This window comes from Mastacembelus armatus, chromosome 5, assembly GCF_900324485.2.
Source record: "Mastacembelus armatus chromosome 5, fMasArm1.2, whole genome shotgun sequence".
Taxonomy (NCBI): Eukaryota; Metazoa; Chordata; class Actinopteri; order Synbranchiformes; family Mastacembelidae; genus Mastacembelus; species Mastacembelus armatus.
In genome coordinates, this window is record NC_046637.1 from 4,196,649 (window position 1) to 4,318,693 (window position 122,045).

General features: G+C 41.2%; 14 protein-coding genes and 1 long non-coding RNA gene across 33 annotated transcripts in view; 11 read left to right on the plus strand and 4 right to left on the minus strand.

Moving 5' to 3' along the window:
- ccdc66 (coiled-coil domain containing 66) overlaps positions 1 to 9,193 on the minus strand; it is a 10,675-nt gene extending 1,482 nt beyond the window's left edge. The window contains exons 1-20 of one of the 5 annotated variants that reach the window (XM_026307011.1): positions 9,045 to 9,193; positions 8,044 to 8,102; positions 7,812 to 7,834; positions 7,397 to 7,639; positions 7,040 to 7,301; positions 6,706 to 6,835; positions 6,295 to 6,380; positions 5,564 to 5,616; positions 5,008 to 5,100; positions 4,648 to 4,782; positions 4,208 to 4,464; positions 3,638 to 3,722; positions 3,384 to 3,542; positions 2,917 to 2,995; positions 2,458 to 2,538; positions 2,054 to 2,303; positions 1,139 to 1,346; positions 935 to 987; positions 584 to 756; positions 1 to 39 (exon numbers count right to left, since the gene is read on the minus strand). The exon at positions 1 to 39 is cut by the window's left edge and continues 86 nt beyond it. In XM_026307011.1, coding sequence (XP_026162796.1) covers positions 1 to 39; positions 584 to 756; positions 935 to 987; positions 1,139 to 1,346; positions 2,054 to 2,303; positions 2,458 to 2,538; positions 2,917 to 2,995; positions 3,384 to 3,542; positions 3,638 to 3,722; positions 4,208 to 4,464; positions 4,648 to 4,782; positions 5,008 to 5,100; positions 5,564 to 5,616; positions 6,295 to 6,380; positions 6,706 to 6,835; positions 7,040 to 7,301; positions 7,397 to 7,639; positions 7,812 to 7,834; positions 8,044 to 8,102; positions 9,045 to 9,055 — 2,479 coding nt within the window. In that variant the 5' untranslated portion in view covers positions 9,056 to 9,193. Of the gene's footprint in view, positions 40 to 583; positions 757 to 934; positions 988 to 1,138; positions 1,347 to 2,053; positions 2,304 to 2,457; positions 2,539 to 2,916; positions 2,996 to 3,383; positions 3,543 to 3,637; positions 3,723 to 4,207; positions 4,465 to 4,647; positions 4,783 to 5,007; positions 5,101 to 5,563; positions 5,617 to 6,294; positions 6,381 to 6,705; positions 6,836 to 7,039; positions 7,302 to 7,396; positions 7,643 to 7,811; positions 7,835 to 8,043; positions 8,103 to 9,044 lie in introns of all 5 variants that reach the window. The other 4 variants (XM_026307012.1, XM_026307010.1, XM_026307009.1 and 1 more) reach the window with 4 other exon arrangements.
- LOC117152656 (uncharacterized) lies at positions 2,303 to 5,631 on the plus strand. The gene is made up of 3 exons (XR_004463081.1): positions 2,303 to 2,531; positions 4,983 to 5,084; positions 5,504 to 5,631. It is a non-coding gene; the product is annotated as an uncharacterized LOC117152656 (long non-coding RNA).
- Positions 9,194 to 10,238: 1,045 nt separating the features above from the next.
- Positions 10,239 to 32,856, plus strand: ip6k1 (inositol hexakisphosphate kinase 1). Of its 5 annotated transcripts, none has more exons than XM_026307025.1 (10): positions 10,239 to 10,406; positions 11,044 to 11,159; positions 18,844 to 19,100; positions 19,836 to 19,978; positions 20,239 to 20,365; positions 27,910 to 28,150; positions 28,744 to 28,925; positions 30,196 to 30,371; positions 30,845 to 31,078; positions 31,614 to 32,856. In XM_026307025.1, exons 4-10 carry the CDS (start codon positions 19,865 to 19,867, stop codon positions 32,133 to 32,135), a joined length of 1,596 nt encoding a protein of 531 aa, XP_026162810.1. In that variant the 5' UTR covers positions 10,239 to 10,406; positions 11,044 to 11,159; positions 18,844 to 19,100; positions 19,836 to 19,864; the 3' UTR covers positions 32,136 to 32,856. The 5 variants fall into 5 exon arrangements, with proteins under 5 accessions (XP_026162810.1, XP_026162808.1, XP_026162809.1 ...); XM_026307024.1 differs by lacking the exon at positions 10,239 to 10,406 and adding an exon at positions 10,413 to 10,806 and having other exon boundaries at positions 11,029 to 11,159; XM_026307026.1 differs by lacking the exon at positions 10,239 to 10,406 and adding an exon at positions 10,413 to 10,806.
- Positions 32,857 to 36,909: 4,053 nt separating this feature from the next.
- On the minus strand, positions 36,910 to 44,165 carry asb14a (ankyrin repeat and SOCS box containing 14a). 4 transcript variants are annotated; one of them, XM_026307017.2, is made up of 14 exons: positions 43,912 to 44,165; positions 43,681 to 43,728; positions 42,698 to 42,865; positions 42,470 to 42,522; positions 42,035 to 42,169; positions 41,767 to 41,925; positions 41,195 to 41,440; positions 39,648 to 39,819; positions 38,950 to 39,055; positions 38,328 to 38,507; positions 37,987 to 38,115; positions 37,761 to 37,889; positions 37,381 to 37,534; positions 36,910 to 37,313 (listed from the first exon to the last, which is right to left on the minus strand). In XM_026307017.2, the coding sequence occupies exons 1-14, from the start codon at positions 43,956 to 43,958 to the stop codon at positions 37,138 to 37,140; spliced, it is 1,902 nt and encodes a 633-aa protein (XP_026162802.1). In that variant the 5' UTR covers positions 43,959 to 44,165; the 3' UTR covers positions 36,910 to 37,137. The 4 variants fall into 4 exon arrangements, with proteins under 4 accessions (XP_026162802.1, XP_026162801.1, XP_026162803.1 ...); XM_026307016.2 differs by having other exon boundaries at positions 36,910 to 37,534; XM_026307018.2 differs by having other exon boundaries at positions 36,910 to 37,534; positions 43,681 to 43,792.
- An 826-nt stretch (positions 44,166 to 44,991) lies between these two features.
- Positions 44,992 to 46,868, minus strand: rps23 (ribosomal protein S23). The gene is made up of 4 exons (XM_026307039.1): positions 46,778 to 46,868; positions 45,827 to 45,986; positions 45,367 to 45,487; positions 44,992 to 45,182 (listed from the first exon to the last, which is right to left on the minus strand). The coding sequence occupies exons 1-4, from the start codon at positions 46,779 to 46,781 to the stop codon at positions 45,036 to 45,038; spliced, it is 432 nt and encodes a 143-aa protein (XP_026162824.1). The 5' UTR covers positions 46,782 to 46,868; the 3' UTR covers positions 44,992 to 45,035.
- A 4,642-nt stretch (positions 46,869 to 51,510) lies between these two features.
- LOC113130422 (V-type proton ATPase subunit S1-like protein) lies at positions 51,511 to 54,240 on the plus strand. Its single transcript, XM_026307040.1, has 4 exons — positions 51,511 to 51,661; positions 52,406 to 52,985; positions 53,110 to 53,347; positions 53,875 to 54,240. The coding sequence occupies exons 2-4, from the start codon at positions 52,864 to 52,866 to the stop codon at positions 54,130 to 54,132; spliced, it is 618 nt and encodes a 205-aa protein (XP_026162825.1). The 5' UTR covers positions 51,511 to 51,661; positions 52,406 to 52,863; the 3' UTR covers positions 54,133 to 54,240.
- Positions 54,241 to 55,283: 1,043 nt separating this feature from the next.
- On the plus strand, positions 55,284 to 59,587 carry pde12 (phosphodiesterase 12). Its single transcript, XM_026307022.1, has 8 exons — positions 55,284 to 56,019; positions 56,619 to 57,046; positions 57,149 to 57,254; positions 57,666 to 57,810; positions 58,216 to 58,294; positions 58,406 to 58,528; positions 58,645 to 58,850; positions 59,099 to 59,587. Exons 1-8 carry the CDS (start codon positions 55,451 to 55,453, stop codon positions 59,216 to 59,218), a joined length of 1,776 nt encoding a protein of 591 aa, XP_026162807.1. The 5' UTR covers positions 55,284 to 55,450; the 3' UTR covers positions 59,219 to 59,587.
- Positions 59,588 to 60,967: 1,380 nt separating this feature from the next.
- gmppb (GDP-mannose pyrophosphorylase B) lies at positions 60,968 to 68,404 on the plus strand. 2 transcript variants are annotated; one of them, XM_026307033.1, is made up of 10 exons: positions 60,968 to 61,068; positions 61,747 to 61,882; positions 61,983 to 62,063; positions 62,695 to 62,743; positions 63,684 to 63,826; positions 64,172 to 64,330; positions 64,449 to 64,527; positions 65,913 to 66,040; positions 66,127 to 66,309; positions 66,507 to 68,404. In XM_026307033.1, the coding sequence occupies exons 2-10, from the start codon at positions 61,754 to 61,756 to the stop codon at positions 66,636 to 66,638; spliced, it is 1,083 nt and encodes a 360-aa protein (XP_026162818.1). In that variant the 5' UTR covers positions 60,968 to 61,068; positions 61,747 to 61,753; the 3' UTR covers positions 66,639 to 68,404. The 2 variants fall into 2 exon arrangements, with proteins under 2 accessions (XP_026162818.1, XP_026162819.1); XM_026307034.1 differs by having other exon boundaries at positions 60,992 to 61,068; positions 61,695 to 61,882.
- A 522-nt stretch (positions 68,405 to 68,926) lies between these two features.
- On the minus strand, positions 68,927 to 70,894 carry LOC113130413 (E3 ubiquitin-protein ligase TRIM39-like). The gene has a single exon (XM_026307028.2). It carries the CDS (start codon positions 70,766 to 70,768, stop codon positions 69,353 to 69,355), a length of 1,416 nt encoding a protein of 471 aa, XP_026162813.1. The 5' UTR covers positions 70,769 to 70,894; the 3' UTR covers positions 68,927 to 69,352.
- A 979-nt stretch (positions 70,895 to 71,873) lies between these two features.
- On the plus strand, positions 71,874 to 83,282 carry lmcd1 (LIM and cysteine-rich domains 1). Of its 2 annotated transcripts, XM_026307032.2 has the most exons (8): positions 71,874 to 72,281; positions 72,444 to 72,629; positions 77,753 to 77,844; positions 78,115 to 78,370; positions 79,761 to 79,910; positions 80,076 to 80,327; positions 80,536 to 80,754; positions 81,122 to 83,282. In XM_026307032.2, the coding sequence occupies exons 2-8, from the start codon at positions 72,603 to 72,605 to the stop codon at positions 81,230 to 81,232; spliced, it is 1,107 nt and encodes a 368-aa protein (XP_026162817.1). In that variant the 5' UTR covers positions 71,874 to 72,281; positions 72,444 to 72,602; the 3' UTR covers positions 81,233 to 83,282. The 2 variants fall into 2 exon arrangements, with proteins under 2 accessions (XP_026162817.1, XP_026162816.1); XM_026307031.2 differs by lacking the exon at positions 72,444 to 72,629.
- Positions 83,283 to 84,496: 1,214 nt separating this feature from the next.
- On the plus strand, positions 84,497 to 88,161 carry LOC113130759 (abhydrolase domain containing 6, acylglycerol lipase). 2 transcript variants are annotated; one of them, XM_026307599.2, is made up of 9 exons: positions 84,497 to 84,614; positions 85,355 to 85,485; positions 86,048 to 86,207; positions 86,449 to 86,562; positions 86,719 to 86,851; positions 86,931 to 87,088; positions 87,221 to 87,275; positions 87,530 to 87,630; positions 87,908 to 88,161. In XM_026307599.2, the coding sequence occupies exons 2-9, from the start codon at positions 85,367 to 85,369 to the stop codon at positions 88,067 to 88,069; spliced, it is 1,002 nt and encodes a 333-aa protein (XP_026163384.1). In that variant the 5' UTR covers positions 84,497 to 84,614; positions 85,355 to 85,366; the 3' UTR covers positions 88,070 to 88,161. The 2 variants fall into 2 exon arrangements, with proteins under 2 accessions (XP_026163384.1, XP_026163385.1); XM_026307600.2 differs by having other exon boundaries at positions 84,508 to 84,634.
- Positions 88,162 to 89,187: 1,026 nt separating this feature from the next.
- On the plus strand, positions 89,188 to 91,177 carry rpp14 (ribonuclease P/MRP 14 subunit). 3 transcript variants are annotated; one of them, XM_026307602.1, is made up of 6 exons: positions 89,188 to 89,329; positions 89,847 to 89,970; positions 90,236 to 90,320; positions 90,570 to 90,646; positions 90,767 to 90,845; positions 91,040 to 91,177. In XM_026307602.1, the coding sequence occupies exons 2-6, from the start codon at positions 89,879 to 89,881 to the stop codon at positions 91,094 to 91,096; spliced, it is 390 nt and encodes a 129-aa protein (XP_026163387.1). In that variant the 5' UTR covers positions 89,188 to 89,329; positions 89,847 to 89,878; the 3' UTR covers positions 91,097 to 91,177. The 3 variants fall into 3 exon arrangements, with proteins under 3 accessions (XP_026163387.1, XP_026163389.1, XP_026163388.1); XM_026307604.1 differs by having other exon boundaries at positions 89,878 to 89,970; XM_026307603.1 differs by having other exon boundaries at positions 89,192 to 89,329; positions 89,836 to 89,970.
- LOC113130760 (hydroxyacyl-thioester dehydratase type 2, mitochondrial-like) lies at positions 91,086 to 91,804 on the plus strand. Its single transcript, XM_026307601.1, has one exon. It carries the CDS (start codon positions 91,123 to 91,125, stop codon positions 91,612 to 91,614), a length of 492 nt encoding a protein of 163 aa, XP_026163386.1. The 5' UTR covers positions 91,086 to 91,122; the 3' UTR covers positions 91,615 to 91,804.
- A 528-nt stretch (positions 91,805 to 92,332) lies between these two features.
- On the plus strand, positions 92,333 to 112,404 carry pxk (PX domain containing serine/threonine kinase). Of its 3 annotated transcripts, XM_026305931.1 has the most exons (19): positions 92,333 to 92,598; positions 95,052 to 95,102; positions 95,489 to 95,536; positions 97,440 to 97,626; positions 98,080 to 98,157; positions 98,520 to 98,593; positions 99,322 to 99,396; positions 99,856 to 99,960; positions 100,440 to 100,541; positions 100,646 to 100,807; positions 101,041 to 101,158; positions 101,305 to 101,383; positions 101,740 to 101,788; positions 101,889 to 101,966; positions 102,704 to 102,790; positions 102,930 to 102,993; positions 103,204 to 103,263; positions 104,025 to 104,053; positions 108,012 to 108,138. In XM_026305931.1, the coding sequence occupies exons 1-18, from the start codon at positions 92,497 to 92,499 to the stop codon at positions 104,039 to 104,041; spliced, it is 1,536 nt and encodes a 511-aa protein (XP_026161716.1). In that variant the 5' UTR covers positions 92,333 to 92,496; the 3' UTR covers positions 104,042 to 104,053; positions 108,012 to 108,138. The 3 variants fall into 3 exon arrangements, with proteins under 3 accessions (XP_026161716.1, XP_026161714.1, XP_026161715.1); XM_026305929.1 differs by lacking the exon at positions 104,025 to 104,053 and having other exon boundaries at positions 108,012 to 112,404; XM_026305930.1 differs by lacking the exon at positions 108,012 to 108,138 and having other exon boundaries at positions 104,025 to 107,054.
- A 1,145-nt stretch (positions 112,405 to 113,549) lies between these two features.
- Positions 113,550 to 120,164, plus strand: pdhb (pyruvate dehydrogenase E1 subunit beta). The gene is made up of 11 exons (XM_026306117.1): positions 113,550 to 113,638; positions 113,724 to 113,783; positions 115,619 to 115,726; positions 116,088 to 116,150; positions 116,317 to 116,352; positions 117,177 to 117,367; positions 117,628 to 117,722; positions 117,827 to 117,937; positions 118,158 to 118,249; positions 118,332 to 118,473; positions 119,079 to 120,164. The coding sequence occupies exons 1-11, from the start codon at positions 113,600 to 113,602 to the stop codon at positions 119,222 to 119,224; spliced, it is 1,083 nt and encodes a 360-aa protein (XP_026161902.1). The 5' UTR covers positions 113,550 to 113,599; the 3' UTR covers positions 119,225 to 120,164.
- The last annotated feature ends 1,881 nt before the right edge of the window (positions 120,165 to 122,045 follow it).

Genomic DNA, 122,045 nt, shown 5'->3' on the forward strand with positions numbered 1-122,045 from the left:
CTCGATGTGAGGGAGGAGGAGGTGCTGAGCTCTGAGGAGCTATGACCAGGAGAGAGTATGTTTGTTTATTTATGTAGAGCAGATGTGACAAACAGTTTCACTGTTGACAGGTTAAGTCTACAGAGATAAATGGCAGCAAATAACAGTTTTCATGATCAAGTAAGCTGCTTTTTATTTTTACAATTAAACACTTCAATGTCTGTAAATAGTGAAATATTCTATTATAATTCTAATTTAGAATTATGGCCACAACCCAAAGACATTTAGTCTGAACACTTATTAAAATGGTATTTGTGTATGAAGAATTACCAATAAACCTGTTCATGTAGTTTCATCTTTAAATATTTGGTTATATGAATCTCAAGGTTTTAAATGTTTGATGCTTTTATATTGATCTAAATTTATATTTGCCCCTTTTCTCCCATAACTCACTCCTTTATTTCTTTCTCACATTAGCAAGAATGGACAAAATACTACAGTAAAACTAACAACAGTTAGATTAATAGATACAACTGTTACAACTAATTATTACATTTTAAATTTCACCCCGGTATTTATGAAAAGGTGTGTGTGTGTTAGTTACCTGGGTGTTGGTGTGAGTGTGGTGGGGGGGTGCCAGTAGGCTCCAGTGGGTCCAGTTTGAAGACTTCGTCAGTTCGGACATAAGGAATGAACTCCAGGACCGGGAGAGGAGGGGTGGAGGCCTGCTGCCCCTGAACCCTGTGTCTGACAGCAGGGATGGGAGGAGAGTGCTCCCTGGAGGAGACAAGGAGTCAGCTCAGTAAACCAAGATTTCAACCTCTGTTCTTTATGTACTGTAATGTGGTCTAATATTTTAGACATTCCACTACTCCTAAACTACTAAAATTCATTTTGTGACTGTTGTTTTCTGTGCAGTGTTTAAAATAAGAAAGCTGCAATAACACATGCTCACCTTTTAGTACTGATGGCTGCAGAGATGCTCTGTCCTCTGGAAACACTCTCCACCTGCAACAGCAACAGCTCTTAACACACATGCAGGGACAGATGTGAATCAGCAGCGAAGCAGTGTTAGGTGTTAGTAGAGGTTGGAGTTCAGTAGGGCAGGGGGACGTGGGTGGTTAAAACACCATGTGGACCGTGTCAGGAGGCCTCCTACCTTCCTGCTGGGGCTAGTTCTGGTCTGAGTGAGGTTGGAGCAAAGACGAGGCTCCTGGTTCTGTGTAGGAGGAGGGTCAGTCCTGGGCAGACAGGTCCTCTCCTGCAGGGCGAGGAGCTCGGCCTGCCTCCTCAGTCGGCTCTCCTGCCTGCTCCTCTGCAGAGCAGCGGGGTAACGCTCAGAGGCCGGGACGAACCGACAGCTGGGCCTGGAGGAGCAACAGCAGGTCGGGTTTCTGGATTTTGACTTGAATCACTAGGGCTGTCAGTCAGAGATTCCCTGTGGAGTTCCTGCTCTGTAGCAGTGATTTGAGCTGTTTTTCTAAAAGTGAGCCCCCATTTTGTTTTTGTATGTGTACACTGGTGATGAGAGACCCAGTCCTACTGAAGGTGTCACAGAATTCCTGGTGTGACAGATTAGCTAGAGCGCACCAACAAAAGCAGGTAAGAAGGAGAGTCCAAGCTCATGAAGGATAGTGGGAAGATTCCATATACAAAAACTGGACGGATGACAGGTGTCTGAAGACAAACCTGAAAAACTGCAAACCTTCATCATAAAAACACTTATTGTAGTGAAAGTGTCATCAGCAAAACATACTTAAAGAGTAAAAAGCACAATATTTCACTGTGAATTGTAGTGAGGTGGAAAGACTCAAGTAGCCTCAAAGTTGTACTGCATGTTGATGCATACTGTAAATGACATGTGCCCATAGTACAAGGGACTTAAATGACCTGGCCAGGTGTAATTTATAGTAATTCCACTAAAAGACACAGGATTAGAGGAGAAAATGATTTCTTCTTTTTTTTCCTGCCCTCTACATACAAAGAACAAAACTTGTGTGACTAGTTACTGACAGAGAGAAGCTGCAGTTGTCACTGCAGTGACCATCCAAATGGGAGATGTGTGCATCCCTACCTGTGTGTGTTCCACTCAGGCCTCCTCTTGTCTCTCCTGCTCCTCTCTGTCCGGGCAAACGCCTCATATGGGTCTGCTCCTGCTGCTCCTCCTCTTCGGCCGGGCAGACAGATGTTCTCCTTGCCGGTCCTCCCTGCTCGGTTCTTGCTGTTTGGAGGAGCGGCAGACAGAGACTGAGGTGGCTGGTACTGTGCAGAGACGTCAGGGGTCTGAACTCTTTCTGCTTCGAGCGGGACACATGGAGCTGCTTCTACACAGACAGTGGACAGAAGGTTTTCAGTGCCAGCTCTGTCGACAGCAAGTGTACACTGATCTACAGTGGTACTGATTCCTACAGCAGCACTGGTAGTGATACTGTATGTAGTATGTATATATGTAGTATGTCGTAGTAATAGATAAAATACCTGTCTGTACAGCAGAGTCTTTGTATGGGGAGACTGAGCTGCGGACCTCCTCCTCCAAACATTCATCTTGTCTGGTAACTGCTACACACACACACACACACACACACACACACACAGTATGGACCCAAACCAAAATCAGAGTAGACCACAGTTAAGTTGCATCTTACATGCTCAGCAGCTAATCAGATTATTGGTTATTACACTTGATGACCATTTTTCATAGCCTCATCATACTGACTGAATTATTAAGAGAACTGCTAAGGTGATGTCCATACCAAACTGCATTTATAAAGAGGTTATTATCACCCTTATTACCCTTGCAGTCTTCAATATCCAGACCAAGTACATAATTTATTCCATGCAGTTTTCACATAATTATGATTCGGTAATCCCGGGTGGTTCATAAAACATCAGTTATTGTCAGAGTGTCCTCTGAGGTGAATTCAAAGCTTGACTCACCACTGGGCTCCACTGTCTCCTGGAGCCTTTGTTCATCGTGGCTTTGCTTTGGCTGCTCTGCCTGATGGTTCAGCTGCTCCTGGAGGACAGAAAACACACGGTTACTTGAATCAAAAGATTCCAAGTGTTTGTTTTTTGCCTCGTTATCCTGACTCCTTTTGTTCATTGGCTTTTCCTCACCATTTGAACAGCAAAATCCTGCTATGCTGTATTGTCTTTTCCAACACAGAGTTTGTTGGAAGGACTCAACAAAGGTTGGGATATCTGGAGGAACTGTTTGCATCCATTTTCAAAGCTTCATTCACTTAATTAATCAGAAGAGCATATCTATTTACAGTTTTACTTGTTTTCCTACTTTCAGTTTACCAATTTGAACCATGTAAGATTAATCACAGGACTAAAACTGTTTCACTGTCAATAAAACCAGTAAGGTACATTTAGTGATTGTGGAGTCCTGCACAGTTTACCTTCTGTCGCTCCCTCAGTGAGTCCAGCTCATATTGTCTTTGTAGCATCTCCCTCTCCATCGCCACCCTCCTCTCTTCCTCCACCTCCTCCTCTCTCCTCCTCACCTCTTCTTGCTCCCTCAGCCGCCGACGCTCCTCTACCTGGGCCTCAATCGCTCGCTGGTGGAGGATATGGGAGGAGGTGTTTGAAAATGCTTACAAAAGCTACGTGATAAAAGTGTACTCCTCCTTCCTTCCCAGTGTCCTGTACCTACCTGCTGCTCCAGCTGTTTGAGCCTCTTCTTCTCCCTTTCCTCTATCTGGACAGGGTCCAGCAAGGCAGTCATGGTCCTCAGATAGCTGGATCAAACAGCAGACAATACATTTACTGTGTTAAAGTTTAGTTTTTATGTATAGACTTGGATTTGCATCAATTTCACTAAACAATCAGACCCCAACTCAAGATGAACAAGCTCCAGGGCAAGTCCAATCCAAAATATTCCAAAATAAGTCATTTTGCATCTTTAACAAATGTCACTGCCAGTTTAACCTAAATTCTTTGTAATAGTATGTCATAATTAGAAACAATGAATTTCAACTTTTCTAATACGCTTGTATCTAAGTTAGAGGTAAACCGATCAGGTGTGTATTGGTATATTATTCCTGTGATACTGTTTTCAAGAACTCACTGATTTGAACATATAGTCCATTTCTGCTGATGGTGCTGTAAGCAGTGACTTCAGCTCAAAAATCATCTGCTCATCAACAGAAATCTGTGTTTTCCAGACACTTTTCCAGAGCTGCTGATACGTCCATCTATTCTCTGGTACCTGCTGCCTTCTCACCTGTCATTCTCCCTCCTACTGTACCTGGCTCTGGTCTGGTTTCCACTGGTTGTGTCCACACTGGCCCCAGCAACACTCTCTGCTCCACAGCTACTTGTGGCCTCCCAGACCAGAGACAGGCTGGATGAGGGCTCCCTCTCTCCTCGCTCAGAGTCGGTGGAAGGAGCTGCAGGTGGAGCTAACAGCGCTGCAGTCTGGAAAGGAAGTCTCCTCTGCAGCGAGTCAAAGTGTGTGGCCCACAGCTCATGGTCCTCCGTCTGCAGAGACATCGACAAGTTAAAGAACATAAGACCAGACCTTCACAGATCCAGCATGGACATCAAACACAGTGGTAATTAACATCAACTCTGTTTCTACTGTGGCTCTATTGCATCTCTCTGGTCTCTGCTATGTGTCTGCTCTACTCCTTTGGTCCCTGCCTCTACCTGTCTCTGCTGTACCTGGCTCTGTAGCAGCTTCTCTTGCTTCCTGCGTTCAGCTGTCTCCTCTCTCTGTCGGTCCAGCTCCTCCAGCCAGCGTCTCCTCTGCTCCTCTCTCCTCTCAACACTTAGCACCTCCTCCATCGGCGTGACCTCCTGCAGAGACGACACAATTCACACAGTAACCTTAGGATTTTTCAATATGATTCACATGCGTGAAGCAGGGGGCAATTTTTGGTTCAACAGGAAAAAGTGTCACAGCATCAGGAACAAGAAGAAGTGAAAAGTTCCTTTAGCAACATCACTTTTTTACCTGTGGTCACTGTGTCCTTGTGTTGTTATGTGTGTTATTTCAGCTTGAGCATCTTTGTGTTCACCTACCCCAAGTCTGAGGCTGGATCTGATTGCTGCAGGCTGCTCTCTGTGGCTGACAGAGCTCAGACCTGATAACACACACTGTGAGTCCTCATCCACCTGAAACACACACACACAAAATGACTGTGACATATTTTATAAAAAGAAATGTTCCCAAGCTGTGAATCAGATCTGCTCAAATGTCACTTTGGTGTTTTTGGGCTACAGGTTTCTTAAACAACACACTGTACATTATTCTGCAGTATGTGTCACTGATTTGGTTTTTAATCTTCAGGTAACTGACAACCTGATATTTCACTGAATATGATGAACATGTTTGGTTCTTGGCTGTGGTTGCCCTATCCACTGGTCTGTGGCATCACATTTCAGTTTGCTGTCAGACGTATTCTGATCTTAGATGTAAACAAACTTGTCATTTTGCATAATGTGTAGATTGTACAGCCTCTTGAGATAAGTTTGTGATTCTGGGTTATATGAATGAAGTCTGATTTGTCTCTCGCAGTGAAAGAAACGACCAGCTGTGAAAGTGAAGCTAGAGCTCAGAATGGAATATGTGCCAAACCTGGAGTCTGGCAGGGGCCAAGCGCTGCTGTTGTTTCAGTGCCACTTGCTCATCTGCAGACAGACATACACACACAAAAGCAATGTATTATTTCATTTGTCAGAGTGATTTTAATAAATCTGCACCAAACCATTACTGCAGGCTTCAATTGTATCTTGTAATTTCTGACCAATAATGTGGAACATAAAATGTCAGAAATGACAGCAGAGAAGAATTAGGCTTGTGTTTAGGTTGAGTATGGATTATCTATGGATTATCTATGACTAGTGACAGACGAGATGAAATTAGAGGAAGTAATCATACTATAACTGGAAACGTAACTCTGACATATTACAGCTGCCTACTTCCACATTCAGCAGACATGATCATCCTCCACATTTGTGTCTATGATAAATGGAAACGCTGTAGGCAATCTCCTTTTAGCTTTAACTCCTTTCTTCGCCAGTCAGTCTCCAACTGTCTGTTGTTTGGTGCAGTGGACGCAGTTTACAGTGACTTTATCAAAGCTTGTTGGCAGCTGCTGGAAACACTGAGCTATATAGTAAATGTGCCAAAATATGAAAACTAAGAGTTAAAAAGGATTAAACAACATATACCAAGAGAACTAGGGAGAGGTAGCTTTGTCATAACTAACATAGTTAACTAACATAAATAAATACTCAAGTTTTAAAATGGCTGTGTGTGTGTGTGTGTGTGTGTGTGTGTATATGTGTGTGCGTGCCTATGCATACCTAGTTCCCTCTTCCACTGAGCCTTCTTGGCTGCTCTGCTGTCTGACTGTCGCTCCTCCATCCAGCTGAACAAACCTCCAGATGACCTGGACAACAGCAGCAACACTACTGAATTATAATGAACCTGACCTGTTCTAATCCTGCTGACATCTCTTGAGCCACAGAGGCAAACTGCAAAACGAAATATAACCAGGAACTATAACAATGTTTCTTGTAATTTTTAGTTGCTTTAAGAGAAAACCCCATCCTTCTCCTCTAGAGCATGGAGTCAGAGTGCAGCAGAAAAAACTGGAGTATCAAACCTGTTCAGTTTTTATTTAGAGTTAGTTCTAAATTCTAGATCCCTGTGTGATTTTAAGTCTGTTTTGTGAAACAGACATATTTCAGAGATGCCTGTTGTGAGCTCCTCACCTGTTGTCTTTATCTTGTAAACTTCCAGCTGTATAAGTTACTCCTCCTCCTTTCTTCATTTCTTCCCCTCCTGCTCTGTCCTCCTGAAACTTTTCTCCTTCTCCTTTCATCGAGGAGCCAGATTTTAGGTCTGTTTGATTTGACAGAGAAAAAGAAGAAAAAGTTGGATATTATAATGGAAAGAAGGAAATGTCAAGTGTCCAATAAGAATGAGCATATTCATTCTCACTCATTCTTCATTGATGTGAGAATTTAGTGGATCTGAATTAGACTGTCAAGGACTGTGTGCTGCAGTTCGTGTCATGATTCCAGTATCACAGTTGATCCTTCCTACCATCACCACCACTAGCATGTGTCCTGTGATCCTCTGCTGGGTGCTGGTCATTGCTGGAGGTCTGGACAGCGATGAGGATCTGCTGGAGCTGCTCACTGGTCAGACATACCATGCTGTCCTTTGATTCTGTGTCTCCACTGGCCAGCCTGTCTTTTAGTTCAGCTTTACCGCTGCCTCGACTTCCACGATTCTGAGCCTGTTCCATTTTCCCATTGTGTCTCTGGGACCCACCAGTGTTGTATTTCTGTCTCTCTGACTTCACCTTCAGCACACACACAAAGAGGCAGAGCAGATTAATGTGCACTCAGAGGGTGAAGGGTCAACAGCAGACCAAACATGAAGCAGCATGACACTAACCTTGGCCCCAGTTTTGACACTGGCCCCTTTGTTCTGGTCATGTGTCTTGGAAGACGTCAGAGCGGTGCTCCTCCACCCAGTGGTGGTGGTATTGGACATAAAGGAGGTGACTGCTGTGACCCCCTGCTGTGACTCCCTGTGCCTCCCTGTGTGCTGTCGGACTGGAAGCTCCTCCTGCACGTCCTCCACACAGAAGGGCTGCCGGGAGCTAAGGACATTAGATGCTCTGGGCCTGAAGGACAGCTGCTGGGGTGACGGTAAGTTACATTAGATCCAACAAAACTGTCTAGTTTTCCCTATTAACATTATTGATATAAACCTGTCTGTATATTGCAATATGTGTCCAAAGGTTTGTGGACTCCCATGTGCTTTAAAATGTTGGAAAAAATAGCCAGCCAGTAAAAATGATTCCTACCTTCGCTGAATTCCTCGCACCACCTGCAGTAGGAAAAAATGTGGACGGTGGTGAATATTACAGAATCAACCTCAATGATTCATTTTGCATCCTCTGACTCACAGATTAATCAACTCATCATTTTAGCAAAAATCTCTTAATAAATACATCATTTCTTTCATTGAAAGTCAAGACATAATTAGAAAAGCAAATAGATGGAAAGCTAAAGATTATAAAAGCTGACAGGTCTCACCATGGCTAAGTAAAGTCAACCTGGGTTTCCCATTTTCAAGTTCAAACAGCAGCCCATCTCTGCTCACAAAACAGAAAATATCAAGACAAAAACACACTTTGGTATTAAATTGGTAAGCAGACTAGAAATGCTATTGTATTCTGCATAATTTGTTCCTTCATCGTTTTCAATTGTCTAATTGTGTTTTATTGCTGCCTTGTTGCATCGTTTTCCTCCTGTGGGACAATGATGAACTAAACTGAATAAACAGGTCTATGACTTAGTGCTGCACAACTGAAAGGAGACTGAGTTTCCTCAGAGTGAGGGTCACACCTTTCATTATTTCCACACTTTGAACATGTATATATTTGCAGTGTTTTGGTCTGCTGAACCTGTGCATGGTGTATGCCTGAAACATCATACATGAATAGAATTTGAAGGATTTTTGTTGCAGAGGCTTTTCCATTTTTTGATAATTCTTTCCACATTCCGTTCCTCGTGGTTGAGGCCCTCTGCACTAAATTCCCCTGTGCCATTACAAAACATTTTTACATTTATTACTCTGCTTTCAGCCTGGTCCTGTTTCATATGAACCCAGCAGACAGTCGGAGCACCAGCCAGAATAGTGTGGATGTTATGCCAAATATTTGAGTAAATACACATTATTGGAAATGTCGTCAATAAGAACTCCAGTTCACACCTGTAACTCATTAGTAATACGTCTTATGCCACTAAAGTGTCTGTTTGTATTTTGTACCCAGAACACTCAGAACGTTTTAATTAACTGGCTAAGTCTAAACTTGGTATGTAGTTAGCTGTAGCTATGTTCTTTGCATTGTCCGCACTTGGCATGTAACGTTAGTACTAATTATGATGCACTTTTTACAAAAGGCGTTTATATGTTCACAGTTTGTGTTTTATAACACAACAATCCTCCGTATAAATAATTTCCGCTGCGACACATTCGGACTACATGTTAGCATAGCTAACGTTAGCTACTATTAATGTGAAAACAGACTCACCCGAGATTCATACCAGCAAATATTTACCGGGACTGGCAGCCCGTTTAACGACAACCTCACAGAACTACAACAAACGGTAAAACGATTTATAATTAAATGTTAACGTTACTGTCCAACAGGGGACCGACGCCACTGACGCCCAACACGCTAGGTACTGGATGTTAAATTGTGTACGTTGGTTGCTGACAACGACCAAGAACGACTTCACTGATTGGCTAATTCATTCTTCACTGTAAAATTAACGGCCAATCAAACGTCTTCATTTGAATGTTTACGTTTGACAATGTTGTATTTAAGGTGACTGGGATTTTTTTGAATCAACGGGGATAACGACCTTGAATAGGAGTCTACTTACAGTACTTCCTGCTGCTACTACTATAACTACTTAGTTACTTTCTAAACGATACACGGGTAATATATTTGCTAAAATGGCCAACCACTCAAATTAAAGTAGCATATTTCAACTAACATTTAAAGCCACACACAGTCTGCCCCTGCCGTGTAGTACCTTTTCAAATATGCCATGAAAGCAACAGCTGGCGTTAGAAAATCTACTGAAAATTCACAAAAAAATAATTCATGAGTAATAATGTCAAGGTAATATATTGTCTACATAATGCAAAAAACACACCAGTAGAGAAGAGAAAATTCTTAAGAAATAAAATATAATTATTTTTTTAAATATCAAGGTTGTAGGACTGTAGTTCTGAATTATATGAAGGAAACTATAAAAAATATGAATGTATGATTTGCAAGCTTCTGCTATAAAGCTCTGTATAAAAAGAATACATTTCTTCAGTTCGTTAAAAAACACGGACATCTATAATTTCCTCATACATTACAATAAGAAATAAGAAATAAGAAAGAAACAATACTGTGTAATATTAAAAAAATAACTTTGACCTTATTAGATATAGGCTAAAGTTGTATATAAGTAAAGTTGATGTTTTGTCCAATTATATAGAGAATTTTCTATGTTAAAGTTAATATAAGCGCTGCAGGACAATCTGAATTTCCCACATGGGGGATGAATAAAGTATCTATCTATCTATCTATCTATCTATCTATCTATCTATCTATCTATCTATCTATCTATCTATCTATCTATCTATCTAAACAGCCCCAGCAGGTTGGGGCAGACTGTGACCGCCCCTCTGACCGGCAGATGGCGCCAAAGCGCCGCAGTGACGTAAATGAAGCGTAGAAGCCAAACAGGCAGTGTTAGCTTCGCTGTAGTGACGTTAGCCTCCTGGATGTTTTTTCCGCCCTTAAATGAGTCTGGTTACTGGGGACTGACCTACAGGAACTGCCCCGGTCTCTGAACCACATCCACGAAGCCAGCTCAGTCTCGGTCCGGTGAAGGTACGGTGTTTGCTGTGACAGCCCAGTGCCTCTGACCGGGGACACTGCGCACCGTCAAACCGTGATGTTAGCTCGCCTGCTAGCGTTACCACACAAGGCTAACGTTACCTAACCGGCAGGCAGAGCCGACCTAACGGCCGAGGTTTCATTCAGTGTCCGGGACGCATAGCAGCTGTTGAGGAAGAGTTGAAGTGCGGTGAGGAGAAACGGTGTGGAGTTTACTCTCATTGTGGTGTGAAATTAGCCGACTTAGCTAACGTCTTGTCAAGCTAAGGTCAAGCAGCTGGCCGGTCTGACAGCTAGCGTTAACGCTAACGAAGATGGACCCGGGACTAGGCAAACGCGCCACACTAGCTAACGTTATGATGAACTAGGATGGTAATGTTTTCAAGAATAAGAGGTGGGTTTCTAAAAGTTTATCTAGCTCCATCAGCTAAGTCGGTGCAAATACGGTCCAGGTCTTGATTCAAACGGGCCGCGTAATGAAATGTAGTGACTTATTGTTAGTACCGCAGGTCTGGAGGCTTTTAATTCAGGAGCTTCAGCTGCCCTGCGTGTGATGCGGACCACGCTGTTTGTTTATTTGTTTATTTGTTTATTTGTTGTGATGCTACTGACGCAGCACTGCTTCATCCAGCTGGCGATGGGAGTGAGTGCCGGGTCGTTTTGCTGAGGATGTTGTCTCCACAGGAGTCCGTTTGGTTCAGGTGATATTGCCGATGACTATCTAAGACATCTGAGGGGAGAGAAGAGGTTAGTCACTGGTTTCTCTCACCATCAGTGCATAGCAAGTCTCTGTAGTCAAATGTTTAGGTTTGCAGTCACAAGTATTTTATATAGAAACATAGTTTGCCTAATGACACCAATCACAATAGTACTTATTTATGGCATGGGCCAAAATGAAAAGGTTTATCAGTTACACTATATATGATCATATATTGCCTAACTGAATAACTTTCTGTCATTTTTTTGTTACCAAACACTATTATATGTTTGTATAATTGTCAGTATACAAAATGAATAAGGAGATATGTAATTTCAAGCTATCTGAACTGGAAAATGTAGCTTGGGAGTTAATTAAGAAGTCTTTGTTGTTGTGCAGCATTTTTCCTTCCACATGTAATAAGAACCTTTTGAGAAGTTTGGAGATATCTTTACAGCAACAGTAAATGTTGTTAAAACAACCTCCTGGGTTTTTTAAATATACAAGAATAACAGCACATCTAAAGTATAGAATGGTATGAGGGTTAGATGTATCCCTGTAGAAGATGTTGAGAGTTACTTGCAGTCAGTTATCCCATATCAGCTTCAGCATCGGTGTGCAAACCTGGTGTTGTCTGACATCTTCTGAGAAATGAATGAGATTTTACAGTTTTGTGATCCAGTGTGGCCCCAGTGTTACTGAGGAGAAACATTTTTACTCTGAGAAAGCAATGATCAGCATGTTTATTTATGGGGTTGAAAAGGAAATCATTAGTTACAGTATAATACTGAGAGAGTTGTTAGAAACATGTTCACAACAATCTCACGGCTTTAACCAAAACCTCAGACTTGATTTGATTATGTGAGCTGCACTGACCTTAAGGTCTTATCAGCTGACTGACATGTTGTGGGTTTCTGTTGCCATGGTAACTCCTGAGTTGTCCTTTTTTTTTTTTTTTTTAGTGACCACAGATGGTAGACATGCGGTCTTCCGTGGTTGTTTTGACTGATCTGCACTCTTGTCTCACTCGGCCGCTTGTTGATAGGATAGATTGTTTTTGTGTGTGTGCGTCGCTCAGCAGCTGCTGAGTTCTGTCAGGGGCAATGGGCAGCAGCTGTGTGTGTTTTTGTGTTTTTCCCAGTCATAGTCTGTGGTTTTGGAGACTGACAGATGTGTTTGGAGTTTGCTTCCCACAGAGTTACATGATACATCTTTCCACTTCTTTCTCCTTTTTTTGCCTGCCTCCTCCTCATGCCTATTGACTTTAAATGCTTGTCCTGTCCTTCAAGAACCTTTTATCCATTAATCTTTCTTTTTAATATGCTGTCTTTTTTCCCCCTTTATTTCCCTCTGTCTTCTGTCATTACCTTCTTCTTCCCTTCACCACCCCCTCTCTCCTGTCTTTTCCTTTCTATCACCTGGGTCCCACTTGAAACTTATGTTGTCTTTAGTTGTGCAGTTCCCAGGATAATATTGTGTGTATCTGCAGATGCTACCGCCAGCCCATATTTAGCATCATTTATCCTTATTATGTTCTGCTTTACTAAGTCAGCACACAAAAGCTGCTGAGTTAAGGTGTTATGATCGGGGCGATGATGGTGATGATGCCATCTTCACTTTCCCTTGTTTGCACGTTCAGCTTTGAGATTTACCAAGAAAAGTGCCAGGCTCAGATTTTACCACCAACAAACTTAAAACAGGAACAAACTGTGGTAAATGGCACAAGGTAACAGTGTTTAAGTTTGTCTTTTACTCAAAAATGTTATTAGACGTTATGTTTCATCCAATCTACTGTTCAAAACCCCAAAATATTAAATGTACTGAAATGTCAGACTGGAAAATGCAGCAAATTGGCAAATGTTTAGTGGTTGTGCTTTAAAAACGAGAATTAAATGTTGCAAACCTATTTTATTCAGACTGATTAATTGACTAATTGGTGTTTTTCTCTTCATGTCAAATACAGTACTACCTCCTTGTAATAAACGTGAAACCGTGTTGTTTTCCCTTGTTTGTCCATTTCCTCATAGTCCATGTGTTTTGAATAGTTTCTTACTTTTTAAGATTTTTTTTTTAAATTAGTTTGCAATATTTATTGATTTAACTAAATAAGATGCAGGTTAGTCTGATGAAAACTTTGGAGCAGAATTCTTTTCTTTTTATAAAGCTCTTCTGTTTTGCCATTTTATCTTTATTTGTTAGACCAGAGTGGCAGAAATGGGAGGAAGAGTTGAGACTTGCAACAAATCTTTGTCTGGCCTCAGACCAGAGATGCCGTAGTTATGTGGTTTGTGTCTCGGCACAGTTTAAGCTTCTTGTCTCCTGCTCTCTCCTCTGGTGTTTTTCACTCTTGGACACTGACCCAACCGTCTCATATCGTCCAAGAACTGGTCCCAGAAAATTCTTTCCTTACTTTGATTCTGTTTGACAACATTAAGTGCCTGCAGCTCTTTGAATAACTGCTTCACTGTGTTTCACTGACAAAAATAGAGAGGAAATGATCTCGAGCAGCTGTATGTAGTGTGATACAACTGTAAAAGCTGAGGATATAAGAAGATCTGAGAGTAGAAACTGCATGTTTATTATATACATATATATATATATAAGTATTTATCAAGTAGGTACAGATGCCAATGCTTGGCGGTATAAGATAAGATCATTTTTATTCAATGCATGAAAAAAGAAAGGACATTTTTCAACTTTAATTTGGAAAAACTGATCAAAGGAATAAATAAGACACTTGTCTTCATGCCTCCATGAAGGAAGGCTCTTTGGCTGGAAACAGTAGACAAATAATGTTGTTACCTCAACAAAAAAGTCAGGATTATTACTTATTTGTTTATTTGGTTTAAGTTTTTGGGCTCTTGAACATTTTCAACTCTAGACAAACCAGAGAAAAGTCGATTTCAGATGCCACCTGTCCTGTCCTTTAACTTTCTCTACCATGCTGAAAATATCCCCTACAAACAAGAAAAGTGCAGCAGATCCCCAGTAAAGCCTTAATATCCAACACACAAGCAGTACAGTGCCAAACTACGCACTGCTACTCTTAGATATTACTGGAAGTCCTTAAGTGGCTGTGTCTCTGGCTTTAAAGGCAGCAGGATTCTTTCACATACACATAGAGTCAGTCAGAAATAGCACCCTAATCACTCTGAGCATCGTAGAGCTGGAACGAGCCCACAGCTTTGTCCCAGTCATGGTCAGTGATGTAAGTTATGGTCGCACAGATCCTCTAAGCTGATTGGCTGACTGCTCAGGTCATTCAGCACTATTGGCAGGACACAAGGGTGTGATTAGAGGTTGTGTTGTTTGTTTGTTTTCACTGTGGGCTCACTCCTGCACTCACAGCTGATGGAGGAAACTCCGCTTTGACCTCTAAATGATGGAGGCTGCTGAAGTCAGACTGTTTCTAATCAACGTTATGGCATCGACAAGATGCACAAGTTCACAACACATGGGAAATTTAGAGTCACCTCAGTGTGGGTGGATGTATCAGGAGAAAACTCACACAGACACAAGAGAACATGCAAACACATAAAGGCCCTGGTTGACTGCAAGCTCAAACCCAGAACCTTCTTGCAGTGCACAGCTAACCACTTCTCCACTGTGTCGCCCTCAGTACTAAGCTTTTGTAAGGAATATTGTTTCTTTTACAGTGTAATTGTTTTAGTATTATCCAAGCCCAGGAAGAGGGAGGGTTGGAGGAGGTGAGGGGATCTGGGTAGAGGGATGATGGAAACAGGAGGAGGAGGACGATGTCCTTGACTTTGCCCTCCACCGGTGTGTTCCCAGCCCCCAGCCTCACACAGCACTCAGGGTGCTGGAAACACACCTGTTCATTGTGCCAGCAATAAACTGCTGACTGAAAGAACAGCCCACGGAGGGGTGACCAAAAAGCCCAGTCCTCCCCCTCTGTCTGAACCATCTTACCCAACAATAACACTCAGGTATTATTATTCAGTGTTAGTGAATTTGTTCTATCCTTTGGAATGGTTGGGCAGTGTGAGAATAACTCATTTGGTAGTTTGTTGGTTACACCTGGTTAGAAGTAATACAGTCTAATGCAGTAAATCCTCTTCCATGGTGGTTCTTTAAAACAGTTTGAACACAAACACCTTCATGAAGCAGGACTGATCTCGCTGTTACTTTAGACTGTAGTAGTTTCAACTAGGTGTACCTAATAAACTGCCAACTGAGTGTAAACAGTAGGATGTTAATATATTTCTTAGATGTATTGTGCAGTTGTCTTTCATACAAAGAGCAAAACACTAAGGTTTAAAACATGTTTTAACAACAGTACTTGGTTGCTGACAAGATGGCAGACTGCCATTGTTGGCAGGAATTTGACAATATTAACTGAAAAAATTGTTCACCTTTGAAAGTTTATGGTCAAGTTTCAGATGGGGTTAGGGTTTAGGGTGATGTTAATTTAATATTAAAGGTATGTTTTATTTTGGGTTTTTTTTTTTTTTTTTCAAATAAAAGCAAAGTTTGTTGTCTGTTCAGAATAGAAAAATTATGTCGTGACAATTCCAATCAACAATTTTACCTTTGTAAACAAATTCAGGTCATGTTTGCCGTAAAATATGAACCATTTGGAATCAAAAGATAATCAATGTTCTCTTGGCACATTGTGAATATGTGAGGATTCAGCAGGACCAAAGACTTCACCGAGACTGTGTGTGCGTGTATGTGTGTTGTGATTGCAGAGGAATGTTTGAAGCTCATGGATCATCGGGGGATTTAAGTGATCTCAAAACAGAACAGATGTGACCTGGTGTTTCCTGTTTGCTACTAACTTTAGAATTCATTGCTCATGGGAGACACGGTTTACGCTGTGTGTGTGTCTGAGCACAAGTGTGTGCTCCCGCCTGCATCTGGGGCTCATGCTTGCTCAGGCTTGGATTGTAACTTCAGATTAGATTATTGGATGTTAAATTTCCATCGTGGCTGAATGTGCACCGTGCTGTGAGGTGTTGTGAGCCGAGCATGTGATGTGAGCCCAGTGCGAGTGTGTTTTTGCGGAACAGGAACATGTAGTTAAAAGCATTTCTTACCTTGATGACATGTTGGTGGTTTGAGGATTTCAGGGTTTTCTATATGTGTCTGACTCCTGCAGCTCTTCATTTAAGCAGCTCAGTTCTAACCTCTCTGTCCTTTCATATCCCCCAAAACATTTTCTACTCATACAGGAAAAATGTCCCAAACAATCCAAATCAAAAAGAATTGAGATTCTGTTGAACAAGCATTCAGTTTCTTCTTCGATTAAAATCTTCCTACACTGGTGTAGTTTCCAATCACTTGAAATTGAAACTGGACTCTAAAATAGAGGTTTAACTTGTGACAATGTTTTTGAGCAGCATGTTTGTCATGGTGGTTAAAACAAAGTCTATTTTTTGAACAGTCACAAAGTAGTTTGTGGGGCAAACATCTCTCATGTGGGCTGTAGCTAGTCAGTATACAGTATCTACATGTTGTAATTACCTATCTGTGTAATAGTTTTTATTGACATGAGTATGTTGTTTTTAAGTGTAGATTGTTTAAAACGTTTAGTATCGACATTTAAAACGAGATGAGATATCTGATCATTCACAGTGAGATGGGGATGTGTTCAAACATTTGGCTAAGTAGTTAGGTAATCACACGTTTCACCCAGACTTTTAAGTTTACATTGCTGACACTGTCCAGATGATGCATTCAGAAACACACACATAGAGTCAGGCTTTCTTCTGTTCTCCAACCATCATGTCTTCTTTTGTGTCCTTCTCGTTTTCCGTGCTTTCTTGTTTCATCAGGTATTTCCAGCACCATTAACATAAACCTGCAGCTGTTTGTGTTTCTTGTTCTGGTTCCAGTGTGTTGAACCAGGCTGCAGATTTTGCTCTCATTTAATTACAAGAGCCTCAGTGAGGTCCACACTGATGGTGGGTGGAAGATTTAGCTCAGTGTCAGTGTCAGTTAGTCAGAAAGGTCAAGGTTTCTGTTAGGACAGGTTCTTCCTTGAACTGGCACCAGTTGTAAGGATGGTTTTGTTTCCTGCAGCATTAAGATTTCTTTGGAGCTAACAGACCACCAGGAAATGTGTACGTTTCTGTCCGAATACTGTCCAGTATCTGCTGTGGGTTTTAGCTCACTAAAACACCAGGACGGTGATCAGTGTAATGTGAATTCACAAGCTGTAAGAGTTTTAGGAGCGTTGTAAACAGCATTTTCATGCAGATCTTTCCTATTTTACATTACAACAGTGCTGCTTTAACATGACGGCAATAAAATACAATTAATTATAAAAAGGACACAATGAGAAACTCACTATTACGTTTGTCTACGTTTGATGTGGTAATTGAAAAAAAAATCAGGTGTTGCTCTTTATTGTAATTGTCTCTGTTGTCGTTGCTCCAAATGCAAATCACTTATAATTGTTTGTATTTTGGATGTTACTCAGCAACAGAAAAGCTTTGATTTCATTTGATTTTCATTTTTTAAAATAATTCAGAACCTTTGAGTTTCAGGTCGTCAGCAGAGAGCTGGGAGAACCTCTGGCTTTAATTCAACAAAATAGTAATTCAAAAATAATGACCCCAATATGAAATAGGTAACTGTTCTTCAGCACTTTTGATTATAGTCCTAACCCTGGTGTCATTTAAAGGTGTAAAAGTGTAAAAGTATACTGAACCAGGTTACAAAGGCACAACCATGGTACAAATGTTAGTTTCTTTTTGCCTCATCTGTTGTTTTTTGCATAATAAAGAGAATAAGTCCTGCAGTCATATGCTTTTGTTCATAATGGCACTAAAACAGGTTTTCTACATTGTTATAAAACAACAAATAAAATCAAGAGAGTTACAACCCAGCACAGACCAAAGCACCATGAAAGTAGAGCCACCAAGGCATTTATTTGTTATTGTTGTGGTAATGTTCCTTAATTGTAGCGGCTCCCCAAAGTTTGGGCGACAGATCCTCTGCATCATTACAAACCAGCAGGGGGACTTTTCACTGACACCTTGGCCTGCTCACTGAGCCACCTAGAGCTGTGTCTGTGTGTGTGAGAAATAGTCTTGTGAAACTTTATGAAACAGTTGATGTCAGCTGTCTGTGGAAACGTCCCCATAAAACAAAATGTTTATGAGGCTGCTGGGTTTAGGATTAGTTTCATTAAAATGGTTGTAAATGAGAATGTTGTTCAGTGCTGAAGGGTAACATAACATAATGTGTTCCAGCCAAGAGCAAACTGCAGCAGCACATCGACGGTTTCCAGCATGAACTTTATTCAAACCTCCAGCTAAGGTTTTGGCAACACTTCTGAAAACCATTGCAACCTGTATGTAGCTTTCTCTCACTCTTGGCTGAGTTAATACAGGCCATGTACAGTAGAACACACCTTCCTAAAGTTTGAGCGTGTAAGAAGTTTGTTTTAACATGATGTCTTCTCAGCCACTGTTGTTCCCAGGCCGCATGTCACGCCCAACACAATTTAGGGTCAACTGTTCAGGTTAAAGTCACACTAATCAGTAGTTTTACTTTCACAGTGGATCAGATCTGCAGTGTGCAGTTAGTTTCATGTTGGGACAAATCCAGTGACCTAAATTCTTGAACTCCTGTCAGCTCTACCGAGCAGTTTATACAGTTTTAGCCTCTTTCAGTGCTTAGTTTTGGTTTTACAGAGAATGTACTATAAATGGCCCAATAACTACCATAGCAAGCAATTATATTTTGTTTCATTTCTTCCCTTTACAGGAAGTGATCACTCTTCCTAATTGACACCCTGCTTCTCCTGCCTCCTGACCAACTCTGTCCCCCTCCCCGCCCCCCTTCCCGTCGTGATTCGGTCTTTGTGCTGCCGGCGGTGGATTGGAGCACTCTGATTGAAGCCTTTGCGAGGTGGTTTTTCGGTCTGGCGCCGCCTCCCCCAGGGGCCGGCGTGCGCTCCCAGCAGCCCGTGGTGCCCTGTGCCCCCCCCTCCCCGTCACTCCACACCAGAGCCCATGCCCAGGGTAAGACCAGAACCAGGACCCTCATCTACAGTACTGTGTAGAAGTTTAATGCACTAAAAGTAAACTAAGGACACTGTCATAGAAGAGCACTGTTGTCTTTGCTACACCTGTAATCAGTTTTTTAAATTACTTGTCAGGTACCTGCCACAGTTCTGTAGATTCAATCTGTCTATGTCTTCTGTCTCTTCATGTGAACCCAGACTGACTCCATGATGCTGAGCAGAACTCCTTGTGCTTACTGTTTCTGAACATAGTTCTTTCTGACAAGGTTGTGCTGCAGGATGAATTTTGTGACCAATCGGATTCCTCCTTGCTATGTTCAGGGAGTTTTCACCTGCTGTTTGCTTTCCTCTCTTTGAAACCAGCTTCTCCAGAGTGAAGATTTGCTCTTCATCTTTAGGTCCTGGACGGTTAATCCGAAAAAACGAGACATTTGATAACTACACCTATGATATTTTATTAAGTTAGGGCATTTTATAGAAAAAGATGCCAGATTAATCTATAATAAAACAGCTGTTCGTTGCGGCCCTAGTTTAGATCCAGTTTAACATTTGAAAACTTGTTGAAAATAAAGGTTTTGAGGAAAATGTGTTCATATTTTGGTACTGATAAAGTGTTTTAAGTGACATATCTGCAGGGTGGTTCAGCTGCTGGCTGAGCAGGTTTACTGGAAGAACTCATCTCCATAGGACCTCTCTGGGTCATGACGTTGTTAAGGGTTCCTCTCCTTTGCAGGAGGAGGCGTGGTGCGTCCGCCTGGAGCCATGTGCCTCCCTCACACCAACATGGACAGCAAACTTCAGGGGGCGGGGCAGGGGGGAGGGGCTTCACTTCGACAACGAGGAGGAGGTGTTCCACTGGAGCCCTTCATACACCAGGTAATAAAAGTAGAGCTTCATAACACACTTTTCTGCATTTGTAAGCAGATATGATTACACATTGCACATGTATTAAAATAGGTTTTCATTATAATATTATTGGTGGTATAAACCATTTATGAGATGTTTTTTTGTTTTTATTTCATTTATTTATTTTTTGATTTTGCATGATTTCCCTCTTAACTGTTTCAGTGTGTATGTGTGTATGTATTCTCCTGAATTTTCCTTCGGGGATTATATTAATATGTGTATGTTTACAGGTGGGGGGTCACACCAGCATGATGCGTTACGATGACCACACGGTGTGTAAGCCTCTGATCACCAGAGAGCAGCGATTCTACGAGTCTCTGCCTCCAGAAATGAAGGAGTTCACTCCGGAGTATAAAGGTCTGTCTCACGTCACCCATGACTCGATGTTTAGTTCTGGTGTAGCCGTGGATACTAGCTGGGTTTGTTAGTGAACTCCCTTTTTTTTTCTTTTAATTCCCACAACCCAAGTCCTGACAGGCATGTTTTTAGACTTGTTTTTCTCTTTCTGTGGGTTGGTCAAGTTTGAATTTGTACTTTTACCACTTGATATTTCAGCTGTCTATTCATTACTTTCACCTATTTTGACCCTTACACACTCACTTGCCAACTTTTTATCCACTCACAATGACACCTGTTGAAGACACTCGAAGTAATATTTAATAATAATGTGAGAACATTATTGAGAGTGTACAAGGGCTTGGTTATAACTAGTTATATAATGGGGTTTCATTTCATCGTTTAGCTATCCTGTCCATAAATGGGCTGTTTTGGTGCACATTTATTGCTTTCTTGATGACCTTTCAGCCACAGCAGGCAGCAGCTTTAAGAGAAGAAAGCTGTAAAACCCACAGGGCATTACTCAGCACCAAACTGCAGCTACTATCTGGAGAAGAATGTGGAGCATTTAGCCTCTAAAAACAGATATCTCCTACAGGAGTCGATAGAGACCAAAACAGAGCTGAAATAGTGAATATTGAACTTACATTCATTGGTTGGACACAAACAAATTAATAATAATTGTGCTTCAGATCTCCTGGACGTGTAAATGATCTGTTTGCTAATAAGGTGATTACAGGATACGTCCCTGTTGTGTTCCCAAGTGGTTAAAAAGCAGTTGTTAGTGTAACTGACTCTGAAGAGTCTGTGATCTCTGTTTAAATAAATAGTTAAACTTCCTTGTAGCCACTCAGAGCAGACATTCTCACACCACATGCTTTTACTGAGAGTTGACAGCTGTGTTGTTGTGGCCAACTCATCAAGGCCCCAACAAGAAGAGTACAGATGGGTTTAGCCACACAATACTTATCATACAATACGAAAGCAGCCCACTGTCCTAATACATCAATACGCACCCTGTCATGTGGCTCTGTCAATTAAGTTACTGACGGAAGATACAGACCAGCCTTGCAAACCCATTTAAAACTATCCTGTTTGGGGGATGTTGGAGCTTTATTTGATTTATTTTTTTATTTTATTTATTTATTTTTTGAGCCACTGATTAGGATAGTGACTCATGCACACAGTCAGGACTGAATCATTAATACAGAAGAGGTATATCAAATATGAAATAAGTCAGCTGTGTGAGAGACCTTCTCTCAGATGCACCTGTCTTCCATGTACAGTGGGTACGGAAAGTATTCAGACCCCTTTAAATTTTTCACTCTTTGTGTCATTGCAGCCATTTGCCAAAATCAAAAAAGTTCATTTTATTTCTCATTAATGTACACTCAGCACCCCATCTTGACAGAAAAAACCAGAAATGTAGAAATTTTTGCAAATTTATTAAAAAAGAAAAACTGAAATATCACATGGTCATAAGTATTCAGACCCTTTGCAGTGACACTCATATTTAACTCACATGCTGTCCATTTCTTCTGATCCTCCTTGAGATGGTTCTGCTCCTTCATTGGAGTCCAGCTGTGTTTAATTAAACTGATTGGACTTGATTAGGAAAGGCACACACCTGTCTATATAAGACCTTACAGCTCACAGTGCATGTCAGAGCAAATGAGAATCATGAGGTCGAAGGAACTGCCCAAGGTGCTCAGAGACAGAATTGTGGCAAGGCACAGATCTGGCCAAGGTTACAAAAGAATTTCTGCAGCACTCAAGGTTCCTAAGAGCACAGTGGCCTCCATAATCCTCAAATGGGAAAAGTTTGGGACGACCAGAACTCTTCCTAGACCTGGCCGTCCAGCCAAACTGAGCAATCGTGGGAGAAGAGCCTTGATGAGAGAGGTAAAGAAGAACCCAAAGATCACTGTGGCTGAGCTCCAGAGATGCAGTAGGGAGATGGGAGAAAGCTCCACAAAGTCAACTATCACTGCAGCCCTCTACCAGTCGGGGCTTTATGGCAGAGTGGCCCGACGGAAGCCTCTCCTCAGTGCAAGACACATGAAAGCCCGCATAGAGTTTGCCAAAAAACACATGAAGGACTCCCAGACTATGAGAAATAAGATTCTCTGGTCTGATGAGACCAAGATTGAACTTTTTGGCGTTAATTGTAAGCGGTATGTGTGGAGAAAACCAGGCACTGCTCATCACCTGTCCAATACAATCCCTACAGTGAAACATGGTGGTGGGAGCATCATGTTGTGGGGGTGTTTTTCAGCAGCAGGGACAGGACGACTGGTTGCAATTGAAGGAAAGATGAATGCGGCCAAGTACAGAGATATCCTGGACGAAAACCTCTTCCAGAGTGCTCAGGACCTCAGACTGGGCCGAAGGTTCACCTTTCAACAGGACAATGACCCTAAGCACACAGCTAAAATAACAAAGGAGTGGCTTCGGAACAACTCTGTGACCGTTCTTGACTGGCCCAGCCAGAGCCCTGACCTAAACCCAATTGAGCATCTCTGGAGAGACCTGAAAATGGCTGTCCACCAACGTTCACCATCCAACCTGACAGAACTGGGGAGGATCTGCAAGGAAGAATGGCAGATAAAGTGATGTCCCATCTTACAGATGATTTGAGCATGATCGACCAACAAATTCAAGGTCTGGAGCTATCAGTTCACCCTGTACCAGCGACTGATGTGGCCCCTTAAGTTGTGTGACATCACCCTAACTACAGCTGTGAAAATGGACGCAAAGGCAAACACATTCATCAAGAAATGGCTCAGCCTGCCCCGTAGCCTTTCGAATGTGGCATTGTTTGTTTGGGAGAACCACCATGCAACTTCCACTGAAATCCGTCACCCTGGGCTACAAGCAGGAGAAGGTAAGACTTCTATTTGTGCTAAGAGATTCACCCGACCTGCTTGTGAGAAACACCAAAGCCCAGGTCCACACAGGACGCAAGTGAAATGTGGCACAGGCAGTGGACCAGGCCACAAACCAACTAAAGCACCAAGAGATTGTTGGGTGGCCACAGTCAGGAAGGACAGGCCTTGGATGGGGAATTGCACCCAGGATGTGGTCCAAAGCATCAAGGAAGGAGAGGAAAGACCTGGTGATCACTGAAGTGATGAACATTGAGGATGAGCGGTATAAGGTCAGAGCCGTGAGACAGTTCCAACAAGGCAGATGGACAACCTGGGAGGCGGTCACTGAGAGGAACATCACGTGGGCTGACGTGGAATATGCCTCAGGAAGGACTTAGCCTCCTTCTAAGGGCCACATATGACATCCTTCCCAGTCCTCAGAACATCCACCTGTTGTACGGCTCAGAGGAGAGCTGCCAGCTCTGCTCCTCCCCAAACCCACATCCTCTCCAGCTGCAAGGCAGCTCTGACGCAGGGCTGCTATAGATGGTGCCATGACCAAGTCCTGCGCAAGCTTGCTGAAGTCCTAGAGACATGCAGGGTAGAGGCAAACAGCGAGAAGATGCCAACGACCCACCAGCGGATCCATTTTACTTGCAGCGGCTCCGGAAAATGGAGAAGCAGAGCTGGCGCCAAGAGGGAAGTGGAGGATGGCAGCGGATCTTGAACAGCAGTTGAAGTTCCCCGCTGACATCACCCAAACCTCCGCACAGCCTGACATCATCCTTATGTCCACCCCTGCTAAGACAGTCTTCATGGTTGAACTGACTGTACCATGGGAGGAGGGATTGGAGGCTGCATTTGAGAGGAAGAAGGAGAAGTATGCTGAGCTGGCAGCTGTATGCTCCCACGCTGGGTGGAGGGCCCTCACCTTTCCAATGGAAATTGGCTGCAGAGGTTACACTGGAGCATCTGTACAGCGGCTCCTGAAGTCCATGGGTATCACTGGCCAGAAGTGTAAGAGAACACTGAGAGAATTGGCAGAGGAGGCAGAAAAGGGAAGCTTTTGGCTATGGATTAGAAGAAAGGACAAGGGTTGGGACAAACAGGGATCCTAGGGGCAGCTGCAGGAGTGTCAGGGACATCTCCCTGCCGCTGCTCCACCACCTCGAGATGTTCCGGGATTAAAGGAGCGAAACATCAATGAAGGGTGGTTCCCGGCTGACGATCCTGCAGCTGGCCCATTGGCACTGGTGGAGGTGCTTTAGGCAGACATACCTAGCAGGTACCTGTGCTGACAACAGTGACATTTGGATTAAACATGTTCTGCTTTAATGGTTGATCATTTATCCAATTTTTGTGACACCACCAAACTTCAGAGGACCTCACTTTAAGGAGAAGTCAGCCCCACTCTGGCCTCCTCGTAACTCAAACACTGCTCTAAAATAATCTTTGCTCCTCAGTGAGAGGCAGGCAGGCAGACAGAAGAGAAGGAAGGAAGTGCAGATGTTTAATGGAAGTGAAGTGGTTTAGCAGCTCTGCTCTTCATCACGACACACATTTTGTAGCTGTTTCCACTTCTGTTGCTGTAGTAAACACACCCAAACACACTTTGACAGTCAGCAGCCACACACTCTTATATGTATGTCAAATTTAGCAGATGATGAAAGAGGGCAGGCAATGACGAAGATGAAGAGAGATTTTGAATTTGGATGGAACAGGCGTAACTAATAACATTGTTTTGTTCCTCTGAGCCAGTAAACAAACCACCAGGGCAGTGGCACTGAAGCACTTACAAATGGAATGCACTTGCTATTACACTGCATTAGTTTCATGTGTTTGATGTTAAAATGTCTGAGAAATGAGAAAGGTCTGGCAGAAAAGCACCATAAGACATGATCTGTGTACCAGTACATGATTCCAAGCAGACTGAAAAACTGCAGGTACTGGAAAACTGCTAAAGATTGTAATGTAGATATTGAAATGCTGCTCACAGCTGCAAGGACATCATTTAAGAGTGTGATGAGAAACGTTAAATCCCCTGCAGACCCACAGCGCACCCACACTGGTGTTTTCTCTTGCTTGATTAGACCTTTTGTGAGAACTGTGTGGGTGTGATCAGTGTGCCAGATTTACTGTGCTTTCACTGCCCTGCCTCACAGGTTTCTTGCACCTGTTCAGGGTGCCATTGTACTCCTGTGTCGTTGTTTGTGCACAGGTTTGGTGAGGTTATGTAATCCCTGTTCCTCCTGGCAGATCCTCTCAAGCTCCATCACACTGGATGGAAGCGTCTGTGAACTGCAACCGTCAGGTCTCTCCAGAGATGTGGTTTAAATCTGGTATTTGGCTGAACCGCTCAGGCGCAGACAGAGACCTGTCCTGAGGCCACTCCAGTGTTGTTTTGGTTGTTTGTTTCAGGCCGTTGTCATGCTGAGAGATGAACTGTTGCCCCGCTCTCAGGTCTGTGCACTCTGGGGCAGGATTTCTTCCAGGACCTCGCTAAATTTGGCTGCATTCATCCTTCCCTTACTTTTGACCAGTTTCCCCTGTCCCTGTAGCTGCATGGGATGATACTGCCCCCACCATGCTTCACTGTGGGGATGCTGATATGATGATGTGCCTGGTGGAGTTATGCCCAGAGTTTTTTTGTTTTTTTTTCTCTCATCAGAACAGAGAATCATTTTGCTCCTGCTCTCAGAGCAGCTTAATTGCTGATTGGCAAACATGGAGTAGCTGTTATCTTTTTCTCAGAGTGGTTCCTGTCTGCCCACTCTTCCATAAAGAGCTGATTGATGTAGAGCTACTGAGATGGTTTTTCTTCCACTTGCATTCAGTTCCTCACAGTTGAATGAATGAGTCCCGCATTCAGTTCCTCCTGTCAAATTCTAGAAGAATCATTAAAGCAAAAAAAGAGACATCTGACCCCAGCAAAGGGTTCAAATAAATGAGAGATCCAGTTGTTGATTATTATTATACATTTCTCTAAAAACATGAAAACATGTTTGTGTTCATGGGGCATTGGGGGTAGATTGATGGGCAGAAATGGACATTTTTCCATCTAAACATTAAGCCTAGAGCACAATAAAGTGTGCGCAAAGTGAGAAGGTTGAAATATTTCCTGATGACCCTGTGTTCCCTGTACACTTGTATATCTGTATTCCCACCAGTGCATCCTGCTGGTGTTGTGGGTCCCGCTGCCATGACAACAGTGGTCTATAAGGAGTCTATATTTAGTCCTGGATCTCTGCCCACTGCCATTGTCCTGCTGATTAAATATCAGCACACTGACAGACAGCTGCCCAGTAACGACTTTCTGAAGCTCTCAAGGTTGTTTAATCCAGAATCTGTTTGATATCAAAGGATCAAATTTTGCTCAGGAGGTGTTGAACAAGTCCAATTTCTGTGGACAGAGCACTCACATGTGCTTTTCATGGAAAATTTTGGACTTTATACGTGGAGTTGATTTTCCACCAGTGACTTAATCGACAGCAAAATCAAATTTGGGCAAACAGGGAGTTTGTTTAGCGTCAGAGATGCTCTGCTCTAGTTTTAAATCTAAAATGCACTGCGTCATACAATCATCATATCTGGTTATTTAATCACTTCACTGTTTCTCAATTGAATTCCAGAGCGTTTATATCTTCATATACAGATGGGTGAAAAGTGGAGTTAGCATATAGCTTCAGTTTCTCTTGCCACAGATTTCCCAAGTCTCTGAACTTACCATGAACTTGATTTATTGTTAATACACAAATATTGATTGTTGCGATCTTAAAGTAACATTAGCTAGTAACCTAGCTAACCTATAGCTTATGGTAGTTGATATTAGCTAATGTTGCACTGATACGTATTGCCGTAAGTCAGTTTGCTATTGTGTAATTGTCACCACAGTGGAGGCAGTTCAGAAAAACACAGCATCAAACCCTCAGTGTGGCATTTTAATCAATAGTGTTTTCCATGTTTGGGTGCTTAAATGCTAAATGCAGTGAATTTGGAGAGGAATCTGACCTGACAGGTTCTGCTGAAATATTTAGCTAAGAGAAAGTCTGATATCTACTCTAGGACCAAAAAAACATTATATCTTAGAGTGAATTCTGGATGTAACAGGTAGATAGTGAAGGTTTCAGATGATTGCATTGATGTGATCTGAGGTTTTTGACCTGGTTTAACAAAAACCTGCAGCTGAATTCTAAATGAGCCGCAGTTTGTGTCTTGTTTTAATAGGAAGTCCCATTAGGAGATTGTTTATTTCTGTGGATCAATTTTTTTTGACCTGATCAAAGACAGATCATTCAAAAATAGCAGCACAATGTCCCACCAACTGAAGTGCAGCAATAATGTTTTGCTGCACTTCACATTGGAAAAAAAAAACACTTCTCTCCTGTTATGATGATGATGATGATGATGATGATGATGATGGTGGTGGTGCACTTTGTGGACAGGGCTGAATGGGCGTTCACTCCAGTTGCAGACACGAACCTGAGACCTGTAGCAATAAAAGACAAACCTTGGTACATCTTGAACACTGTGTAAATAATGTGGTCATTGAACATTGAGTTGAATTGACAGAACAGGGATGTCACTTTTTTTAACTCTGCTTTTTCTAAGCTTTTGGTAGTAAAAACATTATGTACAGTATGATTTTATGTCTCTGCATGTTCCTAAACACCCGCTTTGGATTTTGCTCCCTCCTGTCAGGTGTGGTGCTGGTTTGTTTCGAGGGCGACTCTGATGGCTATATCAACCTGGTGGCCTACCCCTACGTGGAGAGCAACATGGAGGGAGGCACCACGGAGCACGAGGAGCGTGAACCCCCCGAGAGGGAGCAGCCACGGAGGAAACACTCCCGTCGCAGCCTCCATCGCTCCTCTTCCTCCTCGGACTACAAGGAGGAGCGGCCTGAGAGGAGGGACGCGCATGACACCGACACCTCTGACAAGTAAGATTGTATTAAAGTCAATGAAATGATTGATTTGCTTTATTTGGGGTTTTGGACAAGACATTTGAAGACGTTAGCTTGGACTCATTTTTTTAGTATTTCCAGACATTATGGAGGCATTTAGTATTTAAAAGCGTTAACAGCAGATTGATGGTGATGTCACTCATCTGGACCACCACCATGGTTCAGATCAAAATATCTCAGCAATTGTTGAATGAGGTTTCTGCCATGCATTTAATGTCTCCCGAGGAGTTGTTGATGACGCTTGGACTTTTTCTCTTGTGCCACCATGAGGCTCATATTTGCTGCTGTTTTAAGTCACACTAACTGTTGCCGTGACATGAGGAGCTACAAAAACAGCTGCGAGGCTTCCATCTGAGGCAGCTCAGTCAGACACCTTAAAAAATGTGTACTTATCCAAAAACGTTATGGTTTCACAACATAAAAGTACAGACCCAAGAGGAAAAAGGAGTGAGACCAGGGGAAAGCAGAAAATATTTCTACACTCTGCAGCAAATAAACACAGACTTTGACCCACCTTTAAACCTGTTGTAGATTCAACAGTTTGCTATCCTCTCTCATCCTCCCTCCAGTGTTGCAGAGCTGAAGAGTCCGAGACTCGACACAAAGATCCACTCTGACGTTCCCTTCCAGATGTTGGACTGGAACAGTGGTTTGACATCCGAGAAGATCAGCCACAACCCCTGGAGCCTCCGCTGTCACAAACAGCAGCTTAGTCGCATGAGGTCTGAATCCAAGGATCGCAAACTCTTCAGTATCCTTCCTCAGCCAGTCACAGCAACCGATACGCAACAGCTCTGTTTCATTTCAGCAACTAAACTAACTATAACTCTTAAATCAGGGTCCATTTACTTTACAGAGGTTTTAAAACTATGTCAATCCAAGAAAGAACCAACCTGACTGGAAAATAGTGATAATTAAGGCAACAATATGCAGGGGCGACTTAAACACCACACCTGAATAAAGTTAGGGCTGGAAGTCATGTAAATACTATATGTTTGTACACAGAGTAACTACTGTCCACATTACTCAGCAGTTGAGTATTTGGATAGTCGAGTAGTATAGAACCGTACTGTCCAGTTAGAGCCACTGAAAATATGAGCCTGAGGAAGAGCTTGGAAAATAAAAAGCAGGGGTCTGAGGTATCTGAGGGATTCAGGTTAAAGGTCATATTTTGATCTTCAGCTTCAAAGAGCACAGACTGCAGCTGCCTGGAAAACACAGCTGAGAAGAATGAGTAAGTGACACATTCTGTCCCCAACATGGTTCGTCTGACTAGTCAGAGCACAATCAACAGGGCTGCTGTCAGCTCAGATTCTCAGGGAGCCTTCCCTCCATATTCCAGCTGTGCAGGTCCGTGGTAATTATATGACATTACATTACACATTATTGAACTGATCAGCATCCAGTGATCATTGTTCAGGCTGACAATTCAGCACTAAAGTGAAAGAGGAATCTGACAGTGACATGGAAATATTTTCAGTAGATGCATACCAGACTTGTGGAGAAATGCTTTTTTTATGCTTTCCTTGTTTCCTATGCTCAGTGTCTGATACTTTTGTTTACTTCAATCGCAGAGAGGTTTATTTGAAACAGGCTCTTATGACAAACATGTACTTTAAACTTTTGTTGTCTCAGTGTTAATTGGTAAAGTGCTTTGAGATGATTTTATTGTGATTTTGGTTGATACACAAATTGAATTGTCTTATATTTGAACATATTTTACATTTTCTCTTTTTTGACTGAAGCTAAAACTAGAAGTCCATGTTACCTGAAGATGTTTAACATTGAAATTATTGCAGCACCTCAAAGGGCACAGTCCCTGGAGTCCATTGAGTGTTGATGTTTCTTCACCATAACTGAACATTCATGGCAAAGAATAATCAATAGCACAGAATAAATTATTGGATGTTCAGACAAACCTCAGTAGTCACATTAACAAGGTGAAGAAAAACCTCTAGGCTGTCAGGACTGGTTCACTTGTCAAACAGAAATTTGCTCCTTAACGTCAGTGTTTTAACCAGAGTTTCTGTTGCTGGAGAATGTGGTTCACCACTTCTCTTACCCCTGCATCCTGGACCTGAAGATGGGCACCAGGCAGCACGGAGACGACGCCTCTGAAGAGAAGGCAGCCAGGCAGATGAAGAAATGTGAGCAGAGCACTTCAGCGACGCTGGGAGTCAGAGTGTGTGGCATGCAGGTAGAACAAAATACATCCAAGCTTCAGTCCATGACTGTCCCAAACAAGAGTTAATCACCTGAGAATATAGGGAAATAAAAAAAAAAAAGCTCATAACACTTTACTTTAACCCCCTGATAAACAAGCACTTTTTAGTGGCTTTAATAAGTGGTTTATAACACACTCTAATGCATCCTATCCTCTTATGGGTATCTACCAGTGGAGTAATTGATGACAGCATTAATAAACATTTCTATTTGCTGACAATACAACTGTTTAGTACGTGTATGTTATGTGTTGATACTTCAGCATCACAGTTATACACCTTATAACAAGACCACTAATACTACTAAAACTGTCACGCTCCTACTGCTAATAACAAGCCATACATTGTCAGTAACGATATTTAGGCTCCAAAAGAGAAAATTGAGTAAGAGAAAACTTCTACAACTTGATTTTGTGTGTTTTCATGCGTTTGCCTTTTGTCTCTGCAGGTGTACCAGCCGAACACTGGTCACTACCTATGCAGGAACAAGTATTATGGGCGCGGGCTGTCGCCCGAAGGCTTCCGCCAGGCACTCTACCAGTACATGCACAACGGAAAGGGCCTGAGGCAGGACCTCTTTGAGCCAGTCCTGAATAAGCTTCGCAGCCTGAAGGCAGTGCTAGGGAGGCAGGCATCCTATCGCTTCTACTCGTCTTCACTGCTCATCATCTATGAGGGAAAGGTGAGCTGGGACATGAAGGCTCATTTATTCTTCAGTGAATACCTGTCAGTTGATGTAACTTAGTCGTGTTTCATTATTTGGAGCTTAGTATTATCACTATAGAAGTGAGAGGGACAGCCCAAATAAAGTTTACATGTTTACTTTATTCAAAAGAAGCTGCAGCTGAAGTTGGGTTACCAACTTCACCAAGTGTGCAAACACACAGGCCCCAGAGCCTCAAGGCCCCTGAAGGCTAAAACAAGCTCTGCAGCCACCACAACCAGCAAAAGAGAAGTGATCCGTCACTGGCTCCTCACTCACAGATGTCTGGTTTGAAGACGTCACCAATTATCTAACTGATCCTGAATAGACAGAAAACAGTGTGCACACAACTCTGTTTCTGATTTAAGTAGTGAGAATATGTCAGCGTTGTGTTTACAACTTGTTTCTGCTGCGTTTCCATGTAAGATGAAAAATGTATCTTTCTGTGGAAGTTTATAGTGAATTCTGCTGATGGTAGATCTTATTAATATTTTGTGTTTAAATGTGTCTGTAGGAACTTGAGGGCCCTTCAGTCCTCAGCTCAGGGTCACATACAGCTCGGCAACAGAAGACTTCTGTGGCCCCTGCAGAGCCCTACTGTGGGGCCGGGCCCCACGATCCCCAGGAACCTGATGCTTCCTGTGAAACAGACATGTGCCAGAACCCAGACGTGGGGCCGCTGTCCTCTCAGGGACCTGGACTGATTTCTTTGTCCTCCCGATCCCCTCATCCTCCCCCACAAACTCCACCCAGCAAATCAGACTGCCACTCATTCCTCCACCCGGCCCCCTCGGCTCACCCACATCCAAACGCCTCCTCCCCTTTCCCCAGTTTAACTTCCCTCCCCCCTGCTAATGCACCCCCACCCCAGCAGCCCCCCCTGGTGGATGTTCGTATGATCGACTTTGCCCACTCCACCTTTAAGGGTTTCCGTGGTGACACAGCAGTGCACGACGGGCCTGACCAGGGCTACATGTTCGGACTGGAGAGCCTGGTCCAGATCCTGGAGAGTCTGCGGGACGACAACCTGCCGTAGCACCAAATACACCCATACACACACACACACACACACACACACACACACAGGCTGTTCAGTTCATACAATCAGGACCAATTCGGCTGTAAATATGGATCCCAGTCACCATGGCAACATGAGCATGCTACAATCAGGTAGTTACTATAGTAACAGCTGAGAGGTGGGACAGTAGAGCTGAAGCTCTGAACATCACACACAGTTTGTACTTCTATATTTGTGAGGACCCTCGTCGACATAATGCAGCCGCTAAACCGTCACACATCACCCCTCATCCTAAACCACACAAACCAGTTTGACCTAGAGATGAGTTGTTGCTAAATATGTCAGCTCAGTAACTGCCTGGTGTAACAGTTGAATTGCAGCCAAAAAAGTCCCCAATACTGAGGTCCAAAAGTCAAATTTGTCCTCACAAAGACAGATGAACAAACACGTACGCACACACCCTGTGAACTGTTCTCTGTTGATTTGTTCGACAGTACTGTGGGACAGAGCACACTCCTCAACGACCAATCAGCTGAATCCCAGGGACTGAAATTATCCAGCTGATCCTCCTGCTCACTCCTTGACACCCACCGCCTCCACTTGCCTTCACTCTCTCTGCAGAAACCAAACCCGGACTAGTGAACAGGTGACACTTTAGCTTGAAAATGCAACACACACGGGCAGCAACATTTTTCCTCCGCAGCGCATAGGGCAGCATTGCCCACAGGGAGGACTGTGATTAAGTGCAAAATAAATTTGCATCATAGAAATAGGCTTTAATGAGAGAATATAGATCATTTTTAAAGTGCTGTGTGTCCGTTCGTGGGGCTTAACTGAGAAACGTTATTAGTCGGTGTTTGGTAAAATCAAGTCATTGTGTAATATCAGAAGTGTTAGTTCCCCAAATCTCATCAGGTGATATTCTACTTTTTAGCCTGTCATCAAATCCCATGAAGAGAGCAAACTCAACAATGATTTGATTCACTAACCAGTACTGTCTCTTATTCATCTGTGCCACAGAGCTGCATTAAAAACCATTAATGTTAACTGTTTAATGCATCGATGAGTCATACTGTTGCATTCAGTGACATGTTCCTTTATTACCATGAACAAACGCTGTCATTTTACCTCAGTCCCACATACACCGTCCTACTGCTGCAAATTAATATGCAAACTTCCAAAATGGATCCACCCACCTGTGAAAATAGTCCCAAACCAATGCAGCGTTTGTTTAAAAACTACAGTTCCCAGGTGTTTTAGGAAATAACTGAGCTTTTTTTAATCAAACTATTTTGAGGGGTATTTTATCTGATAGCTGACAGTAGGGAGATGATGAGACATGAGGTGTCTGTCTGGTCCCTGGTCTGCAGTTCTCCAGGGGCATTGTAGATGTTTAAATTTTCAGAGGTTTAGGTGCTTTGAAGACTGGTTTTTGACTGTTCATGGGATTTGTTGGCAAAAATACAGACTTGTACCAGGTGTATATCACTGAACACAGAATAACAGGAATATTTAATACAAATAGCATTTGTGATGTATGATTAAAATTACAATCAATCATATAGTAAAAATAATTTTCCATCATTTTTGTAATATTTTGCTTTTAAAATAATTTGGGCAGCTGAAATGTGTTGAAGCTCATCAGGAGTTTAACACACAACAATGTAATTATTGCCAGGTCCTGACACAAAACAAACATCAACCTGTGAGTATTGGCAAACTCAGCCACCATGTCTTGTCTGGAGACGTCAATGTTTATATCCTCTGATTGGTCCAATTAGACGGTGCCAGCCAATCACACCGTGACGCTGCACCGCCCCCTGCTGCAGAGTAACAGAAACTCAACCCCACAAATGGAATAAGAGAGCAAATATGAATATTTTATTTTTGGTTTATGGAGGTGATAATTTATTTTTTTATTACAACTGTACCTGTATGTGCGTGTACTGTCTTTTATGTCCCTCCTCCCCTAAATGTATAAAATGTAAAGACATTTACTGCATCAGATATGCAGTATGTAACATGTCAGAAGAATAAGCAGTATTATCTGATCCAACTCAAGTCTGTAGTGAAAAAAACAGACAAACCCAGACCGTGTTTTGTGAAGAAACCATCGAAGTATCTCTGGACTCGTCTCAGCTCAGAGCCTAGCACCTCTGCCTGCTGTGGAGCTGTTGTTCTGCTGGGAAACTCCTCTGAATGTGTGTGTGTGTGTGTGTGTTTTAGAGCAGCCACCACCTTTAGTCTTTTGTTTGTTCCACTTCATGTTTAAGGACTGCATGCACATTAACGTCCTCTTGTTTTCAGCGTCAAACATTCTTGTTACAGTTGTCACAGAGTCTAAAGCAGTGACGTACAGATCCTCGTATTTATGGATATTGGCCTCAGTGATCGATCAGTTATTCTGCAGCATTTTCTGCATCTGACGTCATCGTGACTGTTTGTTAGAACAGACAAAGGAAGTGAGATTAAATCTTTCCAGAAGCTTTTGGGCTTGTGTTGTAATTACTGATCTGACTGACACGTTCAGCTGTCCTGCAGCAAAAAGATGCTCCTCAGTCACTCAAACTAATATGAAAACAGAGTGTTAGCTGCAACTGATGAGACACACTCACATGCTTCAGAACCACAGAGTTCAGGTTCACTAATGGAACTTTCTGACCAAATAGTTTTAAAGCTCTAGGAGCCAAATCAGGATCTCACATTCCTCTTTGTGGTTTATAATGTCACCACTTTGTTTCGTGTTTTGTTATAAGCTACAATTTGCACACATTCTTCTGACGTCGGTTACATAAATGTCATAATATTGTATCCATTTTCCAACATCTATTAGATTAATGAATTTACAATTTGATAATTAAGTACATTTAAAAAAAAAACTTTCTCCAGCAAACACATTTTGAAGGAAATATAATCCTTTTTATCAGTTTTCTGTTTAGAATGAGGAAATGTCTGTTAGTATCAGTAAAGTGTTCACCTTGTTTCATGTTTTCATCAAAATATCCAATCTTATCAAACCAGTCTGCTCATATCTGTTCATTAGAGCCTTGTTAAACTTTTTGTAATGTTAAACACTCTCAGTGTAGAGAAAGATTCAGCTAAATAAAAACCACAACCTTTTCCCAACCCTTGAATCATCTGATTATGACGTTGCAGTTATGTAGATTACACACGAGTGAGGCCTCTAGTTTTCTTTGACAGTTAACTCTGTAAACTCTGTTGACTCGTTGGGGATTCCATATTGTGCACGTCCATAGATATAAAATCCACATTTAAATTTCATCTTACTATTATACTTATGATTTATTTATTTAAATTGGACTTTATAAATTCAATTTTCAACACTGAATTGTGACTGAAATAATAGTTAACATATTGTAATTTTGACGATTGTCACAGAATAGAGCCAAAAAAAATTTACTTTACGTTTCATAATATAATTTTAAAAAGTAATTTGAACTAAATGTGTTTTGTGGTATTTTAGAAGCGTTTTCAGCCATGTCAGCTGCTCCACAAACATCAGTCAGCTGATCCAGCCTAAAATATCTCAGCATCCCAAGGAATTAAGGAATACCTTCATATTTTTAAGGTATTCCCACCATTTTGTTTTCTTCTATAAAGACTGTGTGAGACACTGAAACTGTAAACATGACTAATAACTGAAGACACTTGGTGGGACTCTGGCTAACAGGGTACAGTCTTAGTGTTATATCTGTGCAGCCTGAAGGCACGTCACCAGCAGTCGGTCACTGTGAGAACAGGCACTTCAACTGAAAGTTATGTAATGTTGCTTAATGAAAACACCACCAACAGCTGCACCAGGCCTGGAGCTTTTCTCTGTGCTGTGGGGACAGAGGTGTTGGGGCCTCCACAGATTCCAGAAAGGATCAAGTGTCATGAAGACAGAAGTGGGAGACAGCTCTGATTTTCCCATGCGGGCTCATCAGGAGGGGTTCAGTTCAGCAGGTGGGGGGACCTAACCTGGGTCATCTGGTTAAAAAACACAGTCTCTGTAACCACTGGGACTTTGTGCAGTGTTGTCGTCCACATCTGTTACTGTGTCAGGACTCGCAGCAGAGATCAGTGTGTTTAATTTATAAATATTCCTCCTGAATCATGTAATCTTGTATTCAATCTTCAGAGTGTATTTTTCTTCACACGCAGCTGTTTGATCTTCATACTTATAGTCTAATAGTACAATAAATAAAAAATAGAAAAATACTGTAAATTTCTGTGTTTTTGATGCAATAACTACTTTCTTACTAACTCTGCTCATAGTCTCTGAGTGATGTATTAGATTCTGATTAGGAAGGAAAACATTCAGACTCTGTTTCCAGTTTCTGCAGTATCTGTGCTGTGTTACCCTTGACTTGTCACCTTTATGAAGGAGTTATAGTAGAACTGGGTTGTGTCAGACATCATTACATTTAAGTTCCAGAACCTAAAAAAGTACTGGGTTTGCGTCTGATGGTTCTTTAGAACTTCACTAGAAGTTCGTAAAACTTACTGACACCTCAGACTTAGAATTGGGTTATTAGTTTTTAGTTGAATCCTCTAATGAGCATCCCCTTTGCCCCAAATATAATGGGAATAACAATAATGTGTCAAAGGCCAAAACCTCCAATGACGGTGTACAACAAGCTGTCTCACCTGATCATGGTACAGTCCACTATCATGTCACCAGTCAGGACTTCATGCTGCAGTATTTCTTTGTTTACAGATTATTTCATGTGTTAAAAGATGTGATCGTGCTTAGACCAATCAAACAGATAACACACTGGAAAAGTATCAGTTTTGTGTTTTCAAAATGAAAAATTTAATACATTTACCAACTAAAATCTAACAAAATGATCTTTGAAACCAATTTCAGACTATATGTAGTTGGCGTCCTTTGACTTGTTTTGCGGGGGAAATTCTACTTTGCTTTTATGGTTCATCAAAATATAGAAAATCACAAAAATAACTTTTTTCTTGTCTTCATATTTAACTACTTTCTTTGGATTGTGTCTTCACTCCTGCGTCAGCCCGGCGTGCATCTCTGATGGCCGTACACGTCATACTCCCGGTACAGGATGTAGTCTTTCAGTTGCCCTGGCAATGGCAGGAAGCTCATGAAGATGGGCGATCGCAGACGAAGGCGGCCGAGGCAGCGACGGATGCGCAGGCGGCAGAGATGCTGCAGGCAGCGAGTGTTTTCTGCAGAGGAGGAGAAGGAGGGTTAATGGATGCAGGTGCTGAGCTGCTGCGGATGAAGTTCGTTCACCTTGCAGCCTGCAGATGTCGGGCCACTGCCGCTGCTCCATCAGTGCCACCTTCAGCTTGGAGCACAGGGTCACATGATCCACGTAGTCCAACAGGATGTGAACGACGTGACCGGAAAGATGCCTCAGCCAGGAGACCGTGATCACCTCGCAGAACTGCACTGACAGACAGGCAGACAGAGCTTAAACACTAACTAACCCCGCCTGGTTGAAGGGCTCACCTTGCTGCAGTGACGTACAGGTGTCCTCACTAAACACACCTGTCTATGTGGCATTTTCACTGCATTTCAGCTTGTCTAGTTGCTCTTTAAGCCTTTAAAGTTTTACAGTTTACTTTCACTCAGTACGATGAGCAGAGACCCACGTCAGCCCTGAGCCTTACCATAGTGTCTTTGATCACACTGTCGCTCCATCCCTCGTAGTTTTCGGGGATGTGGGACCTGTTGCCATAGGGACAGTCGAAGCAGCGCTCTACATCGTAACCATAGTTACACAGCATCCTGAGTACCACCTGACACACAGCAGGCCAGATTAAAAATAAGTGAGATTATCTTGAATTTGAAGGAATGTTTTTAGAAAAGGTTTCAGTGATAAGATCAACAGGTTACCTCGTCTTTGAGCGCGTACTGCAGGGCCGAGGGGAAGTGTGTTGTGTTTATTCTGGAGTAGTAGTTGACGTTGGCTCCAAACCTCAGCAACAGGTTGATCAACTCATAGTTGCCCAGACGCAGTGCAACCTTAAAGACACAGTCACTGGATCAGCACAGACACATTACAATCACAGTGGTACCAAACCTGGTAACCTCAGAGTAAAAAGAATACTTCAGAAAACTGCACTTCCTCTGAAAAGCACAGACTGTGTCCTGACATGAAATTAAGATCAGTAACAACAAACAAAGCGGATCATTATGTCCCCACAGTGCTGAAGTATTCGTGCACACACAGATACCTGCAGACATTTGACTGGGTCTTGGTTGGCCATGGCTCCAGCCTCCAGCAGCAGCTTGGCTGACTCCACGTCGTTATTGGAGACAGCAAAGAAAAGCGCCGACTTCCTCTCGTCATCGTAGCTGCGGCGAACCCAGGGATGGAGCATGTAGTTGGGGTCATAGCCTGCATCCAGCAAGGCCTGATGGGAGGAAAGACAGGAGGGACATTTAGTTTAGTGGCATTTTATCGCTGGGAGCATGTCATACGACCAAGCTGGACCAGGTCTGTTCATGTCTGGGTCTGTTGGCGGATGAAATCATGATCAGTGTAAGCTACAGTCTGCATTACCCAGGCCTCTCCATCCAGGATGTCACCACACTGCCCCCCCCCCCCCTTTTTGGCCTTGTCGGCACAAGTGTCACTGTATAATGACTGCAAGCTGCAGGCTGCCATCTGTGTTTTGGTTCGGTAATACTGTCTATCACCTGGTACTTTCAGCTCGTCTTCAGGTTTGTCCCTGTCAGTTTTAGTTATACCCCAATACCCAAGATCCAAAATGTTTTACAATCTGTACAGCATCCAATTCTCTCGATCCTTAGACTCTGGCTGTCAGAATCAAATTAATATCAGTGCACACGCACCTTGATGCAGTGTGTGTGTCCCCCTGCAGCAGCAGAGTGTAATGGACTCATGCCGCTGTCGGTCACGTCTTCCATAGACGTTATTGGGATCAGCATCTTCAGAGCTCTGCCAAACACACACAAAGATACACCTGGGATGTTTATCAGTCTTTACAGCTCATTTCCATTTCCATTGACTATCACACACAGAGTATTATGTTGCTTTGGTGCTGTACTTCTACAAAGATGGAGGATTCCAGAAACACTGGATCCTACATTTACCATAATGCACCTTTCACTCACCTGCCAGGTAAGGTCGGTACAGTAAACTCTGATATTTCCCATCACTACTGCTTCTAATTATGTTGTTTTATGGCCATTGTTCATTTGATTTATTAAATTTGTCTTGTCTATCTAAACTAGTTTTATTTAATTGACTTGAATTTAAATTATTATTCCTCTTTTAACTTTATTGGTTTTAGAATGCTTTTATTTGTCTTAGTCTCAAAATGTTCTGCTCTTTGCATTTGTCCATTATCTGTGAAGCACTTTGAATCGGTCTATCCTCTAGGTCCTCCTGTGCACAGTCCAAATCACCAAGGACGTCCAGAAAAGTACATCATACTATGAGTCTATCAAATATGATGCAAGCTTTAATTTCAAACATGTTGATGTTTTGCTTCTAAGAAAATAATATTTATGACATATAGGAATATTACTCCAGGTGTCCCCTGTGTGCAACACGGTGGATCGGCATGTGTCCAGTGTGTTTGGCAACGTTGGCGTCAGCGCCGTACTCCAGCAGCAGACTGATGATAGCTGGGTCTCCAGATGAAGACGCCTCATACAAGATAGATGCCTCATCATGAGCCTGGGACAGGACGTCCGCCCCTGCAGGACACACAGCATGTCAACAAGTTACCGCCCTGTGTGATATACAGCAGAACAAGTCCTGATTACATGTGGAAAACTGGACACTCCTTATTTCCAGTTTGAGTTAATGCTCTAGGGGACACAACAGTGCTGTCTATCAGTCTATCGTGATATCACTGATTCATAGAAAACGATCTGTCAACATTATAAACTGTCAGTATAACTGATGCAAGTGAGCTGGTATTTAGTTTTCTCCTCTTAAAGGTACAGTTTCCTAAATAAACTCACTGTAGAGTAACAGTTCTGCACTAAAATGACCAAGTCTGGAAGACACACATTGGATTTGATTGACTCAACCTGAGAGATGAGAGACGAGGGAGGTTGATAAAAACTATTCATGCTAACTCCAGCAGCTGATGTTTGCAGTGCTCCATGTTATTCATCTTTGCAAAGATTGAACAGCAAAAATCCAGGATAACTGCAACTGAACGCTGTAATTTACAGTCAGAATTCTCTTTGCTCAAATGAAACTTGAAGGACATGGTTTGATAAAGATGCAAATGAAATATTTTTCAGTCACAAAGATGAAGTGATATTAAAATACTACAGTGACAATAATATATACATATAGTGCATATAGTCTGTAGTGTATATTATATTAGTCATATTTAATTTCTGTCCCAATCCCAGTATTAGTCCTGACTCTTCTCCATGTTTTACCTGGAACCAATCCCTTTCCCTGCAACCTGCTCCGCCCAGCTCCGCCCAGCTCCGCCCACACTCACCTGCTTCCTCTCTGTGTCATCACTCACTATATGAGCCAGAGCTCCTTCTCTACCAAGTCCTCCCTGAAAAAACTATCTCTATTGATTTTCCTCTGGCAGTCTCCCTCTGTTTGTACTGGTGGATTTCACCTGTGTTTGGAAGTTTGCTCCTCTTGGTTTCAGGTCAGTTGTTTCACCTGTCAGGTTTATGTGCTCTCTGCCTGAACAGTTTGCCTGTACCTGTCTGCATGACTATAAACTGTTCTGCTCTGTGACCATGAGCTAGCACCTACTCCTCTTCCTCTGCAGTGTCTTTGATTATCCTGAGATTATCCTCTTTACCTGTGTGCACTGTGTCAACCTCTTTTGGGGGCTTGGAGAGTAAACCTGCGTTTCTGTTTGTCTGCCTCTTAACTAAGATTATACTTACCTATACTGGCTAGTTTATCTTGCCACCTTAACTGAGCCACTAGTGTGTTGTTTATCACTATTAACGCACCACAACTACCTTGCCTTAGGTTCTGCATTTGGGGACTAAACATGACAATTTCTGGTTTGAGGTTTTACAGACAAGTACGTTAGTATGGTCTCAGTATGAGAGAAGTACTCTACAGATGTTTCTGTTTCACCTTGCTTCAGTAGGGTCTTCACCACCTCCAGGTGTCCTGCCTGAGCAGCGAGTGCCAATGGTGTGAGGCCATAGTGGCTGCGAGGGTCCGGTGTGGCTCCGGCCTCCAGCAGCAGAGACACCAGTGTAGCATTGCCCAGTCGTGAGGCCTCATGCAGGGGCCGGCGGCCGTGACAGCCTTCCTGGTTCACCCTGGAGCTCCGCAGCAGCAGCAGCTTCACCAGGTCAGTGTGGTTTGAACGGATCGCTGCAGAGAGACAGAATAATGCAGTAAATGAGCCTCAAAATGTAGATGTGCATATATGAACAGAATTTGTGATATCAAAAATATTTTGGAAGTCTAAGCAATTTAGTGTGTCATGAAGTCTTGTAACTTCCGGCACAATATTTGGTGTCATAGTAAAGAAGACGTTTTGTTTTGAGCATTTACACCTTAAAAATAACAGAAATGTAATTTTTCAATGGAAGATGAGCAGTGATGATGCAGGCCTGCAGGGGGGCTGTACTGTAAACTGAACCATGAAACAACAAACCTTTTCTTTGGTCACAACAGTAAAATGTTGGTCAGCGTACCTACAAACAGCGGTGAGTCCAGCTCGTGGTCCTGGCTGTCTGGATGGGCCCCATGTTTGAGGAGGAAGGAGGTGTTTTCTATCAGACCCTGTTCTACTGCCAGGAAGAGAGGAGTCTGACCACGAGGAGTACGACACTCCAGAGAGTCCAGGCCTGAAGCTATAGAACAGCATAGTCTGCTCTGCATCATTCATCACATGTCTGATTGTTTTAATGGGGCTGCATGTTGCTGTAAACTGTGTAGAATCTGTACAAAGCTGACACAAACCTTTGTATGTGAGTTCCAGGATGCTGTGGTTGCTCTGAGCTGCTGCTTCATGGAGAGGAATCCACCCCCTGTTGTCCATCTGTAAAAACCTGTCTCTTTGTTTGATGCACAGATTCTTCAACAGCTTCTCATTTCCTATAGGGATGTGTAGAAAGATAGCTAAAGCTCCTCTGTCCATACATATGTGTGGATATACATTACGTGTGTGTAGACTTGGCTAGCTTATCTGTGTCTATTATCTTGTAAATAAGATAAAGGGGAAACTCAGGTGTGTCTATTGAAGAACAAACTAGGGAAATAACCCACTGAGTCAACTTAACCACCACTAAATGTGTCATTAAGATGCTTAAGGAAAGCAGATAATGTACTTGCTTCACAGTGTAACATCGATTCTTTAACAGTACGTCCCAACAGAAGCACTGACTGCCCCTTCACCTTGTCTTATAGCTGTGAAGATCACGCTGCTGTCTGCACAGTCAGGCCCAGAGCTGTGAGGAAAGACCAACACTGTTACATCTTAAATACAACAAAACGAAAGTGAAAAGTCTTTTGATCTGATCAAATAAAGCCAGAAAAACTCAGGGCACTTCAACAGAACCCTGTTGTTAGCAGTATTTGGAGCCTTCATCTCCAACTAGACAAACTGCTGACTGTCAGACTGACCTCCTGCTGTCTTGTGTTGTGTCTTTGTGAGTTTCTTTCTGTTTGTTGCTCTCCAGCAGGCTCTGTTCAATCATGTACTGTGTAACTGCATCATCATCATCATCATCATCATCATCATCCATCCCAAATCTCTGAAACTCCATGATGTCCACATGAAAGGTTGTGAACCTGTTCAGAAGAGAGAGAAAACACTGAAGACATATTTCACTACACTTGTGTGTAATTGACAAGTCAAAGTGGACACAGTTCTGCAGCTTATCATGTAAAACACATGGTCACAAGTATGTTTGCATGTGATTCTGTTGCTCTAACAGCCTCCACTCTTCTTGTTTCAGGTTTTCCACATTACGTTGGAACGTGGCTGCAGGGATTTGCTCACATTCAATCACACAAGTGTAACTGAGGTCCAGCTCTGGCTCACAGTCGGCGTCAGTCTGAGTCCAGTTCATCCTAAAAGCCGCCAACGCCCTTTGGGGTTAGGGCTCTGTCCAGGCCATTCCAGTTCTTCTACACATAGTAGCAAAACTATTTCTTCATAGACTTCGCTTGTCATGGTGAAGCAGGTAAGGGTTTTATTACAAGTGGCTGACAGAAGGCAAGAATACACTATTATCTAATATTAATAATAAGCACCTTGTTTTCTTAGTAGCATCCTTCAGCCCTTTATTTAAGCTTTGTTTTAATATGCAAAGTTATACAGCAAATGCATTTGTAAGCCACTTTGACCATTTTTCATCAAAAACATTTGTTTTTATATTGAATGTTTTTTTTTTCCAATTACATATTGAAGACTTTGTTTCTTGCTCAACTTGTAGGAGCAGAAAAATATACATACATATATATCCAGTGCTCAAAGCTGACTTTCCTCAATATGAAACCATAATATTTTGTAATAATTAAACTGCAGTTTCAATGTTAAACTCTTAAAAATATATATTTGTTCTAAACTGGTTAGCAACAGATGAGCTCACTTGGGCTTTTACCTTGTGGTTTTGCGTTGTTTTGGTTCCCACTGCTCGGCCGTGAAGTCTCTGTAAATTAATAGAGGAACTGTTGTTGTTACTGAAGATGACAGGAGGAGTAGACGTCTGTGACCTGTGACAGAAACCAGAGCTGTATGTCGACGTGGGTTCTAGCAATGAACCCAGAGTTTAAACAGCACAGGCTGCCTGGCTGCAAATACAAACATGTCAATTCCACACTAACATGCCTACCTTAGAGAAGTGTCATAATAACTCCATAGGAAAAAGTTTGGGTTCATGTGAGATATCTATGTTTCAGCTGTTAGGCTACATGGCTCTGGCTATGGGGGAGCAGGGATCTGACACCTATTACTATATTTACCTCCTCCTGAGTTTATGCAGTGACATGACCAACCATCCGTGTGACACTGCAGAATGGTCCATGGCCAGATTAAGTTGCTGGGGGACAACAACTCAGGTCTGGTCTTCTGTTGACCCCACACCTCTACCTGATTTATTGTCTCCTGTGTAGTGTGTAAGTTTCCTGCTGTTTTAAAATTTTTCATTAAATACAACACATATTTGTCATCACACAGCAATTTCATTGCTTGTTAAGACACCAACAACCACCACAAGGAGTAATCGCCCCAGTTTCTGATATTTTCATAATTAATTTGGATATGCACCAAATGAGCAAATTTTGGCAGTAGGCTACTACAAACACTCTTAAATGAGGGGCCTGTGCAGTTGTGGGACAGTTGCCCACTTTGTTTGCCAACATCAAGAGAGGCAGGTTTAACTTAACTAAAGGGAGAGGAAAACACACTACACTCTATTTGTTTTTTACATTAAGAGTTTAATACAGTAAATGGATCATGTGTTTCTATGAATAAAACCAATTCTATTCCACACCAGGACACCTGACCTCTGTATCAGGTAACGGACAAGCAGTTTTATTTTCTATATTCAGTTCAAATCAGGCTGCTTCCACATGTCAAAGTGTCCTGGGCACAACACTGAACCCTAGGTACTGGGCCAGCACCTTGCATGGTATCTGGCTCCCTACGGTGTTGGAGTGGGTGTAGTCCACTTAGTTCATTAAAAATTAACAGCTGATCTTGCAGGACTTTAAAGCATCCATATTTCACAAGTACATGGAGTATTGAACTCTTACACCTGAGACCCAAGAAACTTTCAGCAGTCTAACCCAAATTTAAAACAAAGTATTATAGCCCAACATGGAAATCAATTTTCAACATTCATGGTTTTAAATACGATGGGAAATCAGAAAATTTTGCAATAATCAACAATGAAAACACAAAACAACCAGACTGTATTTGAAAACATGTTGCTTTTATTTTATGCCTGTTTATTGTTTATGACCTGGGTCTCTCCTTTTTGCCTTTGTAGAGTGCCAGCAGTGAGACATTGGCCACTTTCACCACCTTGAAACGAACTCCAGGAATGTCACCGACGGCATGACCTTTACGTCCAAAACCTGCAACCAGAACCTCATCGTTCTCCTGCAGGAAGCACAGGAGAATAGAAGGTAAGTGACAAAACAATGTCACCAACAACCAAAACTATCTCCTACGTATTTCACAGCTAAATGTCATACTGAGGACGTCACATAAATTTGATGTCATCAACTTCACTGTACTGCGCGTTTAAGTGTTATTCAAAAATGTATGCAGCTGTCACGTTTACCTCGATGAAGTTGAGGCAACCGTCATTGGGGACGAAGGCGGTGATCTTCTTGCCGTTCTTGATGAGCTGAACTCTCACACATTTCCTGATGGCAGAGTTAGGCTGCTTAGCCTCCACTCCTCTGCAGAGGGAAAACACAACATTCAAACTAAACCATAAAATAACTGAAACTAGGTTTAAGATTCACATGGATCTGTCCTGCAGATAACCCCCCTCTGCACTGCAAATTGTAATTTATATTTTACACCTGTCGCTGCTCATTATGGACTTTCCCTTAATTATCTGGTTTTATCCAGGGTGTAATACCAGCAGCAAATCAGCTTAATGAAAATCAATATGACTGATAGTTACTGAAAACATGAAATCTTTATTATGACTGCATCCAACAGAAGAATCTGAGGTCTCTCTGCCAGAAACTAACTTTCAGCGACTACAGTTTGATGGATCTAACGGTACTCACACTTTCTCGAGGACGATTCCCTTGGCGTGAGAGGCTCCTCCAAAGGGGTTAGCCTTCAGGGCAGTGCCCAGATGGGCCTTCTTGTACTGTTTATCGTGCCATTTCTGCTCACGGCGATGGTTACGGAGCTTCCTGGCTGTACGCAGACCACGACACTTTCCTGGAAGACAAAGACCAGCAGCAAATAAAGTTGGAGCCAATGCAGGGATGCTCTCACCTTTAATTCAAGTTAGACTGAAAATAAAGTGTTCCTGACACATTTTACTGATGAGTTATGCAAAATAATTAAAACATCATTAATCAGCTTCTCCACTGTATCTGCATGCACTTCAGGTTACTGTCAGCTTTCTACAATAATGTTTCTTTAACATAGACTGTGTGAAACTAGTACTCAGACTAGAGTAGGTACTCTCTCCAGCTTTAGATCGTAAAATATCATTACCGTTTAGTCGCTGTAACCAAGTGTTTTGCCACCTAACTTGACTGTTAATACGCCAAACAAATGTGACACTGAATGTGTTTTAACGCATCTTCCCAAAACTCACATTACGACAAACGTACTGAGCCGAGTTGCTTAGCATTAGCCGAGTGGCGCTAACACAAGGCTAACGAACATGACGAAGACAAACACTACACACAAACCAGGCGATTCGTTTCGGATCAGTTTAATTCAATCCTAGAATTTAAACTGTAACAATATAAATGGACCAGGAACCTGAGCTATGCTAGGCTAACTATGCTATCACACCGCTTGTTTCAGACATATTATGGCCGCTCCACGTTGCGATGAAAATGAGCCCTAAAACTGACACTTTTAATTGACTGTGGAGTTTTTTTTCCTCATAGACGCATCAAAAACTCATTTGTAAGATATTTATATAACACATCGATATGAAATTTTAGGGTAGTGAACAGAATTATTGAGTATTTAATGAGAAGTTTGAGCCGTACCCATGTTTGCAGAAGCGAGTCTGGGATGGAAAGGAAGGAACCAGCATGCACCGCGGCAAAGTCTCCTCTGAGGACCCCCAGCGGGTGTGGCTACACAACCTGCCTGACTAAAATGGATAATGATTGAAATGATTAAGTTACATCACATTAGTCTGGATTACATTTAGTAAGGCACACTGACATCGAGTGAATTCTATATGCATAAATGTTTTTTATTACATAAATGATAATAATATGTCGGTATATACATAACTTTTGAAAATGTATTGTGACATTGTACTAACAGGTAACCTTTAAATATATATATGATTTTTTTTAGAGCGATAATAACTTACACCATGTTACAGGAAACTAAACAATGAATATGTTATTGTGCACTGCCATACTTCGTCAGCAGTGACATTCAACAATAAATTATATAATTAGTGAGATAAATACATAAGTGTTGCAGTTCTGTCTTGTTTTTCTCTGAGAAAAATGGTGCTTGTCCCTAATATAATGGTCATTAATAAAGGTTAAACCGTTTTAGTCTTATGTACAATCTCAGAATTTCACATCAAACCTAAGTTGTCTTCAGAGCAGTAGTAAGAAAGAACAAGAAGCAGGCTTTTATACCTTCTGTCTCCGTCCTATTGGACAGGAGATGACAGTCAAATCTTATTATTCCTAATGGGTGATTTAAAAAAAAATTGTATCTCTCTCCCTCCAGTTTCTGGAGGACCCAACTTCTTGAATTTCTTCAACAACTTATTTCCTCCTCGTTGTTTGTTGGTTATGCTCTCAGTCCTCTTGTCTTACTCTGATCTATGGCTATATCACCAAACATCTTCCCTTATTCACTGTTAAGGGGTACAGACCACAAAAAGCTCCTACTCTATAAGGTCTATTCTTCTCCAGGTTCAGAAGGTCATACTGTGCTAAACTTTTCCATCAAGTACATTACAACTCAGTAGTACATTGGCTCTGACAGTCACATATAGTTTTCTGATAAGTGCATGAAAAACATACATTTAATGGTTATGCATAAGGTTACACATGGTAGTTCCATGACTACATATAAATTAGTACAGTGATGAGTGTCTAGCTTTTATAGGGTGACTATAAATTTCCCTGCAGTCCAGTATCTTGCAAAATGTCCTGTCATGTCTGGATAATGCTACAAGAACAAATATGTAGGCTAATGGACAACTTTGTGTCTGAATGAGAAAAAATCATCAGTGAGATAAAGTCATGTGTCCTGTGCTTTGTCAGGGGAAGCATCATTCTGCCATTTAATCTGCTGAAACTACATTTGCTTTGACTGGCCTGACCTAAAAATTAGAAAATATGGGAACAATAACAGTCTTTAACCAGTGGGTGGGTCTCTATGTCCTGTCTTGATTGGCTATTCAGAAATCTGTTGGGGGTTTAAAGCAGTGGGCTGATTAAAGTAGATTATGAGGGGGGGGTGGTTGCGTGTGCCACAGCAATGGCTTCAACGTGGAAAAGTTGCAGCATCCTCCTCTTCCTCCATCTGCAGACATCCCCCTGGCTCCACAAACAACCAGCCCACAGGTAAGTGGAGGGAGAGAGATGTAGAGTAGATGTAGAGTAGTCAGTCTTACCTTGATTCATTTTTCTACCAAAGAATTATAAAAATGTATTTGTTCCTGTTCCTTCATTTTGTGCATTTTCTGTTTTCACTGTGAAATATTACAATCTTGAGTTTTGAAAAAGCAAAACATTTGAAGGTATATTTATGATGTTTTACAAAAAAATATATTGAGTGTAGTGGCAAAAAGCACTTGGAGGCAAATCTCAGGTTAAAGGATGGCAAATTTAATAGGCAAAGCAACAGAGTCATAACAGAGCAGATGGTCTGCAGAACGGGTCAATACCGATTGACCACAAGCACAGAAAATGATCAGCTGTTATACCAGTTGAACAGCATTAATTTACACATCAGTCACTCACATGTACATCATGCCGGCAGGATGGCATACGTAATACAATCAGCATCTCTATGACTTTCAGTCTGCTTCCTAATGAATACAAAGCCGTGTCAAAAGTCTTCACAATCCCACTTTCAACTGTCAGTGTCGGTTGCAGGACAGAAAGTCAAAACACAACACACAAAGTTTTTCTTTATTGTAAAGAGCTGGTTTTAGTTGCCTAACCATAAGTCTTCCATAAGTTATTACCCTTATTAGTCCCACCAAGGTGGAAATTGCATTACCACCCAGTGCACACACACAGCAGTGAACACACACCATGAACACACACCCGAACCGTGTATTTGGAATACCATGATCTTCCTATAACTTCTATCATATTAAGTTTTGCACAATTGTTCTTGTCCGACAATAGTGTCGCCACAAAAACAACTCCATTAGGATCATAATGTTGCTTTGTGTCAGTGTATGATCAGGCAGCTCTTTGAGTTGTCCCATTATTTTATTGTGCAGCTGCTGCTGCTAAAGGAGGGAGAAGCTGCAAAATCTCCTCCTGGCTGAGAGCCACCCCATCCATCATGACCTGCCTGTGTGTGTGTGTGCTCATGATTATATAATCACTGCAACCCCCAATCCACTGTCCTGAGCTAAACCTGTTTTTGGCTGGAGGGAGTCGATGAATCAGGCAGGATTTGACAACTTTGTGTCTGTCGTTGAACAAGGAACATTCATATATTTGGTATGTGCTACACATCCAGAGAGCTTTTTTTAGACAGAGGTTCAGTGTTAATCATGTGGATTAGATTATCTATGGCGGCACAAGTTTGGCTGAGTGTTTTACACTGAATCAGAGTGAATCACTGTCCTTCCCTGCTCAGTGGAGGTGCAGCATTTTGTTTTGACTGTGAACAAAGATACATCGATATAATTAAGCTTTTCCCTGTGAAACAACACAAAACAACTTAAACTTGAGTGTGGAAGAAGGACGTAGTTATTTTATTATACTACACTATAAAAGCGTTACCTTAAAAACAGAAGTCCACCCATGCAGTAAATGTTAGTGGTAATATAGTCAGGTTTATTTTTCCCTCCACTATAAAATGCATAAAATATTTCACACTAAGTTTGAGCTAATAATTAGTCAGAATTAGAAACTAAGTATGAGCTGTATTTTTGTGAAGATGAAATAGTTGAAAATCCAGTAAATGACGAAATTCTCAGTAGCAGTGTAGTATTACATCTTACACTTTTATTTACAATGTTAATTTTCTTTTGATTGTATCAGGGAAATACTGACTCTGTTTGCAATATTCTTTTTATAGCTAAAGTATTTTTAACAACAACAAATTAAGATTGGAATAAACAAATAAATCATAAAGTCACAAAAAGAACGAATCTAAAAACAACCCAGGTTTAGTCCCTGATTATTTATTGATCCTCCCATCTCTTCTGTTTACAGTGCTGCTGTCTCTACAGACCAGAGTAAGTATCTATCTATGTCTATCTATCTATCTATCTATCGATCGATCTATCTGTCTATCTATCTATGAAAAGGTGAAAGGGGGAAGGATATGAGATGTGGAAGGTGGAAAGGAGGACGTATATTTGACTCAACAAAAGTATAACCAGCCATTTTTCATAATGTTCCTTCTATACTGTGATCAACAATAGTATGAAGGTATAGATGAGCTCATCTGCTAAATGAAATAAGTGCACAAATGACAAAAGCAACCATAAGTAGATGCAGCAGCAAAGACACAACCAGCAGACACTGTGATGTCATACACAAGCAAATCAGTAAGGAAATAATAAAAATATTGAAATAGATGCAATAGGTATGTTAACCTGACGTGCAGGTGAAATAATGGCTAAATTATTAACTGCATTCATAAAGTATAACCTGGTGTCATATGTGATTTATCTTACAAAGAGAATCCATCATGTTTTTGACTCTGCAGATGTAGAGATGAGGTGGAGTGATGGAGGGATGTGGACTGAGGACAGTTTGGTACTTACAGACGAACAGATCAGACAACTGCAGGTATGAAGGTCAAAATATACTGTTAATAATTTTTCACATCAAGATCTTAAAGAGCATCACAAGTCCTGCATTCAAAATAGTACATTTTTAAAGTGCACAGATGTGTACAGCTGTGTTCGGAGGCTTGGACAATCATTGTTCAGGCACATGGTGGCTGACCACCATCCTAAGACACTTTACTTTGGTTTTTCTTTTTCATTCGCCATCTTATAAATATCAGTTTTTGAATGAATGAATAGTGTTTCACTCTGTGTGTCTTTAGCTTTCTGTTCAGTCTCCAGATGTTTCACGGAGGAAGTTACTTCAGATACCAGGAGCTGCAGTTCCTTTCCCTCCACTCAAGGTGGCGTATTCTTCAGACAATTACAGCTGAAGGAAATAAAACCCACTACACATCACATTTCACACAGTGTGAGGGTTTGTGCAGAATGTTTAACGTCACATAGAGAATACACACATCCTTCAATTCAATTCAGTTTATTTGTATAGCACCAAATCACAAGACAATCATCTCAAGGCACTTTACATAGAAACAAAACAGGTCCCTGCTTAAATCTCTGAAGGTTGTTTTGAAATCTCACTGCTTTGACATGACAAACCCTGTTCAGGCAGCTGTAAACTGATGGTACAAAAACAACATTATGATTACAATACATATACTACATACTTGCTTGCCTCCTTGAGTATGAAAACTTCATTTTGGATCTTTATTTTATGGATCCCAGGTGCTGCCCTAACACTACTGTGTGCCCAGCAGGTGCTGTCTAACGGGGAGCTGTGCGTCCTGTTTCAGGCCCGGAAACTGTCCGTGCGCTTCGAGAAGCAGAAACAGCTGGACCTGACGGAGCGAGTCTTCTCTCCTCATAATCCTGTCGACACCAGTCAGTCTGTCTGCCGCCACGACAGGGCCACGTATGTTTACCTGTCTGTTTGCCCGTGTGATTGATGAACACAAGCCCAGAGATGGAAACGTATGGATGGTTTGAAAAATGTACACAAGTACTAATTCAAAATAATACATGAGGATCTTAACCCTTGAAAGACACGGTTGCTACTTTGTGTTTTAGTCTGTGCTGGTCTGTAACTGCCTTGAGTCTTCTAAAACTCATTTTAGTGCCACTATGAAAAACCACATGACACAGAATTGTTTCAGATTTGATTTTGATCTGTACCATGTTTGTGCCTCTGTAGTGTTGGCTTAGTTTCTCTTATATTCATTTTGGCTTGTGCTTACAAAACTTAGAGTTGCCTTTCAAAAGAGACCGGGGTTCTGAATAAAACAACAAAAAGGGTTTAAAAGCAGCAACATTTCTTATCTTTGGTACATTATGTTTAGCAGCTTACCAGCTTTATCAACATTAAAGTGATGAACACAATACTGCATCAATAATTATAACCCAATAACACAATTATATTAAAATATTGCATTCAAGAGAAAAGTAACATTTAATGGAATTATTTTTACTTTTGATGTTTTATGTAAATTTGTCACGTTAGATGTTGTATCAGTATTAATATAATAATATGAGACACTAAATAAGAAATCATGACTACATGCAGTACGTTCACTTCAACAGGGCCAAAGAGATTTGTCCAAGGAAGGATGCTGATGAAAAACAGCATCCAAAGTCACTGACCCTCTGTCTATTGTCACAGGCTCGTCATGAGGTTTGGAGATGTGGATGATTTGAGAGGCCTGTCCATCAGGTTAGCCACACACCTGCCAGCCCTCCACTAAAATGAAAAGTAGAATGTTAATAAGGTCAAATATGATCAAATCAAATTAGAGCTATACATGAAAACACTGAATGTTTAACTTCAGTCTAACAAGTGTATTGAACACATATAAAACCTTTGCAAAGCTAATCTTTGAACATTGTGCCACCTTACATCCATGTTTGCAGTTAGCAGTCTTCTTCTTCCCCACTGTTTTCAGCTCAGTTGTATTTCCTAGTGCATGACTTCCACCTATTTATCAGAGGAATAATGCGACACCACCTACACTATGTCACCTGCATGCATGTGTATGAACAAGACAAAAACACAAAGACACAAACAGAAGAATCTAAAATGGTTTAAACTGCAGCTGTAAGTTCTTTGTGTCACATGAAGAAATGAAGACAGAGCTATTCCACTTGTTTTCTGAAGATGTGATTTTATTTCATTACACTTTCAAAACTCATGAGGTGACTGAACTAACTATTCAACTTAAGTCCAGTCATCTCATTTTTTTAAGGTGAGCCAGTTTATAATGATTTATAATGCAAAGTATATTGGTTGGATAGGACCTTCAACCACTAGTGAGAATAAAGGTGAAGTTTATGTGTGTTCTCCTGTCCTCTCGTTCCTCTGGTGGCCAGTCTGCAGCTGTCCAACACTTTCTACGAGTCTTCCAGTCAGTGGTGGTTCTCGATGAACAGTGTGTCTCTGCTCTACAACACCTCTGAAGAAGCCGTGTTCGATGCCAGCGAAGTGTACGCTCCAGCCTCCTCATCCTACCACTGCTCCCATGTCAGCAACCTGCGGCGCTACAGCGCGCTGCTGCTGCCCAGCACCAACACCGCCCGCCACTGGACCATCACCTTTACTGACTTCCGGGTACATGTCTGTTTATCAGCTGGTTCTGATGTTCACTCCATTCCGTCACTCGTTACCACTTGTTGTCCTGACAACCCAACAGGCTCAGAATTTAAACACCTGGACCACCAGGAACCAGCTGAAATACAGACGTTCACTTGTTCTCAAGCAGACTTCAAGATCTGGTCTACATGGACTTCAATGATTAATGGATCTGATACATGATCGTATCATTCTTTATGTGCTGCTGATTTCATTGCTACTGCTGAAGTGATCAATAATACACTGCCTATTAATGACATCACATGTCAAATGTATTGACTAGATCAGTCTGTTTAAACCTGATTGCCATTATTTGACAATGACAATGATTCTTTTCAGAATAGTGGTGACCCATCAATTCTTGCATTGGCCTTATGAAAACCAGACTTATTTGCTCCTGGATTTAAACTGTTATTCTCTTCTTTTGCACTTTTAGCTGAGGAGAGGAGAACTTCTTCCATAGTATAACCTTAATAATTTTCAACTTGTCTCTGCCCCCTCCTCAGATTCAGGCTTTCAACATCCGTACTGGTAAATTTTCCCCTGCCAGCGGCTGCACCACCTTCCTGACGCCAGCCATCCTGATGGGCCTCATCACATCCCTCATCCTGCTGCTGGTCCTGGCCTACGCTTTGCACATGGTCATCCACCTAAAAGACATTGAGCATGATGACGAACACAAGGCCGATGTTTCCTTCCCCCAAAACCCAGAACAGTCTGAACCCTACTGTTTGGGAAATATCTCTGAGAAAAACACTCTGTAGCAGAAAGAGGATAAGTGTATATAATTTCTATATTCCTCTAGCTTTTTTAAAGCATTTCTCATATTGTTTTCTTTTCCTCGTAAGATTTATGTTTATGTTGAGTGCCCGTAATTTCCCAGTTTGGGATGAATAAAGTATTTCTATCGATCCATCCATCCATCCATCCATCCATCCATCCATCCATCCATCCATCTATCCATCTATCTATCTATCTCCTACACCTGCACAAAGAAATACAGACAGCACCAGACGTCTGCTGTGATGGTACTTTCATTATTTGATATTTCTAATATCTTAAGTATTTTGTAATTAGTGAATTTCTGTATTTTTCTTTATAACAATTTTAATAAAAATGTGTATTTTGTTTAGTTCCTTTTCCTTCTGAATTGGTTGTGCTTGCTAATTTTCCTTTGCTGTTTTAAGGAGACTATTGCAGACTCTTTCTTAGATGCAGGACCAGACTGGATCACAAAGCAGCGTCTGACTGTGTTTGCCTCCCTGGTTTGTTGGCCCCATCATGTGCATTTAAGTGGAAAAGATTATTCATTTCAGATAAAAGATTTTGTTTTAATATCTGCAAATACAGATTTCAACAGGTCAACTGAAAACATAGGCAGGATTTAGATAAATGTGATGAATAATGGATGGATGAATAATATTTTGTAATACTAACCTGGACATTAAAAATATATGAAATCACTTCCAGGCTTAAATAATACATAACTGAACCATATACAATATTTGATTTAGCTATATGGATTTATTTGGATTGTGGATTTATTTAATGTTAACAGTGCTGTACATTTGCTGAGGCAGTAAACTTAAGTACAATTTTGAGGGATTTGTACCATTTTTATTAAAACTAGCTCCACCTCAGCTGGCTAAAAGAGTAAAATGCTCCCAATGTGTTGTTGCCTCAATATTATCAATCTCAAATGTTTTCTGTGATAATTTGTCAGTGACTTGTCATTTAACGTAGTTTGCGTTAAATATATATATTTTCCTGTATTTGTACTTTGACTTCAAGTCTTAATACTTTTTGTTTACAGTGTAATAAATTGACGGGTGTAGTTTTGATTCTGTCCTGTGGGGGCAGTGCTACGTGTAGAAGCGCTCAAGCTGTCACATTATGTCATAGAAGAAGGAGAAAAACAAGAAGAAGAAGAAGAATGGCAGCGCTGCCTGCTAGCTAATGTGGCCTCTCGTGTAAAAGTAAACTGCACGTTATTTAAAGTAGTGATTTTATTACTGACGTCCATGAGCTGTTTAGGTTTTAACCAGATTGAAGCCGTAATTCTTGCAGGTGTAACGTCACTTCATGTTTAGTCAGCTCCCCGCGGCTCTCACCCGGATCCCCCGCCGCCTGTTCTCTTTCTCACCGCGGACTTTAACCGGAGCCTGTCGCCTCCTCGGCAGGATGGAGACGGCCGTGGTGAGGTGTCTCCCCGGGGAGCCCAAACTCACTATCTCCTTCTGTCTGGACGGCTCCCACAAACACATGCTGCGGGACCAGGACGAGCCGCTGGGGAGGGTCCTGGCCCGGATCTCCAACGGCGTCGCCAAGAGCCAAGACAAAGCGAAAAAGTCGAAGAAGAACAGGGGGCAGCAGCCGTGTGAAGCCCCGGAGCCCACCGTGGTGAAGCTGTTCTACGACGGGGACGAGGTGGCCGAGACGGTGCTGAACTCGGAGGCGTGGCGGGACGGATCCGTGCTGCAGGTGGGAGCCGTGAAATACTCGGTGCACCGGAACGCCCCCTCCTTCACCACCGCCGAGCTCCCAGTGTCCCTGCTGGCCGGGTTCCCCGTCTGCCCCAGACTGGAAATAGAGTTTGGGGACCTCCAAGACTGCGAGTTTACATGGTACAAAGAAAATGCCCCAAACACGAGGTAGTTACACGGTCAACATGACACAGACTAATACTTTGCAGTATTATTCCTTCATCTTCAAAACAGGACAAAAGCACAGATAACTTGCCCTGATCGATCCGAGGGTTAATGTCTTTAACCTACACTGGTGGTGGTGGAACAGACTCTAATCTGACTGTTCTGCTGCCTGAAGGGTTAAAGGGCTGGAGACTGGACTTGAAGGTTCATAGTTTTGTTACTACACAGCTCTGGAGGAAAATACACATCAACATCACATGCGTACATCCCAGGTTTTCCTTCTGTGTGTGGATGTGGACTATAAAGGTCAGGGCTAGTCAGTCAGCATCATTTCAGATAATGATTCTTTATCATGGCCAGGAGCAAAGATGATGATCTTAGTGTGTACACGTTATAATTTAATACAGGGGTTACACACGTTACAGCTGTGTCCTTCAGGCTGTTCTTAAGATATACTGTTTGTAAATGTGTTTTATTAACAACATGTGAATTGTTTCCCATGACAGAAAGATGGATGGGCCAAGTAAACCAACTGCAGATTTAAGCTAATTTAGATGAAGAGGTTATGGGACACCCAGCTTTGTTTTTTGTTCTTGTGCTAGATATGAAGCTGATGGGGAAAGTCTGGGTCAGGATGCAGGTTGGACTCAGGTAGGAAGTGGTAGAGTCCATGTCCCATCCAATCAGGACATCGGCTGCCGGCTCAAACTGCGCTGCACACCCAAAGATGGAAGTCGCAGCGGACTGGCCAAGGAGCTGGTCTCTGTGGGAGCCGTGGAGGCTGGACCAGGCGTGTGCACATTTGACAACAGGCACGCATACACTGTCAAACAAGTGGAGTGGCCAAGTGTGAGGGTGGTGTCATACAACATCCTCGCCGATATCTACGCCCAGACAGAGCTGTCCAAGACGGTGCTTTACCCGTACTGCGCCCCCTATGCCCTGGAGCTGGACTACAGGCAGAACCTGATCAAGAAGGAGCTGGCTGGATACAACGCTGACATCATCTGTCTGCAAGAAGTTGACAAAGGTAATCAGCTGATGAGAATTTTAGCTCAAAAAGTTGATCTTCACCTTTTTATGCTGGTAGACATGACTCTGCTTTCTGACTCATGTTCTGTGGATCCCTTAGGGGTGTTTGTGGACAGTCTCACTCCCGCTCTGGATGCCTTCGGTCTGGACGGTGTTTTCAAAATCAAAGAGAAGCAACATGAAGGACTGGCCACGTTCTACCGCAGGTCAGGTCTGCCGCCCGCCAGAATCTGAAGAGGCAATCTTTCACGTTGTGTTTGTCAGACACACAGAGTCTGGAACCTTAGTGGAGATGTTGGTAGGACAGGATATTGTTTGAAATTATTTGAAGCCTGGTAGGTTTGGGTAACATGATATCAGTCATCACAGATTTTGCAGTATGGTTAAACATTTCTGGGTGCATCAGTCCATTGTAATTAATGATACATTATATCAGTGACCAGGACTCATTTCTGAAAATCAGTGTGAAGTAGTGCCTTGATTTGTTTTTAATAACCTTAGTTTGTAGTTACTTTATTTGCTGCAGCTTCTCATATAATCTCAAGATTACATGGACTATCTAAAATGGGCTAAACATTCAAATACAAACAAAAAACCAAATCATGTTGTCTTTTTAGGTCAAGGTTTCGACTGCTGAGCCGTCATGACATCGCTCTGAGTGAGGCGTTGACCTCTGACCCCAACCATTCTGAGCTCCTGGAGAGAGTTTCTGCCAACAGCGTCCTGAAGGAGAGGATACTGAAGAGGTCCACGGCCCTGCAGGTACTGCTGTTCACCTGCAGTAGCGGCTGACGAACTATTCCATGTTTGTCTTGTGCTTTGTCTCCAACATAATCATCTTAGACAGACTGAATATTTTAGCTAGTAACTAATTTAAATAAAACATCATTCAAACTTTAATGGACTAAATATAAAACTTTTCCTAGTTTGGTTTGTGGCTAATCAAAGATTTCTTATCTGGTTGGACTTGGCCACAGCCCTGCATGTAGTCAGTATGTTGTAGAAAATACTCAGCAGTAACATGAAATACAAAAGTCTGTGGTTAACAGGTTACAGTGCAACATTTACAGTGTGGTGGATCAAACTGGAAAAAATAAGTAACAAATCTCCACCAAGCTTTATAATGGACAGTATGATTATCCACATGAATCACTTGTTTCTCTGCAGGTCAGTGTGCTCGAGGACCTGAATAAACCTGGCAGGATGGTCTGTGTGGCCAACACTCACCTGTACTGGCACCCGAAAGGTAAAACAATTCATTGTTGATATGAACACACCTGATGTCAGAGAGCAGAGTGATGATCTGTACCTTTAATCTCAGGACAAGCTTCTAAAACTCAATTTGTTTGCTCTGAAGGAGGGAATGTTCGCTTGGTACAGATGGGCGTGGCTCTGAAGCACCTGAATCATGTGATCAGTGAAGTTGTACCTGGAGCCCCTCTGGTCTTTTGTGGTGACTTCAACTCCTCCCCTGACTCAGGTAAGAGACTTCAACCTACACGTTCGTCCAGTAGAAGCAGTGGTGTCTGGACACTTGGAGCAGATGTTACTTTGTAAGTGCGAATCCTGTTTGTGTGTCTGCTCCTCTTGTCTCAGGTGTGTTTCAGCTGCTCAGTGAGGCTGTGGTTCCCCAGCAGCATGAAGACTGGAGCAGCTCAGGGCCAGAGGAGTCCTGCAGTATGGAGCTGGTCTCTGCCTTCCCTCCTTTGCAGAGTGCCTGCGGCCAGCCGGCCTATACCAACTATGTGGGAGGATTTCATGGCTGCCTTGACTACATCTTCATACATCCTGACAGCATGCAGGTACTATTACTGCTGCAAATGCAACTTGTCCAACTGCAAAACTACTATACTGCTACAGCTAATGGTACTGACAATACTTCTACTACATTACTATGTTGGTCAGTAAGGTGGTTGATCTCAAACTGCAGAATTTGGAAGTTTGAAATTAATAAATCTTAAATCCTTAGTCACAGTTGATGTGGTAAAAGTGGAGTTATGTTGATGCTGTGTCTTTGATTAAGCAACGAATGTGCTCTCTGTGTTTGCAGGTGGAGCAGGTGATTCCTCTGCCCACCCATCAGGAGGTCACCACCCACGAGGCCTTGCCCAGTGTGGCTCACCCCTCTGACCACATTGCCCTGGTCTGTGACCTGCGCTGGAACCCCTGACCTCTGACCTCCAGCCACCTCGACCTGGAGAAATACATTCTGACTTTAGCTTGCTTTACACGTGAATGAGGTCCGAGCATGGCACCGTAACTTCCAGGGTTACTGGATATCAGTAAAAATCAATATGAACAGTACCATATGAAAAGATGTTGTGCTTAAGTTTTTATCATATTATTTACAGTCCTTTAAGTAATAATTTTTCATCACTGATATTCAGTGTTGGATGTCACTTTTAAAAAGGTAGCATTGTTATGTTACTGCTGGTTCTTCCTCTTCCTCTTAAAGGAACATTATAACATATTTTAGACTGTGGACTCTTGTTTGCTTCAATACTATGATATGGTTGATGAATAAATATTAACATTTTAATATAAGTATTTATTGTTACTATTTCATAGCCAAACAAGGTGATCAGTAATAGTAATATTTATTTTTAATAAAGTCTGAGTCTATAGCAACATCCAAACAGAAGTCAGATTTATTGTGCAGTCTTTGAAATGTTGATATTTCCAACAACACTAAAAGGCAGCACAGAGGACGGGACATTCTCAATGGAAATGTTGACTGTGGTGTTAGGTCAGTTAGTTGGGTCAATTTCAAAGTACCTATCTCTGGACAGAATATTTACTTGGGGCACATCTCATAATCCCATGGGAGTCATTTCATATCAGGAAATAAAAGAGATGTAAGATGTTGGAAATTACAAAAATAAATATACAATAAGTCAAAATAGTCACTTATAAAGTCAAATATGAGATATTGTATCCAGGCAGGTTCTCCACGGTGCTGGAACAACCTACTTAAAGTACCTTGAGAACAACTGGTACTGTGTTAAAGGTCAAAGGCGAATCATACCAAATATTAACATTTTTTTTTCCTTTTTACTGCACTTTTTATGCAAGGTAAATAAAAAACAAATCATTGCATGAGTTCTGAAAACATAAGTCACCGTTTTGACGTAGTGCCTAATTTAGACCGATTATCTGTTTATAAGTTTAATATTTCCAAAAACACTTAAAGGCAACATAAGACGAGAGTAGTGTCTTTGTGTATAAGATGTTATTCTAACAGAATCTAACCTAAAAGCAGGTAAATAAGTTGTTTTGAATATATTATCGTGCTGGGATTTTCATTTTAAATCCTCCATCGTGTGTAAATATAAGAACACTCGCCTTCCATCGCCACGCTGTTTTTCTCTGATTGGTTAAAAGTGGCCAGGGGGCGGTGACGGACTCTTTGGGACATACCATTGTGTCGTATGCTAGGAGTGCAGAGAAAAGTTTAAATATATACAAAGGAATATGTGCGACAGCCTTGACTCCTTGGTTATTTTCCACCAAGATAAAAAGATTAAACGCCACTCTCGGATAAATGTCTTTTAACTTAGCAACATTTGAGTTTTTCCACTTAGGGCTGCATTAGATCTGCACACCCCCGAGCCAGTGACAGCAGTGAGCCGCAGCTAACAAGTTCTCCAAAATCAGACAGCAATACCGGAAACTAAATGTTTTGACTTTTTGAAACAATCTATTTGTTTTTTCCCTGAAGGTTAACGTTCCCGAGAACTCTATTCAAATACAATACTCCAATTGCTGGATTTCAATAGATCTTAATAATACATATTAAGATGTTTTAACTACAATAAGAGAATGAAAATGTTACAACGATTGAGCTAAAATGTTTTATTTTGAAGTGACACAGCGGATGTTATTTGTCATGTGATGTCGGACTTGACGCTGTACGGCTCATGCGGAAACCAAACAATAAATTCAGATTTGAACGATATTACGTGTCATTCCCAGAGTTTCACTGAGACAAATCTCCTGAGGACTTTTGGTGAATAAACCCTTGTAAGTTTTCACACTTTGCGCTCTTGCTTTCGCACAAACTGAAGACACGAGCAACATGCTAACTAGTTAACAGACAGCCTGTAGAAACTGTTGTGAATTAGTTAAGTTAGCTCGCTTAGCTAACTTAGCTAGCAACAATCAGTGTTAGTTCATTTGTGTCCGAGTTTAAAACACGAGTTGAATGTGTGTTTCAGGCTTAAACATGTGACTGTTCATACATTAGTGCTGCTAAGTTAGCTGCTGGTGTTGTGCTGACATTAGTGGCGGTTTGAGTTTCTCTCCCAATGTGTTGCTGTTGTGTCACCTCTGTATGTTGTTATTCTACACACTTTACAGAAACTACAATAAAACAAGTAAACTACAGTCAGACCTCTTTAAACAATCAATGAACACCATGAGTAACATCCTGCCTGTGGTGAATGAGCAAGACACAGTTTCACATCTGTTTTGTAATCTTTCTTTTTAATGAGTCAGACAGATAAAGAAAGATGTACCATTTATTTCTCTTATTTTCTATTAAATCATTAAATTCACGTGGAGCACAAAACTATTGTAATGTTAAAAAACATATGCTCATTATGTGAATTAAATGATTAGTTGATTGAACTGTCCTCTCTCCTTTTCAGGCTGGTTGTGGTTTTGTTACTGATGAGCTGTGCTTGTCCTGGTTCTTTACAGCAGAAGCATGAAGGCTTTGATTCTGGTCGGGGGATATGGGACACGGCTAAGACCGCTCACCCTGAGTGTGCCCAAACCACTGGTGGAGTTCTGTAACAAACCCATCCTGCTGCACCAGGTGGAGGCACTGGTCAAGGTACAGAGGAGAGCCCCATCTAACCATACTGTTTACATTTTGGGTTTTTTTGTCTTATCCTTATTGATAGTAATTAGTCACCTTGTGTGTGTCTGTGCAGGCCGGGGTGAACCATGTAGTTCTGGCGGTGAGCTACATGTCGGAGCTGTTGGAGCGAGAGATGAGAGTCCAGGAACAGAGAGTATGTATGAAACACCACCACACAGATGCACTATTACAGCTGTGATGCACATCTGCAGACTCAAAAGCTTTACTCAAAATGACAATTGTATGGTCAAAAGGCTTGATAGAAAAAAAAATATATGGTTGAGCTGGATGGCTGACTATTGGTTTAACCATAAGGTGTACATAATGTTATTAGCGTATTAACTTACTTACATAGTGAAGGGATATGTGTGACATGTGATATCAAATCACTCAGGTAGTTTTTGTTTATGTGGTTTGACCTCTGCATCCACCAAATTTCAACAGAGGCATGTAACTGCTTTTTTAATTAGGCTGATTTTCTGACCAGTTCATAATTCATGCTTATATGTACAGAAAATCATATAATAATAAATAAATAAAATTCAACCTATCTGTCACAACCAGTATCATCTTAAATGAACTCTTGTCCAAATATTTTTTCAGTGCACAGTTTACTAACCTGTATGCACTGATTCTCAAAATCATTATTTAATTTCTGCTGCATGACCCGAGGAAGAGTTTGCAGTGTGACTTGTTTTACCTTAAACATTCCTAAAAAGATCTATTAATGTATTTTGAGCAAATTCTTCTGCATTGTGTTCTGAGGGTTTTTGCTTTCTCCTCAGCTTGGGATTCGGATCTCTCTGTCTCATGAGAAGGAGCCTCTGGGAACAGGTGAGATGAATCCTGACAGACAGAAACACCTGGCTCTGCACCACAACAAAGTGTTTTAAACACTGTCCAGTGGCTGGGTGTTTTAGCTAATGCTTAATGTAACTATGGTAAATATTGTGCTATGAATCTTACAGGATCGGAGTCAGATAAAAAAAAATCTGAATAGATGAGTATCATAGTATAATTATAAATCTTAGTAGTTTTATTGAATATGCTACTGAGAGAATGTGCATAGATAAAACAAACAGTAGTTGTCTGAAGTATTATTCTGACAAAAGTATTCTGCAAAAATCCATTAGTTAAAAACTAAAATGCAGCATAAGCTCTATAGCAAACCCCTGCCATTGAACAGTTGCTGTTCATGTCGTCATAACATCCAACCATAGCACTGGATATACTGTTTCTGAATTACTGCACCTTTTAATTTGTACTGTGTATTTATCTTCTAAGACAGTTTTGTTTTTCATTTTCCTAGTGAAGGTTTATGTTCTTGTTGGATGCACAGGGGCTGTAGTCAGTTGATGACTGAAGTAGCACAACCAGAGTGTACCGGATGTGATGTTATGTGAAAACAGGCATATATTAAACAAGAGGTTTGAGCCTGAGAGAAATCCAGGTGCTTTTTCTGTAGCAAAGACAAATACACTGCACTTCATGGCCAAATGTTTGTGGACACCCCAACATTCCACCCGTATGTGATTCCACAACTCTATCAATTCATTCAGTTTATAGAAAAGCTGTCCAGATACCATTGACCATGGGATGTATAAGATGTAAAGAAATGCTTGACATCTTAATTTTTAAAATGACTTAAATGATCAATTATGAAAACACTTATTTTTATGTTGATTAGTTGAGCAGTATTTGCACTGTATTTTGATATAAGAGGCATAAATAGTAAAAATGAGAAATGATCAAATATTAATGTGTGTTTTTGCAGCGGGCCCTCTGGCATTAGCTCGAGAGCTGCTGAACATCGACAACGAGCCGTTCTTTGTCCTGAACTCAGACGTCATCTGTGATTTTCCCTTCAAAGACCTGCTGCAGTTCCACCGTGACCACGGCCAGGAGGGAACCATCGTGGTGAGAGATGGAGTCTGAGAGAGGTTTTGTTTTTTTTGTTTAGCTACAGACTGGAAACTGCTTCAGAACAGCCAGTCTGATGCTGATTTAGAACTGTTCTGCACAAATGTCGTGAGAAATCTCTGGTCATCGGTCCAAAAAGGATGAGACACATTCACCAACACATGATTCAGAAAGAACCAAAGACAGAGGAAAACCATTTTATTTAGGCTTAAAAGTGACAACAGATAATCACAAGAGAAAATGGCAAATTAACTCTTACTGTTTAGTCGCACACATGACAATCAACAGTTAAATTTGTATCTGTGTCTGTCTGTGTGTGAATGAATGAATGAATGTGTGAAGGTGACGCGAGTGGAGGAGCCCTCTAAATATGGCGTGGTGGTGTTTGAGGCGGACAGCGGGAGGATCCATCGTTTCGTCGAGAAGCCGCAGGTCTTTGTCTCCAACAAGATTAATGCTGGAATGTACATCTTTAATCCCAGCATGCTCAGCAGGATCCAGGTGACTCTGACACACAAGTCTGTCACTGTATTTTACATCGATTTTACATTTGCCCATCATGAAGCTCTAAAACCCCATAAAAAGTCTGATTCCTGATGTTGTTTTTGTGTGTGTGCAGTTGAGACCAACATCCATAGAGAAAGAAATCTTTCCTGTCATGGCAGAGGAGGGCCAGCTGTACGCCATGGAGCTGCAGGGTAATATCTATTTAATATTTCTAAAGAAATGGATTGGAGCAGCTGATAACATCTGGTCAACTGAACACAGTTTTATTTTGATGAGTTTGTTGTCATTATGAAACACAGGATCATGTGTAAAGATTTCTTGGCCAAAGCAGTTAAAACATGAATCAAACATTCCTTCTACTGCACAGGTTTGTCACTGCATAGAGAGTGAGACTGTGCCTGTAGCCGCAGTTAAAGGGTTTTAATGTGAAATTCTTACTTTGCTGCTTTAATAGACCAAGATATTCAAAACAAACACAGCAAAGGAATGTTTGACATAGTTGTTGTCACACAGTGAACCTGCTTATTTCCACACAGAGTTATAGTGTTTGTTTGATTATGTAGAGTATCTAGAAGAAGCCCAGTGGTAACATGAATGTGCTGTTGACCTGTGTGCTCACTCTGGTCTCTGCAGCTCACAGCTCTACCAGACGTAAGTGTTCTGGCTTTTTTCACACATGAACTCATGTAGTTCTGGAGAGGAATTGTTGGCAGAGAAGCACCCGATGCTGATGAAGAATGATATCTTTGAATCAGAGTGTTTCCACATATTTTTTGTCACTCTTTATTGACATATCTTCAAGCAAACTGGTTTTGTCGTGTTCAGATAAAGTTAAGCTCAAAATCGGTGCTGCTCTAGATCCTCGTCCTCTCTGGGAGCTTCGTCTGAGACAGTGGACCCATCTAGCTGAGCAGTTTCCTCTCCCTCTCGTCCTGTAGTCCCACAGGTGGACTGGTCACAATCACTGACTCTGGTCCAGGTTGTAGCGACTTTGTTTCTCTCAGAAAACTCCATGTCTGTGACGAAACAATGAGCAGATCACAGATTAAAAAAAAAAACAACTTTTAAAATGTGACTGTGATTTTCCACAGAGGATTTTCTGAATTTTAATTTCCTTTAATTTGACTTTTATCTTAAACATTTATTATTGGTATTTACAGAAAATAAAAGACAATTAGGCAGAAATGAGGGGATGACATGTTGAGCAGTCCAGAAACTCAGGGAGGGAAGAAGTCCTTGAACTGCAGATGCAATAGGTTACATCTTACACGACACTCTGTGTGTGTGTGTGTGTGTGTGTGTGTATATATATATATATATATAATACATTTCATACTGACTGTGTCTTAGTTTTAGGGTAAAGGTCAATTTCTCTATATGGTTTATTTTATTGACAGTTGTAGCCCAATTGTCTTTTGTTGGGATGATTGGCTGCAGCCACTTTCAGCCAAAACTATTTAAAAAATATATTTATCCTGCATTATTGTTTTAAACCTCTAAAGCACAAGCACACACTGTCGTCACTGTGTGTGTGTTTGTTGTGTTGTTGCTATGCTGTTTGTCTTTCCGTCCGCAGGTTTCTGGATGGACATCGGTCAGCCTAAGGACTTCCTGACAGGGATGTGTATGTACCTGCAGTCGCTAAGGCAACACGCTCCTGATAGGTTACGCACGGGGCCTGGTTTCCTTGGCAATGTGCTGGTGGTGAGTGTCACATTGACACTTCATGTCAAATAAAGAATTGTACTCCAGAGAAACGAGCTTCTGTCTTTTCCTTCTTTCCTCTGCAGGACCCAACGGCTCAGATCGGGGAGAACTGTACCATTGGCCCGAATGTGACCATCGGCGCCGGCGTGGTTGTGGAGGACGGCGTGAGGATAAAACGCTGCACGGTGCTGAAGGGAGCGCGGGTTCGTTCACACTCCTGGCTAGAGAGCTGCATCGTGGGCTGGAGCTCATCTGTCGGCCAGTGGGTGAGTAGAGGAGAGTGATCCACCTTTTCCAGCAAAATAACCCATGATCTGTCATTCAGACGCACACGTGTCCATATTAACATGTGCTGTAGCACTGGCAACATGGTTGAAAGAATACAGACCTTACCTGAACCTGTTATCCATCATTTTATTTATGTAACGCCACAACTGTAACACAGTGTTAACCTGTGCTGTAGGTACGCATGGAGAATGTCACGGTGTTGGGGGAGGATGTGATCGTGAACGATGAGCTGTACCTGAATGGCGCCAACGTCCTGCCTCACAAATCCATCAACGAGTCAGTCCCGGAACCGCGAATTATCATGTAGCATTGGGTGGAGGAGAAAAGCTCAGCACCTTTTATGTGAATTCACCTGAACACCAAAACTGTGCCACAGCACACAGGTGGAGGGAAAGATGTGAACAAAATAAGGATTTTTTTTTTCTTTTTAAAATTAATTTGGACTTGTTTAAAGCCCTGCTTGGCTGCACCTTCCATCAATCAGAAATGAGACGTAAGAATGAGCATGTGACGTGTCAAAAAGCAGCCTGGCCACATCAGGAAGGTTTGTACGTGATAAAAATGCTGATCAGCACTAATGTCCTCAGCGTGGCAAATGGTAAACGTGTCATGTCAACACTTTAATGAGGAGAGGGTGAGGGGGGCCTGATAAACCTGTGCTGGTGGAGGGACTAATACTGAGTCTATTTGGGGGGATGGAGTTAGAGAGCGGTTACTTTGAACACAGTTGTTGAGATTCACTATGCGTTTGAAATTCCTGGACAGAGCATCAGTGAACAGGCACTGATGGATCAACCTACATGTTTCTCTGCTGCTGCAGTGACTGAAATCATGACTGATGACTCTGAGGTTTCTCAACTCTCATAAATATTAAACAAAGTACAGTATTGCTTGTCGTTAAAGATGCACTTCATATTTTTTGGCTTCGTGGGTGCAGCAGAACAAGTTGTAAACACATCTTGGTTTTTCTTTTTATCACCTTACTAAGCTTTTATGGTGAATGATTTAGAAAGCAGTTGTTTAGTTACACATCCAGCAGACAAAGATTATCCCTTTAGAGTTGTGTTTGTGTCCACATGAGGAATGTAAGTCCAGTATTCACACTGTTTTTAGCTCTGTTTTTGGTCTCCACCAACTTTGCGCAGGTCATCTTCAGTCAGATCCTGCTGCTGGAAGCAGAGTTGAACAGAATTTACGGATTGGAAAATCAAAACTATGAGGTATAAAATCTCCTTTGAGCTGAAAAGCTGGTGACAGTTGTCTGAGTATAACAAGTGACCACTTTACAGTTCATAGTAATTTGAAATATTGATTAGTGCAGGTAATCAGTTCTAGACTGCAGTAGGTATTAGTTTTGTTACATATTTTAGGAAAAAACAATTCATTCTTGACCCTGGAAACAGCGTTTGACAGAACAGTCCACAAGGTCCATCAGATGGTTTGCTAGAGCTTTATATTGAATGATTTAGTTTAGGGGTCATGAATGAATTTTCAGGCTTTCCATTCCAAGTTTACATGGACAAGAAGTCTAAAGGAAAATGTAAATCTGGACAACTGGTTAAACTCCAAGAAACTGCTACTAACAGACCATGTTGCTTTGTCAACAGCTGTTTGTGTTGACTCAAACTGGCCGGTGGAGGTGGGGTCAACTCCTGAGGCCTGAACCTCATGCTGGCCTTTTATGAGTGTAGTTCATCCCTGAGATGTTATAAACATGCAACATGCAAAGTTAACGCTTTGTTGGTGACACTTGATGAAAAGACTCATTAGGATTCGTCCTCTGGGGGACAAGGACTGTCTGAATCAGATTTTCCCAGTGACACCTTCAGTAGTTGCTTTAATCAAAAGCCATGTCATTGTTGAGCATTTACAGTTAAAGGTTTGAGGAACTGATGTGTCTCCTACATGTAACTTTTTACTAACCATAAACACTGAGCTCTGAGCAGAATTCAGTGGATCATATGCAGTTAGTGATGAACACTTAACATGTGAAGACTTTGTGTCTGAATGAATGAAGTCAGTTCTTGTAATGAAGTCTTTTTTCTAAAAAGAGATATAAAGAGATATAATCTACTGACCACACCCACATCATGTCCTTCATTTTACACTTGATCACTTTACTGGTCTGCTTCGTTTCCGCTAATGTTATTTTGTGTGTTGTTTTAAGGTGATGCTTGAAATGTAACACACAGAGCCTTAAATACACACTTGCTTAGTTATTAAGACGTTTTTTGAGATTGCGATAAAATGAACTATGAGCAAGTATTTGCTTTGATAACTAAAAAGGTGAGCTAAAAATATTCTCACCCACCAGTGAAGTTCACAGCCCTTCTTGTTCACCATTTCTCAGATTTTAGCTTGTGTTGACACTCAAAACACATTTTAAGTATTTTATTTAGTTTCAGAATCATAAGCCTGTATTTAAAGTAATGTTGTTCCTTATACAGTGACACAATAACTGACAGGACAGAGTTCAATAAAAACTGTAATATCAAATTGATAATTATCAACAATGCTACAAATCAGCCCAAAATATACAATGATTCCTTACAATGAGTACAATGAGTATTTCTCATTCCAAAAACAACAGTCAGACCAGTTAATCAGCAGGGTGATGTTAGCATTATGAGCTGCAAGTTATACAGATTACTGTCTGATACATAGTGTAACTACCTTCTTATTTAAAGGTACATTGTCATACACATACTGTCTCCACCACCAGTGTCATCATCAGTATCTTAGAAATAAAAACACAAACAGCAGGAGTGACAAAATACATGAAAATGAATCTGTTGCAATTTAACACTCTTAATATTTCAATTACACTGACACTCTCCTTTTATTTATTCCTGTATGAATATCAGTCCTGTGTTGAAAACCTGTGGACATCAGCACACACAAAAAAATACTAATAGAGCAACTTGAGGCTCAGTGTCTTGCCCAAGGACCCTTAAACATGTGCACTAGAGAAGCCAGGGATCAAACTGTCAGCGCTTCAGTTAGTGGACAACCTGCTCTACCTCATGAGCTCAAGCTATAGTACTGTTCCATTTTTAAGGACACTGGTAATATTTTCAGTGGGAATTGATTCGCTCCACCAATGTGCGGGAACATTCTCTCAGTGAAGGTGTGTGTGAAGGTGTGTATGTGTGTGTTGGTATCAGGATCATAGAACAACAGTTTTCCTTTGTTGAAATCTAGTTGAACTCTGACCCTCCGGAGCTTCTTCTTCACTGGGAGAGTTTTATCACGGAATGGTGGTGAGTATGCTGTGTATTTTCCATCAATGAAACCTAGTTCCCAGCACCCAAAGTGTATTTGTCCCTTCCTATAGACTGACTCCTGTGACACACCTAGACCCCAGGATTCATGATTTACATGATTTACCTCAACATCCCAGATGTGAGTCCCTGAGATAAAGCCCTCAGAGCCCAGGATAATAGGATGATAGTTAAACCTTTCTGGATTTTCTGGAAGCTTCTGTTTCTGTCCACATCTCACTGTGGTCAGATCTTCAGACAGGGTCAGTTCTGGATGAGCAGTGTTTGGATCCAGAATCACAGGAGTGTAGGAGACTAATGCCTTCATCTTGTTCCAGATGTTGAAGGTCAGGTTGCCCCGGTGTTTGGCCACATCTATCAGAGCTCCTGAGACCAGCTGTGGATCATCCAGCAGGAGGCGCTGCTGGACTCTTTTTACTGCAGCCCTGTAGTTCTGCAGGAATGAGACGTCTTCAGCTCTCAGCTCCTCCTCTGTGGCTCTGATTGTGTCTGAAAGAGCTGTTATCTCTCTGCTCAGAGCCTCAATCTTCTCCTTCATCATCTGACTCTTCTGCTCCTCTTCCTCCCTCAGAGCAGTGATCCTGGCCTCCTCTTCCTCTTGTAGAAACTGGTGAAGCATCTTAAACTGCTCCTTAATCTGTTTCTCTGTCTGTCGAGCCTGGACCTTAATGTGTCCTGCTGTTTGATCACAGTTTCCTTTAGCTTGTTCAAAGAGCTTCAGTTTCTCCTGTAAGTGCTTCAGGACTTTCAGGAGTTTTTTCTTGTGATCCTGTGCAGCTTCATCGATGGGTCTGAATCTGTGGTTGTTGTGAGTTTTTGAATCTCTACAGACAACACACACTGGCTGCTTATGGTCCAGACAGAAGAGTCTGAGTTTCTCAGAGTGCAGACCACAAAGATCCTCAGACCCTGATGAAGCTCCCTGGTCTCTCTCCAATAAAAAGGCCTCACACAGATTCTTCAGTGCCAAGTTACAAGGCAGATCACTCAACAAAGATTTTCTCCGGCAAACTGGACACTCACGTCTTTCTTTCTCTCTCCACCATCCCTGTAGACAGTTTTTACAGAAGCTGTGGCTGCATAACAGAAGAACAGGATCTTTAAAGATGTCATGGCAGATGGAACATGACAGATTATTTGCTGACTGAGAAGACATTTGTAGACACTGAGTGAAGCCAAACACACAGCAGGCAGAACAATGAAGCTGAATTAAGTCAATCCAGAAAGTTCCCTTGAAGTTACTTTCTCTTTCTTTGTTTTAGCTCCTCCTTTTATAACAGCGAATCAGCTACAAGTTGAAGTGTCATCCAGTAATCCCATTGGTATCAATGTGTTTCCTCCTGTCTCTGCTCTGTCCTGAGTTCAATCAGTCAGTTAATATTTAATATTGAAGACACTGGGCACAAAGTACAGCAGTGCCATATAATGCACAACATTTATTGTCTACATCTGTGCAATGAGAAACACTCATACACACACACCCATGAGGTGCACACAAACAGATCCTAACTGAATGTGCTGTGTGTGTGAATGTGAATTGTCCAGGAATAATGAATGTCTGCAGAAAGTCACTTTGTAAAACAGGTGAAATGTGTTGCAGGATTTGCTGAAAGATAAAAAATGACATGTCAGTGAATTGTGTCAGTGTCAACCTGTAGGGGCTGCATAATCTTTTTTCTAGTCATGTTGGTCATACCTGGCCATGTTTAGTCCTATTTAGACCAACTATGATATTTTTGTCCTTGCTGTCACTTCCTGATTTTGTTTTGCCCATTAGCCTGATTCTGTCCTGCCTGGCTCGATTTAGTCCTGTTTTCCTGACGACTTCTGTTTGGCCCTGCTGCTGTCTGTGTTTGGCCTCTGCCTGGTTTTATTTAACCCCATTTGACCTCGCTTTAGCTCTGTTAGCATTCCCTCATTGTCCCTGTTGGCCTGGTTCTGTTTAGCCATAAATCCCTGCCAGGCTCATTTTGTCCCTCTTTTGGAGCTCCCTGGTTCTGTGTAGCCCTGTTGGAGGCTTCTGTGTTGAGCACTGTTTGGCCCTGTTTGGACCAGTAAAGCCCTGGTGTTCAGCCTAGTTTGGCCCTGCTTGGCCCTGTGGTCCACATTCTTTGGAGCCACACATTGAAAAGCTGCAGAATCAGAGGAGGAGGAGGAGGAGGAGAAATCTCTGACATCCTATTGGCTGAGGAGTTTTTCAGACTCACACTGATTGGCTGGCAGAGTGAGCGCAAGGAATCCCTCAGGGCTCTCTCTGTCTTTGTCTCAGATTAAAAACAGTTCAGTTAGGCCTCCCTGCTCCAGGTAGTCCAGTCCACTAAAGACCAGGGCTTAACAATCTGTATATAAAGCAGGAGTCAGTTCAGCTGCTGTTCGAACAGCATAAGTCCTCCTGGCAGACGACCAGTACATGGTCCATAGCAGCTAGAATTCACTGCTCAGCAGAAAAACAGCTGAATAAAGGAACTGCTGTTTCACTGTGAGGCAGAAACACAGGAACAAATCAGTTTCCCTTCAGCAGCGTGTTGGGACAAAATCAGGAGGGGAAGAAACCTGCTCAGTTCATGTTGCATGTTGGGTGGAGAAGGAGCGCTGGCACCCGGACCAATCAGGAGGGAAAACTACAGAAGAGGGAAAAAAGCAGGAGTCCACAGCTAAAGAGGAGAAAGGTGAGTGCTGTTGTGAGTTTATAAAAATAGAAAGATGGAAAGAAAGGAGTTGTTAAACCAAGTATGGAAGAAAATAGACACTGCAATGAGAGTAATAGGTAAAAAAGTGAGTTGATGTTGCTCAGCAGGAATGAGATGTAAGTCTAGATGGTTAAACTGCAGTGGGCCGTGGAGAACCGGCAGAGCAGAGTGGCAGCAGGAGCAACTGTGGGCGGGGAGAGAGGAAGTGTGGTCAACAGGAGAGGAATTTAAAGTCTCATTGTTCTGGAAGAGCAGAGGCAGACAGAGCCGAGGAGTCGAACCACAGACACACTGGGCAACATGGACGTGAGCTCAGCCATGAAGAAGGTAGGACAAACATTTACATCTGTACAGCTGAAATTCGACAATAGCACCCGATTCACACAATGAATGAGGAGGTCAAAGGTTAGAGGGTCACTTGGTCTGATTTGATGTAGCCTCTTCTATCGATGATATCTGGAGAAATACCCAGTAAAGAAGACTTCACTGAGTTCAAGTGCACTTTGCCTTTGAAGAAATACATTTACATGCATATAATCTTTATGAAACCAGCTCTAAATACTACGTGACATTAGCCTCAATCACATGAAATGATAATTCAGTTTCATGTGATTGTTGATACAACATTGTGTTCATGGTCATTTATTTTTGTTCGAGCAGTCAGTTATTTTGTTTTATTTTGAAATAATTCATCTAATTAACGTGTTTATTCCACTAAGGTCATTTTTAGTTACAAGAGTCTCTACCTCACTTGTCACCATTTGATCCATTCATGCAGTTTCAAGGCTCAGATGTACTGTAAGATCCAATGAATGAATGAATTAGGTTTCTATCATTTTGTATGCACATGGACAGGACCAGAGTGCAGACAACAGAGAAAGACTGAAAATGGAGAATTATAATCATTAGAATTTTCAATATCAAAACACATTATTGCTTCTTTTTTCAGCAATAAACAATTCAGTTGTATTTCAGTTCAGTTCAGAGGCCAAAAACAGATAAACAGTTCATTCACACACATAACGCACAAACACAAATATTAGTTTTATTGCCTCACAGTTTGTTTGCACTGTCACCAGATCTGTTAGTTTCTGTCAACCCAGAATGACTTATAAATTCTTCTTCTGATAAAACTCAAAAAGAGCTGAGATATGGAAACTGATCAGACTGATTTGTGGTGTTAATTTTTCCGCTGCCAAAAAGTAAATTTATTGCTACAGAGAAACATGTAAAGGTTCTATTTTTAAAGTCAGTTTGGATGAATCTCTGAGGCTTGTTTACATCCAGTCTATTTCAAACAGCTGGAGATTTCTAATTCTGTCAGTGAAGGTAATCCAGGACCACGCGGACCTGATCCCCGTGCCGGCTCTGCTCTGGCAGCCATTTGTCTCCCACCGATCCCTCATGTAATTCAGCCTCTGGTTGTCCGTCCAGACGTCGCATCACTCTGAGGCAGAATACCTGATGGATCAGTGTCACTTGTCGGGTGTTTGATCCCCTTGTCCCCCTTTATATCCTGGAGGTGGAACAACTGCTTTCACCAGGATGGAAATAACCCCCAACACACACACACACACACACACACACACACACACACACACACACACACACACACACAACGTGACACATCTAAATACAAAGATACTATGAACTTTCAGGTGTGTGAGGAGGTATTCCTGCAAGCAAAATAGAAAACTGTCAAATATAAAGTTCAATATGGCTGCAACTAGAAATTGCTGTTATTGTGGTTGATCATTTAATTTTTTTGTTGTTTTGTCTGTGAAACACTAGAAATCTGGGAAAACGTCAGTTTCCAGAAAAAATCAGCTGACCTGTTTTATTCCATCAAGAGCCCAAAAACATTAGAAATATACAGTAGAAGATACTTTCACAGGCAACACTGAGAGTTACTGAGAGTTGGTGTTTGCATCTGCAGTGAGATTCCTCTTCCTAAATGGCATCCCATTTGTTTATACCTTTGAATAATAGTGATAGTCACTAGGTGATTTTAAATAATGACTCATTTGTGGTATATTGTCTAATTTTATTTCTAAAACAAGAGGAGATATCCTGATATCAAAGGTCTGGGCTCTGACTCAAACTCAGGATGTTAAACTGCAGCAGGTCAATTCGCCCCTCGATGACCTCCAGCCTCTTATCTCACAGTGTTTCCTGCTGTTTCCCCTTCACATAGCTGACATATTCTACAACATACTGGCCTTATCTGACTCCTAAATATAGAGCACACGTTTCCCTCTTTCTGAAAAAATGTGTATCCACTTTGGCTCTTATGAAGGTCCTTTTCAGAGCAATAATACTGCACTGTTCAGTATCTCTATCAGTATCTGTGGTTAATATAAAACTGACCAAAGCCTGTCAGTGAGTTCAAGATGCAGCACGAATGTGACTGTTGTTTTCTGCAGATTAGGAGCCCGACACAGAGCAGCTAAAATATCAGCGCTGAAACAATTTGTATGGATTCCATAGGTATTTAAAAATATGAATGAAGTGAATCATCAGATCACAAAATTGTCTCCATTGTATTTTCTTGTATTTTGGCTTTATCAATACTTGTTGATTCCTAAACTGGAGTTTAACAAGTTCATTTTTATGTGTGGGCAAGCAAATTTTTAAAAATTTATTTAGGTTGTTGCAAACAAATAAATATTGTAAACCTCGGTCGCTAGATGGTGTTTTTGAATAGACATGTTTACAAACCACGACAACAAAGACATTAGCGTCATGCTACACCAGCTATGTCATGTCTATTATTTGGAAGAAATATTGAGTCATGTCTGATGTTACTGTGACTCACAGGCTCCTCCCACCAGCGTCACAGTGAGTATAGTCACTGGCATTATATTTTATGTTTTTTCTGTGTACCTACTCTGTCTGAAGGAAGAAGAAAGTTACTCCACAATGAGCCAAAGATGTAAAGCAGATTTTTTAGTGGAATGTTCCTTTAAGCCGGTTTAGTTCAGAAAGGTGTTTTGCTCCTGATGTCGCAAACATCCAGGTGTGGTGTCAGCTCAATAACACGCTAAACACACACACTGTGTCATCAGAGCCGTCATCACACACACTTCACACTCTAAACACACTCATCTCTCCCTGGTAATAACTGCTCATCTCTCTCTCTCTTCTCTATGTCATGCTAGTACGCCCACTGAAATTAACGCAGTTAGTAACATGAGAAGTGTGAGCAACAACACAACAGGCAACTTAAACTGGAATTTCTTACTGTGTTAGTGTTGAGAAAGTGTAGTTTAAACAGAAAGCACTTTACGGACAAAATAATAGATACGTACACGAGGGAATTTTTCCTCTGGGCCTGTTTTTCCTGGTGTGGATTCTTTGAAATCTGTAAAGGAATAGTTTGACATTTTGTGTAATCTGCTTGTTTACTTTCTTTTATAGAGTTCGATGAGTAGACATGTCATGTTGATTCCATAAATAAGGAGAAGTCTTATGGCTGAATGGGAGCAAATCCTGCAGCTGGATTCCAAAGTCTGATTAAAGACCTGAATCCAGAAGAGGGGCAGCTTTTCCAGCAGCTTATTTTGTCATTTGTCCTTTTATAAGAGCTTGTGTCGGTCTATAAATACAATATATTACACGTATGAACATCTCCCTGAGGAATGACGAGCTTGTTAATACCTGGTGACAGATAGACAGGAGCAGAGTCCATCTATCTGTCAGACAAATAGCACCAGGTTGTTTTAGCTGGACAGTCGTCAGGTTTCCTGCCAGAGGCTTTTAAACACTGTCATCACACACACGCACACACACAGACACACAAGCATTGTAGAATTTGTAAGAAAATACAAATCACTTGAAAATGGTAAGTTATCACAGGAAATTTTTATACAAATAAAGCTTTATTCGCCTGTTTTCATGGCAGCACATAATACACAGTCTCTAAAATACAGCTACACTATTCATACACAAGATCACAGTACTACAAACACAGGAACATTACTCACTGCAGTGTCGGTGCCTCTCAATGGTGGAGAGGAGGGTTAGTCTGGAATAAATTGGGCTGATTTTTTTAAAGTTATGTATATGCAGTACTCTGCATTATAAACATGTAACTGTATGTTAGTGCTTTGACTAAATTCATACATTTTGCGGCTAAATGAGAGTGGAGGAAACTTTCTGCGAACACTCACACCTGTAGGGGCTCATGCTAGGTAACACAGTGCACAAGCAATAGAAAATGTATTGACTTCTAACAAAACAAAGATGCAAAACAGCTGGAGAAACAAGATAGTGTGGTTAGAGGAAAAGCTATAAATCCATATAAGATACATTTTGGAAATTTGAAGGAAAATTGACATTGAATTGAATTTTGATTTGTCCTTTTACCTCATACTGTATCATATGCAATCACATTTTCTCTGGTTTCAAAGGAAGTCTAACTTGGGAACTGTTTTCCAATCTCATGGGCAAAATTGTGTTGAACAAGGGTGTGACCATGTTTTCTTTTAAAATGACAGGAAAATATGAAGTGAAAGGTCATGCACAGTGTGGGCAGGAAGAGAAAAAAGGCAGAGGAGTGAATCAGAAAAGAGAGTGGGGAGAAGAAAACACTGAAGGCTTTGAGGAGCTACGTGCTGTGCTTGGTGCACTCCTCCAACTTTTGTGCCAGACACGACCTATTACAGTGTAACCTACTCCTCAATAGACAAGCACTAAATTACATGGACACAAGCAACCCCCAGCTCACTATTCATACATGTTGTGGACATGACCCATGACTAGATGATTTGCAGTCTCAGCCTTCAAATATAAAGCTCCACAACACAGCATGTCATTGCATTTACTACCCTCTTGGCAAACATGCTAATTTTTGTAAATAGAAACATACCTCCCCTCTAACTCCTGACAGACAGATAGATACATGGCATGTGTGAAATCAGAAAAATTAAAGTTTTCAATGAAAAGAGTTATCAGAGAAACAGAAAGTGCCAATCTTCACTTATTACATCTTTTTTCACAATCATCCAATTGATTTGATGAAAGATGTAAAAAAAAAAAAAAAAACAAGTCTGTAGGTCTAAGGAGGACATGAAAGATGTTGGGGTCATCAGTACAGATGATCTCAGTGGGTGGATCCATGAGCTCATTCACTCTGCTTGTGTGTGTGTGTGTGTGTGTGTGTACATGTACAGGGCGGTGTCCAAAGGGCTTTGTGAGGGTTCAGTCTTCATTTTAGGGCTCAGCTTAGAATCAGGCTCAGTTTAGGGTTGGGGTTGGATGTTTAATTGTGATGGTTAAGTTTTGGGTAAAGAACTAGGGAATGCATTATGTCAATGTGTCCTTGCAAAGATACGTGGTATCTTCTATCAGTGCAACAGTGTGTAATGTGTTTTACTGGAGCTTTGTGGCACAGAGGAAAAGCTGTTCACTTTTGATATATCCATAACCGTGTTTGCTGCGTCTCCTTTCAGATGTCTGTAAAGCACAGTGCAGGAGGAGGAGGTGCAGCCGTGTGTCTCGCATGTAAGGGGAGCTGCTCTGGATATCAGCCACATTCTTGGAGGTACAATACAACCCTTTCATTATTGCTTTCTTTTTTGCCTTAAAATGAAACAAAAGGAAAAACAATGAAAGAAATAAAACAATATTTTGCACCAAATTTAATTTATTTGAAATTGAATTTTGATGGGTAGAGTACTCCTTTGAATAAGTGTAGCAGAAAATAGGCAGAAACCCACCTAACATGGCTTTTAGGTCTTTTATGGCAGTATTTAGATTTCTCTCATACTTTTCTCTTATCCTTCCCTTACTTCTTCAACTCCCTCCTGTGCAGGAAAGCCTGTATAACATGTGGCTGCAACATGGTCGACCACGCTCCTGGAGGTGATCTGGAAGACGACCAACGGATGGGACGCCTGCTAGCAGATTCACCCTGCTCCCACCTGACCGCGAAGGTCAAAGGAGGCGGCGGTCTCCGCATGTACAAGAGAAACCGTATGATTGTGACTAATCCAGTGTGTTCACGCAAAGACCCGACCTTCAACACCACAACATACGACTGGGCGCCGGCCGGCCTCAACCAGAAACTGGTGAGAATGGTGTGAAATATAGGAGGCAGTTCCTTGGTCTGTGTCAGCTTTTCACACGTTACCAAGCAGCTACTGTATGTTCCTCAGAGCTCTCTGCCTGATAGACTTCCCTAAGCTGCCTCATAAAATGAATGAGATTTTAAATACAATTTCAGAAGATGAAAACATAACAGATGTTGAAACTACTAAGCAAATTATCTGGATTGTTAAAGTGCAGATTTTAGTTTGTACTGAGTATTTAATAGTAAAACGCTCTGTGATGGACTGGTGACCTGTCGAGGGTGTACCCCTGCCTTTCACCCAAAGAGAGCTGGGATAGGCTCCAGCTGATCCCTGGGACCCTAAATACCATACTCTATGTATGGTAGAAAAATAAGTCCACGTCTAAAACATGAATCTTTCTTCCTTTTCTTAAGACCTTTGCTCCTCTAGGCAGCATAGGCCATTGACGAGTGTCCTCCATCTCACTCAGTTGTTGGCCATTCTTTCCAGATCTCCCTCTCTAAGTACATGTCTAAAACATGAATGCAAATATAGATTATGCTGATCAAGAACACAGAGTTTTTTCTTGCTGTACTCATTACTTTGGTCTAGATAGTTTAGTTTAGTTTTATTTTAGTTTAGTTTAGTTTAGATCTGCAGCTCTCTCTCATCTCAAACATGTCTGGTTCCCATTAAAAACAGGCTCAAGTATGTTTCAGATTTTGCAGCCTGTAATTATGATGATGACTGTGACTACTGTGCATTGCAGAGCAGCAGGGGACCTCATTGTGGTTGAACTTGTAGAGACAGAACCGACATTGAGACTACTTTCCAGGTCAAAACATCTCCAGTATGTTGATTTTTCCTCTACAGCGTGCAGAGTATTCTCCTCCAGAGTGTTACTCATGATGTTAATCCGGTGTAGTCATCTGACAACATACAGTCGTGTCACTGACAACACCTGGACAGTGTGACGACAACTGAAACACAACTGAGAAAGTCTGAACAGTTCCCCAAAGATATGGCAACCAGCCATGTTAGAGCGAGGGAGACTGGGAAGCTCATCAAAGACAGAGACAGAGAAATGTATCTGAAACTCAACAAAGCTGTGGTGCAACCACAACAAGACAAAGCTGCAGCTAGTGGACCTGCAGGGTTAGTGCAATACAACAAATCTCAAACAATTCTCATCAGTCAACCAGGCAGAAGACAAACATCAAGGTGATTTTTTAGGCAACAAATCATTTTTCTCTTGTTATCTATGTGATCCTGTCTGTATCTGCTGTATGTGCACCGCCATAATGATGGTCTGAGTCATGGTGGACTGAACCTCAGCAGTCTAGACATGCCGATGTGTCCCATAATTTGTGAGTGAGGTCTAAACTAGAATGAATGTGTCTGTCTCTAGGCCATGCAGTACATGGAGCTCATCCCAGAGAGTCAACGTCCGGTCTCAGGGACAGTTGGAGCATTGGAGCGACACAGGCAGCTCCTCAGCCAGCTGCCTGCCTACGATCAGGACCCCATGAAATGTCAGAGTCTGGCCAGTGAGGAGGAGGTACAGCAGTCTGCCAGGAACAAAGACACATTTAGCACTCATGATCAGTTCAAATATCGGTTTTTAGGGCTGAAAAAACTAATTTCTCATGATGGAACAATCCGTTTCAAAGATCATATGCTTGTTGCAGGTCTAATTTCTTTATTCTCCAACATCATTTTGCAGATTTCCTCCATGCTGCTGTTTGTGAAGCACTACAAACAGGAGGTGCTCGGCGTTGGGGAGGTGGCCTTACCTGGTGAGGGTGGAGCTCTGAGGGAAGCAGCCATTCAGAGGACAGCGAAGGAGGCCAAGGACCGCAGCAACAGTGACAAGAAGGATGCTCTGGAGCACCAGGACCCCAGCCCAACCCACTGCAACACCACCTCTGCTACCAGCTCCACTAATGGAACTAATGACACAGCTAAGACTGAATATGTAAGTAAATAAGGTGTTTGGTGTCTTTGAAGCTTTAATTCTGCCAGTTTTGGTTGCACACTCTTTGCTGCATCTCTTCAAGTCCAATTTGAGTAAAAAAAAAAAAAAAAACAGCCTCAAGAAACCACTTCTGTCAAAAACATCTAATGCTGTACAGTCTGCTTTGTTCTCACTGTAATGTCTCATATTCTGACTCTCTGTCCTCTAGCGGTGTACTGGTTGCCATGGAGACATTGCCAAGGAGACGCCAGCTGTTTATGCTGAGCGTGCAGGTTACCATAGCGCCCTGTGGCATCCCACTTGCTTCACATGTTCAGTGTGCGGTCAGGGATTAGTGGACCTGGTCTACTTCTGGTCCAATCAGAAGCTGTTCTGTGGAAGACACTACTGTGAGATGGTCCAGCCTCGATGTTCAGGCTGCGACGAGGTGAGAGTCAAACGTATCAGGGAGCTCATTCATCAGTGATCCTCTCCTTTCTGAAAATTAAACCACTAGCCCATCTTTTCACGGCCAACCTGCTCTAACCACAGCTGCCACATTTAACATATTAACAAAATAATATAATATTATAATTAATAAATCTGCCTCAACTGTGTTTTGTTCTAACTACCAAGTCTTAGCATATTAACAAATATGTTCCCAGTGGAAATTACCACCCGGTGTGTTTACAAGTGACACATAATTATAAAACATGAACCCACAGAACACTAGAATATGCCTGATGCTTCATTTCTACCTTAATTACCCCCCCTTTTTCCTCCCTTTTGCCCCTCCTCCTGTTCTCCTCCCTCAGCTGATCTTCTGCCAGGCCTTTCATACGGCGAAGGACGGCCGGACATGGCATCATCATCATTACTGCTGCTGGAAGTGCGGGCAAAGCCTGGACACACCCTGTCAGCACTGAGACACTCACACAGTTTACTACTCAACAAGATGTTCAGTGTTCAGTTTGAGGTTATAGCTCTGCTCCGTGAAGGTGCAGTACTGTCAGTACACATTAATCATTGACTGACTGGAAACAGGAAAATAATACTAAAAAGTTAGAGATATGAGTCTTTTAATCAAATGTTTTGTGTTTGGGTGACATATCAGTATCTCTCCAAGAAAGGATTCACATTCAAAATATTTAAAAGACATTTTGTTCACATCTACTCAAAGACTTTTCAGCTGAGCCCAATAGTGTATCAAGTACTTAAGGAAATATTTAGTTGTCAGAAAAATATTTAAAGTACTTAGCAGAAGAGTTTGTTGATTTATTAGCACTTAAAGTACCAAGTGACTGCAGCCAGATGTGCTGGTTTCAGCCTGCAGTGCCTCAGATGCAAACATCAGCTCGGCAGAGGACCAGACCTCATGCTTCAGTAAATAAATGAGTTAAATCACATTATCTCACTATCACTTCAGGTCACATGATTAAAATACTGGCATTTTCATTTTATGTTCTTTAAAACAGACGATAATTTGTGGAAAAAAGTTCCAAAAAATAGTTACATTTAGAAATATTTGTGACGATAAAGAAATGAGAACTTGATTTTTGTTGTTAACAAATAGTTCAGGGACATGCAGACAAAAGCCTTTCTAAACCAAAAATGGATTGTTTGAAAAATGTGTTTCATTTCAAAATGTCAAGTTTGGGTCTGTGCAGATTTGTGTTTGACTTTTTAACATGTATTTCAGGCATAAATCATTTTATTGATTGAATGAACTGGACAGACAGAAAAGGCACATCACTAATTAGTGTTATTATAATTCTTTTGTACAGTTCAACCCTCTGCCTTTTCATACCCACCACTGAATTTAGGTTGTAGGTTTGTTGTAACAAATTCAAATATACAAATATAAACTTTTATTTCCTGCTGATAAATATAATTTTCTTTTTTTCTGTTCTTTTTTAAAATATGTTTTCAGTCAAACTATGCTTTCTGCTAAAACGCTGCTTTATACATTCCTGAGCAAAGTTTTGTATTTTGGTATCAAAAGTTTAAAAAATGTGATAATCCCACATGTCATCCAGGACTGTGGTTTTAAAAATAACTAAATCCCTAAAAGTGAAATAAAAATAAAATTCATCAGTATAATCAGCAGGCATAGCACCCACTAATATGTTTTTTCCTTAATGATTTTTCAGTAGGTTGCTTTAGAAAAACACAAATGAGCAGATTGTTTGTTAGCTTTAGCAATATTGCTTGATGTAATTAGCTGAATATATAGATACAGCACTGTTTAGTACAATGTTATCTGTGGTAGACAAGATGATACAGTAAATTAGAGCAAGATAAAGGTTAAAATTGAGAAGATCTTCATCTCTTAGCATCCAGTAGGCTACAGCCTGTTTAGCCTAGCTTAGCACAAAAACTGGAAGCAGGAGGAAACTGCTAGCTTAGCTTAGCAAATATGAAATGTACACTAAGATATTAATCTTTCTCCAATGATAAACAAGGATTTCTATAAATCTGCTCTCTGAAGGTTTTTGTTAATGTGCAGAAATAAAAGCAAACTAGCTGCTAGTATGATGTTTGAACTGTAGTAGCTCCTGTTTTAAATTAAGATTTTTATGCAGTTTGGAGTTGTCATCATTCACTATCGCAAAAAACAGTCCCTGATAAAACGGGTCTGTTGTTCACAGGACGGACAGGACAGATCATCGTATTTGATGCTTTGGCTGTGACTATTACCTGTTCAGAGCTTTTCATTTTTACTGAGGGAGAAATAAGACAACAGTGACAGTAAAAGTCAGAAGTGAATGATATAGTCTATTAGAAATGATGGAGGTAGAGATAGAGATAGAAATGGCAGGTTTTAGTGTGTTGAAGTCTTTACCTGCAGGGATTAATAGTAATCTCACACAGTTTATGGCTGAATGTCGTGTTTGGGCATTTTATTTTGGCATTAAAACCATTAGAAGTCTCTTTTGATGGCTGATTAATCAGAAATAAAGTTTCATTTGAATGTGCTCCCCATGTCTATCATGTTTTTAGAGAGAGAGTTGGGTTGATGTCTGTGAATATTTGATACATAATGAATCTGTAAATCTCCCTATTCAAGTTTATCACATGAAATTTTGAACAGCACCACACACCCTTTCAATTTCCAGTGTAACCAATAAAAATAACAATAACTAAATGCTTAAGTACATTTTTAAAGAACTAACTTCTCAAAGTCGAACCAAAAACACAAAATTAGTTTTACACATTATCCGCACATTTTATTATCTTAGTAAAAGCTCTGCACAATGGCAACATCTACTATTTAAATGGATTGTGTAAAAAATACAACAGCTCCTACAGTGTGAGGTTCATCTGCAGTTTCCACAAAGTGAATGCAGCACCTGCATGTTTCAGAAATAGAAAATCACAAAAATCCACTGATATTTGTGTGTGTGTGTGCTCGTGTGTGTGTGTGCACGTGCATATGTGTGTGTTCACTGACCTACTCTCTGCAGGAATGTGAAGTATTCATGTGGGTTTTTGGTTGGCGTTCCTGGGCAGTTGTGTCACTCTGTTGACCGTCTGACAGCTGCTTCCTGAGCCATGAAAGAAAAACCAGAAAAGGATATTTTTAGTCCAAAATGAGACAATTTTATTTGGTTTGGAAAGTGTTTTATTCCCTTTAATAGCAGTCACTGGGGAGGGTTTACAGAGGCTCTGTGAGACTAATGCAGCACTTCCTCTGAGTCAACACAGATTATCCAGGATGACTAATAGCTTTTCACTGGACAGTCAGAGTCTCAGCTTTTCTCCACACCCAGATTAATAAAAATGTAAAAGTCACATAATTATATTTTAGAATGTGTGACGTGAAAGAGGTCACTCATAATGATAAAGTTATAGAGTTTTAAATGGAGTTTTGTTGACTTTCTTTCTAAGAGTGAATAATAATTACACTTTGCTGGATGAGCAAAATGGTTATAGTCACTGGACCAATAGTCCCTGGTAGTGCCTGCCTGTTCTGTATCAATGTTTTGGAAGTGTCAAAATACAAGGCAGTATTTTCTAATATTTGCAGTTTATATTTACAGATGTTTTCAGCCGAACTGCTGGAACATCAGTACTGCAGAGCTAAATGGGACCTGAGATGGTGGCGCCCTCATGTGGAGGTCCTTTCACATGAATTTGTGATATTTCAGTCAGCACCTGAACGCAGCACAGCCCTGTCTTTGTGCTTTCACTTTAAGGCCGGATGAAAGGCTGTTGGGTAATGTGGGTGAAAGAGGAGGAGGAAGAAGAGGAATAGTGGAACTAAATGGAGCACAGTCGCTGCTGTCAGGTCATAGAGGACTCGGACAGGTACAGATCTTCTTGGACAGGTGGTTTTACTCATGTAAACATGAACAGCTTCTGGTTTTGTTATTCAGTGTTTGAGTTTATGTTACTGTGTGTTGGCCTACTTATTTAGGGCCTATTTCTTTTCACGGCAAATATCTATACTTTAAGATCCACAGGCTTTTGTTCTGTTTTTATATTTTGTGTAAATAAATCTGGTGAGAAACATTAGAAGAAAACAATGTTAAACAGCTGCTGAACTGACCATCATCTGTACAATTGGTGCAGTGCCCCTTCAATTTTGAAATGATTATAGAAAGGAAATACAGTGTGTAGTAGTAAACATGGGGAACTGTTGGTTATGAAGTGGTGAGCTGCATTGATGAAGTCGACAACAAAGGATAATAAATGTGTGCTTTTGTAAAACAGACTGGCTCAAACACAAGAAAATGGGCCAATGAGAAGCTGTAGTTTCTTTCTGCCTCCAGTCTTTGTGCCAAATAAGTAAAATCATCAGAGTGTTTTTGTGACCACAGAGACATAAAACCTGTTTTCACTTCCTCACCTGACTCAGAAAATAAGCAAATTACCCAATAAATATGAAATAATTCTTTTTTGGTTTGTTCAGTGTGACAGAAGGTGAAACTGCTGTTCAGCTCTTCTGGGCCATAGCAATTATTGAATTTAAGGTCTGATGCTGGTAGAGGGAGAGCAGATGGGGCACTGGCTCAGCAGGCAGATGTCTGTGTGTTTTGTTTTTAAAGGAGTGTGCAGCGATGGAGCTGAGTGTCGGTAAAATGATAATGCTAGCAGGAGCTGTTCTGGTCTTCCCTGTCCTCACTTTCATCACATCCTTCCTGTTCTGGCCTGGAGCGCTTCTTAAGGCCTACAACTGGTAAAGACACAAGTTCTTCTTAGCGTTTCCTGTATTTAAATCAGTTCAGTGAAGCACTGTGACCCTGCTGATGGTTTCCCCTGAGCTTTACTGTGGTCTGAAGAGTCCACATAAATCTATAACACTGTTCTGCAGATGTTTTAACAGCTGTGACTTCATGAGTTGGAAGGCACATTAATATTTTTCCAAAATAACCTAATATAGTGTGAAAAAGGTCTGAAAAGTACCTGGAGACTAGCTGCTGGCTTGGACAGGCCACTTAGCAGCAGAGGAAACTAAGCTAGTAGCAGAAAAATAAACTAGGAGGCCTCATGCAATAAATATTCACTAGTAAATATCATTTATAAATAGTTCTTCTGGCTTGGACAGCCTGAACAACAGCAGGATAAAGCAACGTCAAGTACCCCGAATTCACTCCAACACAAACAAACTAACCTAGTAGGCCTCAAGCCTGGCTGTGAGTAACACTGCTTAACTTAAGAAACTGAATTTTTAAGAATAATCTTGAAATACAAAATTCAGAAGACACATGCACATAATAACTCCTGAAGATCGTCCCCAGGTACTGGCGTCGCAGACAGGGGCTGGTCATCCGCTACACTCACAGTGGAAGTTACCGCTTCTGTTACTCATGTCGTGGGAAACCAGGGGGCGAAACACCATCACTGCTGATGCTGCACGGCTTCTCTGCCACCAAGGACATGTGGCTGGCTCTTGTCCAGGTAAAACTCACAAAGGCACATGGAGTGTTTTCTCAAACACACTTACCATTGAAATGAGAGAGGGAGGAAGAATGTCATGAAGGACCATAGAAACATGGACAGAGTCATTTTATTAACCAGGTGATAACTGCACATACAAAACTGACCAGATGCAGCTGGTTTGATGTCATCAGTCAGTAACAGTAAATGAGGAACTCGTTTCATTTCAGTGAGTCTTGGGTGTGTTTGTTTTCCACTCCAGCACCTCCCCAGAAACCAGCATGTGGTGTGTGTGGACATGCCGGGACACGAGGGGACCAGTCGCACCAGTGCTGACGATTACAGCATCCAGGGCCAGGCCACCCGAATCCACCAGGTCTGTGACACACACTTGGATTTCAGGAATCCACAAAGTCTTTTAATCTCAACTGTACATGCAGAGAACTTTTTGAGCCTGTTCAAAGACTAAAACCAGAAGCAGCACTGGGCAGCTGGATTCTTCTCCTGAGAACCTCTGTCTCTCTCTGTGCAGTTTGTGCAGAGTATCGGTCTGGATAAAAGACCCTTCCACCTGGTTGGGGCATCGATGGGTGGGAATGTCGCGGGGGTGTATGCTGCCCGTTACTCTGCTCACCTGTCCAGCGTCACCTTGATCTGCCCAGCAGGTAAAACCACCAGAGTTTTCCCTGATGGATTCAAAAAGTTCCATGTAGCAGAATCACAGCCCCCCTCTCTGTCCTCTAGGTCTGGTTTATCCCACAGACTCTGAGTTCATCAGTCTTCTGAAGAAGCAGGAGAAGAGTCAGAAGGAGGAGCCGATCCCGCTGATCCCCACCACTCCTAAGGAGGTGGAGAACATGCTGAGACTCTGCTTTCACAACCCCCCAAAATTTCCTCAACAGGTAGTGTCAGGCCTGTGCTGACAGGATTAATATGCCATTGCAGCCACTGTTAGTGGCATTACTACTAATTATTAGTACTGTTGGTGCTGCTTCTGTGGCTGTATTTTAGGGTATCTGTGTGTGTGTTCTCAGGTCCTGCGGGGGCTTCTGGACAACAGGATTTGCAACAACAGTTTCTACAAAGAAGGTCAGTCGGACTATATACATCAAAATCCTATAGCATGACTGGAAATAGGATTTAGAATATTTATTATTTCAACTTTAATAGCACAGGTAACTCTACTCTCTACTCCATATTGTTTAATTTTCATTTTATATTATTGTGCATTTTTTTCTCTGGGTGGAGACACTGCTTTAGTGACTATTGCTGCTTATGCTTACATGCTTACAATGATGTATTGTGTGTGTGTGTGTGTGTGTGTGTGTGTTGTTGTTGTTCAGTGTTCATGGAGGTTGTCGGAGAGAAGTCTCGTCACTCACTGCAGGAAAACCTGCATCTGATCAAAGCACCTGTGCAGATCATCTGGGGGAAGGAAGACCAGGTAAGTAATTCACAGCACTGCTCTATGAACAGTATACATCTGTATTTTTTGTGTACACGTAAGAATGAGGCTAATAGTCCAAGAATGATGTTTTAAATGAAGGAATACCAATGGTGGACTCCTTGAGATGTCAAGGAGAGTTAACCAGCCTGGGGACTGATGGTTTAAGGCCTCAGAAGTCGTTGTGAATCTCAGATGTCATGAATATGAAGAGTCTAGAGAATGTGAGCAGGGAGATGAAGCTGCTGATAAACCTGTCTCCTCTCTCCTGTCTCAGGTGCTGGATGTGTCGGGGGCGGATGTGCTGCGTATGGCGCTGCCGAGCTGTCAGGTGGTGCTGCTGGACAACTGTGGTCACTCGGTGGCGTTTGAGCGTCCCAGGAAAGCCGCCAAACTCATCATGGACTTCCTGTCCACGCACACTAAGAAAAAGTCCTGAATGAAGTATGTGAACAGTATGCCAGGCAATGACCTCATGGTAGATGATGGGAGTGATGAAGATGATGTAAACAATAAAAGTAATGACGTTGATACATGTGATACTTTTTAATAGTTGACTGCCAGTTTTCTACATTTCTACATGTCTTTTAAGAAATTATGACTTTTCAAATATTCCTGTTTTACTAGTCTGGGTCGCACAGAGCAGAAAGCTGTTGTCTCTGTTTTAGATGTTAATGTTAAATAAAAACATTCCCTGTTAGGAATCTCCAGATTTTCTCTTCGGTTTCTTGCTTTGCTTAAATGACAGGTGTCTTGTGTCTCCTGCTGTCAACTGTTTGTATAGTGACTCATAAAAACATATTAACGCTGAAATTCAGACAGAAAAATGGCGTGGAGGTGAGCGTGCTGTCTGCTTTTGGTCTGATTTTTACCCTGTAAATTAATTTATTTAAAAAAATAGATAAATGAGGTAATTCTGTAATTGTGCATTTCTGCAAGAGTGTCTGGGCTACAGAAATAAATCTTTCAAAGAAAAGGTTTGTTTGTTTGATTGACTGAAACTTCAGCAATAAGATAATATGTACAACATACAACATGTTCCTCCACAGCAGAACATGTTGTGTAATGTGATCTTTACAATCGTTACCGTTAATCATTAGCAAAGTGACTCAATCAATCCACACCAAAGACAAACACTGACTCTTTAGACTCTATATATAGACATCACATTGTCTACATTATTTTTAGGTTTATTCACTTTGGAATATCATGTTTTATCGCAACTCTGACAAGAAAATTATCTGCCATATTTATTTCATTTGAAACAGGCTTTTAAAAAATCAAGTACAGAATCCCACTGAAAAATTAATTTTTTTAAAATTCCTGGTAAGATTGTGAACCATCGAGTCATCTCATTCATTGTGAAGCATGACGACCCCAAACATCCAGCCAGAGTCATGAAGTAAAGACAACAGCCTTCTGCTCTGAGACCCAGACTGGTACGTTCAGAGACAAGAACCAGGAGTCCTGCAGCGGATGTTCTGGCCACCACGGAACCGTGACCACAACATCATGGAGTCAATCTGGATTCACGGAGCGATGCATCACACCATTTCACGCCTTTTAATGCGCATGCGCATTTAGAAGCCGACCGTTTGCTGCTCATAAGTTTATACCCACGATACGCTGTTACCTTCCGCCATAAAACGGGAGGAGAAGAGCAGGCCACGTTGTATCAGTCACGTTGCTGCTGTAGTTGGTGAGTAAAATGCTGGAACCTGTTCTGAAGATTAGAACAGCATCTGTTTATAGCTGTTTAGCTAATAGCGTAGCACCAAGGGCTAGCAGTTAGCTAGCGTTAGTTAGCTCAGCTAACGGTAGCTGCCGTTTGACCTCTTGTTGGGTAGTTTATCTTCAGGTGGTAAACTACAGTCAGCGGGTAGTTTATAGAGCACATCAAGCTAAAATTAAAACAACTGAGCTATAATCCTTTATGAAGGTGATTTGGAAAGAATGTCTTATTTTAATGTTAACTTGCTGCTGGAGTTCCGTTTACATCTTTTCAAAATAAAACTACGAATGTGCAAACTGGAAACAGATAACAGGTAACGTTAATACACCAATCTTCATATCTGAAGTGTCTAAACCGTATAATACAATTAATGCGGGGTGATAAGTGAAGAAATTCAGCTTGGACTTATTCTTTAAAATGACGCTGAGTTAGTGTCTATTCGTTCTTATTGTTTTGTTTGTTTTTTAACTCAGTTGATTATCAGTTAACACACCAGGTTACCGATGCTTTAATAGAATGAGACGTGCGGACAAGGACGACAAACCTACTGTTTATCAACGGGTTGTGTTGAAGAACGCCTCGCCGCACCACTACATGAAGATCCACCTGTAAGTCACTGTAGCTGTTTTTTTAAGTTGCTCTGGGTTATAATTTGTTTTTATTGTTTTTCGATAAAATGGGAAAATATTACACAGCTTAAATCCACAGAATCAGTGCGTCCAAGATCCTGAAACAATGTACCTCCAAAGTGCAGTAAAACAACATTATTTTGCAAAACCTTGTCTCATCGTTTTTAGTGATGTTTGCACAGGTCTGTGTATATAAATAATGTAAATGTGTATTAATCTGTTATATCTGTATGTGCCTGTTTAGTGTGCTGCAGGATGCATCTACCAGACTGAGTGCAGTTGAACTGAAGCAGTTCATCATCACAGGCCTGAAGAGCCTGTATGGGGAGGTGAGGTCTTTAAAGTATTCAGGCCTTTTCATTCCATCACACTTTGCAGTTGGGCAATTGATAGAAACTAATGGTTAACTATTGACTAATTAGTGAAGTAATTTTTAAGCAAAAATACAAAATATTCTTTTTTCCAGCTGTGCAGTTTTCCAGCTTTTCTTTGTTTCAGGTGACAGTGAACTGATTAACTATGGAGTTTGGAGTTGAGTTTTTTTTTTTTTTTCATGAAATTGTCTCTTTGTTCCTCAGGTGGGAGCAGCATTGAACTTTGACCTATTGAAGTATGATGAAGACACCCTCACTGCTCTTCTGCGTGTTTACAGCAGGTGAGGTCAGCATGAGCAGGAGACAGGGGTGTCACTTTCAGGTTGAAACCACCTCAAAATCAAATCAGAAGTGATTTAATTATACTTGTTTTATTACTATGTCTTTATTTGTGTTTTCAGGGGTTTGGTGAAGCTGTGGAGTTCCTTGACTCTGCTGGGCTCCTATCAGAACCAGGCCTGTGCCTTTAGAGTTCTGCAGGTCAGCACATTTAATTTCAGCTCAGTGGGCCACATGCAGTTAAAGTGATTCAAGAGAACTTGTTGCATTCACCAGTTTTTTCAAATTTCAGATGTATCTTGGAGGAATTTCATCTGAATGATTAATTAATCAAAAATTGGAGAAAAAAACATCTTGCTACTTAGATTGACAGATTTGTCTCCTGTCTGCTTCAGGTGTCTCCGTTCCTGCTGTCGCTGACAGGAAACAGTCGAGATCTGCAGCTGGACTGAAGTAGGAGGTGCACTTTTTCTTCAGGATGAGTTTCATTTGGAGGAGTGTCTTAAACAAACCATGGCTGCGCCTCACATCCATCACCGCAGCTACGCCCACCTGCCAGCTGCTCCACATCGGCCAGCGGGCCTCCCTCACCAAAATATTTTCCTCGCGAGATGTGGAACTGTTTGCTGAGCTGACCGGCGACACCAACCCCCTCCACCTGGACCCGGTCTACGCCCGCACAACCTCATTTGAGACACCCATTGTCCATGGTGTCCTCATCAACGGCCTGGTGTCAGCTGTGCTCGGCTCCAAGATGCCCGGCCCTGGCTGCGTTTTCCTATATCAGGAGATCCGTTTCCCAGCACCGCTGTATATTGGCGAGGAGGTGCTGGCTGAAGCCGAGGTCCGCAAGATCAAGATGTCATTCGCCTTCATTGGCGTGACGTGCTCGGTCAAGGACAAGGTGGTGATGGAGGGAGAGGTGATGGTCATGATGCCTGAGGAGCAGCAGCAGCAGCCGAAGGGGTGAGAAGAGGAGGACGAGGTCGCAGCACTTGCTCCATGTTGACTTTATACTATTATTTTAGTCTTTATTGAGTCACAGCAAGAAGTGTTACTGGACACAGCAGTTACAAGAGTCCGCTCATGATTTAGTGTGTTTCATTTGTTGACTCTGCTCTGTATGTGACCTATGTGAGCAATAAAAATTTATTTTTGAATTTGTGCAATTCATTTACATCTTATCACAATTTAAATACCCAAATATTTTACCATCCAATTTACTTTTATTGCCTTTACTTTTGTCAGTTCTCCTACATTGCAGTTTAATTGTCCTCGGCGATGTCCAATCACGCACAAAAAGCCAGCAGGTGATTTACAAGGCTGGAACTGGCAACTATTTTTATCAGCTATGATGTCTGAGAAATGTGAAGAGTATGCTAGAAAAGTCCAATCTGTCAGCTGGTAGGGCTTAGATTTCGTTTGTTTTGAATTATTTTAATATTTGTGCTTCAGTACACATTATTTAGTCCAACTATGTATATTTTTTTGGGGGGGGTTAAGTGTTTAGGGAAAATTTTAAGGCTATTTTATTGTATTATAAAGATTTTGCTTTTTTTCCCTTTAGTGTTTTTGTCATTTTTTTCCTTCCTTACATTCACCTTATGTTCCACGAGGTGGCGCTGTCGCACCTTCACGTCGTTCTCCAACTCCGGTTACGTCAACAAAGCAACTTGATGACATCTCTATCGGAGCAGCGTTTCCTGGTTACGAAAAGCTAAGCTAACAGCTAACGGCTAGTCTGTTGCTGCCCGTCCTCCTCTCTGTGGGGCGCCGCCTCGGTGTCTTCCTGGCGGATTCAGTCAGTGACAGACGGACTCTCAGACCAGACTTGAACCATTAATCCCCCCGGATGTCTTTCCTGGAGAAGCCGGTCCCCGGCAGGCTGCTGCTGGACGACACCGTCCCCCTTAACGCGGTGATCGAAACCAGCCAGAACCTGCAGTCCCACACGGTGAGTGTGAACTGGAAATAAACGTTACTGAACCGTGAACAGTCTGTGCTTTAAAATGTGGAAACTTTACCAGCTGGAGAAATTTCTTACTGCAGGTGGGTTTCATAGATATATATGTTTTATTATTTAATGGAGTCTTTAAATCTGTCGCTGCGTCACTGATTCCGTTATCGGACACAGGTATAGAAGCTTCACCTGCCTGCTTTTTTGTAAATGACTACATTACCCACAAACTACCGCTGACTACCAAAGTCACTGTGGCCGTAACAACATAACAACATTGCTGTCCTCATGAACCAGCTGGCAGTCTCTTATACAAGGTGCAGAGCATTGCAGGGCACCCTGACTGCATTATCGGACAGACAGACAACCGGGTCCTGTCCGTGATTAAACAACTTCCTGGAAGCCCCACTGCCCACAGCAAACTGCTGACACCAAGGAATCTGGACCGGAACCATGACAGAGACCGAATAAGGCTCAGAACCGAACCAGCCTCCGTAAAACCACAGGAAACCTGTTTTTATTGCATAGCTATAAGGGAGCCCTACTAAAAGTTTTGTGTGTGTTATTAATTAATTTCAGTGGCAAACATATAACTATTGACACGTGGTGGTTTCTATGGACAGTCTGTGCCGAACAGAAGAGAGAAAGGATCTGAATGTAGAGTCTGGCTTGGCATCTCTCTCAACGCTAGACCTGAACGATTTAGAGGCAAGCTACAACATTATGTTAACTGTGAATGTGTCAGATGACTTTTCACAGTTTCTTCTTGTGAGCAGCTCCAAAATAAATGGTTTGGCCTCTTCTTTGGGCAAGTAGTCAAGCAATACTGCTAATTTCCTTGTAGTTACTAATTCCAAGTCACCAACTGTAAGGAAAGGAGTCTAATGGACTTTTCTCTTTATAATGAAATGAATAAAACATAAATCAGTTAACACAGGCAGCAGCAAAATTATGGTTTACAGGGAAATTATTCCAGACACAGGAAGAAAACCCAATTCAGTGTCAGACTGACATCTCTGTTATATTTAATTAACAATTTAACATAAATCCAGGACTAACTGATATGTTTGGTTTTTTTTAGGTCAATCCAGTGTTTATATGTTAAGTAACATGGAACCAGGGATTACTTGGCATCACAAACTCATGACTGAATGCATAAAGCACAAGTATAAAGAATTATGACAAAAAAAACTCAATGGGATGTTGTATTGAGTTTGTAAACAGGAAGTGATGTCACTTGTTTATAGTCTAGAATCCTGGCTGTTGTTTAAAGCTGCTCAGCTCATTAGAATAAATGCAGGATTACAGGCCAAAGCAAGAAGCAGAAATTAGACCATGAGCGGACTGAGCGGGTTAGATTCAAGGAAAATCCCATGTTTAGATCAGGTTTCATGTTCTAAGAGTTTTGTTTTTCATTTTAGTTGATTATGAAAACAGTTTACTCAGCAGCTCCACACAGACACATATGAACATGCTTACATGATCAGACAGATCCTGAACTGTGTGATCCAGTTATTAGAAAGTGAAACACTCATTAAATACTCTTTTGATTTAGGTTCAGCAGGGCATCTACTCTGGTTCCACCGCAGACAAGCATTTTTCCCTGCTTGTTGTAAGGATGTAGAAAGGCAAAGTGGATTATTTTATCTATCCAGTTATGTTATATTACGTGAACATGACGCCTCAAGGGGCCGCAGAAAAGGATTTCTCTGTGACTGAACCCAAACTGACTGGGCCCAGTTTGTGGATCACAAAGAGTTAGATTTAATAATGCTACGAAAAATCAAAGATTATAAGCGTTTGACATTTTTAAAAGCTATATAGTGTTTTACATATTTTATATAAAATTATTCTTTGGAGACCTATGACTCTATGTTTATATTCTTATCATTTTTTCTGAAAATTTTGGTTTTATTCTAAAAATATGAAGACTTAAATATCAACTTCATCTTGTAATATTAAGACATAATATATAAATTACTACATTTTTATCATAAAACTACAAATACTTCTACAAATGCTTTTCCTCATAAAATTATAAATGTGCTCACATGTGATTTTATCTTGTAAAATTCTGACTAGTTCTGGCTTTTAAAAAAATCTTTTTTTGTAATTTTTACAACTTATGAAACTGAATAAAAAAAACGGAGAAATCGAGGTTATATTTAAATAACATTTTTAAAACTTTTACTTATATTAACAATCAGGTTTCTCCTCAAAATGGCCAATTTATTTTTATAATATTACTGGTTGGACTTTTAGTGAATGCATGAAGCTGGCTGATCAACAACACACACAAATTCCACCTGCTTAATCCCTATTTAAGATATTTTTCTCCCAGTGTTAAGCCATTTTTTTCAACAATTTCTATTCCTTGTTATTGTACATTTTATTTATTTAAAATAGCTGTGAAATAAATGTTTTGAAGGCCATGTTCTCTCTGCCTGTAGGAGTACATCATCCGAGTACAGAGGGGCGTGTCTTCAGACAACAGCTGGCAGGTAATTTAACCAATCACAGCCCTAGTTGACAGGTAGCGACCAATTACAATTCGTCTTGGAGCAGAACCGATGAAAAAAAATGAGTTTGTAGTTTCATTCATTGCATCCTGGAAATAATATGTAATAATTATTTTTGTAGTTTGTTGCCACTATTTGTGGCCTGTAAGAAATCCCAAATTAAGAAAACAAAAAGCACATGGTACTGATAAATTGATCAGGCTGTGCAGTATTTATGTAATGGATAGAATAACACAGACATATACGCTTTGTTCAGTTTATGGTCTGTTTCTCATTAGTAACTTAAAAGGGAATTAAAAAACACGGAGCTGTTAGCAGATTAACTGTCCATCATCACTGTGACTGACAGGTTTGTTTCTGTGTCTCAGGTGATTCGGCGTTACAGTGACTTCGATGTCCTCAACAGCAATCTGATGGTAAGTTTCAGCCACACATTAATCGCCTTTTATTTTTTTTTGTTTTTTTGTTTTTTTGTGAACAGGTGTCGTAAAAAGTTTGTTTTATATTTCTGTCTTAGCACTTGTATTAGACGACAAGAGAAACTAACGTCTGTGGGCTTTAAAATACTGTGAAATCAAAGTGGTCAGGACATCCTGAACACCACAGAGGTGTAGTGATGTTAGACATGGATATTTTGGCACAACATAAAAAACAGCAGTACAGTAACTTAGACTGTAAATGTACAAGTCTTGTGATCAACATTTACACACACAAATCAGCTGCTTCTTGGCCAATCTCCTTCCTCTTTCGGGATGCCCAGGGACAGTTCGTTACAACATGCTCAAGACTTTGCCGTTGCATCATCAGTTACCAAGAATCCTTGAATGGGCATGTGAAATGGCGTGTTTATGATTGTTGCTGTACTGGATTTAGTTTTTACTGGGTTTAGTTTGAACTGCACAGTCTCACTGTTTAGCTCCTGTTCTCATGGTTAGAATTTTTTTTTTTTTTTTTTTAGCTTCTTAATGTATAGTGACACTGCAGCCAGCACGTTTTACAAATATTTGACAATGACATGCTTTTATCATAATAATGCCGTATAAAGATCATCTCAGTTTAACATGTTCACATGCTAAGATTCACTGGAGCTGATGGGAAGTTAATATTTGAAAAAAATTACAAATTTGACACTAAATGATAAGTCTGAACACAATGTCTATACAAATTGTCATGACATATCTCTAGCATGGTGAAATATGACTTTGAACATAAAGCAGTCAGTGACATGCAGGCAAGAAAAACAAATCATCACACAGATTATTTTGAAGTCTAATTTAGTTTTTGGACTCCCAATTACCTTCTACAAATTAATGATTTAAATAAAACCAGACCCGTGAAATTTCCTTGTGGAACTCTGGAGTCAGAGGAGCTTTCTGAGAAAACTACTCTGAGGTCTAACATGCTAGAGGTTAATGTGGAAAAATAACCTTTAAGCTCACCAGTGGCATCAAATGCTGTAGTAAAACCAAAGAGCACAGTCCTCACAAGTTTCTGGTCTTTTGTATGTGTTAACCATTGATCAGTCATGTGCACTAATGCAGGGATGGCAGAGTTCCCTGGTCTATAAGCATGCTGTGCATTTGTGAGGAGTCACCTTCAACCAGAATTCATTCACTTATTTTCATCAGTGTCTTACTTGGCACCGAGAAAATACTAATTGGTCCAGAGCTGGAGCCGTTTATTTAACCTATGTTCTCATCTTTATGTAAATATTCAGCTCTGGCCAGGTCATCCTGTGCAAGCTGTTTTGACTGACTGTCACTTTAATTCTAGATAGTTCACAGAAGTCTTAACACCACCACAACTGAAGCAAGGAAAAATGTAGACACTGATTTATTTTAGAGAGTTACATGCCCTAAAGGTCAGATCGCAATTATGAGTTAGTCCCTTCAACGTCTTCTTCAGTGTGCTGGGATATGAAATCAGTTCAGCACAGCAGTGTTGTACCTGACTGGAGCAGATCTGACTTTGAGGTTGGATGTCCCATTGTCCCAGTTGTGACTTGTTTCATGGTCCACTCACATCAGCCCTGGAAAACAGGAATAGTTTTTCTGCTGAGGTTTTGTCTGCTCATTTCCTCTCCGGGTCTCACTCGGACCTCGACCTCACACCAGCTCCTGATCTTCAGTCAACACACAGTAGAACTGAGGCAAACCTGCTGAGAGTCTGAGTTTTTTCAGTTGACTGTCATCTGTCTTTGTAAATGCATCATTGAAACCTTCAGACAAGTATGACTTTGCAGAAAAAAGGGAAACATGTTTAGTGCTGATAAAAAACAAACTGCTTAAAAGCATGAACAGCTTCTCATTTTCTCTCTAGGTGTGTGGCATCACTCTTCCTCTTCCTCCGAAGAAGCTGATCGGAAACATGGACAGGGAGTTCATAGCGGAGAGGCAGAGGGGACTGCAGGCCTATCTGGACACTATTACCCAGCAGCCCCTGCTTTCTAGTTCCCTACCTGTGAAGAAGTTCCTGGACCCTAACAACTATTCTGCCAACTACACAGGTCTCATTTTCACTGAAAAAACACTATTTAATTACTTTTTAAATTATAGTCAGTGTGTTTACGCTACTGTTTAATTTTCAGGTACTTCATACTAGTACAATGCAGCTGTAAATATTGTACATTTTACCACATCGCACTTATCTTTCAAGTAGTACCTGGAAATCTGTGACTTTAGTGTGGTAGTAAACATACAAGACCCTTACCTTTGTTTTGTTTATTTGGCCATGAAAACTGTTCATTCAGACATGTGTGGACAGTAGGTGATATTACAGTTATGGCACAATGACTGCTCATTGTTTAAAGACCCTGTTAACTGTCTTTGCTGTAAAAAGAAAATCCATTATTTTATTTGTTATGTTTATGTAATGTGCTCTCTCTCTCTCTCTCTCTTTCTCTCTCTCTCTCTCTCTCTCTCTCTCTCTCTCTCTCTCTCTCTCTCTGTCGGTGCCTCAGAGATCGCCCTGCAGCAGGTCTCCATGTTCTTCAGGTCTGACCCAAAGTGGGAGGTCTTGGAGCCTCTAAGAGACATCGGTAAGACTCCCTCACTCTGAGTACAACCTTAACCTGGTGTTCACTATTTATCATCTGACAACACACTTACTGACAGCCATGGTTTTTATTTGTTCATCTAAAATAAACTTGGAGTTGGTGTGTTGTTGTGAAACCTGCTGCCATCACTGAGCCAATAGACTTATCTGCTTCGGTTTGCTCTTCTCTAAAAAAGAAAAGGACTTGACATTTTTCCCTTTTATTTGAGCAAATAAAACCTGGAATCACCCTAAAGATCAGATGAGCTGTATATTTTAAAGTGGTCTTTTGAGGCAAATGTCAAATATTTAAATAAAGCTTTTATTTTTTTTAACTGCACAGGTAACAAGTTCTTTGTTTTTCAGGCTGGAGGATCAGGAAGAAATATTTTTTGGTCAAGAACAAAGAGCAGCTCAAAGAGAGGTATCTGCTGAGCTGGGTGAGTTCAATACAAAGGTTTCACACATGATAAAGTTCTGCTTTTTGAATTAAGGCAACAAAAAACAATAACATTTAGTTTTTATTTTTTCTCGATCGCTATATATAGTGAACTGTGATCATCTGAATTATGCTCAGATTTTATATGAAGTTCCAAACATGCACATTGAACATGTAGATTATTGTAGTTTGTTTTTCAGCCCAATAAACTTATTTTTCAAATGCAATAAAAAGAAGGTTTGTGCACATATGACCTCCAGCAGATTTCACAACCAGTTTGTTTTATGAGAAATTACTGCACATGGAAGAGTTTAAGCATCTATAGTAAAGTGAATATATGCATTTATGATTTTTTTTTTATCAGTATATTCTTTAAAAAAATGAATAATTTAATAGTTTTTAGTTGTGTTTCTCTCTAAAATAGAGGAATAAAGAAAACCTTTCATCTGTAATGTAGCGAATTTAAATATATACATGTATTGAACATGACGGTTTATTACGTCTGGTTTATGAATTATAAATATTATAAACCATCTTAATAATTTGGATCACCAGCTCCTTTAACAGTGAATCAACCAGTCAAGAAGTGCTGCATCCTGCTGGTGATTGGTTTAAATCTCATGTGTGAATCAAGAGAGTAACCTATTGTGTTGTAAGTTTTAAGAATGTTTTTCTAACTTTTCTAACTTTTTTCAAATCACTAACATTAGCTTTGTGTGTGTGCTGTAGGTGGATCTGGGTCCTGATAAGTTCCTGTCAGACAAAGATCTGCAGTCAGCCATGAAGCTGCTCACCAGCCTCTCTGTACGTACTCATTGTGCACACTGCACCTGTGTGCATGCACCACTGCACAAACCCAGCCACAATCTAGGTGGTGACATAACCACTACAAACAGTAGCTAAAACTGAATTTACAGATTATTATCTAGCTGTCATTGGTAATTTAAATTGCATATCTCTCTTTTAGATAATTATCGCAAATTATTAAATGAGGCAGTAACCAAATCCAGTCATGATGCAAATGTAAACCCAACAAAACTCCTGCTAAAGCTCGGCTGCATAGCAAAGGGGCCTCGAGTGCCATCTTAGCTTTTGACTGGTGGAATTCATGTGGTCCAGACACAAGTAAATTTGTAAATTAGTTAAATATACTGTTTTTAGATTTCTAGTATTAACAGTAAACAGACCAACAACAAACAAGTCAGAGAAGATAGATTTAATTCAAAATCTCTAACTCTTAATCAATCTCCTCCTGCTCTGCAGACCCCATACCTCTGTCCGTTGTTGTTCTCCAGCACCAGTGAATCTTCAGCTCTGCTCATCCGGCCGTTCAGTGAGAGAGGGTCTCTGAGAGACCACATCTGTAAGGTATACTGTGTGTGTGTCTGAGTGTGTTTGTATGTATGGAGTCAACTTGCTTCAGTTTAAGTATTGTCAAACAGCCAAATAGCACTGGACTCTACACAAACCTTCCTTTTCAAAGTTGTAATTCCAGCAGAGCAATATTAGAAATAGTTGATCATAGCAGGAACAAAATCTGGGTCTGCACTGTGTGTGTAGAAGTTCAGTAATTAATTACCCAGCTTCAAGGTTCACTCAGTCCAGGTTCACAGCGTTATCTAATCTAATCTAATAATCAAATGTCCTGTCTTCACTCAAGTGTCCCTTTACTCAGATACTCTTGTTTTGGTTGTCAGAGAAAGTTGAGATTTTTAAGGACTTGTCTTCCCCACAACAATGAAGGAGCTGAAATTTAATTTGTGCTGCTCACAGTAGTGAAGTATTAAAGAAACTGGATCTTTATAATTAAAGTTGTTCTGTCTCTACCCTGCACTCCCACTGTCCAGATGAAGCCCAGAGAGAGTTACCTTAAGAAGTACTGTAACCCGAAGAAGAGCCAGGGCCTTGAACTGTCGCACATTAAGTTGTATGGCCGTCAGATCCTGGAGGTCTATACGTACACACACAGACACACACACACACACAGACACACAATCAGACAGCTAACCATACACACCCTATAGTGTTATTAAAACAGTCTGTGTCGGCACAGGGCCTGAAACTCCTCCATGATGGCGGCATATTTTTTGGTCACCTGCATGCGTCCAACATCATTGTGGATGACGACGTGTGTCAATTTGTGGATGTGGAGAACGGTATGCTGGGAGTTCCATCTGTGCTGCGCCCGGCCTTCACGCAGTTCAGGAAGATCAACGTACGTACACTGAGCGATAAGCAGAGCCTGGATTTACAAAACTTAACCAAAAAGTAATTTTCATCAAGACCAAACACAAAAGAATGTGTCTTGTAACATTAGAGAAAAATATTTTGAACTAATTAGTTTTAACGGGTTTCTTCATGTACAAAGTGATTCAATACATGTACATGTGTTTGTAATTTGTTATTTGAAGATTGAAGATTGAGAAAAGTGTGTGTGTTTTTGTTCAGACCACAGAGAGCATCGACGTCTTCTGCTTCGGACATTTACTGTACGAGATGACGTATGGTCGACCACCAGACAGCATCCCTGTCGATCAATACCCTGCTGTTCCCTACACAGCCGTGGGTGTGTATATACACACACAAACAAACTTCATATGCACTTGCACTTTGTACCGCCAGATGTTCTGATATGAAACATCACATTTACTAACTTATACAGGGTTATTCCCCCATGCTCTCTGTTGATTTATCGTCTGTGTTTGTTTTCAGTGTCAGTGCTGCAGTCGATTCTGTCCACAGAAGCCTGTAAAAGTGGGATGCCCAAAGTGTCGGAGCTCATCCAGACACCGTGAGTTCATCTGTTTTTTCTTTTCACACCGAAACAGCTCAATCTAAAGCTGCACATGTTTCCCTTCATCTTGTCATTAAAGCTGCTATCATGCAGCTGCAATACTCGACTGTGGACTGGTATCACCTTTAAATGACTGTATGAATAATTTGTGTTTGTTCGAATACGTTTGTTTGATTAAGTTTGTTCTTAAAGCTGACGGTTAACGAAGAATGTTGGTATCATGCATTCATACGGGAAAACACAGCTGCTGAGTATTTAATACAATGCAGTGTCTCAAATGTGTAACAGGATATTAGCAGAAAGCAGAACATCATGACTCTTATTGCAGATGAGTCACAGTTTGTGTTTTGCAGATTGTTCAGTGACGTCCAGCTCCAACACTCAGAAAAACTCCAGATCAAGGTAAAAGTGCAGTTTGATACCACTCCTCTCGTCCGTGCATCATCCACTGCTTTGGGCTCAGAATATTTACTGTGATAAAAACCTTCCTCCACTACTCCAGGTTCCCAGCAGGCTAAAGGAAGCACTAAAGACAGCAAAGGAGAGTCTGGAGAAGAGGCTGCAGGAGGAGCAACGAGTGGTGTGTTACTACTCTCATTTAACATTTTAACTTATTTTTTTTCATTTCTGTTTCATATTGTTGGAGACATTAGTGGGGAGAGGAATTCCTCAGACTCTTGAGAGAAAAAAATGTGGAAAAACCTTGCAACATAATTTTCTCAGCAACCTTTTCATGTTGCAATCACACAAACTCGGTGTGGAATTACTGTAAGCTGCTTTTCCTGTCTGGCCAATGGACAGTAATTCTAGGAAACGTCTGACAGCAGTAAAACCCCCAGTCCTTTCTCTAGAATACAGTAAAGTAAATGCAGATTGATCCTTTACAGGGTTGTCAAACTCCAGTCCTCGAGGGCCACTGTCCTGCTTGTTTCCCAACTGTCCCTGCCCTTCCAGCTTCTGATTGGCTGAACACACCTGATCCTGGTAATCAGCAGTGGGTAGGGCAGGGATAGTTGGTAAACAAGCAGGACAGTGGCCTCAAGGACTGGAGACCTGTGCCACATCTACTTTTGTATCTTATGTCCTGGTGATTTAAAAAAATTCCTGAATCTCATTTCTTGTTTTGTTTTTTTTGTCTTTTCTGGGAATGTTGCATCAAATTTTACTATTTTTATCTGCAGCTTGATTCTGCTGTTTTGCAGTGATGCAGGTTTTCTGAAAATGCTCATAATAATGCAGTTTGTAATTTGCAGCCTGTAAATATTTAATATGCTGATGCTAAGGAGGATAATGTTGTGTATTAATGTTTGACTGAAGATCCACCAGCACAGGAGGCTAACCAGAGCTCAGTCTCACCACGGCTCCGAGGAGGAGAGGAAGAGGAGGAAGATTCTGGCGAGGAAGGTAGAAAACAAAAAGCACAAACACACAATACAGAGACACGTATTTCTACTGGAAATAGACAATTGGGTTTGTTAGCTATAGTGAAGTGTCAGTACAGTGAAGCGTAAACACTGCTGTGTGTGTGCATGTGCCTTCGCAGAAGTCCAGGCAGTCAACTTATGAAAATGAGGAAGATCTCTCTGTCAGAAACAACAATAACTCTGGTAGGTCACTGCATTTAGTGCCCTCAACAAATACACAGTCTCATTATTCTGCCACCAAGATTTGTGTCCTAAAAAATGTTGTTTATTAGTTTGTTACTCAAGCACATGTCGTTTTAGGTGTTATTTATTCTTCAGGCCATATTTCTGTGATGACAGTGATTGATAATGGTGGGTGGTTATTAATTTGTCTATTTTTCGGTCTGTCTTCAGGATCTGGAGCTAGTTCACCTCCCACATGCCCCTCGTCCCCGACGCCCCCATCCACCACAGGTATGTCAGGCTGCCTGTCCACTGTCTGTCCTCACATCTGTCTGTTAAAATGTCTGTCCTCCCTTATCTGTTACAATGTCTGTCCACTGTCTGTCAGTCTTTCCTCTCATTTGTCTCTCTTCATGTTTCTGTGCTGTCTATCTGTCCATTTCTGTTTGGGAAAATATTGGGCAGACTGTGTGACGCCCCTGTGTGGTGAGAGCATGTTGCTCAGCTCCCTCAGCATGTTTTACACTGACTGAATTTGTTGTTACATCTGAAATTTGCATGTGTCGTTATGAAGACTAATTATTGATTTAACCTGTCTGTCTCTCTACCTCTCTCTCGTCATGTGATTATCTGGTTTTCAGACAGGTAGCCATGTGTCTCATTGACTGTGTTGTGTCTCTTAAGTATTTGGACACAGGTGTGGGAAACATGGTTGTTGGATTTTACTATTTTTATTTATTATTCACATCAAATCCTGTGAAAAGTCAAAGCCAGCAATACTTTGACTTCCCATGTGTCATATTTGTTTCCTACACTGGTATTATTGTCTCCTCTCTCGTCTGTCCTAGTCTTCCTTCTTCTCCTCCTTGTACTCACCTTCTCTGCTCTCCTCTCCTCTCCTCTCCTCTCCTCTCCTCTCCTCTCCTCTCCTCTCCTCTCCTCTCCTCCTTCTCTTCTCTCCTCGTTGTCCCGGTGATACTGTGGAAATGCTGATTGGTCAACAAATAACTGTCATGTCCCTCTCTCTTCTTCCTGTGCTGTCTCCACCATAGAGCATGCTCCATTCTGACCGTGTTGTTGGGTAAAGTAAAGTTTTATAATGTCAGCGATGATGATGATGATTATGATAACTATGAAGGCCTCCATTGGTTTTTAAAGCTGTCGTGCACCCTGGCTTCGCAGCAGGATCCTGGTCACAAAGAGCTGCCTCATGATTATGATTCCAAATAACTAAGAAGTTGATATAAAGGGACTAAATTAAAAAGTGTGGAGCCAACACAGACAGGTTAAAATGAGGGTATTGGATTTTGAGAAATTTGCAATAATGAGAAACTTGTTGGAACTTTTGCTGTCAGCACAAAATAATAATATTCCAAGTGAATTAAAAAAAAACTGACAGTGATTTTCTTTGGGTAACCTCTTCAACATAAACAGCCATGATACAGTTGACTGGAGTATGTTTGTGCCAGCATATGTACCGAGGGTCAAATCTGTCCAGGGGAGGGACTATGTAGTGGTGGCACTGTTTATAAATGTCTAGCATACTCCTGGCTCTGATTTGCTAATCCTGCTCCAAGTAGCCTGATGAGATCTGAGTTAGTGTTTGCCAGGAACCACAGGGTGTCCACACATCTTTATAAAAACCTCACAATCTGCACAGACAGTCCAGCTGTTCTCATTGGAGATTGTGATCTGTCAGTCAGCATGTGTTTTGCCTGTTTCTGTCTGTGTTTTATTTGTTTTGTGTGCTGTTGTTTATTTGTTTGAAAAGGGGTCTCATGTTTTTTTAATGTTTGGTTTTGGTCCGAAACCTATTGAATGCTTCATAACTCTTAATTTTGGTTAGCTATGAAATGGCAGCTTGTTTTGTGCCTATAGGTTACCTCCCAGTTGTTTAAAGTTGACCAGACACTTCAGTGAAGTTTGACGTTTTTTGGTTGTTTAGTCTAATATTCAGATAATTCTTTGTCCACAGAAATATTAAAAGGACAAGCAGAAACACTTTTGCGCTGATTTTTTTAATCTGCATTACTGGTTTTTCATATTTACACAGAAAATTATTTACATAATGGCTGATCATTTAGGAGATTTGAGTCCAGATCATCAGATTAGGAAATTGGTCTTAAGGGGCCAAAAACTCTTAGTGATCCTGTTTTGACGAGCACATGATTTGATTATTATGAATGGAAATAATTCCTATTCCCACAGTGATCCACTAAGACTATATGTGTGTTTATACAGAGCTATGTAAAGGGTTTGTAGGTAAGATTATTTATATTTCTATGAAGAGTTTTGCATATGTAACCTATATACACATGCACTTAAAAGTAAAGAATGCAGCTGCATTTTCAATTATACTGCTGTCTTATACTACAAACCTCCAAAAAAGTCTTAAAAATGTTTTGTCATTCAATTTTTCAATAGATTCTTTCCTTCCGGGTGATCATTGGCTTCATTTCTATTAAAAGATGAATTTGCAGTGACATAAGACCTGCTGCAGTTACACTGTCAGCACTTAGTCACCTTTATGTTTCATTGACTAGGGATCATTTTTTTGCATTATTTTATATATATATATTCTGTATTGGGCCAACATGTGATCAGAGATTTGAGCACAGACCTTAAATTGTGAAACATGGACAGAGATTAACTGTGGACATTTTGGAAGAATCATCTGAATATTGCATAAAAAAGCAAAGAAGGGCACTGGGACTGCCGTATGTAATGAAAGTCAGTTTGCTCCACAGCCACCCTGGAGCTAATCTGTCACCACTGCAGTGGTTCTGCAGTTGTTACATAACAAAAATCTAATTTCTTACGTTGTAACTCTTGTTAGATTCCTAAACATTTCTAGAAACAGGTTATTTCACCGAAAATATCATCTTTAAAATGCTGATTGTTTCCTGCAGTGGCAGTTTTCTCCAGGCTGGGTTACATCTGTCACACTGATAGATGTGCTTTCATTACACTGCAGATAATTCACTGTTGTCAAACAGCAGGTGGAGTCCGTGGGCTCTTGTTGCAGCTTTTGGCCTCTGCTTTAGCTACTTGTTTGAACTCCCCAGCATTTTGCTTTTCTGCCTGTGCGCCCTGGATTGCATTCAGTGTGGGATGCAATATGGCACAGCTGAAAGAGACGTACCAGGTTTAGGTTCAACTCACCACAAGTGGTTCTAATACAGAAAGTACAGGTGGACTTTGTAAGGGAACACAGGGCAGTAGCTCAGTTAGTGCAGGACATCAGCTGTGAAGACAGTTTCTTCAGGAGAGAATCAACTGCACGTCCCACAGGGCATTGGTGTAAGAATCATCCAATCAGAGAGCTTCACATGCTGTTGCTGTGCAGCTGTTGGTAAGGTTATATCAGTTGGATCCGAACATTCACAAACTCTAATTTCAGTCTTTCCCATAGCAGCTGTTACTGAGGCTCATGGGAACTGTAGTATTTAAAGCCGTTACAAATTGGAAGAACAAACGACACATTTGTAATCAATGGCTATATCGCAGCTCTTTAACATAACAAAGGTAAATGTATTTACTTTAGGAACGACTGCATCCCTCAACTCCACATTTTTAAATGAGGATTTTAACAAACATCAGTACATGTTGATACTGAGCCACATGCTTTTGTAGTATCACAATTATCGGTGTTTAAACTGAAGGTTGAACTGAATGTGGATTGAGTTCAGCCTGGACAAAAATCTGCAAAGAACACTTTCCAGAAATACTAATAAGTCACCCTTTATGACAGATTGAGAGAGGTTATAACTAATGGCTTTGTTAATGGGTAATAATTCACTTCAGCTTTACAAGTCACTTCTAAGTTAATTAGAACAGAGGATTTCAAACAGCAAAGACACTTCATGAGACGCATTGTACATATGTTCAGATTGTGACTCATTCTTCCCAATGAAATCATTATCTCAGTGACAAACAAACATCCATAAATGTGCTTAGAAAGTCAGAATCATCCCAATTTGAACTTTTCTTTAGTGTTGCAGTCGTAGTGACAGGGATGTTAATAAAAATTCCCCTTGGTTATCCTCCTTCATCATCATGTCACCAGCCTTTTACCTCCTCAGGTCACAGGAAGAAAATGAGCTGCAGGTTATTTGGTCCAAAGTGGTCCATATTGGTCCATATTGGTCCATTTGGTCCATATTGATGGAAGATAACTGATCTGTGAAGCATTAGTAAATGAACTCTTAATCATTAATGAGGCCATTAGTTCAAACCCTTTATAAAGGTGTCTTATTAGAATAACAGTACTAGTATAGTATAACTGGGCAAACACCTCCCTCTCCTCCATTGTTAGACAGTGGGATGCTAAGCACTTCTATTTGTTCAGTGTGCTTTGTAATGCTTTATTCTTTGCAGCCTCTGCAGGTGTTTGATTTAAAATCAAACTGGGTGTAATGTAGTTGCTCCTTAAAGGATAAGGCTGGAGATTTTCTGTTTTTGTTATTTTCCATACAGAGATGAAAAGCCACACTGAATTTCATTGTTCACTGTAATGTCTGTGAATCCAGAGCTGTTTTAGCTTATCAGTCTGTGCTGTAGAACGGTTCTGCTCTTTTTGTTAATGTTTTCATGTTGAGCATGAAGCTAGTGCAGTTGTGTGAACAGAGCACAGAAAAATGGATCTTTCTAACATCAGACAGTAAAAAGTGGGGGCAGTTCTTTGCTTTTTGTTTGTTTGTTTTGATGGATTGATTGTTTTTTTTTTTAATCTAGTCCTGAATATGCTGGGTGATCTGCTGTGGTGCTGTCAGACAACCATGGAGGTTTATGAGATTTACCTGTTTGATTCACAGGCATTATAGTGAACACATGAAGTTCACTGTTAGCTTTAGTCTCTGTGTGGGACTTATGGAAAATAATAACAACATAGCAAATCACCAGCCTTCTCCTTTAAATCTCAGACTACAGCAGAGACCAGTTATATCTTTGTGCAGCTAACCCCTGGTGAAACTGAATCTTACTATAAACTCTAGATGTTTTCTCACACTTTTTCCTTTCATACTTCTCTCTTTCTCCAGGAGTCCAGACTGCTCCTCCTCCCCCTCCTCCTCCACCCCCTCCTATGCCACAGCCCTCCACCGGTCCTCCTCCCCGTCCTCTGTCTTCCTCTGATGGAGCAGGGGGAGGTCGTGCCGCCTTGCTGAGCTCTATCCAGACCTTCAGCAAGGGCAAACTGAAGAAGGCTGAGACCGCTGACCGCAGCAACCCAATCATCTGACCCCACCTGCTGCCATAAACCGTCCTCCCCCTGGAGACCATCACTACAGTGACATGACGTTCTACCAGTTCTGTGCTGTAGTCTGGACTGGTTTACAGATTTGCTCCCTCAGATGTGAAAACAAATCTCTAACAAAAAAATCCAAGTATGTTTTTTGTTTTTATTACTATTTTTTCTGCTTTTAAATTTTTTAATCTGTTGCTGTGGACAGAGGTGGGGGAAAAGTCTGCTCTTTCAAAGACTGGTGACCGTCCCAGGCACCTGAAGGTCTGTCCTTTCTGACTGCTTTGTCACTGAGGAACAGTCATCGTACTCCAGATAAGACGTTGGTAAATGCCAGGTCTGTCTGGTGGGTTTGATGCTGATCTGCTGCTTCAGTATGAAGCCATCAGCTCTATTTCTGTTCTTTGGGCTTGTAATATTGGTGGTTTGGAATTTGAAATTCTGGCGCTTCTGCGGATGCTTGATCCTACTGGATGATGAACTTAAGTTTCCCGGAATCAAAACTCTAATGTCAGCACTCTGATGCTGTCATGATCCCAGTCCTCGTCCTGGAGCTGCAGAGAAACTGGACCAAACGTCAGCTTTTCCCTCTTTCAGATTATCTCTGACCTTTGACATGTAGCTTCAGGCGCTGCTGACAGCGTTCTAGTGCAGGTTCTAGTGAAGGACGTCAGTGATAATTAAAGCCTCCAAATCCACAGAGCTGCTCTGCAGAAGATCAACATGTCTTTATATAACTAATTCCCAAAATCATCATTTTCTTAAACAAAAATCTTCCAGTACAGAATATTTTAATAGAACTTTAATAGAACTAGAACTTGTTTCTGTTTTTTCCTAAACAAGAAACACAAATAAGGCATATTCTTCCATTAGATTCAAGAAAAATGGAAATTAATTATAGAAAAGACAAATATATATATAAACTGATTTCAATAGAAAAGAAAATTCCAACCAAATTTGTAGATTTATTTTTGCTTAAGAAAATTTGAAAAACAAAAAAGGGTTGATGGATGTTTTTTTGCAGTGTGTCTGCCTGAAGCTACGTAAACACAGTCATGGTGACATTTAATTAGTTTTGTGAAATCAGTTCAAAATTCATTACAATCATTTATTGCAGACCCAAACATATAAAGAACTACCTGAATTCAACAGTCCAGACTCCATTATGTTTTGTCCAACTCTGTAAGCATAAAGAAACCTGACGGTAGATTCACCTCAGCAACTTGACAGCTTTCTCAGCCCAAACTTGCAGAGCGAGTAGTTTGAGTTAGGATTCAGAATGAAGAGCAAGCAGCATGTGATCCAACAAAACACCAAACCATGACGCTAGAGCATCTACTAAGTGTGCTTCCATCAACCATTTTCCAATTTGTATATAAAAAACTGAGTTGAAACAACCTAAATTGTGCAGTGCTGCCACTATGACGCTCACAGCTGCTGTGACTGATGTCAAACTTGTGCTTTTGGTGTAAAAGCCCTGTAAGGCAGAGGTGCTGTTCAGGTGGCTGTACTGTCTCAGATCAGAGCAACATGGATCCACAGTGACATGCTGCTCGGCTCTGATCGTACTCAGGGTCTGAAATTAATCTGAAAACTTTTCCACCAGCTGCTGTGGCAGGAAGTAAACAGCCTTAACATTATGAAAGACTTTACCTATGCACCAGAATATACAATATTTTCCCACACAGCTCCAAATATTTAATGCTTCAGCATATTTTAGCACATTAATTTAAAACCACATACAGCTGTCCTCATTGCTTATGCTTTTCCAACTTCATCAGTTTTTAAATTGATTTTCTTGCCTACAAGAAAGTTGGTGTTGGTGTTGTGATGAAAAGGCAGACCTTTACAATGCTGAGAAATAAAAAAAATCTTTAGATGAGAAAACAAAGCTGCACCCAGAAGCACACAATAAAAGATTAGGAAAAAAGTTTCTCATCTGACAAGTTTCTCCAGACGGCACCAGCTGCTTGGAGCGAAGATAATCAGTCGTATCCTGGTTATTAGAAAAGTGATGTCTGGGCTTCACCACTTAAGTCAAACCTCTGGACATACAGCAGAGGTTCAGGATGTTTTGTAGAAAAATACCTGCCACTGACTTCACAATCACACATTGATGGTTAATTTCAGACCCTTGTTGAGTTGATATTTCTGATTGTTTTAATTCTGTTGTATTTAAATGTTTGTTGTCAGACAGCTTAGATTCTTTTAGTTTATTGTGCCATATGAACCCCTGTGCCTATGGAAATCTGAATGTGTTTTTTTATGTGAAAATATCATATGAGGCAGTATCAGATATACGTACAGACGATTTGGCACCAGATCATCTGTATGTATTAAGCTCTATCTGGTGAGAATATTAATGCTTTAGCACATTGGATACTATTATTATTATTATTATTATTATTATTATTATTATTATTAGTAGTAGTAGTAGTAGTAGTAGTATCCAGCAACATTCCAAAATTCGAATACTGAATACTGAAGAAGCTGGAACTAGAGCATGTTTTGTATTTTTGCTTTAAAAAAAAAGTATAGCACTTTTTAAAATGCAAAGGCCTAGGATAAAAGATGAGAAACTGATCAGAATTGTTGCTGTTTATTTTACTACCATTGAAGGAATTTGTTATTTCAATGGTTCTTTTATCACTAAAATTTTTTGGTGTGATGGGAAAAAAAATCATTGTCAAATTCTTAGTTTTGCAAGACATGAATTATGTGAGCTTTTGTACGTATCTATGATCTTCCTCAACAGATTTGTCATGAAAATCTATGTGGCCTCTTTAAGAACAGTATTCTATGACAACTGAGCAGCTTGATCTGTTAAGAAGATGAAGTGATACAGTAGAAAGCTCCAGAACAGCAACTGAATGACAATGTTGTTGTGATGTTCTCGTCTTTATATCCAGGGTCAAGAATGAGCATTTAAACTAAAATATGTAGTGGATTGAAACTCACAGTGAAACTGCAGTTTTAAGAGGATTTGTGTTTTATTATTTGTTATGAGACAGTCTGGGACCTTTAGTGTTTCTTCTACTGTTGTTTCTGCGAAGGTTTTTTAAGTAAAGTAGGTTCAGTAATGCTGCATTTTGTGGCAGTTAAGTCAAACCCACTTTAAGTGAATAAATTAGATATTTTGGAAAATATGATTACATGCTTTTTGGTGGCGTGTTTTAGGTGACCAGTTAGCTTAGCTTAGCTTAGCATAGACACTGAAGCTCAGTTCTATGATAACACACATGGCACAATGTCAACAGACAAAATATAACATGTTAATATAGTGATGAACTTTCTGGAAGGAAAACAAGAAGAGGCAGGCTAGTTGTTTCCCTCTGTTTGCAGTCATTGTGCTAAGCTAAGCTAAGCTACTGTATCTGGTTTCTGGCTATAGCCTGATGTTCACTGAACTGACACGAGAGTGTAATCAAACTTCTGTATCTCAGCAGAATATAAGCCAATTCAAGCAAAATGTTGAATTTATTCCTTAAATGTATTAGACTTAGAAATACAGCACTAGAAGGCCAAGGGTCTACTTTCCTCAGAAAGCTGAACAGAAACACGAGGAGAACCAAACTTAAATTGGATTCATTGATCGTACCATTAGGATTTTTTCTTCACTGTGAGTTCCTCCTTTCTTCACCTTTACATGAATCCCTCTCACCTGATTACCTGTGTGCTGAAGTGTTAGCATGTGTGGTGGGCAGAGTAGAGTTTGTTGTGAAGCTAGAGTCCAGGTGAATCCTGCAGCCCGGTGACTCCGACTCTATATCTCTATACTCTATATCCGACTCAAGAGAATTAGTTTTAAATGACTGTTCTGAAATTGTTTTTATTATTCAGTGCAATCTTATCCAATGCAATTGTCTTCATGTCATGAATGGTCATTAAATTATATCAGAATGTTTCTCTGCAGCACTTTACCTATGAGGGGTGGAAGACAAGTCAAGAGTTGTTTGTATTGATGAAAACAATCTGCAGAATAAATCCAGAGTCCAGAGATGGAGCTACTATGAAAAACTTCCAATCTCCAAGTCATTTACAGTTACTACACACTAAATGCATCATGTTTCCAAGATTTCTCCCTCTGTAATCTACAGATGAATTAAAAGCAGCTGTATGGCCTGCCAACAATGTATTGAACATTTAGTTTTTCTTTTTTTAATTTTTCAAGTCTATGTATTTCTAAAATTACACATACAATTCTATTAGCCATTTTACAAGGCAATAATAACAGATGATTATACTTTTTAAGTAATTCTCAAAACTATCTTAATCATAATATTTTAGATATATAAATGTTGCAATTTACAGAAGAGTTTAGATCCACATTTGTCATGTAACCAAGTGCCCTATACTATAAATACAGTTCAGATGGGTTCTAAATTCAGTTTAAAGTGATTTTAAATGTGGACAGAACTTCTGCCTTCTACACATACATGCTTTAGGAGAAGTTCCCTCTCCATCATATGGCATTTCAGTGTTTGTGTTTATGGGTACTGACTAGGGCAGATCAATCTAAATGTACAGTACCAGTCAAAACTTTCCATTGAATTTAATTGGAAAGTGTGTCCAAACTTTTGACTGGTACTGTAGATGGTATTGGTATCAGATCGATACTACAGTGATGGGATTGATGCTTTTACATTCATAATGTTGCTCCCGTTTCATCAAAGGGCACACGTCTGTGCAAACAGCATTTCACATGAAATAATGTTTTAGTCATATTGGATCTTCTCCAGTAGCCTGTATCCTGCCTGTATTTTGTTCTTGTTTTACAGAAGAAATTCTGTTCATTACAGTAATTAAAAAGAAAACAAAACCTTAATTACATTAAAATCTGATAAAGTAATAAAATAATTTTTATCATTTTATCATTTGCTGCAGGACAATCTGAATTTCCCCCATGGGGGATGAATAAAGTATTTGTCTATCTATCTATCTATTTAGTGGTCATGTAAAACTATTTAGAAAATGATGACGATGCATTCACGGACTCAGTGATGACACAGCATTAAAGTACATAAACCTGTATTATAAGGAAAAAGTATCGGTATCGGTATCGATATTGCCGATATTAGTCCTGTATTTACTTGATATCGAACCAATAGTACCGTCCAATGATGATATACGGACACTACTACGCATGTGAAATAAGCGTCGTGATGGTCGAGCCCCATCGCAATTTACCCAGTTCCCATCATGCCCCGCGGCGCAGACTGTCCTTGGACGTTTCCTCATACTCCAGCGGTCTGCCACGCCTCTTCCCGTGAGCCGCTGTGATTGGCTACTTATCATGACGTACGTAACCGCCATGTAACCTGCAGCGCTGATTGGTTGATATCTCCGCGCGTCCCCGCCCTCTCCCCGGCAGAGGACAGGTTCAAGATGGCAGTGTCCCTGAGGTGTTTTCTCAGCTCGGGAAAAGTATGAGACTAGTCAGACGTTTCTCTTGTAAAGTCCGGTTCTGTTGATGACTAATGTGACTCATGGCGTCTCTGTCTCTTTACAGAAAGCCGTGTCGGCTCTGCGTGGACGCGGGTTTCACAGGAGCGCCCCGGCTGCTGTTCAGGTTGGGGTTTAGCAGCTAGCAGGCTAACGATAGCCCCTGCAGCTGTTTGTTGTTGTCTGTTTAGAGAATAACGTTAAATGCTTACAAATCTTAACTTGGCAGCGATTATACTGACGGTGTTGTCGAAGCAGCACCTTCACGAGAATTTTAGCTCAGAATCATCTAAAAAACCGGTTCACTAAGTTCTTTCTACATCCAAGAATTAAATACAGTTCAACTTTTAAGGAAGGATGATTAAAATAAAGAAGGAAAAAGACTTAAATATGTAATCTGTAAACTATTGCAGTAGGAGTGCACGGATTTAACTAAAGGGTTTGAAACCCATCAGGGGCCTTTCTGCGTAGAGTCTGCATGTTCTCCCTGTGCTTATGTGGGTTTTCTCCAGGTACTCTGGTTTCCTCCCACAGTCCAAAAACATGTATGTCAGGTTGATTGGTGACTCTAAATTGCCCATAGGAGTGAGTGTGAGTGTGTGAGGTTGTTTGTCTCTATGTGGCCCTGTGATGGACTGGGGACCTGTCCAGGGTGGACCCCTGCCTTTCACCCAAAGAGAGCTGGGATAGGCTCCAGCTGATCCCTGGGACCCTGGTTAGGAATAAGTGGGTATAGATGATGGGTGGATATTGCACAGTGGTTATTTCTGCCACTTTATGACATTAGAGTTCATGACAGTCTGGGGGAAGAAATTGTGTCTTTGCCAGGCAGTTTTGGCGTTTAGTACTCTGTAGCATGGTGTATGGTGGTGTATAAGGTGACAGGCAGCTACTGTGGCAGCTTGAACTTCCTGAGCTGCCGCAGGAAGTACAGTCTCTGCTGGGCCTTCTTCTGGATGTGGTGTAAGTGGGAGGTCCATTTCAATTCCTGGGAAATTGTGGATCCCAGAAAACTGAAGGTTTCCACAGTAGACACAGTGGGGTTGAGTATAGTGAAAGGGCAGAAAGCTGTGGGCTTTTCCTGAAGTCCACTATCATCTCCAGAGTCCTAAGCAGACTGTCATCATATCATGTTGTCCTGGTGTTTGGATAAACCACTGTCCTTGTTAAACTGGTTACTGTCCCTAAACGCTATTTGATTATAACATCAGGGGACACTGAAACAAAGGAAAAGATTTGGCATTGCACTGAAATGCATTATGTGTGCCCTTTTGTTTTTGAGGTATAAATATACCACCCTTTATAGCAAATGACAATAATGATTAATAAACAATTAATTCCTGCCTTTTTCAGTGTCATCTCACTTTCATACATGAACTGTGTATGAACAATTTTCAGCTAAGAAGCTTGGTGGATTTATAAACATTAACTATTGCAGGTCACTGTTGTCTCTTTGTGTCTGGCTGTATGTCTGGGATCACTGTCATTTGGACCAATCAGAAGCCACCCTCATGGTTTCCTGTGACTGATGAAAATATTGACAATTAAAGAGCCTGAACATTTGCCCAGATGCCCAGTGGTGGATGCAGTACTGAGATTTTTTACTAAAGTAAAGACAGAAATACTTTTACAAGTAAAAGTCTGCATTCAAAGTTGTACTTATGTAAAAGAAAAAGTATTCAATGTGAAGTATAGCACAGTGCACATGAATATTTCCGTAATATTGGATCATATTTATTTATGCATTATTGGGTTCACCCTTTAACTGTTGCTGCTACAATGAATTGTACCTAACGGTAAAATATACCAGGGTGGACAGATCTCACTCAGGGTGGTTTGAGGATGAACTGTCCTCTGCGTGTCAGTGCTGGGTCTGTGCTGATGGCAGTGGTGGTGGTGTTTTTGCAAACTGTAAAACAGTCCCCTGCTGAGATTAATGTTTTTTGAAATTTTTTTTATCAGGTAACAGTCCGTGATGCCCTGAACCAGGCGATGGATGAGGAGCTGGAGAGGGACGAGCGGGTGTTCCTGTTGGGTGAGGAGGTGGCTCAATATGATGGAGCCTACAAGGTGAGAAGGTGCTCACAAGATTAATGAAGATGTTTGATGTATTTCAGCACATCAGCTTCTGCCTTATGGCTGCTCAGCCATAGTGACATGCCCTCATAAAGGACTAGTCACTATGAATTTTTAAAATTCATCCATCAATTTTATGTCACATTAAAACTGATATTTAATTACCATAAATTTAGTCAAGGTTATTGTTATAGATAAGAGAGATCAATAAATTACTGTAGCTAAATAATTTTAGGTTTTATTTTATCTGTTGGTTTTCTGTGCTAAGTTGCATGTTGGTATCAAAAAGGTCTTAAAGTTTAAAATATAATTTGGTGAACCTTGTGTGTTTGTGTGTGTGTGTGTGCGCGTGCAGGTGAGCAGGGGTCTGTGGAAGAAGTACGGAGACAAACGTATCATCGACACTCCAATCTCAGAGGTGAGACGCTCGGAGGTTTTACACCAAACTGAATGTTCTCTCTGAGTTTTGCGCGTGTGTGTGCGTGCGTGCGTGAGTGAGTGAGTAAAAACACTGGCAGGGGAAGAAGGAAATGGTTTTTCACTCGATTGACCTGGTTTCATTTTTTTTTTTTTTTTGGGTGCAGATGGGCTTCGCTGGCATTGCAGTGGGAGCCGCCATGGTGAGTTCCTGTTTATCACCGTGTTTGAATCCAAACAGTTTGTACCGTCATAACACTGGGTTTACTTGTGATTACATTAACTGTGGAACTGAAACTCTTGTTAGATTAACACGATGTCCAAAATGCACCTTCACCTGTCAATGATGATCCTCTAAACTCAGCCTTATATAAATATATGGCACAGAATGATCTGACTTGGATAGAACATTGAAATAAATTACTGGGCTTTACGGTGCAAATAACTAAACTTTATTCAAATGGGGGAAACATTTCTGTCCCAAAATGCAGAGGAGTTTATGTGAAAGGGTCTAAATTCAGCAGCAACCATAGATCACAGGGTCCAGTTGGCAGGAGGAGTGAGTTCAGTTCTAGGTCAAGTCAGATAAAAAGAAACATCCTGTTTCCAGCTGTAATGAACAGCTCTGGGGGTTAACTGTCACACAGTCTCATGTCTTATCTGGAGGCACCAAGTCTGGGTGAAGGTCTCCCCACTCCCACTCCTGGAAAAATTCAGGGGGCCTTTTATTACCTTTTAAAGAGCATTCCTCCAGTCTGAGTCCAAACCCTCACAGTATATATGCCTCAAGTTTTGGCTATTAAATGCTTTTTTGAGATAACATATCAGAGACCTGTAGTACTTCAAGATATTACGGGACCTAATTAGACTGTATATAACTTGAACTCAGGTCTTAGTTAGTAGGAGCAGCGCTGTCAATGAACACAAACATCACACACACAAATGAAAAAAAACTTAAAACATTAGTCCAAAATCTAATGAACCCGCCTGATTACTCATCCACAACACAATCTATCATCACCTGTAGGCGGGCCTCAGACCCATCTGTGAGTTCATGACCTTTAACTTCTCCATGCAAGCCATCGACCAGGTCATCAACTCTGCAGCAAAGACCTACTACATGTCAGCCGGTCTGCAGCCGGTGCCCATCGTCTTCAGGGGACCTAACGGAGCGTCGGCGGGCGTCGCCGCACAGCACTCGCAGTGCTTCGCTGCATGGTGCGTTCACTTACATCTGACATTGTCAATATCGCAACATTTAATTTGATAAGACTTCATCAATCTCAGAGCAGAACTTCATGCCACAACTATAGAATGAGATTAAAGAAAACTGATAAAGACCAATGAAATGGAATAGCTAAAGAAAAGAAGATTAGAACAGCTCCCAAGTTCTTTTTTTTACCCATAATTTACTAATTTCTGATTTATTTAAGGCATGTATTTGCTTGTGGTGTCACTGTGGTTGTGTCCGTCTGCAGGTATGCTCACTGTCCCGGTCTGAAGGTTGTGAGTCCCTGGAACTCAGAAGATGCCAAAGGTCTCCTGAAAGCAGCCATTAGAGACAACAACCCCGGTGAGACCCCGCACCATGACAGGTCAAAAAATTCTGATCTAACTGTGCAGACAGAAGTCAGGTATCAATTGGATCTAGTTTTCACTGCACTGTGTGTGTTGCAGTGGTGTTCCTGGAGAACGAGCTGATGTACGGCGTTCCCTTCGAGATGTCGGAGGAGTGCCAGTCCAAAGACTTCACCATTCCCATCGGCAAGGCCAAGGTTGAGAGACAAGGTGACACTGACACAGCAAACACTATTGAATTTCTCGAATGACAATGTTGTCTCCATCCACCTGGTGCTTTTGTGCAGCAGCTCCCTCTACAGGTCGAGCTGGATTTGGTCTCTGTACAGGCACAGCACTGTCGCTTGTTCTCAGATTGTTCTGAGTTGGACCTTCAGATTTTGATGAAAACCTGACGTGTGTTCCTGAGCCTCTTTCTTCTGTGTTTCAGGGAATCACGTCACTTTGGTTTCTCATTCTCGGTTTGTTGGTCACTGCCTGGATGCTGCCGTCGTGCTCGCCAAGGAGGGAATCGAGTGTGAGGTAGAGGAATATCCCTGTTTATAGCCGACACAGGTGACCTGCATTTTATTGGCCTGTTAATTACTTCCTGTTGTCTTGTCAGGTGATCAACATGCGCACCATCCGTCCGATGGATGTGGAGGCTATTGAGGCCAGTGTGATGAAGACCAACCACCTGGTGACGGTGGAGGGCGGCTGGCCTCAGTTCGGGGTCGGAGCAGAGATCTGCGCCAGGATCATGGAAGGTGAGGACAGAATGACAGACACGCTGTTTTACTTGTGATTTCATTTGTAACTAAATAAAGCTTGTTGCATGACGCAAACAGCAGTGGGACAAAGGTGCAGGTATCATTTGGATCCTCAGTGCATGCAGGTTTTTGAGCTTGTGTTCCAGTGAAACACATCCTGTGCCAACAATGCAGGGGAGTTTTTATTGCCTGTCTGTCAAACCCTAAGTTCAACTTTAGGTGAGAGCAGATGCAGAGGTATGCATAGGTCCTGTGTGTGGATCCTGTAATTGGCAGCTGCAGGGTGAACACAAATGTTTGCAAAAGTCTTTTCCTTTCAGTGCTAGATGTTTAGTAAACTGATGTCCTTCCTGGGGACAGTATTCTTCCCTCACTTCCTGTGAAAGATGAAAGTGAATTTGTGTATTACCTTTAAAAGTGGTCCTTGTCCACCTTCCTGTCTGCTGCATCAGGTGAACTACACATGTTCATTTGTAAGTGTTAAATGTGCCAGTAGGTGATTTGGTAACTTGGACAGAGCCAGGCTTGCTGTTTTCTTTCTTGTCATTGTGCTAAGTTAAGAGAACATTAACGTCCTCTGTGTCTTTTTTTTTTTTTTTTAGGTCCTGCCTTCAACTACCTGGATGCTCCGGTCACCAGAGTGACAGGTGTTGACATCCCCATGCCATACGCCAAAATCCTGGAGGACAACAGCCTGCCACAGATCAAAGACATCATCTTCTCAGTTAAAAAGACCCTCAACATATGAAACACAGGACGAACCCAACCGAGTCCTGTTTGTCTTCTTCAGACAGACGGTGGAAACATTGTCTGGTAAATATTTGAACCATGTGTAAATACCTAACGATTCCTTTTAAAAATGTCAAGTTTGCAATCAGGTGTTGGTTGGTGAAACACACAGCTGTTTAACCTGCACCCAGAGTGGTGGATACGCAGAGTTCGGTCAAGTCATCACCTCTGACACTTCGTTACAAACCTGACCGAACTGTGCGTGTGGCTCGGGCGGCCCTCTGCACATTCTCCCCATCAAAATAAAAGTTACTGTCTCACATGTTTTTCACTATTTCTGTGGATGTTTAAGAATGAAACTGCTGAGTGAACACAAAAATGTCAAAGGATTTGATCAATCTGCAGGTTGGAGAGCTGGCAGTGTCAAAACTACACAGCAATATTTGTGTGTTAATTTCTTTAACCCTAAGATAAACTTCATAGATTTAAACTGTGTAGAGTCCAGTATCATCAACTTCTTCAACCTATTTAGCATTTTGTATCTTAATTGGAAACTCTCACCTTAGTGTTTTATTGGGGAAATTCTTTACTTGATACTGAAATGAACTGATTATTGCCAAAAGTATTAATGCACTTTCAATGTGACAAAACATTGGTGTAGATTGGAGAAAGAAGTAGGTAAAAATTGGAGATGGAGCCGTGGTTTTATTCCTGCATGCTCTCAAACTTAGACCTTCACGCCAATTAAGACTTGATTTGTGGTCTCGGTAGTTCTGTTGTAAACTCGCAGAAATTTCTAACCACCATGTTCAGTCCATTAACTTAATTCCTTCGACTTAGTTGAGTCTGTTTCTAAAAGCAGCCCTGATCTGGAATATTTATTGTAGCTGCAGCAGCTCTGAGAATGTTTTTGTTGCAGCAACCGACTGTTACAGAAATAAAGTCCTTTCAGTCCTTCACACTGCTTCCATCTTTCACACCTGATGTTTTCTTTCTGTGTTCTGTACAGTTCTTGGCAGGATTAGGCCTCTATTGTCCAGTTATTACCAGTGGTGGAAGAGGTACTCAGATCTTAAATATAACAATGTAAAAATATAGTGTTAAAAGTAAAATCCTGCATTTAACTTATACTGGACTTTTACTACTGTAAATCCTGTTCAGTTTGTTCCTCTGTCCCCAGCCATTCTCAAATAAAGTAACGCTCCGTAAACAAACTGTTATAGTCAAACATCTAGACTTAAACACAAAAGCAGAAGTAACAAAGTCCCTGAAGACGAACAGCAGGTGAAGCTTTAAATGCTTTTATTGGCAAACTTTGACAGGAACCAGTGTTTCAACTGGCTGAACATCAGAGCTGAGACAAACATCTGTCACAGTCCTTGAACACATCAAAATAAAAACATTTACTAAAGAAGGTTTGAGAAACTTAAATCATTCTATTACAGCATCCATTGTGAATTGAGTCTAAATGCAACAGAAAATCATTTAAAACACTTTATATTATGGGTGACTACCTCCTGGAAATAACCAAAATCTGGTGCTAATTGTAGAAAAAAAAAACAAAACTATGAGTCAGATGCAAATAATCTGTACCAAATGACATCCTGTTTGGATTTAATTAGTAAATTATTGTGAAATTAGATCATAAAATGTTTCCATCAAAGGACATACAGTGGGTACGGAAAGTATTCAGACCCCTTTAAATTTTTCAGTCTTTGTGTCATTGCAGCCGTTTGCCAAAATCAAAAAAGTTCATTTTATTTCTCATTAATGTACACTCAGCACCCCATCTTGACAGAAAAAAACCCAGAAATGTTGAAATTTTTGCAAATTTATTAAAAAAGAAAAACTGAAATATCACATGGTCATAAGTATTCAGACCCTTTGCAGTGACACTCATATTTAACTCACATGCTGTCCATTTCTTCTGATCCTCCTTGAGATGGTTCTGCTCCTTCATTGGAGTCCAGCTGTGTTTAATTAAACTGATTGGACTTGATTAGGAAAGGCACACACCTGTCTATATAAGACCTTACAGCTCACAGTGCATGTCAGAGCAAATGAAAATCATGAGGTCGAAGGAACTGCCCAAGGAGCTCAGAGACAGAATTGTGCCAAGGTTACAAAAGAATTTCTGCAGCACTCAAGGTTCCTAAGAGCACAGTGGCCTCCATAATCCTCAAATGGAAAAAGTTTGGGAAGACCAGAACTCTTCCTAGACCTGGCCGTCCAGCCAAACTGAGCAATCGTGGGAGAGGAGCCTTGGTGAGAGGTAAAGAAGAACCCAAAGATCACTGTGGCTGAGCTCCAGAGATGCAGTAGAGAGATGGGAGAAAGTTCCACAAAGTCAACTATCACTGCAGCCCTCCACCAGTCGGGGCTTTATGGCAGAGGGGCCCGACGGAAGCCTCTCCTCAGTGCAAGACACATGAAAGCCTGCATAGAGTTTGCCAAAAAACACATGAAGGACTCCCAGACCATGAGAAATAAGATTCTCTGGTCTGATGAGACCAAGATTGAACTTTTTGGTGTTAATTGTAAGCGGTATGTGTGGAGAAAACCAGGCACTGCTCATCACCTGCCCAATACAATCCCTACAGTGAAACATGGTGGTGGGAGCATCATGTTGTGGAGGTGTTTTTCAGCTGCAGGGACAGGACGACTGGTTGCAATTGAAGGAAAGATGAATGTAGCCAAGTACAGAGATATCCTGGAAGAAAACCTCTTCCAGAGTGGTCAGGACCTCAGACTGGGCCGAAGGTTCACCTTTCAACAGGACAATGACCCTAAGCACACAGTTAAAATAACAAAGGAGTGGCATCAGAACAACTCTGTGACCG

Coding starts and splice junctions, on each gene's coding strand:
- ip6k1 (XM_026307025.1), top strand. CDS start 19,865: ATGTGCCTCCCTCACACCAACATGGACAGCAAACTTCAGGGGGCGGGG. Junction 28,151..28,743: donor GACACCGACACCTCTGACAA/GTAAGATTGTAT, acceptor TCCTCCCTCCAG/TGTTGCAGAGCTGAAGAGTC. Junction 28,926..30,195: donor CAAGGATCGCAAACTCTTCA/GTATCCTTCCTC, acceptor TGTTTTAACCAG/AGTTTCTGTTGCTGGAGAAT.
- asb14a (XM_026307016.2), bottom strand. CDS start 43,958: ATGAACCCAAACTTTTTCCTATGGAGTTATTATGACACTTCTCTAAG. Junction 41,926..42,034: donor CCTGGAACTCACATACAAAG/GTTTGTGTCAGC, acceptor GCTGTTCTATAG/CTTCAGGCCTGGACTCTCTG. Junction 38,116..38,327: donor ACCCAGTCAAATGTCTGCAG/GTATCTGTGTGT, acceptor TGTGTCTTTAAG/GTTGCACTGCGTCTGGGCAA.
- rps23 (XM_026307039.1), bottom strand. Junction 45,488..45,826: donor GGAATCGTCCTCGAGAAAGT/GTGAGTACCGTT, acceptor TTCCCTCTGCAG/AGGAGTGGAGGCTAAGCAGC. Junction 45,183..45,366: donor GTTGCCTCAACTTCATCGAG/GTAAACGTGACA, acceptor TGCTTCCTGCAG/GAGAACGATGAGGTTCTGGT.
- LOC113130422 (XM_026307040.1), top strand. CDS start 52,864: ATGAAGACAGAGCTATTCCACTTGTTTTCTGAAGATGTGATTTTATTT. Junction 52,986..53,109: donor AGTCATCTCATTTTTTTAAG/GTGAGCCAGTTT, acceptor TCTGGTGGCCAG/TCTGCAGCTGTCCAACACTT. Junction 53,348..53,874: donor TCACCTTTACTGACTTCCGG/GTACATGTCTGT, acceptor CCCCCTCCTCAG/ATTCAGGCTTTCAACATCCG.
- pde12 (XM_026307022.1), top strand. CDS start 55,451: ATGTTTAGTCAGCTCCCCGCGGCTCTCACCCGGATCCCCCGCCGCCTG. Junction 57,047..57,148: donor TCTGCAAGAAGTTGACAAAG/GTAATCAGCTGA, acceptor TGGATCCCTTAG/GGGTGTTTGTGGACAGTCTC. Junction 57,255..57,665: donor CTGGCCACGTTCTACCGCAG/GTCAGGTCTGCC, acceptor TTGTCTTTTTAG/GTCAAGGTTTCGACTGCTGA.
- gmppb (XM_026307033.1), top strand. CDS start 61,754: ATGAAGGCTTTGATTCTGGTCGGGGGATATGGGACACGGCTAAGACCG. Junction 62,744..63,683: donor GAAGGAGCCTCTGGGAACAG/GTGAGATGAATC, acceptor GTGTTTTTGCAG/CGGGCCCTCTGGCATTAGCT. Junction 66,041..66,126: donor TCCTTGGCAATGTGCTGGTG/GTGAGTGTCACA, acceptor TTTCCTCTGCAG/GACCCAACGGCTCAGATCGG.
- LOC113130413 (XM_026307028.2), bottom strand. CDS start 70,768: ATGTCTTCTCAGTCAGCAAATAATCTGTCATGTTCCATCTGCCATGAC.
- lmcd1 (XM_026307031.2), top strand. CDS start 72,177: ATGTTGCATGTTGGGTGGAGAAGGAGCGCTGGCACCCGGACCAATCAG. Junction 78,371..79,760: donor CCGGCCTCAACCAGAAACTG/GTGAGAATGGTG, acceptor GTCTGTCTCTAG/GCCATGCAGTACATGGAGCT. Junction 79,911..80,075: donor GTCTGGCCAGTGAGGAGGAG/GTACAGCAGTCT, acceptor ATCATTTTGCAG/ATTTCCTCCATGCTGCTGTT.
- LOC113130759 (XM_026307599.2), top strand. CDS start 85,367: ATGGAGCTGAGTGTCGGTAAAATGATAATGCTAGCAGGAGCTGTTCTG. Junction 86,563..86,718: donor AGGCCACCCGAATCCACCAG/GTCTGTGACACA, acceptor CTCTCTGTGCAG/TTTGTGCAGAGTATCGGTCT. Junction 87,631..87,907: donor TCTGGGGGAAGGAAGACCAG/GTAAGTAATTCA, acceptor CTCCTGTCTCAG/GTGCTGGATGTGTCGGGGGC.
- rpp14 (XM_026307602.1), top strand. CDS start 89,879: ATGAGACGTGCGGACAAGGACGACAAACCTACTGTTTATCAACGGGTT. Junction 89,971..90,235: donor CACTACATGAAGATCCACCT/GTAAGTCACTGT, acceptor GTGCCTGTTTAG/TGTGCTGCAGGATGCATCTA. Junction 90,321..90,569: donor TGAAGAGCCTGTATGGGGAG/GTGAGGTCTTTA, acceptor TTTGTTCCTCAG/GTGGGAGCAGCATTGAACTT.
- LOC113130760 (XM_026307601.1), top strand. CDS start 91,123: ATGAGTTTCATTTGGAGGAGTGTCTTAAACAAACCATGGCTGCGCCTC.
- pxk (XM_026305929.1), top strand. CDS start 92,497: ATGTCTTTCCTGGAGAAGCCGGTCCCCGGCAGGCTGCTGCTGGACGAC. Junction 98,158..98,519: donor GGAGCCTCTAAGAGACATCG/GTAAGACTCCCT, acceptor TTTGTTTTTCAG/GCTGGAGGATCAGGAAGAAA. Junction 99,961..100,439: donor TGAGAGACCACATCTGTAAG/GTATACTGTGTG, acceptor CCCACTGTCCAG/ATGAAGCCCAGAGAGAGTTA.
- pdhb (XM_026306117.1), top strand. CDS start 113,600: ATGGCAGTGTCCCTGAGGTGTTTTCTCAGCTCGGGAAAA. Junction 115,727..116,087: donor AATATGATGGAGCCTACAAG/GTGAGAAGGTGC, acceptor GTGCGCGTGCAG/GTGAGCAGGGGTCTGTGGAA. Junction 117,938..118,157: donor GGCCAAGGTTGAGAGACAAG/GTGACACTGACA, acceptor TCTGTGTTTCAG/GGAATCACGTCACTTTGGTT.